This window comes from Varanus komodoensis, unplaced genomic scaffold (assembly GCF_004798865.1).
Source record: "Varanus komodoensis strain SLA01 unplaced genomic scaffold, ASM479886v1 scaffold39, whole genome shotgun sequence".
NCBI classification, from domain to species: Eukaryota; Metazoa; Chordata; class Lepidosauria; order Squamata; family Varanidae; genus Varanus; species Varanus komodoensis.
In genome coordinates, this window is record NW_025335922.1 from 5144283 (window position 1) to 5288461 (window position 144179).

At 40.5% G+C, this 144179-nt stretch overlaps 2 protein-coding genes and 1 long non-coding RNA gene across 6 annotated transcripts in view; 2 read left to right on the forward strand and 1 right to left on the reverse strand.

The window, feature by feature from the left end:
• CKAP4 (cytoskeleton associated protein 4) overlaps positions 1 to 7673 on the forward strand; it is an 8537-nt gene extending 864 nt beyond the window's left edge. The window contains exon 2 of the mRNA XM_044441305.1: positions 4822 to 7673. Within this exon, the coding sequence (XP_044297240.1) occupies positions 4822 to 6147 (1326 nt within the window). The 3' untranslated portion in view covers positions 6148 to 7673. The remainder of the gene's footprint in view (positions 1 to 4821) is intronic.
• A 17671-nt stretch (positions 7674 to 25344) lies between these two features.
• NUAK1 (NUAK family kinase 1) lies at positions 25345 to 89645 on the forward strand. 4 transcript variants are annotated; one of them, XM_044441097.1, is made up of 9 exons: positions 30896 to 36092; positions 43201 to 43419; positions 53491 to 53611; positions 69100 to 69195; positions 71017 to 71168; positions 72806 to 72871; positions 78144 to 78263; positions 80962 to 81094; positions 85051 to 89645. In XM_044441097.1, exons 2-9 carry the CDS (start codon positions 43369 to 43371, stop codon positions 86193 to 86195), a joined length of 1884 nt encoding a protein of 627 aa, XP_044297032.1. In that variant the 5' UTR covers positions 30896 to 36092; positions 43201 to 43368; the 3' UTR covers positions 86196 to 89645. The 4 variants fall into 4 exon arrangements, with proteins under 4 accessions (XP_044297030.1, XP_044297031.1, XP_044297032.1 ...); XM_044441095.1 differs by lacking the exons at positions 30896 to 36092; positions 43201 to 43419 and adding an exon at positions 25345 to 25791; XM_044441096.1 differs by lacking the exons at positions 30896 to 36092; positions 43201 to 43419; positions 69100 to 69195 and adding an exon at positions 25349 to 25791.
• A 50101-nt stretch (positions 89646 to 139746) lies between these two features.
• LOC123028931 overlaps positions 139747 to 144179 on the reverse strand; it is a 41392-nt gene continuing 36959 nt past the window's right edge. The window contains exon 3 of the long non-coding RNA XR_006415794.1: positions 139747 to 140082. This is a non-coding gene — a long non-coding RNA (uncharacterized LOC123028931). The remainder of the gene's footprint in view (positions 140083 to 144179) is intronic.

The window sequence follows — 144179 nt, forward strand, 5'->3', positions numbered from 1 at the left end:
AAGGGTTGAACTACAGCTCCCAGTATCCTCCCCCCACCCCTGCCAGCCGTGGTGCTGAGAGTTGTCCCAAGACCTTTGCAAGGTTCGAGCGAGCTGTTTTTAGGGCTTAATTCTATGCATTCTTATGCAGAAAAAAGTCCTACAGTTCCCAGCATGCCCTGCCAGAAAAAAGTTCTCTCCCCCCCCAGCATGGCTGGCTGGGGAATGCTGGGAGTTGTAGGCCTTTTTGGCTGTCAAAATTCGAATAAGAATGCACTCTAAGCATTTTTTTAAAACGTCTTTTGAGAATTTTTGGATGGAGCTTGGACTGTGTCCTTCCTCTGTCATACTTCCCTATTTTACAGTTCAGTTTGGAAGCTCATCCTCCTGACCCCAAGAACATGTTGCAGTTCCTCTCCACAGAGTAATTCAGAGAATTGGTCAGGTGGGAGCAAATATTTTGGCTAGCATTTGTGGAGAGGATGTTTGAACTGTTTGCCCTTGTCTGTTGGAGTTAACAAAGCAGTGAAAGCTTGTGTGTCTTTACACAGAAGTTAGCTCTGCTGTGTTCAGTGGGGCATACTCCCAAGGACACCAGCAGAAGCTTGCAGCCAAAGTTTTGGGTATCTTAAGAAGAGTAACAGCAAATAAGTAATTATAGGACAAAGATGATATCTGACAAAGTGGATTTGGCCCACAAAAGCTATATTTGTTAAACATATACCAAAATAAAAAATAAGGCATTTTCTACATGTGGAGTGAAGCTGCTTCTCCCCATCTCTATCCTGTGCGGTACCCATATTGCAGGCTTCATGCATAGTCAGATGTTGATTCATCATTGTCCTTCCACATGTGGGCTCAGTGAGCTACCTTCCAGAATCAGTGTTGGATCAGCAAGGCCAGGCAACTGCCAAGGGCCTATTCCTGCTGATCCCTAAGGCCTTCTGCTCATCGCCACTGCCAGCTGACTTCTGGAGAGCTGCACTGGCAGGAGATGGTGGCTGGCCCAGCTCAGCTGGAGCCATCCAGTCCAAATGTCTGGGCCCTTCCTCGGAGCCAGGCATCTGAGAAGACTTAGGAGCTTGTTCCTGTGCTGCAGGGGATCTCTCAGGACACTTCTCCTTAGGAGCAGCTGCAGAGCTAGCAGAGAATGGGCAGCAGCTCTAGTGAGAGTTGTCCTGGTACAGCACCTGCAGCATGCAGTTTCCTGGGGCGTCTTTGCAGGATCTGAAATGCCTGGCTCTGAGGAAGGACCCATTAAAGCCAGGTGTTTAGCAGTAGCTGGCAGTGAGAAGAGGGGTGGGTAGCAGCACAGGGGAGTGGAGGGCTCCAGGGGCAGGTATAAGGGGCTGCAGCAGGTGGGGCAAGCCACTGCGGGAGGGAGGGGGAGGAAGCAGCAAAGCAGGGAGTGGCCTTTATCAGCACCATGCCCAAGGACATCCAGATACGTGGCCCATCATCTGCCTTCTTTCTTCTGTCCAATACATATGTTACACACACACACCCTCTTGTAAAATGTGCATTTGACTACTTTGAAAAAAATCACAGTGGGTTTCTTTCAAAGCTGAAAAACTGGTCCGAGGGGGAGGTGGCTTCATGACATCACATGTTCTAGCCAGTCTGCTGGTTCCTGGAGTTATACTCAAGGAACTCTGGGAATCATGGGGATTATTGGAAAGCGATGCATGCAAGTTCTTGGCCAGTTCAGAAACAGCATTTCAGTGCTTGCTCAGTGCTGAGGAATACTGTGGACATTTTGCACTCAGTTTTAAACCAAACTCTGCAGCTATGCAATCTCCAAAAAGCAAGGTTTCTGCAACCGCATGTTGCACAACAAAGCCAAACAGCATATCTGTGGGCTACTGACTGCTGCAATTGCCACATTGTCTTCTTTAAATTATCTGAACCAATGGCATTGACCTGACCTGCCTGGTATTCTAGTCTGGAGTTTATGTGAGAGGTTTGCTATTTAGTTTGGCTAAGAATAGTTGGTGCAGCAAAACGTTGTTGAGGTTGGGTTGTGAAATAGAACAGCCATGGATCAAATCTTGCCTCTGCTATGAATTCACTAGCTAGCCTTTGGGGAATCACTCTCTTACAGCCCCCACCAGCAATATGGAGATAATAATACTGACCTACATTACATATTCGTTGTAAAGATTTCAACTAAATCACATTATATGAAGTGCTTTGAATATTCCAAAGTATGAATTCCAAATAGTGGTGTGGATCCAATGTTAGTCAAACTTAAATCAGAGCCTTTTCAATGGATGTAACCTAAGCAGAACTGACACTGAATATAGTCCATTGTTTTTGCTAGCTAGTGTGAAGATCGTTTTTGGATCATGCATTAAGTTAACACAGGTTGAAATCAAAGATCTGAAAGTCTGTGAACTCAGCTTAGTAGCTTTAAGCTTTAAAACGAATGAAGGACTGCTGAAATCTGGGCTTCATTCATGGTTCAACAGTGCTGCAGAGTTTTGAAATAAGATATTGGTTTATTTTGTGGCAGGCAGCACAGCTAAAAGTCATCCTGGGATGAGCTGCTATAATGTGAAAGGGGTATATAGATATGTCCCCCAGATTTGGTATGTTTCTGAGATTTAGTGTTCATCCAATATAATTCATTATAAAGTAAAACTAAAACTTTTTACATTTGGCTACTACTCCAACCCAAGAATGATTTTAGCACTGTCCTTAATACAAATCATTTATTCTGCCTTTCCCTTCTCCCTGTCCCTTTGCAATATTTTATTTCCCATGTGATATTTTCCGATACAGAAAATTTTACATTGAGATGCACATAACTGAATAACATCCTACTAATCTTGTCCCCATGTGCTGTCACTGATAATCGCTCATTGCTGTAGCAGAAGGGTTAACAACCTGATGCCATCTAATTGTTTTGAACAGGAATTTCTGTAATCTTAGAACATTGGCCATGCTGGCTGAAGCTGATAGGGACTGTACCTTAAAACATCTGGAGGGCACCAGCTCTCCCACCCCTGCCATAATACAGCTGTTGTAGTTTCCCCTTTTCAGTGTAACGTATCAAGCAAATGCTTCATTCAAGTAGAGATGTGGTGGAGAGATACTTGCAGTGGTCCATTGCACAAGGTCCATGGGGTTGTCAGAATAGCTCTGAGTCCACAAGTCTTTGCCTTAAGATAGGCAAATGAATTGTAAAGTTGAATGCTTTTTTCTAGTGGTGAGTAGACTTACTGAGAAGTAAAGCTGCATGCATTGCTGTAGCTCCAGTTACCTTTGTGGTCAAGCCCTAGTGATATAATCCAATGCATATTTAAACATCAAACAGGCCTAGGGCTCCCAGAAGGTTGGCAGGGGCATGCCTGGAGTGGTAAGATTTTTTTCTTTCTGAACATGAATAGGACTGTGCCATAAGGGTGTTTAGTATCAAAGTTAAAACAGTTTAAAGTAAATGGTTTAACTCTACAATTTAGTTAATTCCTGCTTAACTGATCTTCCTGGTTCATAAAACATCGTTGGCTGTGAAAGTGGATACTTAAAAATAATGCCTACCATATCTGCGTTCTGCAAAGTAATGTGCATGTAGAAGTTCATACTTCTAAGACTGATAGCACTCATGTTCCTAAGCTAATGTCTTGCTTCCTGCCAATGTAACATTTAAAAGATTAAGATAAAGAAAACTGCATGTTGTTCCAGTACACTAAATGGTACCATTATTGCATGTTATTGTTGCTTGTTAAAGGAAAGGCATTGGCCACAATCCATTGATGTACACACGGACACTTGAGAATAGCTTGCATAGCTGTGCAGAAAATAGGCAATCCAACAAATAATTCCAAATGGCTCAGCATGGATTTTATGTAGCATATTTATATCCTGCTTTTTCCTGCATGGAATTCACAATCGTCCTTCTTTTCATTTTATCATCACAACAAAGCCCTGTGAAGTAGGTTAGGCTGAGAGGAAGTGATTGGCCCCAAGTCACATGATGATCTATTAAGTAGATCCTGGATCATCTCAGTACCAGTCCAGTGCTCTAACCAGCACACCACACTAGGCCACAGCTTATTAACCATCCATGCTTAGAAATAGAGTTTAGTGTACTTAAGGGATGAGCATATATCAGTTTCTTTACTGGTATGATATTATTACGGCTCTTGCTGTATAATTTTTTGAGGCATGGTCAGTAGTTGGTGTGTATGTTCCATATTATCTTTGCAGCTTAGAACACAGACACCAATCCAAAAGTCAACCATGAAAATCTTAGTTGTCTTTCATTTTAAAATAAATAGATAAATTGCAAGCCCCTGGTGCTTACTGTGTTGGAGAAAAGGTTTGAAAATATGCAGCTAGTGTGCTTAGTTTGGATAAACCTCGAAAGAAGATATGAAGCTGCCTTATACCAAGTCAAACTATTTTTCTATCTAGTCAGATAGTAGCATCAATTCTCTAAGGACTTGGAAAAAAGAGTTCTTCCTCAGCCTTGTTACTTGATATTCTTGTACCGGAGATGCTTGATATTAAGTCTTATGCATGCAAAGCATGTTGCCTTCCTTTGGTCTCTGGGCCCCATTCCAGATTTTTGATGCTAGAATTTGTTTCCCCCATAAGCATAGCAGAAATAGAAAGGCTAAGCACCCAGAAGCTGCACACATGGAAAGCAAGCAAGGAGCTGCTGTCTAGTCTGTATTTCCTGGTGCATCAACATAGATGTGAATGTAGGGATAGGAAATATATTTAAGTGCTCGTGCTGCACACCTTTCCGATTCTGCTACTCATTTTCCCACCCTGCTTTATGGAACCTGTGACAAGAGGCATGTCAAGAGTTTACTTATACATGTATTTCCCTTTCAGGTCCAGTCTCTTCAGTCTGCATTTGGAGGTTTTGAACTGACACTGAAAAACACTCAGGAAAAGCAAGAAGTCACTAATAAAGCAGTTAGGCAAGGGGAAACTGAGATCAGTCGCATTGGTGAGGTTCTTCAGAAGCTACAAAATGAAATCCTGAAAGACCTGTCTGATGGTATTCATGTTGTCAAAGATGCCAGAGAACGAGATTTTACATCTCTAGAAAACACTGTTGAAGAAAGGTTAACAGAGTTGACGAAGTCTATAAATGACAATATTGCTGAATTCACTCATGTCCAGAAACAGAGCCAAGATGAAATCAATGAGGTAAAAACAAAGGTGGCTTTGCTTGGAGAAACAGAAATATATAAGGATGAACTCCAAGTGTTGAAAGGTATTGTTGATGAAATGCAAGCTTCCATGAGAGCTAAAGAGAAGACCATAGAGTCACTGCAAAGTACCATAGATTCAATGGAGTCTGATGTGTTGTCTGAAGTCAAAGAACTCATCAACCTCAAGCAGGAGCATGAAAGGTTCAAAGAAGCTGCAGATACAGAACATCTTTCCTTACAGGCTTTAGAGGAGAAAGTTCTAAAAGCAGAAGAGTCTGTGGCACATCTTCCAGATGAGTTTAAAAGACTCAAAGAAGAATTGGAACTCATCAGATCTTCTGGTAGTGTACAAGAAGGCAATGCACTTTCCAATGATATGATAGAAAATCTGCAAAAGAACAATGAAGAATTTCAATCCAGGCTTGAATCCATAGAAAGGAACCTTCAGACTTTGGTGTCACCCTCTACACAGCACACAGAAGAGATTGAATCTTCTCTGTCTCTCTATGAGAGCAAGCTAGCTACACTAGAAGAAAATCTAGGCTCTCTCCGTGGTACGTTGGAGAGTGATGTGCGTTCCGTCACTGATTCTGTAAGGGGTCTCAGTGAAGCTCAACTCTTAATATACAATGATGTTGATGAGCTAAGGAAAAGTGTGACTGACTTGCCAAACAATGCTGAAGCACTTGGTAATATCCAGAAACAAGTTCGTGCTTTGCTGGATCAAGAAAGGCCTCCAACAGACATTGGGCAGTCTAAAGATAACCTAGAAGAACTCTCGTCTATGAAAGATACCATTAATGAATTGCAATCTTCTTTTGGCCAGGTTGAATCTGACTTAAAAATGCTCAGAGCTGCAGTTGACAGTTTGGTTGATTATTCTGTGAAAATAGAGTCCAATGAGAATGATGTGCACTCGGTGAAGAGCTCATTAGATGATATACGGAATGACCTGGACAGGTTGTTTGTGAAAGTAGAAAATATACATGAAAGAGTTTAAGCATCTGGTACAATGCATCTTTAACTATTGAATTGCCAAAAGAGAGAGAGAGGGGGGGAGAGAGAGAGAAGAAAGAAAAGGGAAAAAAAGCTTTAATAGGTCAAAGAGTTTTTGTTGTTGCTGGTTGGCTTGGAACAAAGATTTGTTGATGCCTCTAGAACAATCATAATACTTTCTAGTTAGTCCCCCATTATTATTTTTTCAATTTCTGGGATAAAAATGTGTGTTTCTGCTGCTTAATCCATAGTGTATGGGTGGGGATGAGGGCACAATTTGTGATGGATATTTGACAGACTTGGGGGCTTCATTGTGCACCAGATGGACTATAAATTTGTTAGTTTGAACAAATACAGCTAGATTCACATGTCAGTTACTTCACACAGGTAATCTACTTCCTCCATTGAAATAAAGCGGCTGGTACATGCAAGAGTTCTAGGTACGTATCAAAGTGTGCATAGGGCTCTGCGTATGTGTGAGTAATATTGACAGTGATGACAAGCAAATTCTTATATAGAGAAGTATAGTGTAATAAAATTCAGGATTTTGGCTCTGTGATGAAACAACTCTGCAGCCCCCATATTAAATACTGCTATTCCATTGCAAAACCAAAGAACATGCTTCTTATACTGGTCATATAGAATAAAACTTGGCAATAACTCGTAGAACATAGCCATCAATCTAATTTTAACGGGATCATTACTATGTTATAGGCTGAATTTGTTTTCAGCTTTGATGCTCATTTCCTTATTACCTATATCTGAAGGAACTAAGCCAGGGAGATGAAACCTGCTAAATAAAAACATGCTATTTTGTTAAAACTGCCAAAAGGGGAGGGCTAAAAGATACAGAATGGTTTCCAAACAAAATTCTTTTAACATCTCCTGTGCAATGTGGCAAGGTATAATGGGCATCGCTATGAGATTTGTGCTAAGTGCCTGATCTTCTGTTGTTGACTTTGATGAAACAGAACTGGACCTCAGGCAGGGATTTAAAATAAACTTCAGAGGTGCATTTGTTGAAAAAATAAAGAGTATTAGGTAATATTCATTTTTAAAGAACCACTGAATCATGCAACTGCCTGGATTCTTGTTTACCTTCTTCAGAAAATATTTGCATTTTGGTCTTTCACTTTTTTTTCACTTAAATGTTTTAAAAGTTATCTAAGAATTGAAACAGACTTTTGAGGAATGCCTGTAAGAACCACCAGCACTAACTTCAACAAATTGTAACACTTACTTTCGGGGGGAAATACCATAGCAGTAAAGGTAAGATTGTCCTCAGGTAGGAGACAGAAAAGATGTCTGACTGTCTCAGAGGTTAGCGCCGGTGTGCATGTTCAGAAACTGCTGCCATGAGACCCTAACCATTAAAATCCAAGACAGATGCACTGCTTTGAAGTCAGTTATTACTTTTCTAAGCTGCTCCTCATGGACTTGCCTTTTATGAGTCTTGAACAACTGTATAGTTGACTGTGAAATCAATGTTTTTCCAATACCTGTAATGCCTAATAAACACTTGGCACCCTATTATACATTTTTGCAACTTATTATGGATGAAATCCTGCAACTTGGGAGGATATGGGGATAGAAATGAGCAAAGGAACAATATGGCCATGTTGTAAAGTGCATGCTAAGTATTAGCTCCAGGAGAACGGCCATTAGCAAGTCCTTGTGGGGGCAAGTCTGGGATTCACTCTGTGTCTGGCTCATTAAGTTTGATTCATTTCTGCATTACTTGAAATATCTTTTAAGCTGCATGAAAGTGTAATTAATGCATCTCTAAACATATTTGCTCTCAAAATAGGTATTTTAAAGCATTTGATCTTTCACGAACTACAAAAGCCAAAGGCTAACCAAGTGATGCTTTGTATATTAACTGAGGAGGTGAAGGTCAGATCAGTTGTACTGGTATTTGCAAAGATCAAATCCCTCAGCTGGAGCTTCCTTCTTGCAACTACTAGCTTCTTTCTAGGCCTGCCCAAGGCATTATGTGGCATTTGGGTCTTGTTAGATGAACCATTCTGCTGTCTCTGCATGTGCTTTGTTTGAGTCTTTCCTGTCAGACCATCTTACTGCATGCTTATTGGTCATGAAAATCCAGTTCTTTCCTATCACTACTTAGCCCTGAGGGTAGAGACAAACTGTTCATAGTTTTATACTTCATGAGAGAATTCCAGAGCTGAAATGGAATTTTGCTTAAATCCAGTATCTTGAGTTCCCAAACAGCCTTTCTTTGGGCTGCCAGGCAAGGCTTATTTGTAAACCTATGCAAGGATACATCTCAGAGTGGAACTTGTGATTTAAATCCCCCAATTTGAGCTCTAGTTATTGTGTTTCTATGTGGAAAGTGATTTTTACCATGGATTGACTTCTCTCCTAATGATTAGTTTCATGCACATATGTTGCCAGGTTTGATCCTTTGGGGCCTTCTAGCCCTTAGTCTATTTCCCACAGCCTTGGCTCGATGACACCAACAGAGGTTTTCTTCTTCAATTAATTGCCATGCAGGGAGTGATCTTCAAAGGTAATTGCAACTGGGGAGGGAAGAGTTTACCTCCTTCCTATAATAATTGCAAGAACCCCCTCAGATCCCCCATGTACAATCCTAAGTAAGCTTAGAAAACATATTTTGATTGTGGTCAATACAAGATCAAGTCTTATCTTTGATTCAGCTTCTTTGGGGGTGGATTCCCAAAGGCATCACAATGGAAAAAAGAAGTGCCTTCCCTACACTTCCAGCAAATACCCCACCCCTTACAAGTCAGCCAGCTTCAAAAAGAATCTCATGTATACTAGTAAAGTTCCAGCTCTTTTAAATGTCTACTAATGTTCCAGGTGCACAGAGACATACCCCACATTTGCTAAGAAAAGAATTGCATTTCCTTTCAAAACCATCTTGCTGAAACTGAAGAAGCAACTGTCTTTCTGAGGTTACAGTCCTATGCAAAGTGAGGAATAATCTCCTTTGAACACATTGTATTTCTGAGCAAACCCATGTGGGAGCTATCTGTAAATTCATTTTGAAAGAACAATGTTACCTTGTTTGCAATTAGTTAAGGTGCAGTTCTGTACCCCTTCACCTGAATGCAAGCCACACTGAACTCAGTAGTACATACACCTCAGGCATGGATGGGATTTGTTTAGAAAGATTTGCAACCATTAATGGGTTGGTACTGCTCTTTAGAAGGCCAGTTCACTGAAGATGAACTTCAAATACTTTGGCCACCTAATGAGAAAGGAGGACTCAATGGAGAAGAGCCTAATGCTGGGAACAATTGACAGGAAAAGAAGGGGACGGCAGAGAATGAGGTGGCTAGATGGAGTTGCTGAAGCAGTCGGTGTGAGCTTGAGTGGACTCCGGGGGATGGTGGAGGACAGGAAGGCCTGGAGGAATGTTGTCCATGGGGTCGCGATGGGTCGGACATGACTTCGCAACTAGCAACATCTCAGCAACACATATTCAGTCTGGCATGTATATAAACTTTGGGTCTACTTTCTGCTCTGATAACTACTTACAGATAATAAAACTCCTTGGCTTGATGCCATCCAGATATTTTGGAGTACAACTGCCATTATCCCAGACCATTTCCTGGCACCAATGCAGTATTTCTTCTCTCATTTTGGGCCCTGTGCAGGGGTGTGTTCAAATTCCTTGAATATGTTCAAGGAAGCAACTGGCCCTGGTCCATTCTGTGGCCCCACACACCTACTTGAAGGTAAAAAGAGAAACTTTGGGTAATAGGGCGGCATCAAAATGGAATTAAATAAATAACTACATGCTATCTGTTTAGCACAGTGACTTGGTTTGTCATTGCATTGTGGTTTGTTGCTATGCTTATGATTAATCCAGGGTTCACAACACAATAATGAACCATGGGTTCTTTTTCTGGTATGAGTTAACCCATAGTTAAACCACAGTTCAAGGCTCACACATAAGTACAATTCATGATTTACTCAGACTGAACTTGTACTCTGCTGCTCAGGCCAGTGTGTGGTTTAATTTGGTGAAATGGTTAATTGAACAGTTAAGGTCTGCCATCTAGTGGTAATATGTTGTAACAATTTAAAATTACATATAAAAACATAATTTTGCAAGGGACTACTAATGGAGATTTTTTTATTCATACCAAAGTTTGTATGCACTGTATATTGTCCGAACAGCAAGGTTTTATATTTATGTAGGTGCAAGTGTCCTCTCTCAGCCATTACTAATTTTGAAAGACAAAAATTTCTTTAAAAATGTCATTTAAACACTTATATACTAGACCTTTTCACTAGTGTATAAGCAGTCTGTTACATTTTTCCACTTTCTGACAGAGGAAAAGATGGCAATTTTCCAGTGCTGTGCATGGAAAGAAAAAGCAGTGAGTTCTCACAGCTAAGAAATGAATTGAGAAATGTGTTTGAAACCTTAGTGGAGCCTTTCTGAGCCTGGTCCTCTACGGATTAGGAATTAGCATCCCAAATGTTCCTCAGTGTATGTGGCTTCTGTACGCACACTGAAACGCAAGCAGGTGCTAGGATAAGGGTGCTACCTCTTTTCTGCTTCTGTTCATCTACCTTACATGGCCGCTGGGTAAACACAAAATTAAGCATATCAAGTTTTTCTTCCATTCATGCCCATGTCTGCTAAATGTTGCCTGCTAAATACCTGAGTGCCAGGAAATAAATCCATCCACCTCCTTTATGTTTTTCTATGTGTTTTAACTATGTTTTTAATGTATATTGTTTTATGGTTTTTGTTAACTCACCAGAGAGCCATTGAGGTGGTATAGAAATTATTTTTAAAAAAAAGTTTAGGAAGGCCCCATGTCTTCCTTGCCTTCTATTCACTAGATGTACTATGTCATAACTAAACCTCTCCCATTCATTGCATTAAGGAGGGTGTGATTAAAGTCAGCAAGTTGGACAATGGATTCTTTCGGGCAGGGCTAACGTGCCTCAAACAACTTCATGACAGGCAGAAGTGCAATCTAGAAATGCTCCCTGCCAGTGTTTGTGCTTTTTATGCTCGCAGTAATGCACTAGGCTTGGCCCATGGCATTGTGCTCTGGAGACAAAGGCCAAGAGGTGCTCAATCCCATTCCACCCACAGGAGCCAACCAGACGAGCACGTGAATCCTTTCAAATGTTGGCAATGGGGCAACATCTTCCACCACACCTGCGGGCAGCAGGGTGGCTTCATGGTGCAACACAGATTGAATGCACATTCACTTCTATAGTCCACAGTTCTACCCTCTAAAGTGGCCAGGTATCCTATTTTGCAGAGGATGGTCCTCTGTTGCAGAGAATTGGCAGAGGGTAATCCCCTGTGGATACTTGATGGGATGGCCACTCCAAGTCTTGTTTAACGTCGAAGGGGAGAGCTCAAGAGTTCTGGAAGTGCCACCCACAGCATCCAAACAACAGACTGAGCAGCACAAGAGGTCTTCTATTTTTTACTGAAATGGTAGGGATTATTTCTAAGTGAGCATTTATGCATCTAAATTTGCATATGCAATGCTGTGGCTTGTTGCTGTTGTTCTAACCCTCAGGAATGTAGAGGATGGAATGCTGGCTGGGGGCAAAGAGAAGTTGTATGTTTCACAACTGGAGTGATATGCAAGGCCATCTAAAGCTCCTTCACCCCTCAAGACTGTTAAGTGCAAGGCAGAAAAGGCTAGCGACTCCTATGTCAGTGCTGCTCCTTGCCCACAGCGGCTTTTATTCTGAGCTTTATAGGTGTTGTCTGTAGTGCAGAGCTCCACCCACAAAACAGGTTCACTACCATGGATGGTTCTTCTATTCACATAGGAGTCACTTGCTTCCCCTGGTCTTGAGTCTAAAAGTTAGTAGGCTGTATTTGCATTCACTGAACATTGTAGTTTGCCAATTAAAAATGCAGAAACATGCATGCCTTTGGAAAAGGTGTATACCAAAACATGTACTGTGGTAAATAATCAAACTGCATTATATTCAATGAAATTGCTTGCAAAATGCATATATTGACAAAATGGTACAAATAATACATATATTCTTTATATATCTTATGAACATTAATATACCACCTTATATGCAAAAACAGCCAACAAAGAGGTGCACAATAATTTAAAACAAGCTCATTAAAAATAGGGTACAATCCTGTGACCTTGCAGCATTTTATCTCCCTATCTGTTCAACCTGTGCATGGAACAGGAAAAAGGAGTAAATATTGGCAAAACCATGAAATGGGTTGATTCCATAAAGGCTTTTACAAGAGCCGAAGACAGGACATTATGGAGGGTATTAATTCACAGGGTCACTCGAAGCCAATTATGACTTGATGGCATGTCACAACAAATCAGAATGACTGCATAGCCTCCAAAGATACAGAAGTTGCCCATCCTGACATAAAGAAATCAGGATTTGCTATTGTAAGGTAACTCCACCTGTGATTAATTAGAGCAGCTGTGCTAATTGTTGCAGCCCCTTAACTAGTCTACCAGCGGGGGGGGGGGTGCTATATATTTTCTCTTAGGTGGGATAACCCTGTGCACAGACCTGTAGGGCACATCACAATAAATGGGTTGCCTTTATGTAACTTTATGAGTACACAATGGTGCAAGCTCTAATAGTACCCAGACAGCAGCTCTTGGGTTAGGCAGAAATTCAACAGGTGTAGTTTTGCCCATCATTGTGTCCTTATATCTAGGACAGCTCTATCAACTTAATTTCACACAGGCTTTCTACTGTGAAAGGCACATACCTTCCTGCCAGTGGGGTAGAATGGGGTGGGGAGAGGAGGGCAGGGCAGGAAGAGAAAAAGCTCTGGCAACCTTACTAATAATGCATATACATTCTTTAAAACCACATAGTATATACATAATTTAACAAAATAATGAAGAGATGTAGAGCAAGAATGGAATGTTTACAGCAAAATGGCATCAAAAGTTCACTCTGAATTAACAAATGAATTCCAAGGAAATCGCAATATGCTTATTATGTTTTCTGTCCTGTCTCATAACTTAGGGTTTCATTCCACCACAGACCAAAGTGGTATGGATAAGGAAAAAGTTCTCCACTGCAATTTTGTATATTTATGTCTAGCTCAGAGGAAAAAAATCCTCCTAATGCTGACCTAGTTAGAATAACCCACCCTTTGTCATTATGGCGGAATGGCAGAGTGGGTGGAAATGACTAACACTTCAATCAGAAGAGTTTTTCCAAGAATAATTAAGTCTGCTAAAATGGAAATGGGCTTCTCCCATCTCCTCTGCTGTAAGGCCACTGAGGAAAAGTAGTCATTGCTAAGTACTCTCATCAGTGTTGCCTACAGGGACATAATGCAGCAGCAGTATTGAGACTAAGCATTGATAAACAGAACCTTCTTCGACAGTGTCAGGATCTCACTGGCAGTGGGACATTGCACTGTGATGCCACTAGTAGCAGCAATGGCAGCGAAGGCCACGCTTGGAGCTCCTGCCTTGCCACCACCCTGTGCTGGAGTGGCACTTTGAAGCGGCCACTCTGGGAGCCAGTGGAGGCTGCCCTAAACACGAAGAGTCGATGGGCAGTGCATGGAACCTTGCCAATGAAGTGAGCTGGTGTCTCTGACTCTGTCTCCCATCCTCTGCCTTGCTCCCATCTTGTCCCTGAACCTTGTCTCAGGACTCCCCGCAAGTCCCGCTGTCCCACCCACCCTACCCCCAGCTGACTGTGGGATGGACACTGTCCTGACAACCTACTGGCAGACTTTCCCAGGCAGATGTCTACATGGGTACCCTCTGGAAAGTCCGCCCAGCAGGACGTGCTGCTTCCATCCGTGGCACAGCTCTGTGCACCTGGCTGCAGAGGCAGGCAGCTGCTGGAAGCATGTGTGAGTCCTGAGCATGGGGGAGCATGGACCCACGTGCAGGGAGGAAGGAAGTAGATGTGTGTGTGTATGTGTGCATAAATGTACATTGGCAGTACATGTACATCGGCAGTGTGCAAGCACACCTGTAGTGCTAACTGGAGCAGCAGCACTACTCTATTCTTTGATTTCTTAGATTTTCTGGGAGGTCTCTTGTTTCTCTGCTTTTTGTTTTCTTCTATTTCTTTGCACTCTTCCTTCCTTTTTGTCTCTATATGATAGTTGCTGAAAAATTGCATTCAGGATTTTGACCCTATTTCTGTTACCTTGTATTTTTGCTTCTCACCTATCCCTAGCAATTGTGAGAGTGTCTTCGATCATCCATCTAGGCTTTTTATTTCTTTTTGCTACAGGAATGGTCTTTTTGCATTCTTCCCTATCTGTCTTCAGCCCACAGGTCTTTTGGTTCATGGTTAAGTAATGCAAATCTGTTATTTATGTGGACTTCACATTCTTCAGGAAATATATTTAAGTTTTATCGTAGCAATATGCTTCTGCTAGTGATCTTTTTCAGCATTCCTCTGATATTTGATATTAAGAGTTCATAGTCACTACCACAAACTGGTCCTAGTTTTGTTTTGGCAGTGAAAATACATATTCTTCATCTTCTGATCCCAATTCCATTGCCTATCTGATTTGATTTCTGTACTGGCCATTGTTGATGTCCATGTGTAAGGCTGTCTGATTGCTTATGTGAAGTAGGAGTTTTGATACTGGTTCACAAACCAAGAATACATTCCATTGTGCAACTGAGTTCTCATGGCTAGGCTATTTTGTACAAAACCCAAAGACACATTTGAAATATTGAAATGTGACTATATGTCGCGAAGTTTATTTATCCTTTGAGTGAAACTCTGGCTAAAATTACTCTCTAGAGTCAGATTTGACAGGGTGGTGAGGGCCAGATTTAAATGCTTTACTGAGCACAGTGATAATACGGGCTGGCTGCTGTCCATCCCTTTTCAGCTTACCTGTCCTCTAATATCAAACTTATATAGCTCAGAGCCTATCAGTTGGAAATGACATGGAACCACCCTAGAAACAAACTAGCAGTTTCTACATTTTCCTCATGGAATACAACAGGAAACTGTACACTATAACTTATTATGTTTTAATCTTGCCTTTCTTCTAAGGAGCTAAATCTGGTAAATATGGATCTCCTCTCTTGTTTCATCTTTACCACAATCCTACAAGATAGGTTAGTCTAAGGGATAGTGATTGGATTATGGCTGAGTGGAGTTTTGAACCTGGATCCCCCAGTCCTAATAATACACTACAATGTATTATTATTTTTAGCTCTGGTAGATCATGTTTAACAATGGTTGAAACAGCTTTTTTCTACTCTGCTTAAGGAAGCCAGATACAAAAAAAGATGCAGCACGTGTACCTTTACTAGTTGTATAGTGAAAAGAAATTCAGCAGATGTAGCTTCTCACACAAGCTACACCTGCTGCTGAAATTCCCATTTCTACAGAATAGAGATGGTGTCATCTCTCTTTTATACCTGACCTGACTATCCCTGCTTGTAAAGCTGCATCTGCTAAATTCTCTTGTTATTATAGACAGAAGAGCCCTTTCCTCCACTGCATCTGATTACCCTATCGGTTTCAAATAAACATATTTTCATCCTCAGTGTTAAAAGTGACGTGGCACTATAGAAATATGGGATTTCAGCTTTTGTAGCTTTGCCTTTTACAGCCGCTTGTTGCACACCCAGGAAGGTGAAGAAACTTCCCCCACAGCTTACTGAACACCAAACTGTAGCTGAAGGCACATAAGCAGGGGTTAGGGTGCCCAGGTGACCTATTGCACAGAAGACAGTTGTGTCTGAAGGAGTCTTCTACTGGCTGGCTGTCCAGCCAAGCTCTGGTTTAAAGTCAAAGAACCATAAGAAGGGAGAGCAGAGTCCTTGGAGTTGCCAGCCACCATTAGGACAGGAGAAGGCAGTGAGCATCTGGATAGCAGACTGAGCAATACATAACTCAGCTCGATTGTCTTCTCCACTATAATGATATGTCTCATATTAATATATAAATAATAGCAATCCCTTCTAAATTTGTATTTATAAATTAGCATATGCAAATACCATTGCACACATTGGTAGCTCTTCTTGGTGATTGGTAGCTCTTCCTCTCTTTTGGGCAATATGTAAATGACCACCCTAAAGCAACTGATAATTATGCAGTAAAACTTAGAATTTTTAAAATCTCAGTAAGGTTACCAAAGCTGAAAGAACTGTCCAGGTTATCTATTGTCCGGATTTATATACTGCCTCATTTGCTAAAAACCCATCTAGGAAGAGCACGACAAGAACATGAAAACAAACATTTAAACAACTACGTATTTAAAAGGCTAAATTGACATGTCTTCACATGCTTTCTAAAAGCCAAGAGACAGGAGGGGTGTAATTGCAAATCTTGAGGAAGTTTGGAAGTAAAACAGGAAAAAAAATCTCTTTCATATAGGCTTTCTTGCAGAACTTAATAAAACAGCTTCATATATTAAGAAAAATTTAATTGCAAAGTCTCTACTCTTTAGACAATTTTCTGAACAAAGGCCCTAGATAAACAGATGCTTTCTTCTTCTCCTCTTTTTTTGCAAACAACTGTCACATTCAGAGATGCAAGTGAATCTGTTTGCTTTTATGTGGCCTAATTTCCCCAGGGGTTTTTCAACTCACCACACAATTCCATACATGTGGCATGAGCTATAATAAAGGCATGGCTACATGCTCCAGGGAAACAGTTCTCTTTTTTCCTTTAATATATTGAATTTCTTACTTCTATTATTACTTGGGTTGGGGGATAATTAGTTGGACATTTTCACTATTCCTAGTCTTCCTGTCAGTCTGTTTCTAAACATCAGATTTTAATTACAAAAGCCTATAGAATATTGCATATTATAACAACTGGAAATCCATACCTCTCCGATCTGTGATTCTTCATCGAGTTTCAGTTGTAAGATTATATATACAGTTCAATGAACTTGCAGCTAAAAGCAATGATTAAAATGAAATTAGGAGACGCTCATAGTATCATTCAGATAAAGGCCTAGGAAAATAGAATAGTCCCTGTCTGGAGTCAACAGGATAAAGTATAGGGGAGGGTTATTCAGGAATGAGCAACAATCCAAGAAAAGATAGGCTGAAGGCTGCCTTATTCTGACTCAGACCACTGGCATGTTAAACTCAGTCTTGCCAACAATAATTGGCAGCAGCTCTCCAAGGTTTAAAGCAGGGTTCTTTCCTAGCCCTGCATCTCCATGATGGAATGATTTAATGTTCTGCATGCAAAACAGGCAGCCTAGCACTGGCCATCTTTGAAATTTCTGTTACCAAATTGCATTATACATTTTTTTTTTCATGGAAGAGGCTGTTCTCACAACTTTATAAAAGACCAGTGCTTTTTTTGTTTAAAAAAAAAAAAAGATGCTGGAACTCAAGTCTTGGGGTCACACTTTTACACCGCTGGCAGTAAGCACTCACCGCACGACCACACAACCGATCCCAAGCCGAGCAGCGTCCCAAGCCGAGCAACGCCCTCACAAACAGTGCCGACACACAAGCAGCCCGCAGGCACCATGTTAATGATTTTTGCTGCCAACCTGCTACGCCCAACAGGACTATTCACAATCACTTGGAAAAATCCATCAAAAAGGGTGCCGGAACGCCAGTCCGGTGCGTTCCGTGACAAAAAAAAGCCCTGTAAAAGACTCAGAGGTGTCAGTGAAGAACTAGTGAACAGTTGGGAACCTCATAAAATGGCATGAATAAGGCAGGGCAACTGTATAAAGCCTCATTTGGAGGCACCCAATGATCTGCCCCGCCCCAGAAGGGTCTCTGCTGCAGAAGTATTTCTTACAAATGTTCTGTTCATCTTTTCAGCACTGGACTCAGTGGGCATTATTTCTTCTTTTAATTAACTATTTTAACTCTTTTGAGTTCAACAAATGATCACAAATTTGTGCAGAGAAAGCGTAAGACTTTCCTAGTCTTCAGAATATTAGTAGAGGTGGTATGCTTTTATTTGGCGTAAAATAATGTGTTCTAACACTAGGTGGCACTACAGAATGAAGTATTTTTGCTGATGTCTTCTCTACTATTTAATGAACAGTAAGCACATAATAAACCGGCATACAATGAAATTAGGCCTTTGTTCATCAGACTAGTAAAGTAAACGCTTCTTACCTGAATGTTGTAAGACTAATGTTATAAGTCTGTTAGGACTTGTGATTTTTTGCCCTAGTACAACTAACAGTATCTGAGATTCAAAGAACTACCTTAGGAACTGGGCTCAATGGCACAGCTAGGTAATTTTAGACCCTGGGCTTAATGGTGTTCTAAGGAGAAAATGGAGGGTAGGAAGGGCAGATGCATGGCCTTGGACTCCTTGCAAGATGCAAAAGACGGGATATAGATACAATAAATACATGTATAATAAGTTCAACCATAGCACCATCATCACTGCAGGAATAACATGGAGTTTACTTCTAAGGTTACACACACTGACTTGGAAATAAGCAACACTGAAAACAAATATACTATGCTGAGCATACAAAAACCATGCCCATGCCTGTCTGGCTTAACTCAACTATAAAATGATTTTAACCTAGAAAGAATGCTGCACCAGGCAGTGTCTCAACCCTGGTTGGTCCCTGCAGGTACTGATGCCGGGCTGTTGGGGTTGCCCCTACCACTCACTACTTTGTGGCTTGTCATTTGCCCCTTCTGCAGGCTGTAGGGCTTTGCCACCAAGTCCAGCCCTAGTGGCAATAGTCTTTGGCTGAAGTACACTCAGAGAGTTTGACAGTAGACTCCACCTGCTACTTTGTTTTTGGAATCCCTCCCATGCCAGTCTGAAAAGCAGTTTTCCATGTGGCACAAGCTCTTGTTGCTGTTCAAGCTTGCAGCCTCTGTGACAGCATGGTTCTACTTATGTGCTTATTTAATGGCACAATAGGGCAGAAGAGAGGTTTTGAAGACATTATTGTTGGCTGAAAGGGAAACTAGGGCCATTTTTGGCAACTTGGCATCCCCAGAAATGGGAGACTTACATCAGCCCCAGCCAGCATGGCCAATAGTCAGGAATTGGTAGCTGTCATCTAAAACATTTGGTGACCACTTCACTAGGGAAGGCTGCACTAGGGGTTTTTAAGGGCTGTTTCCCCAACCCAATTATGTTCATCCAGGGTATTTGCAGAGGAGAATCAGCAGGGGCCTGGTCATGCAATGAGTTAAATATTCTTGCCTCCCACTCAGATTTGAACAGAAGCTTACATTTCACCCTTGCACAAAAATAAAACGCACCAGATGAAATTTATGATCTATTTTCAATCTCTGTTCCAAGAAATGCATGCACTTTCTCCATCACATTTTTGCTCCTTTTTCTGTATCTTATCTCTATGCTTCACTCATCATAGGATGTTTCCATTGCTGTAACAATTATGCTTTATGACCAATCAATTTACAAGATGTATGTGGCTGCATGTATCTTGTAATGCAGAAACTGGCTAATTATTATCTGTAGGGCAATTGACTCTTAGGGGAAGTTCCTGTACTACAGTTAATAACAGAAGCATGCTAGGGCTAAATACACCACTTTATTACCCACCTATATGACACTGCAAGGCAGCAAAGATTCCTATTGATCATGAATTTTCTCATTATACTGCACTTCAACATTATTTGAATACTATGAAAGACAACCAATAAAGATAATATTATAGGCATCTTCAGTGCGATTTTTATATTGCTGGACATCTTTTTTAGGATACAGCCAACAACAGGACCTGCCCTATCACCAGGAAGGACCATCTGCCTCAAGTGGTACATGCTGAAAGACAAAGTCCTTTTACCACCTATACTAGCTTGTTGCCTTCAACTATGGCAGAAGATTCTGTGCCATTCCTGCTGTTGGACTAAGACTCAGCTTCCATTCTGGTTGGCTGTTGCATTTGAAATCTGGGAAGACCACCACCTTTTCCTTTCCTCAGCATGCATTTCCTCAGTCTTGGCACTATCCCTGGTCAATATCTAGGGATGGCATATGCTCATATTGGTCAGATTTTCAAGGTATCCTAAAATGATTCTAATGTTCCAGTTTTCTTCATATTCTTCTTGTAAGACAGTAGTATTGAACACAGGGATGTAAGAAATCCAGGTTCATATGCCAGGAGGTATATTAACTTAGCACAAGGTTATTGTTGAATGTGTAATTCCCCTCTAATTAGCAATGGTTGGGTCTCATCTAGAATACCGTGTCCAGTTCTTGTCATCCTAGTCTAAAAAGGACAAATTGGAAAAGGTTCAGAAGAAAGCAGCAAAAATGATCAGGATATTGGAAATAAAGCCCCTAAGAAGAGACTGAAAGAACTAGGCATGTTTAAGCTTGGGAAGAAAAGACAGGGGAGATATGATAGCATTTTTTCCAAGTACTTGAGGGGTAGTCACAAAGAGAAGGAGCAGGATCTTTTCTAGATCATCCCAGAGTGCAGGACATGGAATAAGAAGCTCAAGTTACAAGAAGCCACATTCCAGCTGAATATTATGAAAAGTGTATTGAATGTTAGAGCAATATAACAATGGAACCAATTATCTAGGGAGGTTGTGGGCACTCTTACATATTCAATATGCAGCTATCTGTCAAGGATGCTTTAACTTGATGAATAAACAGAAGCCCAGGTAGAGGTTTTAATGCTTTTTCTTGGGATGATCACAGTTACTTCTAATTACTACTTGACCTATGACAGGAGTACTTATAGTAGAAGGTACAATAGTCTTGTGTCCTGATTATAGGATATAGGATAGGAATTATCTCAGATAGGCATTTGAACCAATCTGTCTTAAGTACTTGACTACCATGTTGCCTCTTATTGATGCTGGAAGCCAAACACAGAGATCTGGACCAAGCAAAACCCACTCTGGTGGTGAGGCCTATGGTGCAAAGAATATCTTTAGTGTATGAAGTAACACTGGTTAAAAAAAAATAATTACTGTGCTGCATACTACAGGACATGGGCAGATTTTCAGACTATGACAAGAAAGCAATGTGTTAAACAAGTGATGAATAGACTGCAAATGGGGTGCTGAATAAATGTATTGCATATTTCTACTTTTTACCATTTATATTGGTAAGATAAGACAGCCTGGTAAGTCCAGCTTATAGCTAATGATTCGTTGGTGAGAAAAAATATATACGGTTAAAGTAAATCAAGAAGAAAATGCCATGTGCATTTTCTCATTACAGGCTGCTGATATACTAGATGGTCACTGTAACCTTAATTACCTGCTCCATACCATGCAGTCCTGTATTTGAGTATTATCATCATCATCATCATCATCATCTATAAGAAGAAATAACTACCAAAGAAAATAAGATAAGTAGTACTTCTTAGGTCATAATCCTATGCATGTTTAGACCAGAAAAACATATGTATGCATGTATATATTTATTATATCCCACCTTTTTTCCTTTAAGGAATTCAGGGCGGCTTACATAACGTTCCTCTTCCTCCGAATCTTATCCTCACAACAACCCTGTGAGCTGGGTTAGGTTGAGAGTCAGTGATTGGCCCAAAGGCATCCAGTGGGTTTTGTGGCTGAGTAGGGATTACAACTCTGATCTCCCAGATTCCAGTCTAATTCTAAACATTATACTACCAACTTCTACAACTCTTAGCCTTATGCTAGGAATTGTAGAATGCTAGAGCTCCTAGCATTATGCTAGAAACTGTAGGGATTTTTAATGTCTTGACATGCATTTCTTAAGAAATTCCGGCAGAACTTGCATGAAACATAGTTGTTTTTGACAGACAGCCTTTCTGTACAAGGTATTTATTCTGTTCTTTTGATTCCTCACACATGATAGTTTGCAGGGGCTTTGCATGGTACCATCCTCCAGGGTGTCTCCCAGTATTTGCAACCAATTTGTTGAGGAAAGTCTGGGAATACTTGTGAATGGCAGTATGAAACTGTGTTGCATCTATATACAGTGCTACCTCGGCTCACAAACTTAATCCGTTCCATGACTCTGGTATCACAAAGTGTAGTGGGTGTGCTCATCAATTCTTCTGATGCACAAACTTGTATTGTAGACAGGAAGCTACTGTTAGGACATCACAAACAGAATGGTTCATATAGGAAAAGGTTTCAGACAAGGGTGTATTTTATCTCCCTATCTGTTCAGTCTGCTGAAGATATCATAAGGGAAACTGGATTAGGCTCAGAGAAGGAAAGAGTGAAAATTGGCAGGAGATGTACCACTAATTTAAGATAGGCAGATGATACCATATTATTAGCAGAAAGGAGCAATGAATTGAAATGACCCCTGATGACAGTGAAAGAAAAAAAAATAGCTAAAACATGACTGAAGTTCTATGTTAAGAAACAAAAAATCATGACTACAGAAAAATCACACTAATGGCAAGAATGAAGAAACTGAAATTGTGAAAGATTTTCTATACCTTGGCCCATTCATCAGTTGGTTAAGAAATTCAAAGATATTTGGAAAGGCAGCAGATACTCAGGTGTAAGGACATTTCAGGTGTAAGGACATTTCACAGGAGACCAACACCAAAATCACTCACACCATTGTGTTCCTAGTCATTGTATTTTTACAAATAGTACTTATAGAAAATTATTTAATGTCAAGGATAGATTATATCCTCTCAGAGCTATAAAACACAGAAATTTACTTAAGTGAGATAGGTAATTGTTGATTGCTTCAGAAAAATTTCACTTGAATTCACGTAACAACATTCTTAGCAAAATGATCTATATATCAGAATGCATCTAGAAAGGAAAATAAAGCATGTTTTAAAACATTAATGACACCTCCTCTGCCTATGCCTTCCATCTTCTGAGATGGTATGTTTAAAAAACAGCTAGTAGAATCAGGTGACAGAATACTTGCACTGATGCAAGGGGGCAATAAATTTACAAATTACATTAAAATATATTTGTACTCCTAACAGACATAATTAATATGGAAGTTTAAGTAGAAGAACAAGAGGCTTATCAATCAATTGTACATTTGAGACAATGTTGATTCTAGCCTTCCCAGTATTATGTGTCATTTAAATGTCATTTAGGAAAGCTACACTCAGAATCCCCCTTTACTGGTGCTTAAATCCCTATGCTAATAGAGGAGTAGTTCTATCTGGGTCTTGACTGGCAAACTACACAGGCTGAATGGAGAAAAAGGAGAGTTTGCTCTTTGGCTCTGTTTTTCCAATTAAAAATGCTTTCTTTTCTTCATCTTTGTAAATCTTGCAGAATTCAGGATAAAGTTCTGTCCATTTTGTAGCAGCAGACAGAACATTAGTTTTTGTGCTTCCTCCCAGTTTCTTACAGGCTGCCTGCAATTACTGGCTCTGGGAATTAACTATGTGTTGGACTTCAGCTATTTGCTTTTACACTAACCACATGGAACTTTTTTCCCCAAGTCAGAAAGAGAAAACTTTTGAGGACCTTCCCTGACTCGCACTGAGCAAACTAAATCAAAGCAGAAGTCAATTCTGTAGGAAATGTTTTTACTTGGGGAGATGAAAAATGGCAGATATTTATCAATTAGGCTATACCTTCAAAATCAAAACTGTATGGGAGCCCTTTGACAGCATTAGTTGCAGAGTGGCATTCATTGGTTCCAAGCATTTTGGGCAATCAGCGAAAATTGCCCAGACTGACAAAAACTTCCTCTCTAGTGTTGGATGGGCTTTACATGCATCACTGTATGCACTACATCATGATTTTGGAATTGGCTTGTGACACACTTTCCAAAAGGTTGTCCATTTTCACTTTTAATATTCCAGTGTACTTCATAGATGGATGTGTCCAACATGGAAGGGAAAAAAAGAACACTGTAAAAAAAAGTGAAGAAATGATCAATACAGGTCTTTATGAGTTTTACTTTACTTTCACCTATGAAATGACTGCTTGCCTCTATATTCACCAAAGGTGGTCCTGGAAGCTGAAGCCCCTCTTTGGGAGGCCACCCCTCTGCTGTCCATGAGCACTTCTTAAAAAAAAAAAAAAAAAAAAGGGCAGGAGCCCTGGTGATCTGTTGCATCTGATCTCCTGGGATCTCCAGCTTTTTGCCTGCATGTGCTTCACCTGCTGGTGCCCCACCACCTGGAATCTCTTCTGCCTGAGAATTTTTCTTGAAATCAAACGCCTTCCTCTCCCCTGTCCAAACATCCCTTTTTACAGAGTGGTGTCTTTGGGATGCAAGGTCCATTAAAGCCACATAGGCAGAAACTTTAGAGCAGATGTAAATTAGAATTATGGAATTTGTGCATTTTTTTTCGTCCTGTGAGCCTAAGCCTCAGATATTTTTAGTAGGTAGCACGCCCCTGCTATCTTGGTATCCACCGTGAAATCACAGGTCCGGCACAGGCTTGGAGGCCCACCGGGCACACAAGGGGTGGGATTTACACAGAGCCCCTTCGATTGTTCTCATTGTGAAGGGAGGTCAGCCTGCTCTGAAGGAAATGAGGCCCATCGCCCGCCGTCTATAGAGCAGCAGCGTCTGAGCGGAATAAAGGCCATCTGGCATCTGGCACCGCCTTCCCCGCCTCCAAGCGGCGGCCCTTGCCCCGAACAGAGCCCGCCCAATTTCTGAGGCAAGGGCCCGAAAAGGAGCTGGCAGCCGGGTTGGATGGCGACCGGGAAGATGGGGCGGCTCCCGACTGCCGCAGATCCGTTAGTCTCAAGGAGCGGCGTCCCCACGGAGACAAGCCCGGCCCCTTCTCAGCCTAGGCGGGAGCCGGCGCTGAGGAAGGCATGGGGCGAGCGAGCTCTCCAGCGCTGCTCTCGTGGCCAAGTCAGCGCCGCCTCGCTGACAGCGGGAACGCGAGGGAAGAAAACGCGCTTCGCAGCTCGCTGACAACACCGCCCCCCCGCCGCCAAATATAGCCCCGAGGAGGAGGACACATAACGGGTGGTAGGGAAACCTGGGTTGAAAGACCGGCAGGCTCAGCTGCGAAACGTCTGTAATGTTTTACTTCTCCAACCCGTTTTTGAGGAGGCTGCATAAGAAGGAGGGTTTGGGCTCGCTCGTTTGTATAGGAAAAACAAGGCAAGGAAGGAAGGAAGGGGGGTTCTTCGTCTCCTGTTTCAAGGGATACCCTTCCCTTCCAAATGCACACATCTCGGGGTGTCGCAGAGATTATTCTCCCTTCCCTTCCAAATTCCTGCCTCCGATATAGCCAAATGCATCTGCGTAGCCACCGCAGGGGGTGAGGGGAGGTGCAAGCCGAGGGGCACCGCCGTTGCCTCGCCCTTCTCTTCCTTCACTTCCCTTTCCCGCCCCAAAAAATGGGGCTGGGCCTGGCCCGGGTGGTGCACGCCTGAAGGGAGGGTCCCCGCGAGGCTCCTCCCGCGCTGCCAGAAGTGTCTGCTGGGCGCACACGCCGTGCGAGCAGGAGATGGATGGGAGCGAGCTGGATGGCAGGCGCTGCTGCGAAGAAGCAGCTCGGCAATGCTGCCCGGCGGCTGTCGGTGCTCCGAGTGAAGCAGCAGGCAAGGAAGGCGGCGCCGCCGTAGCTGCCATGGAGGAGCCCACGGGGGAGGCTTCAGCCTCGGAGGACGCGGCTGCCACGATCGCGAAGACTGTCGTCCCGCCGACCGCAGTCCAGCAAGAAGTGAAGAAGCAGCAGCAAGGTGTAAAGAGGCACCACCACAAGCACAACCTGAAGCATCGCTATGAGCTGCAAGAAACACTGGGCAAGGGTACCTACGGCAAAGTCAAGAGGGCCATCGAAAGGTTTTCAGGAAGAGTGGTAAGGAACTGGTGGAAGGGCTGGCCTGGGGTTGTCGGAGATTCTCCAGACAGAGGATTGGCAGTTCTGCAGTCTCTAATCATTGTGGCACCATTTCTCTAAGTGCTTCACTTCATGGCAGCTTTCACCAGGCAGGGTGCCTTCTAATTTGTGTTGGACTATAGCTCCCATCATCCCCAGCAATCACAGTCACCTGAGTTGTTGGCTGGGGATGGTGGAAGATGTAGACTGACACCTCTGGAAGGCATCATAATGAGGAAGGCTGTTTTATGGCATGCCAAGGCCTCAAAGCTTGAACCTGAATTTTCCTCTCCCCAGGGCTAAAAGTACCTGAACTTTTGCTTTTGCTTTCTGTATCTCTGGTTGTAAGTCTTCTCTTTGCCCTCTTGGATGCTTTGTATTCCTGCCCTGACCTCAGGTTTGGAGTTCCAAGATTCATTTGGGTTGCATTTGTGAAGTCAGAATTCCCCCCAGAATATTTGAGCTCAGAACGTTAGAGTTGTTGTGTTGTCATAAGTAAGTGCATACAGCTACCAGAGCCTGTTTTGTTTGTTCAAAGAGTACACATACAAAGTTCACTGAAAAATATCTCATTTTCTAGTAAGCTGAACAGAAAATGGCTTTCAGGTTAGAGGATTTTTAAAAAGCACCACAAATTTGTTTCTGATTGTTATGACATGAACTTTACTGACCCCCATAAACAAACATATTGATGCTGCTTCTCTACTTCACTGAGTTTTAGAGTTCACTTGCCTTATCTGTGACTACTAGCTAGCAACTTAAACACAGTATTCTGGATTTTGCCCTGCATTGTAACTCCAATCTGACTGTGTAGTTCTTTTATCATAAGTTTCCTGAATAACATAGGAAAACTCAGGTGCATGCATGAAGTGTTTTTATAAGAAACTAGAGGTATGGCTTTCTTCATTGCCATTAATATCTATTAGAAGGGCTATGTGCCAGCATCAGTGGATTCTTCATTTGAATCAGTTATGTACACATACACATATTTTTCTGAAGTTCTCCAAGCATACATTGTTGTTTGAAGTAGATCAATTGATCTGCAATAGCATAAGTGGAAAGCATTGCTCTGACTTAAGGTTTTTGTTTAAATGTACTTTCCCCCCCTGCTGCCTGCTCACTCAGCAAGTTTTGAGCCAGAGACTGGAGAAAGCAAGCAAGCAAACAACACAGGAAAGTGTGGTGGGCTTATGTACTTGGCAACCCCAACCTATGGCTATTTAAGAGCTGCAGCTTTCCAGCTATGTTATTTGTCAATGTAAAAGAAATGCTCCTAGTGTTTTATGAAATAGTAAAGGCCCTTTGTGTGCAAACGAGTTTTAAAGTTATAGTATGTATTCTTTCATTTTATGGAATCATTAAGAAGATGGCTACATAGAAAGCAGAGATGAATGCACATGTTCATTCGAATACATGCTTTTGTAATGAGCTCTCTTGTCTGTATCTATTGTATAAATTTCGGAGTAACAAGACTACTAGGTTACATTATGGGACAAAATCTTATATTTCCAGATTGTATTGTTGTATTCCCTTAATTTATTCTGGTCTTCATTGGATTTGTTTTGAAATACAGATGTAACTTAATAATTGCAGCTAAAGAGGTTAAAGGAAAACAGAATGAAGGATCATTAAATGAAGGAGAAATAGTGTTTACAATGTCTTTTTGTTTGCAGAATGAAAATGCTTGACTTAATTTTACATTGGCGCTGTATAATATTTATTTACATTAAATATGCCAATGCACTTCCCTTGACTCATCTCATCTCACCTCTAAAAGCATGCTGATGTCTCTATATTGTTTGCTGCAATGGATTGCAATGTCTCAAAGCTACATGTATACTGAATTCTTGACCAGTATCCTTTTTCTCCTAGTCCTTAAAATAAGCAACTTATTTTTTCACACAGGGCATTTAATACATAAGAGAATAATACTGGGAAAAGGTCTGGGCCAGCAGAAGTAGAGGGAGTTCAGTTAGCTTTTTCTTTCCTTTCTTTGTTCTGTTTCTGTTCTCCTTAGTCATCAGCATTTATGGCATCACTAGAAAGGTTTGAACAGATTGTAGAGTGATTCTTTACTGTAGCCAGCAGAGGGGGTTCTCAGTAATGTGACTGATATTCCTATTAGGACTTTACAAGAAATTGTCAAAGAAAGAGGAGCTCAGAATTAAAAAAATTCAAAGTCATACCCCCACTAATGTCATTTGCTTGCTGTCATATTACTAACCTTTTTATGCAAGACCATATAAATATATGGAGCTATGTGGCAACAGCTTGCAAATCTGGAAGCCTTTCTAATAGCCTGCTTTATGGTGCCTGCCCTAAGTATATTTATAAAACATTTATATTAACTAATTTCAATTAAGGTATGGAGCACTCTTGACTGATTAGACTCTGTCATTAAACATAAGGAGCTGACTTTTTTATTTTAGGGCACCAGTTAAGGTCACTAGGTTAATTTTGATCTCAAATTGGTATAAATTTGAAGGATTTTCGGAGGAACCATATACACCCCATACAAATGGAAGTACTATGTGTTCCATTATGTTTTAATCACATAGGCCTTCTTTAATTGAAGGCAGCAGCAAATTTGTATTGTCTTACAAGAAAAGAATATGTTGAGTTTAGAATTTATGTACATTTACAACTTTTCACATCTCCCTTTTCTCTTCACATCTGGCCTGGGAAAATCCCAGGTACTTTATTGTACAAGCTCCTTAACATTAGATATTGGTACCTAAGAATTTGAAATATATTTTCAGCCTTAGTTTATATGGCTGTGATACTGTTAGTTGGATTATAGATATGCAGTTTATTGGCAACACATTAGTTGCACCTTAAATTGCATAATCACCCTGTATTGGGAAAGCCACTTTCCAAACCCTTTGGAAGTGCAAACATCTGTAGTACAAGGATAACAAAAAAGAATGCTGCATATTAGCATGCATGCTCCAGCACTTATTTGGTAGCTGTAAGCTACAAGGAATTATATGTAGGGAAGAATCAATGTTTTCTATGGACTACCAGTATCAGGGCTGACTGCCTGGCTTGATCTTTCTCCCATCTCTTGTATTGCCTGCACAGAGATTAGTCCTAGTAAATAATATGCATGTGTTCTATCACTGAGTTATAAGTTTTTGAATAAGCTGATAAATATAAGGGCAGTGTGGGAGGAGACTGGGTTTTGAAGGGGAATTGCTGCAAAGAAGATAGAAAAACCTTGAATGGGTTTCTTTGGGAGAGAGGGAAAAACTGTGTCTTCTGGTCTTTTTAATCCTGGTTTCAGGCAGTTGCTATTTTGTGCCAAGGCTTACCAGGGAAGTGGGGGAAATAAAGAGTCCTTCAGGGGAATTGGGCTTATGGCAAACAATGCTGTCTGTGCTATTATGGGCTGGCTGCCACTTTATAGGTGAAAAGAGAAAGACACTTAGCATGTGTACAAATAAATTTTTACTACAATTTTTCTGGTTACTCTACTGGATATAATTCATGGACTCCTGATCAACCACTTCTCTGAGGAAGTTGTGCTAAATTTACATAAGAAAAAGAACAAGTGGAGAAAAAATCATTCCAACCTTTACATATATCTTCATAACTATATTCTAAAACGCATGTGGATACTTTTTATCATATACAGTTAAATTAAGGAAGAGGAAAAACTACATGCTTGTACATGGATGCTCACACTCACATATAAATAATACAAAATTAAAAAGCAAAACTGAACTTGCCAAACATTCCAAAATTAACTACTACTTCTAAATCCACATATCAATCATATTGCTTCCCAAATCTGCATTTTGAGATTGATAATTAAAGCTGTAATCCTATGAGGCTACTCACAAACCTCCAACCCTGGAGGGTTATGGGCATCCTATGCATGATGGGAGAAGCCTGGAGGTATTTTTTTTGCCTCCATGCTTCTTCTGACCTGTGCATCAGTTTTATACCTGATTTTGGCAATCTAGCTGCATTGCTTCAGGTAGGGAGGTAAGGAGGCTGGAGTACCACCAGGCATGTCCTTGTTCTGTAATTTGCTTGTTCAAATAATCAGTACATTTCTTCCAAGGTTCCAAAGAATCTCTTTTCATTTGTTAACCAGCCCAACGTTTTTGCAAAACTTCATTTCTTTCAATTCTTACCAACTAGAATATGTGCAACTATTATTTTCTACCAATATTTCCTATATTTCCCACAATTTCACCTAACATATTTACTGGTATTACTGGTGAAACCACTTATGAGGTGGATGGAAGGTTCAAATAGTAATTTATAGACTGTTTTGCCTTTAACCATATCAATAACAGGTTTACCTTATTATCTTGTACATGATAATATTACTAGTATTATCTCTGAAAACATTTTCCCCATTTATTTAATAACTACTTAAAGAATTTGTACATCAGATTGCATGTAGCCCTTGGCTGTGGGCCGTGCAGCCCCCACTCACTTTTTCCTAGTGCCTAGCTAATCAGTAGGGGTCCAGGGGAAAGACAAGTAGCACTCAGGGTAGGAGGTGTTCTTCAATATTAAGTTGGGAAATTCCATTTCCCAGCATCTACTTCAGAGTAGACATGTATAGAACATATTTGTCCTTTGCATGCCTGAAACCCATCAGAGCCGGAGTTCCCAGCCTTTTGGGACTTATAGACATGTTTGATGTACCACCACAAAATGTTTCTTTTAAGAGTAACTTTCCGGCCTGTCCAACCTTCTTCCATATGCAGAGACATTTCCTCCTAGCTCTCTTTCTCTCCAGTCTCAGCCTTGGTATTTCTCCTTGTTATTTCTCTCTCTTTCCCATCCTTATTTATCTCTCAAGTACTTGCCTTACCTTTTCTCACCCTCTCATCCCTTTATCTTGTAGTTTCTCTCCACTCCCAGCTTCTAACCTCATATTTCTCCACTGCTCAATTCTTTGCTGTTTTTTTCTCCCTCCTAGCCTCCAACCTTGCTGTTTCTCTTTTCCCAATCCATTGCCTTCGTTTTCTTCCTGCCTGCTAAACAGTGGCAGAGTAAGGAACAGGAATGGGAACCTGGTAGTTTCATTCATTTTACTTTTTATTCCATTTTTAAGGAAGCAGGTAGTGAAGAACCTTGTGAACACCATCTTTGTTGGGAACTCCTGAACCTGGGCTACTCACTCTTTTGTGTTATCAGATACTGTTTACATTTTCTAATGTACAACGTATTTTCTTAATTGGATTTTTCAAACTGAACAAATAGATGCACATTTTATTGGTAACTCCACATTTGAAGAAAACCTCAAGAGTAACCAAATGATTGAAGTGTAGTTTTTACTTCCTCAGAAGATTTGGTGACTATGACTGAAATAATAGAGGAGGATGGATCCTGCAATGGGGCAAAAGGTCATTTTCAGTAGTTTAGAAAGTTTGATTTTTTGTGTGAGTGAATGAATGAATGAAAGAATGAGCAGAGGCAAGGAAGGCTGGATTTTGCAGGTGTGGGGAGGATTGACTGTAAGCTTAGGGAGGCTGGGTTGGGGAAGATCAGAGTAATTACAAGCTAGTAAGACTTGTGTTTTATTTTGCATTGAATGGCAAATGGAGTGGAGAGTTGCAGCTCTCAAGGTTAACTGAGACAGAAGGGTTTGGAAGGCTCAGTTACAAATCAGAGTGGGCGGGTCTGGATATGACTGAAGAACAATGGGTTTGAGAGGATAGATCCTTGGGTTGATTTTTTTGTTTGATTGCCTATATGCAAAGAATGAGTCTGGTGGGGTTATAAGTAGCAAGAGCAATATGGGGTTTATTGCATGACTTTTGGAATTTGGGTTGTGGCTCCTAGGGTTAGAACCTTTGGCCAAAATTTGGCTGCCCAAAGTAAGATTCATTGTGGAATCCAGTTCATCGTTTGCCGAGTTGCTCTCAACCAAAACCATTATTGCATTCTTATGTGTTATTACTAACAGTTTCAAAACATCATTTAAGAAAAACCGTAATAGAAAGGATATGTAACACAAATGTACTTTGTGTTATGCTGTGTGTGGGTTTTTATATCATTAACTTCAAGATTAAGATTTTATGTATGACATATGGAGGAAATTATATCTGAAAGAATACTTAAAATTATGTTTTGGTATCATGCATGTTGGATAGAGCTGTGTGGAACAAGCAGTTCCTGCTAAAGATTGTTTATTCTTCCTTACATTCTAGTCACAGATTCTTTGAAATCTTCTAACCATCCTTTTAAACAGATGTTGATATTTTATGTGTCCATTTGACATGATGATTAAAGCAACTCTGTTCTGTTGCTTAATATTTTTGTGGAAAAAACTACAAAGTGAGATAAGTGCAACTATGCAATATTTGATGACCAGTTCATTAAAGCCACAAGTGCATCCAGGTTTTCATTTAGGTTCTCCTGCTGTTGTTTCCTGAATTCAGCCTGTGCAGTCAAGCATAGGATTCTCATTTGTCTTGGCCACATGAAAGTCTTGAGCATCTGTAAGTTATAGTTTGTGAAGTATCTGCTTTTAAACAGCACATATTTATCACCATGTCTGCACAGACAACACTGTACAGTGTATAAATTAGGAGATCCCAGACACTGAACACTAGGGGGCTGGGTGAGATATTCCATGAGAGTATAGTGATTGCCCATGCTGATCAAATATCTTGGATTCGAACCAAAAATTCCAGATGTTTAATACATACAGAAACCCTTCAGTAATCTTTAGTTACTGTTTAAAATCGGGGAAAATGCATCCATGAAGTTTGTTAAATATAAAACTATATGAAGTTCAAATTGCGATAAAGTATATAAAAGAATGAATATGTGTACAAATGAACCAATTCTCCATAAATTTTGTTAATGTTATTTAATATTTATGATAAGTGTCTGGAAGACAAGCATTCCCTACTAGTTTTAATGTCTGGGACTAGGTTTAAAATATTAGATTTAAAATTTTCACCCATCCTTAGTCTGAGTACACATCCTTAATCTAGTATAAATTTAGGTCTTGAACATCTCCAGAATACAATACATTTATGATCAGTTTTCTTTTAAATTTGAAATAAAATGGCAGTTGTGGGAAAAAGTTGTGATACAAATGTCAAGAGGTCAGGTTAGAAAGTTGTCTATCTGAAGGTAAGATGAGTGTGCAGAATATGTGTAGATACATGTCCTCACAATCATTTTATAGATGATCATAATTTCTCTTTAAAAAGTTATACTGTGAAGATGGATGAGCTTTTCAACTATTTTTATCTGTTGCAAAAGCAAAGATCTTTTCTCAAGCTTTGTACTTGGTATTCATATACTTCCTCAAATGTGATTCCTAGTTAGGAAATTGGGGGTTTTATTTGAAGAAGAAATATTAGTAGTGCCAACTTTGCTACTATGTCTCAAAACAAAGGCTGAAGTCCAGCTCTTATTTTCTGCATTTAGAATTTTAACATCTACATCTTCTCAACTGTGCATAGAACAAATTTGTAGGACTATTTCAATTTTGATTTTAAATATCAGTAGTCCGGCCTTGTTTTAATGCCTTGTATCTTAGTGTATGGTATAGATGCAAACACCTTCCAGGAATTTTAACCAAATTGGATGTGATGATATTTATGTGTGATTTGACATGGACACTTGAGAGTTGTCTTTAGCTTATGTTTCTGTCTATTGAGAGATTCATTCATTCATTCATTCATTCATTGAAAAACATAAGAATCTATGTGTTGTACTACCCAAGAGTAAAAATATTTAAGACATGTAAGGAAAACATTTGGACCAACAATAGGGTAAAACTGTTTTCTGTTTTATAATAGCAAAAGGCTAGCAAGTTAAACTTTTAGTTTTACTTTTCTTTGAGGGCTGGCAAAAGTCATCTGAGCAGGGATAGGGAGCAGACTTTGCAGGCTGCTCATGTCCTTTCCTGGGTTATTTATGTTTATTTCACAGGCTTTTGTCAGAATGTAAGATAAATTAAAAATAAAGTTTAATCCACATGTTTATTGAGAGTAGTTTAGAAATGCTAAAGAATTCAAAACAAGTGAACAAGTTATACATAAACTTCTTTTTCTTTTCATGGTATTAGTGCACATATGTAATAATCAATTCAGCTATATATAGTCATCATATATACCTGTTCGTATACAGGATAGAAATTTCCATATATAATTGTTACAGAATGAATATAGATATTCATCATATACAGGAACTTTGCAGATAAAAATTATATGTCGATAAAACATGTTAATCAACCCAGCTGGGGCTCATGATACATTGTTAGTATGGCTATCAGGACTGAGCAAGTGTTCTTTACCTTGCTTTACTTCAGAATAATTTTTGATTCACTCTCATAAAATTCTCATAAAATTCACTCTCTATAGAATGAGCAAGGCAAGTAAGTTTAGAACTGTGCTTATATTTGAGCATGCATTTTTCTTAAACAGCCTTATTTTTGACTCCCCTCCCCTCCAGATGTTCTTTCTAAGAATGCTTTAGTTCAGGACTACAGTGTAATAATAGCCTTTTTTCTTACCCATGATTTAGATTGTAAACTGTTAGGAAACAAATACTTATTTTTTGTGAATGAAACTTTATAAAGTGATGGTACCCTACCAACAACAACCAAGCCAGCCATATAAGTATAGCTTAAAGATATAAGTACAATATTACTATGTCTACCAGTCACTTTTACTGACAGGAAAATAAAATATTAATGAACCAAATGTTACAGCACAGTAATATTGGAAGGAGAAACAAGATCCTCTGTGTCACACACTGTGCTTCAAGGCAGCCCTGTAATTTTCTGCTTTCAGGAATTGCTTACACATTCACAGTTTACTTGTGTATCTGAATGAGAGATATAGCTATATAGTCATAGATAAGTAAAACCCTATCAGTTCAGCAGTTTTCTATGCCTGAATCATCTATGCATGTTTGTGTCCTCTGTTCAAGGGACTGAACTACATTGTGTTGCATGTCTTTGCAAGCAGCCTTTTGTTTTCCCATAAAGGTTTGAGTAGTTAGTAGCTTCTACATCAGGCCTGAATTCACCTGGGTTTGTGCTCATTGTTGGATATTATGACTAGTGTGACTGCATCCTCTTTTACAGAGGTCAGTCTTCTGTTTTGAAGGCCTCCTCTTTTTGAAGAGCTATCATGTCCAAGTATAGCATAAAGATAACCATCAGAGGAAAGAACTGGGTCTTGAAGTTGCCATCAGAGTGAGCAACACAAATCACACGTTTGCAGTTATCCACATCATCGTGAGAGGCGCTGCATTTCTATTTAAATTATAGTTTCTAAATTTCCATCTATACATATAAATCAGTATATGCACAGTTTACACAAATCAGTTTTCAAGGTTTTTTTCCCTTTTGTCCTTTTTCTTTTGGGTAATACATATCCTCTTTTTTGGTAGTTCACAAGTGGCCAAGCCAATTCTGAATGCAGGGCTTCTTCAGCCTTTCTTTAACTCTTCATTGTTCCTTGTTTTCTAGGTCCTGTTTCTGGGTCTTTTAGATAGGACTGCAACTAGATACCTTCTGACTTGATCCCTTTGGTGTTGGTTAACCTGACTGGACTGCATTCCTTTGCTGACTATCTCTTATTTGTTCTTGTAGGTTCTCTGTCTACAGTCCACTTGACCCCTCTAGTTTGTGACCCGCAAAGACTTTCAGAGCTTCTCTGTGACTCTGGCCTTTTATGTGTGTATGGCGTTGCCCTGCCTGTAATAGCTGCTCCATTCACTTCAAAGGATGGTGCAGCACACATATGTGGGAACTTCATCTCAGTATGTGAACTCTCATACAGTTCACAGTCAGATGGAGTTGTTTAGAGTAGAAATCAGGATGCCAAGCTTAAAGGTTTTGTTTTGCTGTGTTCATTTATAAGACTAGAAATGAACTATGTATAAACTAGCCATTTTGAAGAAAGCTTATTGTCCTGAAATGTGAGTATTTTAGATGGGTAAAAGGACAGTTTTAAGAGAGGGTGATGTTTTCCCCTTGATAAGTAAAATGAGCAGCCATCTATTTAGATTTCTTTTACTAAAATTCCAGCTACTTTTTATCATTCTCTCTCTCTTTGGTAAGTAAAAAAGTGTTGAGTATTTTAGGGTTTTCATATAATCTGAGAAAATTTTATGTATCACTGCATTTCAGCAAACAATATGTAGCTCCATGTTTTCCAATATAATAATTAAGTATTTGTGTTTTTACAAGTTTTTCAACTGCAGATATCACTACATATAGAATTAAGATGAATGTGGAACTAGTGTCAAGTGCATAGACCAAGGACTGAAGTTTAGATAACATATATGTAAGTTCACTGAACGATGTAACTGTTTCTAAATGTTATTTCTCCAGCTGTACAACAAGACTAGTGATTCAAAGAGTTATTGTTAGGATGAATGAGATTAAAAGTACTAACTCATTATGTAGTTTTACTTTTCTTCCTTCAGTTTTCCTGCAATGGAAAGAGGACTGTGCCACCATAGACATTATGGATTTATCTGTCTTTGACATCCTCAGGAGAGAGAAACAGGAAATTACATTCCTAGTGGTGCCTTTTGAGTCAAATTCTGCTTCTAGTTGTACTGATCCCGTTGCTTCAGAATTGGGTCTATTGCTTCAATGGAAAGTATTTCTTAAAACAGAGAATGGCTTAATAACATACTTGAAAGCAGTCTGTGTTATTGTCTGTTGAGCAAAGCTTGTGCTTTATGAACTGGCTGATCATAAAGGCAGCATAAATCATGTAAAGCATTCTCATTTGTTCTTTGTGCTTTTTGCAGATGGGGCTCATAGAGTAGAAATGCAGTCAGATGTCTGCTCCAGGATATTTTAGCTGAACTGTATGAGTCCATTAAACAATTGTAATGGCCTTTTGGAAAGATTTGCTATGCATCTGAAACCAAATGTTTTACACAGAGAACATCTGGGAAGCATGGGTGTTTGTCTCTGTATACAGCACATTGGAAAATAGCTTTATTGAGCCCAGCTGGGTGGTTGCTTGGGATGTGGTTGTAAGATATGACAGTCTAGTTGTTATAAGGAATCATTTATTTGAAGTATTGCCATCAAATGAATGTTTGGCACTGGAGTCAGCATCTTTGTTTCATTGTGCACACAAATTCTTCTCATTATCATTCCAACAAAACTTCTATGACATTTTATATCCTGTTATATAAGCTAATTCGAATGCTAGCATGCTTTTAAACTGGCATAGAAAAAAGTCAGTAGTTAAGGGAAACAACAAAAAAGAGTGCTACAATTGATTATCAGACACGATGAAATGATTTATAGAGTTTTTATAAGTTAATTTACTGTATTGGAAGATATTGGAATTATTTATTGCCCTACTCCTGTATGCTTGTAAAAAAGAATGTTAAAGATAATGCATGAAAATATATGTTCTATTGGTCTAAGGAAATAATATTGTGTGTTGTAACTCCATTAAAATATATTTGGTTTCATTTTAGCTGATCTAGGGGCTTACTGTTTCTAAGAAACACAGCTGATAAATCATGTGAAAAAAGGTCTAAACCATTCTCTTGCTAGGATGCTGATTTTAACATAAAATTAGTTTTGCCATTTAAGCTGAATCTCCGATTAGAGGGGGAAATAATTCTAAATTCCAAAGAAGCAACATAATCGCCTCTTTCAGGATAATTTAAATCAAAAGAAAGATGCTAAGGAGACTAGCTTAGGCAGATGCTGGCTCATTCCCATGCAGTGAACAGTTCACATTGCACAATCCCACTTTTAAATAGTTCTCCACAGTATGACATGATTTGTGGTATTTGCTGAAATGAAATTCTGGCTGGAGTAGCCAGAGCAGGGAATTGTTCTGCACTCTAGGGAAGGTGGTACATCCAAGTGTGTGTTAAGGTAATTGGCAGGGTGAAGTGGGAAGCCTGTGTTGCTGCTGTTGTTCTGCCCAACTCTGAAAAAAATTGGCAAAGAGATCTTAAGCATCAGAATATTGACTCCCCTTGTTCAGTTGATCTTGGACTTGGAATGTGCTGAAAAAAGTGCATGTGGGTTGTCCCTACATCCTCCTGTTTTATATTCCTCACTATATATTTATGGTGGTCTTTGCATTGTATAATTTGTCAGAACAAACAACAAAAATCTAATCCTGGAGATCACTTTTGCAGCCCTGGTCTGCACATGTGGTAGAATGCTGACATGGTAGAGAGGACTATACTAGTTCAGATGGATGTTTATTTGGAACATTCAAATGCTATCTTTTATCAGTGATTTCAAGGCAGCTTACAAGACATAAAAACAGGATGTAAAATAACAGTACAATGCTGACAAAACAAGCAGCAGATGAAAACCACAGTTAACTTTCAGAGCGTTAAAATAAATCTACACTATTTAAAATGTTTTAAAAGAGCTATGGAGAAAACTGTTCTTGTTTAGTGCCTAAACGGCAGCAAAGGTTGGTGCTGGAGGGGAAGACATTCCTCAATTGGGATGCTACCACCAAAAAAGCCTTGTAAAGCTTATTCTGCCACATGTGTAGGCCTGATCCTAGAAAGTTACTTCCTAAAGTTTCATTTTTTTTCTTTTCTCATTGGTGAGCCATCATGCTAGTGCACAGCTTCCGATTGCTGTCATTTTGCTCCTCTTGTGAGGAGTAGTGGCCAAATCGTGGGTGCAGAATTTCAGGTCTAGTGGCCATATCCAGCCCTTCAGAGTTTCTTCATGCCCCTTTCCCCCAAACAATGATAGTTTTCAGGTTTCTCAGCTTCTGTGCATTTCCCCCCTCTACTCTAGAAGTTTGAAATGCCTCTCCTAAGGCTTAGCTACAAGAAGTAAGAACTTTAAATTGAAATACCTTGCTTTTTTGTTAGCATTTTTACTGTTCCTTTTGTCCTGAGTCTGCCGACCAGTGGAATGCATCCCTTGAGAGCCTTTCTGAAATGGAGTCTAGCCTTCAGGCTGAAAATGGTTCAACACACCTGGGCTAAAAAACAGGAATCTTTCCAGTACAAAAAAGTTTAGGGTGATGTATGAACCAGGATGCCATGCTTGTCACTCATGTCAGCATGTAAAGACAAAGCTTGACGTTTGCTTCTGGATCCAGGCTTGATTACAGAGCAACAAATCAGACCCCATGTTCACATGTAATGCTGAATTTTTCTGTCCTGCTAAGTTCCTGATTAATTTAGCTGCTCCCACTTGCAGGAGGAACCAAGCAAAAGCAATCAGATAGTGTGTACTACATGCTTTGTCAAGAAGACAGCGTTGTTCTAGCAATCTGGTTCCCACATAACAATAATCTATGGGTTGTTAACCCATGGTTTGTTGTCCTACCAACGGTTTGTCTGGCAAATGGTCAAAGAAATAGTTTGCTTATTTAGTTCCCATGTGGGTCATTTCTCTTTTTTCCCACCTGTCCCCTGCTTATATTCCAATGTCTTCGTGGCATTTTAATATTGGCAATGAGTGGCTGTTTTGTTGTTATTGTTTGCTATTCTTGCCTACCACCACTTAAGCAACCATATAATTCTGGGTTTGCATGTAACAACAGCTCATAATTCAACCATATACTGTCATGTGTGATCAAGACCAGTGCCTGAACAAAACCATTGCCCTGGTTTGAATGGAATAACAACCCAGAGGGTTTTTTTCTACCCTGAGTTGTTGTAAAACAAGCAAGTGTAGTGGTACACCCTGCTTAATTATTACTGCTGTAGGCTGGACTGGCTGAGCAACCTAGGGGTAATCGATTTTTGTTTTGTTTAGCATAAATTGTGAAACAGGAACTCTAGTCTGTTGGTGGAGAGATGAGACAGAGTTGGTTTAAATCCTGGGTTTTTCCCCAACAAGGCAGAGTTCTTGGTTTGAATATCATTATAAGCAGTGCAGGGTCAAAGCATCTGTAGCTTGTTTACTCCTGCTTGCACAGCAGCAGGCAAGAAGAGTCCAGCATGCTGCTATGTTTTTAATAAACCTGGGTTGTTCTTCCATTCAGACTGGGAGATTATGGTCATAAAAATAAATAAATAAATAAATAAATACTATGTGGTGAATGAGAAATCAGTTCTTCTGATTACTTTGGATATTATATTTCAACATTTTGTGAAAAATAAGCTGGAATTATGTAAAAGAACTATGGTATCCTGGGATCTTTGAATCCTTTCCTTCTTTTTTCCCCTGACATGCTAGTATTTACATTTTTGGACTTGGGATAATACATATGTCAGACTGAAGTGTTTCCCTCTACAGATGAAGTCCATGGCATTTGACGCAGTCAGTAACTAATACATTAGTCATACCATCAAGAATAGCCATATGCTTGGTGAGGTTAGGTTAACAGACCGCACCCTATGTATAAGAAACAGCAGCCATTGTTTTTACGTTCTTCAAAACTATTGACTGGGATGGAAAAAAACCTACACTTTGTGAAATTCCAGTTTTGATGTTGGATTTGGCCGTAGTGAAAGTAGAGGTCAAAAATAAACATCTACTTGGCAACTCTATGTTTAAAAGTTAAATATAGTTGAAGTTTTTGTCCCTTAGTGGATCTGGCACTCAACCGTTATTAACATCTATAAAAGTCAGAGTTACAGCTTCACTTTTAAATTTGTGAATCCGTTCTTACTTCCATTCCAGTTGTGAATTTTTCTGAATTATTCCACATCCTTTTAGAATGAAATATTTTTATCCAGATGTTAATTTGCTTTGAAGGATGTAACTTGCTGGGAAGGTTTTCTTTTTATTCTAAAAACTACTTGTGTGTATGTTGAGGGGGGGACCTCATTTTAAAAGGGGTTTTCTCTTATTTACTCAAAATGTTTCCAAAGCTTCTATCCTTCCTGCCCCCCATGGAGTTTGCTTATTCTGCTAGATATCAGAGATGCCTTATAATAGCATTGTAACACAAAACTACATACTTAGATCCATTCTAGAAATGTCAACAAACTTTCTGGTATACCACCATCACCAATGCTGTTATAGGGGAGAGGGAGCAAAATTGACCTTAGCCACTGTGGGTTTCTCCCTTTTATATAGTGACTGTAGGAACCAAAAGACTGTTCAAGCAAGGCAGTTTCACCTGCTTTATAGTGTATAACAGACAGAAAATGATGCATTGCAGTATAATAATGTTTGCAACATATTTGCTTCATTTTGCTCAAGTAAGGGAATAAAGCTGCTATAGGGTGAAGATGAAAATAAAGGAAGTCACCTGATGCAAAGCATGAGCAAAACACACAGGACCAAAGCATGCCCCACAATATTTTTGTGTATAACTGTACTATAAATGTGTATGAGTGTGTATGCCTACTGTTGGTGGGCATCCCAGGGTCCTCATGACGGATTCTCAAGGAAGCAGAGGAGGAGACCTTGAAGGAGCGGAAGTGGGAGTTCTAAGGGACTTTAAAGTGCCCTCAAAGTCACTGCTTCCAAGTTCCCAGGCTGAGCAGGAATGTTCCCATTCTGGAAGGAATGGGAGGGATCATTGTATCTCAACTGTTTGTATTTATGTTCTGTTAAAAAAATAAAAAAGGAGGGAAAAGGATGAGAGGGATCCAAGAAAGGGAGGAGGGAGAACCATTGCCTTGCCTGGTCCCTGACTCCATGATGAGGTGTCGGGAGAGATGAGCTGCTGAGTTAGAGGGCTTGTGTAGGCCTTGCTGGCAGGCCCTTCACCAGCAGGAGCCAACCTGAGTGTTGAGCCTACAGAGTTACTGAAAGGGAAAGACTTTGGGGAGAAGTATCTTGCTTGGATTCAACTTTCTTGACATGAGCAGAGGCTAAAGCTTCCAAATTCACTAAAGGGCTTTTAGATTTGTTTTGTCGCTTCAATCTACCAGTAAATACCTGCTTTGTAAAGAGACTGTCTGGTGCTGTGGAGCCTAAGGACAAGAAGGGGAGAGCCAGGCTCATGACACTCAGTACTCTACACTACAGAGCAGTACAGAGTACTGCAAAACTCTGACACATACATGCATTCTCGCATTACAGCTAAACAGCTTGTCCTGACCTTAAAGCTGATGAGGCTGAAATTCTATTCATGTGGATTTCTCAGTATGCATATTCTCTGAAAATGTTTACAAATTCCCGAACCTGTGTTTGCCTTCAAAAATTCATATTTTCAAAATGGACCCTTTTTATTTATTTGAATGTATTTTTAAAAAGTGTAAATTTTTAAAAATGCACACTTTTACAAATCTGCATTTTCACAGTTCAGTCAATAGAGGAAGTGCACACTTTTAAATGTTTGAATGAACTGAAACAAACTGTAGAGAGTGGCCCAGTATCCCACTCATTGCAGGTTGTGCAGTAGGAATAATTGTGCTCAGATTCTGAATGGGAGGAGGTGGGGCAGGAGCAAGCAGGGGCTTAACCCTTTCAAGCTCCTTTAAGATTGCTTATTGAAATTTCTTTCACTGTGTGTGAGAGTCAATCTCTTTTGGAACAGACAGGAGGGTTTTCAGGTAGGGAGAGGAAGCAGAATGTGGGACCCAGTCCTTGACCTCTAAGGAAGCATCTGGAGAGACACACCGCTCAGCTGGAGAGGCTCTGTCACTCTTGCCATCTAGCTTTTCAACAGCAAGAACCCCTGTGAGCCAACAGCTTTACTAAAAGGGAGGGACCACAGGGAAATTTCCAGTTTAGATTAACTTTTTTTACATGAGCAGAGCTTTGGTAAAAGCTATTTAGAGTTAAACTATTCTGTCAGCTGTGGCGTTATAATAAAAGAACTGCATTTCAAAGGATTGTTTTTGGAATCTGAAGGAAGGAGGGAAAGGAGTAGCTCAGGACACAAAAAAATAAAAAGCATGTAAAAGCATGTAAAGGAACAAGCTGAACTGACCTTTGAAGTGAAGCATCCATAGTTTTTCCATCCCACTGTAACCCTTTTTGAACCCTTGGGACAATGTGACAACACAGAAATAGATTGCCTATCACTGTAGAAGAATCTGCAGTAACAAACTGTTAATAAGACTTAAATTACTTGGAGATACAGGATACATTGGAGAATGGCCAATGTAGCACCCATTGTTAAAAGGGGATCAGAGGAATTACAGGCTGGTTAGCTTAATATATGTTCTTGGTAAATTGGTTGAAAACATTATTAAATATAGAATCATTAAGCACATGGAGGGACAAGCCAAGCTGAAAAAGAATTAACATGGCTTTGCTAAGGTAAGTTCTGTCTTACCAACCTTTTAAATTTAAATTTCTCTGAGTGTCAATAATCATGTGCACAAGGATGAGCCAGTAGACAATTTTTACTTGTACTTCCAAAAGAACTTTTGACAAAGTCCATAATCAAAAGAATCTGAGCACACCTAGCAGTCATGGAATGTTTGTGGGTGGAGGCAGGCTGTCCTCCTATGGATCAGTAACTGATTAAAGAACAGAAAGTAGACAGAGGGAATAAATGATAATTTCTTTCAATTTCTTAGCTGAAGAATCTTCCCAACAACAGAGCCCATACGTGTGAATTCACAGATGACCACTCAAAGCAACCTGACTGATTCCCAACTGGCACTTATCAGGAGGCTGAGTGCTCCAGCAGGGCATGGGACCTATCCTGCAAGTACTGTGGTGGCTGCTCTGGTTCTGGCCACTACATGGAGCTGTGGAGCAGCCTAGCTCCTGACATTCTTCCAAGAGTGGACATGGTTAGTCATCAACTGCCTCTTTTCATTAAAGAATCATCATCATCAAAGGCCCTTCTCCTTGTTGTCACCAACCAAGCCTCAGAACTTGATCATAGTGTCTGGGTAGAAGAAGGTCAGGAGAGCAGCTCCATGAGGTAGAGTGGTCTCAAGCCAGTGCACTCTTATTAGTGCAGTAGGAATCCTGAATATACATGTTTGCTTCATAAATTTAGAACACAATAAAGGATCATAGAGAATAACAGTAGATGATGCAAAATTGAAGTAAGTGCACATACCTTTACTTGGAATAGAATCTGAGCAGATCTAGATGGCACAAGGAGACACTGAGATGGAGCCTGAGAAGGCATTTGTAGAGGAAAGTTGCCCTGTGTGAGCCCAACTTTCAGTAGACCATGCAGGATTGAAGTAAGTGCACATACTCCCCACACACCCTTGTGTGTCTATAAGCTAGACTCGACTCTAGCATCCTGTAGGAGGCAAATTTGCAGGGTAGGGTATGCAAATGAGAGAAAGTTTAAGCACTTCTTCTTTGTACTAGGGATCCTCCCCTTCAGTGGTCCCCCTACTTCCACATACTTGCTGTATTGGCAAATATAGGGCTGGGGCTACTTTTTATGAGGCAGCATTCCCTCTGAGGCCTTTTTCCTTTTGCAAAACTTCCATTCAAAGCAATATCTGTGATGAACCTCTGCAGAACGGAAGAATTCTTAAGAATTCCAACAGTCATACTGAAGATACCTCCATGGTAGTGTCAATGTAATCCTAATATTTGACATAAATTTGTTTTTAATTTTAAAACAATTTCTCAAACTGTTAATTGAAATATCATTTGACAGCATTAGTACTGGCTTGTATCGCTTAAACTTAGATATTTAAATGTCTAAATGTCTAAAGTATAGGAAAAAGAAATGGAAAAAAACTCCTCATATACAACACAATAAATATGGCTCCTGCTTGACCTCACCTGAAGGCTCTAATAATAATGTCAGCTCCAGACTAATTAATTGCCCTCCTTCTCTTACAAATCATAAGTCTGGCAAAACACATAGAAAGTTTACATTGAATTCTTGGATTTTTAAAATGTCATTTCAGTTCTGCAGCCTCATTTGTAATGATGAAACTGCAGGATCTTCAACTGCTTACTTCAGCATAGTCATATCAATTAATTGAAATAGTCTGGATCAAGTGGTGTGAGGATATGATCCAGGCTTCTACCCCAATCTCCTTTTGAAATCCAGAGAGTTTCCAACATTGTTCCTTTGGGATAATTATATTTCAGCTGTTGGCTTTCCTTACAGCATACATTTGTGGCAGAGAATGTAGTGTATCTTTGTCCACTGAGAGACTCTGCCTTAGATTTCCATTCTCATATGTCATAAAGCAGGACAGAGCAAAGAACCGCTGACTATTATGGAATTTCACCACTAGTTAAAAGTTAAGGGACTGTATTAAGTGCTAATTGTCAACCAAAGATGTGCTGTTACATTTGCTTAGAAGAAAAATCGCCTTTATTTAAATACATTTGCTTCCAAGTGATGATGCTTTAGCATTGTGTGCTTAGTAAAGAATCTTGAAAGTTGGTTGGTATGCTGTACTTTTCCTATACTGCAATAATCATGAAGAGAAAATGTAATGTGGAAAAAAGTACTAAAATTCAGGACACAAGACTGACAAGCTATCCACCTACAAATTACAAAATAAAATTGTAAAAAATCTATTTGTTTCTTAGTGGAAACCATTTATACAGAGCTTGACCATGCCAAGATACTTGGAATGTTATTATGTATTATGTATTTTTAGTATATAGTGATTAATATAATAAAATCTTTAAGCTTGGATATTGCTTGGAATGAGGAAGTTGATTTTTTTTCTAAATGCTAAAATATAATGGTTTTATCCAGGAAACTTGCTAGGAGATGTGCTGTGAAAAAAATGCCAGATTGCATTTGGACAGTAGTGTTTGGCAAGTACCAAACAATGAGGGGATGTAATTCTGTCAGCCCCCATTGCTCGGGAAGTACGCACACAGATCTTGTTACCACACAAGGGTGAGGGAAGAGGGTAGGAAGGGTGTTGCAAAAGTACCTCCCATCCTTTGGCTTATGTAAGTGCAACATAATTCCTTTATTTTGATTGTTTGATTTAGTTACATAGGTTGGCTTTTGGATCTCTATATAGTAGGGAAGACGGCAATCTTCCTCTTATTTAATCAGTAATTCCTCTTCTATTGCTGCATTACCATTGTTGATAGGATAATGTTACAGAGAACTGCCAGAGAAATTGGCAGTGCAAAACTGAAATACATACATTAAAAGCACTCTAGTTTTTGGCTGAAGCACAAAGTATATCAGGCTTTACAAATAAAAATTTGATTTGACATTTATCATATACATACAGACCTTTTAGTGACTGAGACTGAGCCTTTCTGTGATTGTGTGTGTATTTACAAGCAGTGATGTGGTAGCTGTAAATTAGCATTCATTTTAGAAAACTATCTTTTTAATAAGACATTGGGAAGTTATGTATTGAAGGAGATAGCTGATTGTGCAACAATCTTCCTGAGTTGTATGTGTTTTAAAACACCACAAACCTATCAATGCCTGTTTGTTTAGACACACAATGTGCAGATATATAGGACATACACATATTATGCAAGTTAAATCCATAATTGTTCATTTCATTTTGGCAAATGTATATTAATTTTACTGGATTTTTGATTACTTTGACAACAGCCCTTCTTTGGAAACAAACCTATATCTATTTGGAAAATTGATAAACTGTTTACATAGTAACATTGAACAGTTAAACTTTCTAAAACCGCTTAATTCTAAACTTTCCCCTACCGTTTCATCTGCACTCTTCCTTGAATCTTTGTAGGCCTTGTCACCAGATGGAATCAAATGTAACAACAAGAATATGCCTGAAAAAGAAAAGAACAGCAACTTAAAAAGACAGGAACCTGTGGTTTAATTCAGCAGGAAAATGTTGGGTACAGATTGCCCCACTGATTGCTTGGTGTGAAACTCTGAAGCAATTTACTTGATTATTCCTGTAAACAGTTGGATTGGGTCAGATAAATAATTCAGCTTTAGCTGCATGATTCTCTCTGAGGCAATGTCACCATGGAGATGATCTGGTTTAGAGCTATCTGAACTGTAAATATTTTCAAACAATTGAACTGTCCTAGCTTTAACTCTGAAATGTTGCTTTTCCTCACCAAAGGAGAGGTTCCTGAGCTTTCTTGGCCTGTATGACCATGCATAACTTTTGGTTTGACATAACTCAGCGTTACTTTGCAAGAATAGCCGTATATCTGCAATGTGCACCAATGAAAGAATGAAGGAGTATAAACAACCATTCATATATAAGTATTAATATCCATATATGGGGAAGGAACTGTTATCAGACAAATTTGTTTTTTATACTCTGTGATACATTTTTCACATATTTCCCAATAACATGCTTTCCTCCATCAGGGAATTATGTTTTTCAAAGTACATTTCCGCCCTCCTCTCATTGCAGGCTAAAATTCTATTGCAAATACAGATTGGAATTTTCTTTGGATCACAACCACTATTTTTCTGTCCTGTCAAATTGGTTTAACATTCAGAGCCTCTGTTGTGCAAACTTGTTAGGGTGCTAGGGAAATGAAGGATAATTTAAATAATTTTATTTTTCACTTTAGCATCCTCAAGCTTCAATTTTGTTTACTCCTGGCCAGTAAGATGGAAAGTCTTAAAAAGAGAGGAATGTATCTAACTGCATAAAGTACATAAACGTTTAACTGCCTTGAGCTACCATGAAATATTTATAACTCTGAGAACTATTTGTAGCTGTAAACAAAAATGTAGCAGTGTGAAATGTGCTGAGATTTTCCAATGTCTCTTATAAACCAAGGAAATCAGTATAACTATCACAGATGATTTATTGTAAACATTCAGTTCAAAAACAAATTACCAGAGGCCATTTCATCCGCATGAATTCACCTGTTACTGCTCCAGTTAGTATTCTGCTTTTCTTCCAAAGGTGATATGCACTGGATTATCCTTTATTCTCACATATGAAGTAGATGATGCTGAGACATAAACCCATTTCAGGCCTTAAGCCACAGTGAAATGCACATACTAGGAGGGGGAATGGCATTGCAATGAGTATGTTCTTTCCTTGCCGCCTGTTTATTAGAATGTTATCCACACAGTGTAGCATTATATGTTTGCTTTTTGCATTTCTCATAATGTCAGTAAACCGTTTTTGCCCTTGATGAAATAACAATAGTTGCATTCCATGCCCAGATGAGATTGAATAACAAAAGTATTCTTTGGCTAGAAAAAGAATCCCACATACTGTAATCAAATATTTTTTAAGGTTGCTTACTCATTACTTGCTCATTACTGAATATTCACACTCCAAATTACTTAAAAAACTTCCTTGGGTGATGTCATTAGAGATCAGTCTCTTGCATGTTTGCAAGAATGTTTTAGGGAAAACTTTGCAGAAATTGATTCAGCAAAGTTTGCATTGTTCTGAGGGTGCTGGTTATAGAACTGAATTAAATCAAAAAGCCTGAAAAAGGAAACTTACTAATTGATGCTTTATGTAGATTTAGTTTTACAAGTCTGATGAATACTTGAATTTTCATAGGACAAAAGTTCTTCTTTATCATTACTAAAAGAAAATGAACAATACAAGCTTCATCTATGGATGGACTATGTTTTCTTCACAAATCTTGATATATCTTGAGTGGCTAATCCAGGTGGACTAACTAAAACAGTTTCTTCCCACTTCAGAGAACTTCAACTTTTTAATAAGAGATCATAAACATAAGTTAATTGTTTGCTAAGAAATAAATATGTTTAATGAGCAGATACTTTTATAAAAAGTTTTCCTCAAATAAGATAAGAGCTTCTTAGGTTTACACTGCCTGGACCTTTTATGGATAGATTCTGGCATCATTCCCATAACTGAGATATCAACAAAGACTGTAGAACCTTTGGTATTAAAAGTGTAAATATACTTTTGAAAGATTTCTTTATATTTCACTGAATAGGTTTGTGTTAAAAATCATTTGCAAGCAGAACTTAGTGGCATTTACAGTGCTGACAAGAAGTCTAGGTAATATTTTGATACAGCAGTGGAACATATTTGTATCTTGTATTGTTCCTTGACTATATTAAATATATCATTCTGAAAAGCAATATCTCAGCTTTTAAAGTATTTTTTAAGATGGTATGTAATCCTCCACCTTACTGTGAAGGCATTACAGTTGTTCTTTAGCAACTGGGGACTTGGCTCAGTTTATATGGCATAAGAGCTGTCACTGAAGTGACATCTTTTTTGTCCTTTTCAGTGGGTGCTGCTGTGAACTTCTGCACAGTACTATTTAAAATTTAATACTAACTGTACACTTTAACTTTTCTGTTCAGAATGCTTCACAGACATTCAGTTATCCTTAAAACCCAAGGTAGGACAGTCACAATTAGATTATTCAGTCCCCTTTGCTATGCTGCTTCCTGCTGTTGGATATGGTTGAGATTATTAGTCACAGAAGCTTTCTAGAGAAGAGGGTGACTGGAAAGAAGGCCTTCTCAGGATTAGAGCATACAAATGGTGTACCTTTCTCATAGCTACTTGCCAGGTGCAAAATCTGATGTTATTCCAGTGCCTGGCAAATACTTTTTTCCTTTCCTGTTGTTTTTTTTTTTGCACACGTTTTTTTTGAGAATGTACTTAAAGGTCTGAATGTACATAAAGTTCTTATGCTTTGTTGTGCTGCTTTTGTTCTGTTGATGTTATTGTATTCAATGATTATTTTATTATATTTGCATGTGAACCTTCCTGGGAGCTTTGTAAACTGAGGGGTGGCAGATAAATATTTTAAATAAATAAATAATTGAAATATACATTTTCATGCACAATATTTACTTACTTCTGTTAAAGGAGCAGTATACTGTTATCAGAGCCAACACAAATGAGATTGAACGGAGAGTTTATTAGCATTTCAGTGATTCTGTAGTTTTCAGAGTTGGCTTTTCATGCAGTATTGACATTAGACTACATCCTGCTATTTGCCAGATATGGTTAGGATATATTGCCTTGCCTTCCCATCCCTGAATGGTATGTTCTTCCTGTTGCCCTGAGATGCTGAAGAATCTGCTTCCTTATGCATTTGAAAATAACGTCCTTTTAAACATTCTTTCTGAGAGCCAAATGCAAGGCTGTTTTATACTAAGCGTATTTTTAATCAATGTCTATATTTTTCCCCAGGAATGCATGCATGGGTCCAAAAGCCACCCACATCCTTCTTTCATGCAAAGTTTATATGCACTTGCAGCCTCTCCCAGGGAACAAAATTAGATTGAAAGAAAAGCCAAGCTTTGTCTTTCAGTTAAAGCTGCCTTCCATTCTTCAGAAATTGCTTAAACATTTGTTCTTCTCCGTTAGCATTATTGAGGTTATATCCAACTTGCTAATAGCAAGGCTGTGAAGCTGAACCTGTAAGCCAAAGTTTTGTTATAAGAGGAACATAGAATTTCTGACCTTTGGACATTTTCAGATGATAAAAATCCTCCCTCCCCCTTATCACTACCTTACACTAATACAACTAGTATCTTACACTAGTACCTTGTGAAATCAGTTGCTCATGTAAGGCAAGGGAGCATAATCTTCTAAAGTGAAGTATAGTCTTTATCTGCTGACCATGAAAGTACTTCTTTTTCTTCTTTTAAAAAATAAAGATTAGGGTTAGGGTGAGTACATAAAAGGAGAAAAATATAGTCTTACAGCTATAGAAAAAATAGGCTTGTGAAATTATGGGCAGTTCAGCTAGAGGAAGACGATAGTGGTTCATTAGTAAATGGGTTTTCAAGCCACATTTCAGGATAAATTATCTTACCAAAATGGTTAACAGTAGTCAGTAGAAAAATATAAAATATTTTATCATAATAAGATCACACAGGAAAATCACTGAGTATAAATAAACTAATAAGTCAGAAAAAACAGTCACTAATAACATCAGCAAATCAAAACATTAAAATGGTGTCAACAGATACAGCACCAAGATTCATTCAGAACCTGATAAGGGATAAAAAAGTTTTTGGAGCTACCCAATAGTCAACAGGGTGGGGGCTAAACCTTTTTCCTTGGAGATGACATTCCAGCACTGTAGTGTAACCACAGTGAAGGTCCAGCCCTTGTTATTTGTCAGCCTAACAGCTTTTATTGACAGTGCAGAGAACAGAACCTCAAAGGCCAGTCATAAGACATGAGCAAGTATGGAAGAATATTGGCAGCCCTATATACTTCTGGGTGCAAGGTCATTTTTGCTAATGTTTACTATTTTAAAGCTATGTTGAAAGTAATACACACATGTACTTCTGAGATACATTGATGTAGTAGGCCAATCAATGGTTATGGTCAAAAGGTAAAAAAGAATAATGAAAACTTTAAGAATCAATCTCTCTCTCTCTCTCCGCCCCCCCCCTCCAATTATGAGTGCAGACAAAAAAAGTTTACTGGATCTATATAAGCTAATAAAAAGATGTATGGTAAATGGAAAGGAAGGATCATCATACAATTGTTTTCTGGAATGCATAAACAGTCCTGTATCTGGAATAGGATATTTTATGGGCAGAGTGGAAAATTGATAGGGTTGCTCGTCGAAAAGTCTGACCATCCAGTCCTAAAATGGTTCATTCATTAAGAGGGTGAGCCAATCGCTCCCAGATGGTCTCTGACAAACCATAGCGTGTGCCATTTTCTTTCATGGTGTAGACAGAACTCCCAACTGTAAAGAAGGAAATTCAGTTGCCTCTGCAGCAGTTTCTTCAAGGTCACTATTGTGGCCTCCAAAGCAGACAGAAAATAGGTAGTGCCATTGGGTGGGAAAAGGAGAGCCCTGACAGGGCAGGACTTCAGGTAGATGGAGAACTTGCAGCCCTCCATCTAGCAAGTGTCAGTCATGTTGGATTGCACTCTAAACCATGTTTTTACATTGAAAGCAACACACAGAGAGAAGGGCTGCATGTAGGAGAGGGTCTTACTCATGCACAATATAGATGGTTCATATTTCATCATGTTGCTTGATTTGATCTCTTGGCCATTTATATGCTTGTCTTTCAATGGTAGCACACACTCCATGTGGCTTTTAGACTGAATATATCATGCAAGTTTGGCTATTGTTTCCTCTCTTCCTGCTCTTCTTTGGGAAAGGTATCTACTCATGTGATTAAGGAAGGATGCAGGAAGGATATGGTTACTGAATGATTACATAAGTGCTATAGAGGACATGAAAGTACAGGGTTCAAAGAGCAAATAGGTATTTTTCCTTTTTTACTGGAATCATAAATGCAGAATACTATTTTAGAATATAATTATTGGATCATATTAGAAATACATTAGACTATATTACCTCAAAATGAGTAGTTTGTTCAGTGCAAAAGATTATGATAGAAATGCATCATGAATTGTTATGTTATTAACAACTTATTAACAAGAGTCTCAGCTATGGAGTGGTTTAGAAATGAAATTATGAATTATTATTATGTCTGTACAATCAATTTGTGCTAGGCTTTAGACAGTAACATAAGAAAAATAGATGAGGCTGTCTCGTCAGAAGCTTGCTGCTTAAATTTTCAAATTGGCTATGTCTGCACATGACACTAAGCTACATTGTGAATAATCTACAGAACAAGAGTTGCTTATGGAACAACCAGTGGCATGGCCAACAGGTCATCAGGCTTCATTATGGCTTGTTATTCCCCTCCTTTTTGCTCAATCCTCCAGCCAGTATCCCAGGATCCTTTGTGGCAGAACCTGTCTTGATTTCTCCTTGATGCTTGCATTGCTACTCCTGTTTATTCTCTGATGAGTTTTCAATGTTTTCCAGAGCCCCAGAAATGTGCAATTGGTGTAATTGATTCTGTTTGTTTTGATTGACCCCAGAAAATGGTGCAATTATGATTGTAATAATCTTAATCATAATTTTCTGTCTTTCTTATAGCTGTTCTATAGGTGTAGCCTTGCCTGGTCAATTTTCTTGTATGTTTCAGCAGTCAAAGGAATGGGCACTGTGGTATAGCTTCCATATAGGGGAATTGAGGATATTGACCAGGGGATGAAGCATATATACTAATTCGCACACAGTTGCCAGCAACCAATTGCCAATTTATAGATGAGGGAGAAAGCAGCGAAAGTAGATTTATGAAAAGGCAGAGGATATGCAATGTATCCCCTTAGCAATGTAATTTCCCCAGTTTTAAGTATTGAACAATCACTTCTTGTTGCCCACTTTTCAATACTTCTTCAAGCTTCCGGTCAAAGAAGGATACTTACTAAGTTAATTTAGATTTGTGGCCAGGAATCTTTATTTGGTGCCAAAATTTGTCTGCATAATCATGGTTTCACAATAAAGATTTTAAAGAATTACACAGATATGTCTGCTTATATGAACTAACAGACATAAAAGCTAGGAAATTCTATAGTGGAGATTGAGGGCAGTGTGTATGAAGGCTATCAGGCTGGTAGTATAGAAGAAGTGGCAGGGCAGGTGAGGAGTGAGGCTGAAGTAGAAATGTGTGAACCTGCCCATTGACTAGAATACACAATTTCTTTCAAAATGACTTCTAATGTTTTATGCTGCATTTATAACATTAAGGCTGTTTACATAATGTAGATTTTAATGTGTTGTTAGGATCTCTGATGAAAACACTCTTAGAATATAGTTCTAGGTCAAGAGCTAGCTTAACCTAAATTTGTTGCCGTCAGCTGGCAAAACATTAATATAATTTGGAGCATGAGTAGACCTATAATTTTTTAATGCAGTTTATGGAGAAACAATTAACCATACAGTTAAAAATCTGTATAAACACAATGATACTTGCCTTCTGCAAGAAGGACTGCATTTGTTATAATGCAACAAAAGGAAAGGGTTATGGGTGTATATTTGGAAATTTTGTTTTGTTCATTCCTTGTTTTGTCAGCATCTAACATCTACATTTATTTTTTGAACTCTCCTGATGGATTACTTTCATCTGCTTTATTCTAAGAGTAATGCTCAATTTCCTGAATTTATAGGTTGCAATAAAATCTATCCGTAAGGACAAAATTAAGGATGAACAAGATATGGTTCACATCAGACGGGAGATTGAGATCATGTCATCTCTCAGCCATCCTCATATCATCACTATATATGAAGGTTAGTAACTGGTATTATTTTCATCACCATTTATTCATTCAGCTCTATATTTCTCATATCTTTTTTATATTGGGGGCTAACTAAAATTTATTTCATATCTGTGTGTAAGGGAAGGTTCTCCATGAAAATACCATTAAAGATCGTCATACTGTACATGTGCTTAGTTATATTACTTTAAGCTGTCCAATAACCAACATGGTCTGGACAGATTGCTTAGTAAGTAGAATTCTAGCCCACCGAGTTGAAATGGTTAAGGTATACTAGTCACTTACCAGTTCTGAGAATCTGCAGAAACAAAATGAACTGTTTGAAATACTTTACTGCTAGGTCTTAAACGAGGGGCCTACTGGGTCAATTTTCTCACCTAGTCTCAGCCAAGCAACAGTGCAGCCAAAAGCATGCACAAAAAAGCATGCACAAAAGCATGCACACTTCTGCTGCCCCATGCTCCTCTAACACAACTAAATATGTATTGTCCCATAGGCTAATGGAGTGGTCTCACTCTTGGTGGTCCACCATGTGAACAGGTAGCCAGTTCTGAGAAACTTGCTGTGTAGCAAGTGAAGCTTTTGACCTCAAGCAGACACAGCAGGTCATGAGCAGGTCACCAAGTAGCATGAAAGCTGAGGTGATCACTGTTTACTTCCATATCCACTGTTGAAAGAAAAGGATCTACTGGCTCCTTGGTCAATGAATCAAAGCCATAAAATGATGACAGCAAAGTTCATTATGGTCATCATTCTGCCACAGAGCACCAAGGTGCTTCATAAAACCCTGCCTCATGGAATCTGGTCTTCTAGTCATTGATCCGCTGGAAGATGGGTTCACAGTAGAGTGCAATGGGCATGAATCACTGCTATCTTGTTCCTTAATTCTCTGTGTGCAAAAGCCAGTGATATTGTGAGAGCTGCGTTTATTCCTTAGAGACCATATGCTTAGTGAACATGGATAGCTGACAGTCCATGGAGTAGCAGACCCCTGCAGAAGTAGGGAAAGAGAAAGAGGGCTCGCAGATGGGTGTTTCTTTTTCTGGGCTCAGTCAGGGTCCAACTAATCAGCATTCACAATAATGTAATTTTTCTCATATGAGAGAACTGTCAGGTCTCCATAGAGGTCTGTTTCAAGTGTCAGGTCCTGAAATTCAGAGAAGCTGGTTGTAGTCAAGACAGCAAAAACAAGGGTTTGAGTTAGGGCTAGGCTGAAAGTCAAATTCTGAGGAAAGCAGGGCAAGGTGCAGGGGTCTAGGTGCAGGTATACTGAGGTACTGAAGAAGCCCAGAAAGCAGTCCAAGCCTTGCTACTCTCATGAATAAGATGCTCACACTGAGTGGTTGTTTTGAGATTCAGGTTTTATTGGTCTGGTGGATCCAGACCGTGTTGTGGATTCAGTTGATTAGAGGGAGAGTGGTGCCTTTGACTCCCAAGAACCGAGACTGCCAGGCACATGAAGTAAGGCTCTAGATCCTGGTGACCTGGTTTATAACACCACATTCACATTGAATTTGATATCAATTCATATTTAATAAATAAAAGACGTCATTCATTGCTAACAAGTAATGCAATCTTTGATCTTTTTTTTCTGGTGTGTCCAATATCTGCTGGCTCGGGATACAAATTGAGAGGAGAAATTTTCTTCAAGTTTCTGTTTAATCAAATGTGACACACAGAGGAGGAAGCATGTCTTCCATGGAGGAGCACTTTTCTGTCACAACCCCAGTGATTGATTGTGGGGTGGGAGGTATACTTTAATTTGCAACTGAAGTTTTAAGTGGTAAACCTATCAATTAAAATAGTTAAAAATAGTGGAAACTCCATTATAAGTGCTGATACAAGTGATTAAAACAAGGAATTGCTTAGTATTGTGTTACAGTATCACATATTGAGCTATTCAAAACCATGTTCTGCTAGTTGAAAGGAGATGAATATCTGACTGTTTTATTATATAAAATCTTCACAGGATCTGGAAACAGAAAAAGGGAGGAGTGCTGTGTCAGCATGTGGGTTGCAAAAGGAGCAAATGTTTGAATGTGGGTTGGAGCTTCCAAAAATCTGTCTGTTGTAAACTTGTGTCCTCCCTGATGTTGTTCTTGTTCTTGTTCTTTAAAGCAGTTAAACTACTTAACCGCCTATTTCCAGGCAGAATTAGGCATGTCTGAGCCTAATGATTTCAGTAGTGTGCCTAACTCAGCTCAAAATTGGAAAGTCGTTGTACACTGAAAGGCAAGCAAAAGTAAAATAATACACTTGTAAGAAACCCTTTCCTCAGCACTTCCAGTACTTCTGTAGCAAAATGTTTGGTTTTCTTCAGTGTGTACCTGTTCCTGTCTCACACTGTGAATGAGCTAACTAACCTTGCATTAGTTATGCTTTGCTAATAGCTCCTTCAACCCCTCATTAATTCTTCACCAGGATAATCCTTTTTAAAACATAAAATTAATATGTTTGAATAAGAATATAAAAAGTTTGAACAGGAAGTAATACCTACTGCTATCACACTGACAGTCAATAACTGCTTGCAGAATGGTTGTTTTCCAACTATCTTATTTGAATCTATGTTAAGATTTTTGCTGAGTCCTCTGTTAATAGTTCTGTATCTCTTTCCTCAACCCAGTGTTAACTTTTTCTAACCTTTAGATGTTTGAATTCATCAACTTCTTTGCACTTATTCAGCTAAGATATATTGTTCCTTAAATATTTTCTTATAAACACAGTTTTTCCTTTTGAAGGAAAGAGATTATTCAAGGAAACAAAATACAGCAGTCTGACTTGTTTACACACCATGAAGAAGCAAGCAAGTGGAATTCAAACTAATAGTGCAGCTTCTTTATACAAAAGCAGCAAGGATGGGGAGTAGAGAGGCTTGACCTGTTATACTCTTCTGGAAGTATAGCAGCTCAAACTTTTATACCTTTAAGGGTTGCATGCCAGGTACTAATTCAACAGTGAAACTTTCCAATCATTGTGTCTGGGAAACTGAAGGTGAAATCTGCTCTCTGAAATACAACTCTGCCACCTTTCTGCTTTCTAACTTCTTAAAGCTACTGAGTGCAGTGAAAAGTGGAGACAGACATGCATTTGTGGACCCAGTCACATCTCAATCCTAAACTTGTAGGAAACTATAGCTGGAGATACGCTACTTCTAACCTGGAAGCCAGGTTGTGCAGGTGCACATGGTTTTGCTTGCTTTCTTTCCACTTTCTCCCTAAAGTCATTTTTTAATTGCTACAGTTAGGAAGTCTTATCAGTTTTAAAATGAAAACAAAGTCTCTATTGCATTTTCCATTTTTTAAACTCATAATTAAGGAGAGCGGGATTTTGGCACAAAAACAGGAATGGAGGGAGGTTAAATAAATCCCCTTACCTGAATTGCCATAGTCCTGATAGACTGTATGTACTTCTGTGGTAGCATGTAAGTCAATCATACATGACTCTGCTGATTAGTGGAATGATTAGTTTGGTCTTCACCTAAAACACCACAGAAAATTTCAGGATCATCACTAGTTCCTCTTCTTGAGCTGATGCAAAAAACAGCAATGGGCAGTTTCCTTGGCTGCAAGGAACAGCCAACAAGCATTTTAAAAAATGTTAAACCCCTTGATCTAATGTATTGTCCTAATACATTAGATAAACCCCACTCCATCAGTTGAAAATTTCTTAGAAGTGCTGAGTTCACACAACACAACAATCCACCCTGGCAAAAAGCCATGGTTGTTCGTGAAATACCTATGGTGAACTCAACAGACAATCAGGCTTACTGTGGGTACTTTGTTCTTCCCTTCTTCCCCCTTGTTTTTGTAGGCAATACTCCAGGGAACACCGAAGAAAGAACAGGTTTCCTCTTTCTGACAGCCACAACTGCAAGTTGATTTCAGTTCACTGTGGCTGTGAGAGAAGTTTTGCACTGAAACATAATGGAGAGAAATGTTCAGCAACCTTTGCCCTAGCAGAGACGGGAAGTTCTCTCCCCTGTGCTACAGGACACAAGCCCTGTTTGCATTATGGAGACAAAGAATTTTTCTTCGTCCTGGTAATACAAACAGGACATGTGCAATGGGAAGAATGGGGGAGATGATTGGGCACCATTGCTCCTGTCCCCACTGCCTGATTCATTTGGTGGCACCTCTCAAGAACAGAACAGTGCCATTAAGTGGACCACCAGCTCCCACCTCCTGTCTGAGAAGTCAATTCTGAAGCAGGAGACAGTGCAACCATTACAGTCAGCATATCACTTAATAACAAACAAAGGAAGGTTGTTGTGTTGTCTGAATCGGGTCAATTCCTCCCTGCTCCCCCGCCCCCCGTTACTTTCCCCACCATAAATGATCAAAAAGTCAGGGATGAAAATTTTGGCTCAATTAAGAAAAAGCACTAATTATGGGTCCCAAACTGAAATATGAGAATGAAGTTCGTGCATCTGAAAAGGTTGGCAAATATTTGTCTAACGGATGAATTGAGTCCTGCTAGTCTCAGTGCTCTTCTTTCTGCTGGATGGTCTTTATAACAGAATTCTGAACACGTGCTTCCCTTAAACAGGATCCATGTTTTGTTATCCTTTTGACCTTGTTTGGCTAAAGGTGATTAACCTCTGCGTTTGTCAACTCAGTGTCAACACAAACCACCCATTTTCAATGGTGGCCAAATCCACATGTATGTAAACAGGGCTTTCTAGTTTCAGAATTCTTTTTGTAACTTGATCAAAATGAATTTATCTCCCGCATTATCTGCAAGAAGCAGACCCCCAGTTCAGAGTCAGAAGAAATTCCATCCTCTCCACAGGACAGTAATTGGCAGTCTTCTGACTGCAGCTGGAAGGGAAATGCTTTCAAGTAATTTTTAAGGACTGGGTGGATTAAGCTGACTTTTCCAGAAGTGTTCTGATTTTCAGAGCATAAATTTTAACTTAAAAAGCAAAGCCCCTTTTTTTATCTCCCCCCACAAAGAAAGACTTATATTCATTTCACCGGAAACATTATTCTATGCACATACTAACCTCAGAAATATGTCCCATCTGGCAGTACTTTAGACAAATTTAAAACCCAAAGAGAATATAATCCGCAGACTCTTATTCATGTAAAGGCCTACCAGCAAAGTTATGTGAACTAAGGGTGCTTCCATAAGCATGGCTCTTAGTACTACCAATCAAAAAACATCATGCAGCTATCCTGTCTCTCTCACCTTAATGCTTTTTTTGTGGTAAGAATAAAGATGGATGAAGCAATATGAAAACATGAGGCTTTTACAAATGGGAAGCAATATTATCGGGGCTACTATCATCAATAAAATTCCATGAATGAGGCAGGCTAATTGCACAATAAAAGCCTCATCTAGAAGCACCCTAAGTATTTGTAAGAAGCATGGTATCTGTAAAATAATTTCACCCCTGAAAAGGATCTTATTTCCATTGTACCAAGACAAAATCTGTATGAACAATAGAAAGATACTTTTATAAATGTATGTGGAAAATAGTACAGGGGGAAAAAGAATTTATAACCCTAGAGCATGGTCTGAGTGTACATGATGCAGGAGCCTAATTTTAATCATGATAGTGATGTTAAGTTGGTCTGGATCTGATCAATGCCTGGAATGGAGACTGCCTGAAACCTCTGTGCACACTGCCTTGAGAAACACGATGGGAGAAAGATGGGGAAATAAAGAAATAATGTCGAAATAAATAATGTTGAAATGTTTTAAAGAGGACTGTGATAGAAATTGTTTAACTGTTGGGAAAAAAAGACTGAAATTGGTCCCTTCTGCCTGGGGAATAAAAATAAAAAAGAAAAAGAAAGCCAAACTGATGCCAAACTGTTTTGGCTTTTTTAAATCCAAAACTTGCTGGTTGGTGTTAGGATCAGGAGACAAGTGCTGCAGAGGAAAGTTTAGACTTCCCCTCCTGGCATGTGACCCTAATCCATATTGTGGCTGTGTTCTTACTCTAGAGTAGGAAATAAAGCCAAGTGACAACTGCATCAGTACTGTAAGCATGTAATTAATATAACATTTAGCTGATTTCGGAGTTGTACCCTAAGTATGCCTAAACCTGGATCCAGCTGCATGAGGAAGGATATAGTGAACTGAGTTTCCAGCACTGCCATCCTAATTTTTTTTAAAAATGCAAACCCATACATAGTTATTTATTTATTTATTTATTAAAACAGTTTTATGCCGCCCCATTCGCCGAAGCCTCGGGGCAGCTCACAACAATAAATTAAGACAATAACAATTAAAATATATACATTAGAATAAAATAAGCTGCCCTGGCCAAATAAAATTCAATAGTATTAACATTTAAAATGCTGCTTAAATAAAAAGGTCTTCGCCTGGCGCCGAAAAACAAATAACGATGGCGCCAGGCGGACCTCTCTGGGGAGCGCATTCCATAACTTAGGCGCCACTGCTGAGAAAGCCCTCCTCCGAGTACCCACCCTCCTAATTTCCTTCACTGAGGGCTCCCGGAGGAGGGCCTCTCTCGCTGATCTCAGGGGGTGGCTGGGCGCTCCTTCAGGTAACCAGGACCCAACCCAAGTTCTACCCTGAATATCCATAACCTGAATTGCAAGTGATTTTTCACTGACATCTGCATATCTGCAGTGTTCCCATCAAAACATGCAAATATATTAGTTATTGAGGTGATTGGCCTCATTGTTCTTGGCTTGATTTTGCTAATTTAACTAAAATAGCTTCTAAAAACAATTGTCTAATTACATTTCTTTTTATTTCAGCCTTTGAGTTTTCAGTATATTACTTCTGTTGTTTATGTCTGTAAATGCCCAAAGTTATAATAGAGATTTTCCTAGAGGCTACTTACTGATTAGGAATGAAAATAATATAAGGTAAATTAGCTTTCAGAGTCTCATGCTATGCAGTTCTTGACTTCCTTGCATTCAGTATAATTTAACACCTAAATAATACTGCTGCTTGTAAGAAATCCATGCTAAGGAGGTGGGGGAAATCTGGCAATTTGCCTTGTTTTCTAAAAATACTTCAATTGATGGCATGCCCCCTGAGACAGAGCAGCCTAGCATAGGTCTCCCTGAGCTAGGCCCCATTTACACACTCACTGATTTCTCCTGCAGCAGGAATTTTCTCAAACTAAAAATATTATAATAGGACTATCTTCTCTAATGCTTGGATACATTTGATGGTATCTCTCATTTTGATTGCAATGTTAGCAGCCTATAAATGTAACTTTAGAATTGTGAACTGCTTTGAGAACCAATAAAAACCAGTATTCAAATATTGTAGTTTTTTTAAAAAAAGTATTAATGCAGTGAGAATCATTTCCCTGCCAAGATTCTTTGTTCCTGTGGTATGTTTGTGAATACCAGAACAAATTGAACCAGTCTCATAAGGATTTCCCATCTTGTCACACAGAGTTCAATAGATGGGATGCAGTACATTTTAGTTCTTAAGAACTGTTTTCCATAATTCAAAATATTTTGGGGTAGAGGTGTTCTTTTCACTATGGGTGGTTGCAGAGACAGAGGGAGCACTTACCACTACCAATAAAAATGCACTATGCATCTACTGTCTCTCCTCAACAATTTTTTTTCATAAGAGAAAAGTCAATAGAAGCAATGATGTAACATGGTAGGGTTACAAATGAAAGTTATGTCTCTCCAACTCTCTTCATAATTTGTTTGAAGACAAGCAACTGCAGGAAAAATGCCTCATCTGAAAGAACTCTGACTGGTTTTCAGATGATTTTAGTGAAAGAAAAGGTTATTCTATTGCATGTCCCCAAAATTAAAGACAAACTCACTCAGTGGTCTTATTTGGCTGACCTTAATAAAAGAGCACTTTGTATCATTGCAAAGGTACTTCTGTCTGCTGCTGTAAGGAGGGTAATAAAAATACCACTCTATGGAAAGACACCAGATGGAAGGAATGTCAACACACTGGAACTAATTTAGGAGATTGCTCTGATATAGAGCAAAGGCATGAGGAGAATTCAGATGGTTCCAATGTGAAAAGATTGGCTGCCTTTCTTAAAACAACAAACTAAAATTCTTATCCTGGGGTTACATGTAAACGGAAAGCAATCAACCCTCAAGGTGAATGTCCATTTTTTTAAAAAAATGCTGTACAACTGTAGGTTTCAGTCTCACTTTAGGATCCCCAAAACACAGAAATAAAATAGGACATTAGTTTACTTTTAGTTCTATCTTATACATTTTAAAATAAACAGTTGTAAAACATCTAGCCAAGACGTAAAGAAACCTAGGCAAACTAGTATGACTTTTTTATTTGTTTCTCTTAGGTTGCATTCTTGCCCTCAGTGTTACATGTAAAGTTTCTATCTTTTTACAGAAAAATGTTTGATTAACTGTTCTCAGCATGCTTCACAAGATTTTCTCCTTTTTAAATGAGCAGGCCTGTTTTTAAGAGGAAAATTATGCCCTATTGGATGCAGTAGAATTCTAGAGTGTTGAGCAGGCAGATAGAGAGAGAAATCTGCAGAGTTAAGAGCTCTGAATAGAAGCTGAGCTCATCATTTCAAGATTTCTAAATATAGTTAAATAGATTACATTCAGGAGTTATTATGATAGTAGAACAGGATGTAATGGAGAATAATGGGCTGAAAACATATTACAAAATGTTCTTTAGCTCAGACACTTCTTTCTTTAAGTTCTTTTCCAGTTTTACATTCTTTATCCTTTTAATAAAATCCCAATCCAAAAGATGTGATTGCAATTAGCTGGCCAGAAGCAAGGAATAAAAAATAACATACATACCCCTTCAAAAATAAAAGTTTATTGTAAGCTTATTAACTGTTTGAAGGGAAACACTTTCTCCTTGTTGCATAAAGAGCTATTTGCCTTTTGGAAAGGTTTAAGAAACAAGAAAGGGAGCAAATATACTACATCCTGCAAAATAGTCTATCACATTTTGGCCCTTCCCTACAGTATTTTCCCCATCTGATTTCAGTGGGGGTGGAATTAAATGTAGTAACTGCTGCAATCATAGCAGTTAAATAACAACCGAACACTAGTATTTACAAGTAATATTTATTTGTTTTGTAAGTTCAGCCAGAGGCTACACAAAGGAAAACCAAATTCTGTGGTCAAAGTAAAATAAGCAAATGGGTATATATTTATTCATGTTGCAAAATGTATTCTTTTTCCAAGATAATATTCTTTTTCAAAGAACTTTATATTTTTGGTAAGGGATTTAGGTGGCAGAAAGAAATAATGGCAGTAGGGAAAAAAGCTTGGAAACCAATGTAGGAATAGTATACACGGGATTTGTCAGGCAGAGTTGTGGGTAGTTTTCAGAAGATAGCCAGAAGCCGGAAAGCAGGAGCATGGAGTTATGCCAGAGAGTCAGAGCAGAGGGATCAAGCCAAGAATCAGAGCCAAAGAACACAGCAGAGCCATGAAGAACATTGTTACTCAAGGAAAATCCCAGCCCAAAGAGGAAGCCCTTTATAGGGCTTCCTGTCTAGAAGGAGCTAGTGGCCAGCTTGGCTGGATAGGACTAGCCCAGAAACTGAGAATACTTCAGCGTCCTGCATGATGCTCCAATTGTGGTTCTGGTTGTTTGCTGGATAGGGCTAATTGTATACAGAGCTGAAAGTCCTCAGTATTTGGTACTAGGTGAAAGACTAAATTTCTAGGTGGTAGAAGTTACAGACCTGCCATATTGTATATCCTCCTATGCATTCTGAGAACAGCACCCAACCCTGGAGGAGGAATTGCCTTCAGGTATCTTGTAGCAATACAATCGTCTGCTAAAAGAGATTTTAAAAAATCAGAACTGATATAACTCTGGAAAAAGGGGTGAAAAACTCAGGTGGACAGGTTACTAACATGCAAGTAAGTCATCCACTATACATCATAGTCACTGACGCCAAGTTGTATAATAGTCAAAGATTGCTTTATTGTGTCTGGCAATTCCATTTCAGCAGAAAAAGCCAACCAACCATTCCTCATTAAATTTGTGTTTTTTGCACTAGGTGGCAACCACTGTGAAGAACTACTTTAGAAGCTGACCCAGCTTTAGAATAATTGCATTAGAATGGCAAATCATCAGTCAAAATCAGTAAAAATGCAGGATGAGCCAAGTATTCCAAATAGTTATGCTGAAGCAATTCATCTGTCGTCAGCTCAGGGTTTATGTCTTAGTAGGGAGCGCGCTTTATTTACTTCATTATTTGTAGTAAATAGCACTATATGTAAATAATTTCATGGAAAGCTTTAGGGAATACCAAAACCTATGCCAGTTCAGTGTTAGGAAATAGAATTGTATGAACATTGCTGTTTAACTGATGGAAGTGTTTCTCAACAAGACTTGCATGGACCTAATTGTAGAGACTCCATGCCTCTGGTAGAGCATTTGCTTTGCATGTATGAAATCCAGTGTTCAGTTGTAGGAGTTACCAACTGAAGGATTTCAAGTATCAGGACCAAGAATGATACCCGCTTTATTTCTGAGAGCTGTTTCCTCTCAAAAGATAGTACTTAGATAAAAGGTCAGATATTAATAGGTTACAGGTTACTTCCTAGTAATGCTTATATACTATTAGATTACTATTACTTCTTTAGCAATTCCTGTAAAATAGAAGTGTGTGCATTTCATTCAAGATGAAAACATTTGAATCAGTGAATACAATCAATTTATTCTGTTCTACAAATGTCAGTTGGACTGCTGTAGAGCAATCAGGTTGCAGATGGTGGCCAGCATATCTTTGCAGTAAGGCAAGATACTTCTTCTGTGCTTATATAGTGTGTCACTGATCTGATAAAAACTGTACAATTACAGTTATTGGAGCCTTTCCTATTAATGTTATCAGTAAGGCCATTTTGCAAATTTGGAGAGGATGCCCACACAGTTTCCAGAGTTCATTGTTAATGAGGATGAAATCACTGGAACAGATCAGTGCTTCATAAGCAATTCAATAATCCACTAGTCAGCAGCCAGCATTTATCTTGTTGCTTTCTAGTGCTTGCTCTCTCTCTCTCTCTCATTCTCTTTCTCTCACACACACAGTCTTGCTGAACACTTTAATAAGACAAAAAGAGCTGCAGTACTTTGTCATGTATAATGTATGGAAAGAGATATGATAAAGCTTAAAAATGAAACTGTTGTCTTAGTGTTAGGAGGTACATCTTCAAAAGCCCATTGCTGGTGCTTCCCTGTAGTTGTTTTAAAGCAGCATACTGGTTCTGTTCACACTATGTATTTTATAATATGACTATTATTTTATTTTAAGAAAATATCATTATCATGAAAGAACTGCCAAACACAATCTTTTCTCAAGGATATATCTCTGTGTATTGACATTCATGCAAAACTAAAAACAATTGCAAGAGTTTTCATTGTTGATGTGGTCAGGAAGGATATTTTAATAAGGTTAATTCTTTTGTGGAAAGCTTCATACTGTTTCCTTTGTAACCAATAGATTGTGGATGGAGAAGTAAAAATATTCTATAGCAGCTAAGGGCCACTGATCGGATATGACTGAGTATATCAGCTATGAAAAATGATGGGAATAGATGGCTTATTTGCAGTTGTTTGTTTATTTAAGAAATGAATGCCCTGCTTTTCAGATAGAGGTCTCTTGTAGTCACTAACACATTTAAGTAAAACCATGACAGATAACATGAAAATAAAACAGGAGCAGCAGAAAACAGTAAAACTGAGATTGAAACTATATGTCAGCACTCTAACTAAAAGCCTTATTTATTTGCAATATTTTTATACTGCTTCACTTTCAAGTAGGTTCTAGAGTGGTAAACAGTACAGCATTAAAATGAGTAAACAAGTAAAAACTATTGGAAACAAGATAACTTTAAAACCTATGGTGACCAGAAAAGAAGCCTTTCCAGAACATTCTTTCTTAGCAGATGCCAAAAAATAAAACTGTGTTTGTGCCTGCCTGACCAGCTAAAACAGGGAATTCCATAGAAATGAGGCCACTGTGCTGAAGGCTCTTCTCCTGGTGGATTCCAGTCAGACTATGATCCTATTTGAAACCAGCAGGAGAAGGTATTCCAATAACCTTAGTGACTGGGTAGATTGGTAAGAGAAAACTTTCTCAAGTATCTTGGTCACAAATATTTCAGAACTTTGCACACTAATATTAAAACCTGGCTTGGTAGTGAATAGGTAGCCAATGCATTTCCTTCAGCAAGAGAGTTGCACTCTGAAAATAGGCAGTTCCTGACAACAGCCAGACTGCTGAGTTTGCACTGTCTCCAGTTTCTAGAACAGCCTGCTTGGCAGCCCCACATAGAGCATATGGCAGTAATCTGCTCTTGGGGTTACACACACCTGCAGCACTGTGGCCAAACTTTCCCTTTCAAAGAGAGGCTGTAGCTGGTAACTCAAGTGGACATAGTAAAAGGCATTTTGAGCCACTGCAAACTCTTGGGACTCTAGCAGCTCTGATGGAACTTTCAGAGGGAGTGCAACCTCATCCAGAAGAGGCAGTGTACCTATGTTCCAGACTCAGGAATCACTCAGGCACATGCCTTTTTGCCAGGATTCAGCTTCAGTTTATTGGCCCTCATCCAGCCCATCACTGGGTCTAAACACTGATCTAGGACTTGTGCAGTCTCTCCTGATTGAAAGACAATGAGTGAGTGGTTCAGGGACAAATGTTACAGAGACAAAGAGCTGTCTGTCATACTGATGGCACTTAGCTCCAAATACCCTAATGACTGCTCCCATCCTGCTCCCAACATGGAATGTGGGATGATACTCTGTGGAACACCATATCTCAATTGGCAGGGGTTCAAGTAATAGTCAACCAGTGTTATTGTTTGAAATAAACCCTGCAGGTAAGACTGGAACCAATATAACACAGTGTCTCCAATATCTCACCTATAGTCAATCTAGGAGAATATCCTCAATAAGCTTATAAGAGGTAGAATAGAACGAACAAGGTTGTACTTCCTCTGTCCGTAATCAGGTTAATCAAGGCTGATTCAGTCCCATAGCCAGGATGAAAGCTGGAGTGAAATGGGTCTAGATAATGAATCTTCCTCAAGAGTGCACCTGTACTCAATCAGTGGAATTTTATTTATTATTATTATTATTTAATTTCTATACCACCCAGTATTCAAAGCTCTCTGGGTGGTTTAGAACAACTTTCAATTGTTTGCAATTGAGCAGTAGCTATCAAATATTACTGTGACTAGAGAGTTTTGTTTTGTTTTCCTTTACAGGAGCAGTTATACTACTGCTACCTTAAGGACAGCAGGAACATGCACATCTCACTCTTTGGACCCATCAGTTAAACCCTCCTAGCTAGTTTTTCTTAGCCTGGGAAGGCAAGAACTGAGAGCGTACATAGTTCATTGCACTGCTGCAAGCTCCTCATCCATGCCATTAGGCCACAATAACTGAAACTGATCCCACAAATTGGAGAGAAGCAAACATCATCAGACACCTGTACTGAAACTTTGCTAACAACAGTTTCAAGTTCACTGCAAAGAGCAGCAAAGGTTTTGAGGGTGCCATAGCCCCATCCACTATGGAGGATGTTAGTAGTTCCCAGACCACCCACTCCATTTGACAGCTACCTGGGGATGCATGGAGGCAGCAAAGTAACCCTTTTTTTTGCTGCCCACATCACTGTACAATAGGCGTGCTTATGTGCTCTAGAATGTGTTTAGGCTTCTTCACTTTGAATCTTACACCATTTTTCATTCAAACAGGTCTCCAGACTGTTTCATCAGCTGCAGCTCTCTAGTATACCAAGGAGCAGAGGGAGTTTGAATGAAACACTAGAGAAGGCACTAGTGAAACACTAGAGAAGGCACTTAGGTGTGATCAAGTCTACCGCCCTCCACATTGAGACTAGGTCTTGGCTGGAACACCAGCTCTGTCTCCAAGGAAAACTCCAAGAACTTTAAGAAATTTATTGCATCCCACCAGTTTCTTGGGCAAACCATCTGACTGGGGACCCCACCCCTGCAGGAGCAAAGTAATGATCTGAGTTCAAATTTCGCCAGGAAATGATCTGATCATGACAGCAGGGTTACTTGGGCCTCCACATTTCATGCCTTGTAGCAAAGACCAAGTCAAGGGTATGCTTTGCTTCATATGTTGAGACTGACCCATGGCTGTCGTGGAGGCTGTGGACTCCTGAGTCAGACTCCAGAGGCAGCCTTAGCATAGAAACTGAAGTCACCCAGGGCCACTGTCCTGGTTAGGGAAGATGTTGGACAGCAGCATGCCTAGTCTGCCGTTGTGGCCCTCACCAGGCTCAATCCCTTAAAGCCCACTCCAAGATAGAGTGCTTTCCTGGTGATAAAGGTGGAAACTTGGTGAATCATGGCAATTCTCCAGCCTTGGCCCTCCACCCTAGCTAGTGCTGCACTAAATGCCAGGTGGGCAGAGCTAGATCTGGTAAGTCTCATCCAGGCTAACCATCCAAGCCTCAGTAATACAAAACCAGTCTTCTCATCCACAATTAAATAGTGAACAAGTGTGTTGGTACTGCAGGATGATATGGTCTTTACATGGCAGCAGTACAAGGCAGGAGGACTCAGTGTTTGAGCTGTCAGATAAATGAGAGCCAAATGAAGGGGGAGTAGAAGGGAAACCGTTTAAGAAACATATATAGCTATTCTGTTCTGATGTGCTGACTCCCTCCTCCTGCCCCTAGTCACTGGGGTGGCAGTATGCTCCCACAGGCCCCTTTGCTGAATTTTCTTTGTGCAACTTGCTGCAGCAGAACTTCTCACATACCCAGTACTCATTCTTATCACAAACATATCCTCAACCACTCAAACCACACATACACCATTTAACAGCCAGTAATACACAGTGAACCCAATCAGCTAGTGGCTTTGATCAGCCACTGATCACAGATAGGGCATTCAGCCTGGCAACCCACTACATAACATAAGGAACTACTTCTCCACTTTTTCATTCCCAACACCAATCAACTGTAACCTGGCATGTTCCAGATGCTTCTCCCCATGACTATCACCCAGAGGGAATCTTGTTTCCAACTACCACAGGCTCCTTCCTGGAGTAAAAAAAGCCACTATAATCTATAAGCTCATTAACCCTGATTCTCATCTAGGGCAGGCAGTAGCTCCTAAGTCCCTGGACCACTTCTACCACACTATAAATAGGTAACTGAAAGAAGAAAGAGTGGCATCCTCACCTGCATGGCATCCCACAGCGACCTGCCAGAACAGAGCAGCCGATCACCCCATTGCGGACTTGCTTATAAGTCCCAGGAGGCTGCTGGTTGCCAGGCCATATGGTTTCAATGTGCCTTGATGGTGATCATCCTTAAGCCAGGAAAGCTTACTGTATGGTGTGTGTGTATTTCAGGGAGGCAGGGAAGGCAGTTTCCAGCCTGGTCTTAAACCAGCAGGCAGTCTTCTTCCCCCAAATGCCAGAATTTCCTCACCACTCTCAGTGTAACCAGTTTCTTTATTTAAAGATTGCTTTAACTGTTCTCAGTTTTCATATGGTAACCCACAAAAGCTCATTATTTTGCATTTTGTGTTTTGTTTTCCTCTGTGAAAGCATCAAGCTATCTATACCTTGCATATATGGATTATAGGCGTATTCTGAAAATTGCAGGCTATAGTAGTCTGCATGAAAGCAGAGACTTTACATCGGGTGGGTAATAATTTTCTTCTTTTTTCTTCCCCCATTGTTTTTTGGGCAATTTGTATGAAATAGTACACATCATAGAGTCTCTAGCCAAGCTGTATAGTTTCAGGAGGAAAGGTGCAGGAACTAAGGAGTTTGATTGAAAGACACTTTAATGCTTTTCCATAGTGTGTCTTGCATGCGCATGACATAGTGAAGCCTGGTAGCACTGAAAAAATGTACTTCTCATGGTCCTCTTCCCTACCGCCCCCCCTGCAAAAAAGATGTTTTTGATTGCAGAACCCCTGGTAAAATCTGCCCCATGATTAGAATATGGACCTGTCCATCACTCAAACCCTGCTGTACCATCAGCATTTAGAAAAAAATAAAAGCAAAAGATACTATTTTTGGAAAATACAACATGCATTTATGAAACTGAAATGTGAATGAAGTCTCATGCAGGGTCCAGATTCAGCTTTCGTCACTTGGGAGGGAAGCTCACTTTGCTTTATGGAGCACCAGAAATGGTGCTTGGCTTAGACTTTGGCTGAATCAAATGCACATTCCTAATGAGTAGTTGACTGTATTCTTATAATTCCTTCAGCAGCCAACTTAATTCCTTGCTTTGGGTGAGTAACAGTCAAGCGCTAAGCACGTTCAGTTCTCTCAGTCTCACCTTCCATTGGCTGTTGTTCTCTTTCTTGCATGCTTTCCCCTAATATTAAAGTTAGTTGATGAAAGTGTGTGTGTGTGTGTGTGTGTGTGTGTGTGTGTGTGTGTGTGAGAGAGAGAGAGAGAGAGAGAGAGAGAGAGAGAGAGAGAGAGAGAAAGGGCACGTAAGTACAACTATATAATGTTGTCTGACTGATGTTCTCAATTTTAAAAGGCAGTGGAATGCACCTGGGGCAGCACTGTGGAATAGGCATGCTTAGGCACAATCCCATTGATTGCACCCTTGATGTTTCATACATCACTGCCACCCTCCACTTTTCCCTCTCTGCAATTCAGTTGGAAGGAAATTTTTGCCATCTCTCCGGAACAATTTGCAGTAGAGGGGAGAGGAGGAGGCTGGAGTGCCATTACAAGTACCACCTCGTATCCTGGCAGCTTCTGCTTCTGTTCTTCCCCACAAAACATCCCTTTTACCCAACCTCTGAGATAACTTCTGTAATCTCAGAGGAGCCTGCACTATTCTTTCTGTAATGACTGTGAAGTTGGGGAAAAGATTGGCATGCAGATTCTAACCCCAAGATTGAAGCTTTGTTTCTGACACTGGATCTGGGAATCTGAAGTATCCTACAACCTCCCCACCCCCAGATGCTAATTAGGGGTCAATAAGGATTGTTGTTTTAAGGATTTAATTTGATTCATGTTTCAAAGCAAACCTTCTTGTTCTTCATTTCACAGACTAATGCACAGATTTTACACATCTTGAAATTTTGGGATGCAGCTCAAAAATATACTATGGTAGATACAAAACATGTATTTTAGGCTAAAATACATATAGAAATGGTTTGAGATTTATTTATTTACCTTAACCCTATACCGTCCTATTTAAGAACGTGTATTTTGTGAGAAATGACATTTAAAATGCACATTAAATAGAAAATTGTGCAGATCTTTGAAAAGAAATCAACAAATACAGAAATAGGAAGAACAGACTTATGATATGTAAAATTGATACAGACAGAAATAGAACTATTTTTTCCTCTGTATATGTGGGCTGCAGTAGGATGGGAATTAAAGAGAAGAGCAACAGGCTTTCCCCTTTTCCAGGGTTATCAAATGTGTTTCTTGTGTTAATTCTGAAGCAGAAGTGCAGTTTTTGTTGTTGTTTTTAATCTACAGTGTTTGAAAACAAAGATAAAATTGTGATCATCATGGAGTATGCAAGCAAAGGGGAATTGTATGATTATATCAGTGAGAGGCGACGGCTGAACGAACGGGAGACAAGACACTTTTTTCGGCAAATTGTCTCTGCCGTGCATTACTGCCACAAGGTGAGCAAAGGTCTCCAGCCAGGTTTAATAAATGGTGTATTCAAGTGCTCATGTTTTCATTGTCTGTACACAGTATTCCTTATGCCTAACCATGCCATAGCCAATAAAGCTGCCCTTCCATCCGAAAGTGTTGAAGAGCTATGGATTTTACCTGAGGGTGGTTTCACATGCATATATATCTTCCTGAAGTGCATTGTAGTTCCATATATTGTTATATATATTCAGGGCTGATTATGCCCTCATAAATTGCTTCAGATAAATACTATATGACTCCAGTTCTCTGTCAGCTTCACTGACTTCCCATTGAAGTCCGGGCCCAATTCAAGGTGTTGGTTATGACCTATAAAGCCCTTAATGGCTTGGGTCCTGGTTAGCTGAAGGAGCGCTTACGTCCATATATGCCTGCCCACCCCTTGAGATCAGTGGGAGAGACCCTTCTCCGGGAACCCTCCGTGAAGGATATTAGGAGGATACGTACTCAGAGGAGGGCTTTCTCTGAGGTGGCGCCCAATCTATGGAATTCGCTCCCCAGAGAGGTCCGCCTGGTGCCGTCGTTATTTGTTTTTTGGCACCAGGTGAAGACCTTTTTATTTAAGCATTATTTTAATTGTTAATATTATTTATTTTATTCTTTGGCCAGGTCGACTCAAATTATATTGTTTTTATATTGTGATTATTTATTTATTGTTGTGAGCCGCCCCGAGGCTTTGGTGAATGGGGCAGCATAGAAGCTTCCTAAATAAATAAATATATATATAAGAGCACAACACATACAAAGATCTACAAACTATCACTATGGAAAGGACATGTGTGAATGTGGCCCCCTCCCCTACGAGTAGTGAACTCTGAGGTGAAAAATCAAAGTTATAAATGCACAAAACAGTTACAACTTTTAAAATAAATGTCTCATAAAATTCCAAATAGTATTTGAAAGAAGAGTTTAATTTGCAAAAGTTCTAACAAGTTTTTTCTATATGTGTCATAACTGTGAATCAGATACATAATAGATTTAAATTATATTTTTTCACAGCAGTTGTACAGTTTATTTTAAAGATAATTTCAATGAGATTTGCTTTTACAGAGAGAGAAGTCGTAACTTGTCCACCTTACAACAGAGAAAATCTACAGCAATTTCTATATACTTTAGTATTAACTATTTTTTTTTAGAAGCTGTGACTTGAGCAGAGCTTGTTATGTCTTTGCCTTAGCATTTGAAATGAAGAGCAGCCTCTTAGGGCTATAATTTATCAGGCCTAAAAGCCAGACACACTGGAAGAACTGGACCTCTGGAAAGAACTAACTTGCATTGAGAGAGTTTGTTCTCTGGTGCCTGGGAAGAATATATTACTTTCACACAGTGATGGGAGAATTGGGATTGGAATTAAGTTCCGAAAAGAGTTCCCCTGCTGTTTTACAGGCTTTGTGGGAGGACAGATTCCAGTCATTCTTCCCTTAACCACACAGCAAGTGACTAATATATCTCCTGTCACTAGTTACTAGGCTGCAAGTGTTATGACTGAAGTGTAAATGCAAAGACCACCCTGATGGCTTGCTTCTTTAATCCATACAATATTAAACCCTGCCACAAATTCTTTTTCATTCATCCTCATGTTCTTTTCTTTACTTCCTTGTTTCAGAATGGAGTTGTCCATAGGGACCTAAAACTGGAAAATATTCTTCTTGATGACAATTGTAATATTAAGGTAAAATTATTTTCTGTTGTCTGTGAGATGTCTGAAAGAAATATTATATTTGGGCAAAGGAGCCATTCAGCATGTATATAAGTAGAATGTAGAAACAAATTTCAATTTACTTAAACAGATTTTTTTTCTTATTTAGAGGTAAGTGACATAGTCTTCTTCCCCTTGCAGGTGGACTAATAACAAAAATCGTAGAATCTGCACACAGGACAAATCACTGTACAGATTAATTTTTTTCTGGCTGATGGGGCTATGGAAAAGCTCCTGGCCCACAAGGTTCAAGTGCCTCCTCTGGGGCATTCTGAGCACCCTTTTGATCACATATGAAAAATAAGCAAACCCAGTTTCAAAGTAAACTCAAGCAAAGCACATGTCCCTCATTAGGAAATTGCTTTAGAACTCCAGGCACAGTGATGGCTTCCAGATTGGCCCTTGGTGATGTCAACTGTGTCAGAAATCCTTGGTGAAACCATGGGAATGACCTTTTCAGTCTTCCTAGGGGAATAGGGATGACTATGAGACAAGATATGTGATGCAGTTCTTAGAAATTAATGGTTTACCTTGAGCTCTTTAATGCTCAAAAAATGCTTAATTATATGATACAGGCTTTTTTATATTGGCTTCAGATTTCCCAGGACATGGTCTGAAGGTACCCAATGCTGTAACTTTGGTGACACAAAGTAGGTCTAGTTCTGGTCTATGCCTAGATGGGAGTATACCCTGGTCACCCCAGGTATGCCACCTTAATTCTATAAATACAAGACATAAATGTAATCAGATTCACAACTCTGCTGTGATACATGTCATATGTGACATGGGCCTTGGCTCCATGCTTATGAAACACCTTATTTATTTTTTATTTTATTTATTAAAACATTTTTATGCCGCCCCATTCGCCGAAGCCTCGGGGCGGCTTACAACACCTTGTGTCTTCATTATTGGTAACGACATCATTCATCCAAATATTAATAGTCATGGAACATTTGTAGTTAATATCCCAGTTCTAAGTATGGGAGGCCATAGATACTGCAGCAGTGCCCCTTTCATGTTAAGTTTTGTAGAGGTTCCAAGCTGCAGAAGTCTTTAGTAATATTGAGATTTGGGAATTCTGCTTCTTCCCCTACTGCTGGACTGGTTGAGATTCCTACCTTTGTTCTTTTTTTCTCTGTGATTTTTAGCACCACTGGTACAGATTGGGGTTGTCTTTTGGTGTGCATACATGGGCATGCATACTATTACAAGTATTCTTATGTCCATACCAGTGAACATTCTGTGTCGTCAGAACTGGAGATTGAAGTCTGTTCCCATTTTATGCCCCACACAGGCAGTTTTATCTCTGTCAGTTCCAGAATTTGGACATTTCTCAAATGCAGGTTACTTCCCTTCCTCCTTTATATCTTACTTGCCACACTGTTGAAGCAGTGTTCAATATCAAAGAAGATTTCCCATCAGCATCGATACCATGGGTTTAGAATTTGTTTTTGAGATTTCTGAATTAATCAAAAGGACTTCTCCTTCCTGCTTTGCTAAATTATATTTGTTGGCAAGGAAACACATATAGGATTATAAATTACTGATGAGCAGTCAAGTAAATCTGGGAAGATCTAATTTCCTAAAATGTTCGTAAATGTATACTTCTAGGAGTCTGGAAATGAGCTGTTTTGCAAATTAATATAATTGCTGTGGTACTGGTAAGATAAGTAAGTCCATTAAGTTGTGCATTAATAATGCATTGCATGCAGCAGTCTTTGATTTTCAAAGCAGTCCACCTATTAGAAATATTTAAGATGGGTCAAATTCATCAGTTCAAGGAAATGTACAGGTGAATATATTGAATAACAAACGTGTAGGACTCTGAGCAAAAGAACTAACCAGATTTAATTTTCCATGTTACCTTATTTGCTTCTATCCTTGGTAGGAAAGTGGTATCAAGGGTATGATATCATCACTTTTTCAAGTAGTGAAGATTTGTATCTCTTTGCTACTTAGAGTGGTCAGATGCAAGAGAGAATAAGGTTGCTGCATCTTTAATGCTTGTATAGAAGAGGAAATTTCAGCAGGAGTAGTTTGCATAAAATTGCCTTTCCTACAGAGCTATTAAAGGTGCTATAACCATGTGTTTTTTCTACCTGCCCAAACTATTGCTATGAATTTTATGGAACTTTGTCTTACAGCTGCCATCCAGTATTGACATTAGGAGAGGGTTGTAATAGTAGGATGTTCTAATTCATATGCAGGGGAAGCATCAGATACAAATATGTAAGAAGCTGACCTTAAACAGCTCAAAACTTGTATGAATTTATTTATTTCATTTTTATGCTGCCAAATAGTCGAGGTTCTCTGGGCAGTTTAAAGTGTAGACATCTCCTAGGAATGCTCAGTTACAGCAGAGCAATGAAAATTCCTGCTTCTTTACGCCTTCAGAAGCAACTCTTATAATTAACTGGAAGAATTGTGGGTCTTTGACTTTATTCCTCACAAGTTCCAACTGTTTTGCTCTCCAAGTTCTTCACAGCTTTTGAAAATCACACTCTTTTCTGTAACTTGTAAAAGGTTAACAAACAGAAGTAAAAAGCCAAGAGGGTTGTCTTTTTTTAATGAATTGACAGTTATTGCGTGTGTGCATGTGTGTGAACAACACGCACTGACCACAGCTGAAAAAATGCACATTTAATACAACAAAAGGATATTGGAAAAAGAAACAGGAAATAAGATAACAATCTGGGAAGGAAATCAGTAGGACTCTGTGACCAAATGTTTATATGTATATGTCTTTAGAATTGCACACTCTACATGCAGATCTTGAGTTTCATGAGCACTGTACTCTCTTGTCAATAATTCAGCTATGTTTTCTAGTCCAGAGGTCACTAGGAAAAGGTCCTGTTTCTCAGCTAGTGCAAATAGAAGTAAAAGAGCAATGTCAGGTTACTCTAAGCCCAAATACTTGAAGGGAGTACAAGCTTCATACTTAATGAGTAAATTTCATCACATTTATTATAGGTAGTGGAAACAGTCATTCCCTTGAAGGTAAGGGAATACGGAGTCTGGGTTTTCAGCAACTCCCTCCCTTTTTGGGAAACCTTTTTTGAATTAATACTTTGGCTTCATTTAAGTGCCAAAAACATGAAGGAATCTTGGCTACTATGGTTTTTTTCCATAGTGGGGGGAGAGAAAAAAGACAACTTTAATGGGTAAAGCTGATAAACATCAGTCTGTGATTATGGGACTCAGCCATCATAGAAATGCTTTTTCCTGAATGGCCAAAATGAAAACATGAATGCCTGTTAGGAGTTTGCTTTTATTCTGAACTGTATACATTCTTAAACATATGCATGTATACACATGGTTTGTATACTGAACAGTCCTAAGCAGGGATAATATGCAGTCTCTGAACCAACATTAGCAGTGGTACCCCCACTGACTAAAGCTAATTCTGTGAACTAGACTGCATGGTCCAATACTGAAACCATTATATTTAGATTGGCAGACTACTGTTCTTTAGTTTAAGACTTATTTATAGTAATGGTGACTTGATAAGAAAGTGAAATTTATTTAGAACAATTAACTGCAATGTGAGCCCTGAGAATAGATTTACGGGGTACAGTCATACACCAGCTGCTTGCAGTGAGATTCCAGGCAGAAAGATTTTACAGAATTCGGTTTTTTCAGAGTTCTTCTCTATAGCATCTTCTGAATAATTGCAATTGAAGTTGGCTGATATACTGACTTCATTTTAAAGACTCATTGCTAATGAATCATTTTAGAGATGAAGTAACACAGACGGAGGTGCTACATTGTGAACAATAATGCAAATATACATGTGTCAGCCAGTATAGTAGAGATAGCCGGGGTGTATACAGTATATATTACTAAAAGGCAACATGTCAAAATGGCAGTATTGTACTTCGGTCTTGTATGTGATGGAGGAATATGAAGAGGCAAAAATTGCAGGACTGGAAGGTTGCCTATTCTAGTTCTCTGTCTTAAAGCAGGACCTTCCACTCTTAACTACAACTATGGCACTCCCTTCAAATTAGTTTACACTATCCAGAAAAAGATAACCCCTGCTTGAGATGTCTCCTAAGTGCAGGGAAAGCAATGGGCCATTCAGACAAAGGAGCCAATTGTGCCACATGCTGCAGAGGAAAGCAACAATATTTGGGATCATTAATTAATTTGATGAAGTGAAAAAATCACTTCTTGATCCAAGCATGAAGTTCTCTTAGATCTGGAATATTATTATGGAATAATATGGGATATTGTTATGGAATATGGAACATTATTATGGAATAATATGGAATATGGCGGAAAAACCATTCATTACTCTTTGTTAGGATCAAAACTGTCCTTTGACACAAGTTCTCTCATCTAAAATCCATTTTCAAGCTCTAGCAATCTCAAGTGATATAGAGGATACAGTGTCAGTGGCTTCTAGATCATCATCCTTCTTATGTTCATAAGGCCTAGGGCATTGCAAACTAATTCAAATGAGCTCTCTCTGCTTCGTAGTGACATATACTTCTACTAGGGATGCTTCCAAAAGTTGCTTTTGCTCACCTGCGTTTCTCCCTTGCTTTTGGAGCTCCAAATTGCTGGTGGAACCATTAGAGAATCCATCACTATTCTAGTCTGCTGTTTCCAAATTTTTACATAACATTGTGCAAGTGTGGTTTGCTGCAGCTTACCCTTGTTTCATGTCTCCCCCTCTCTCAACATTACCAATGTGTACATAGCCATTGATACAGTGCTATGTAAAATACTGTATAAAAACATTTTTGAAGTGATAGACAATGATTGTTTCATTCATATGCTTTTGAAACATTCATAAAATTGCACAAAAAGGCAATCTGGACATGATTTACGTATATTTTTGTACCAAGATTCTTTTTTTGTCTGATGTTTTCCCAATGCATGGGTGCATATCAGTGAAATGCTGGATTAAAAGGATTTTGATGCAGCCATACATACAGTCACATCAATATTGTTTTTCCAGTGCACATGCACTTTCATAATGAAAGCTGGGCAGACTCAGTGTGCTACTATTCTGAAATTAATTTGGAAAATTATACTAGTGAAATCTGCAGAACAATAGGTGAACAAAGCCATTGAACAATAAAGGAACAGGATAAGAAGCAGCTTTTACCTGTGTTAAATGTTATTATCAACCAGGGTTCCTGGTTGATTTCTTAATACCAATTTTTTTCATAACTCTCACTCCCTATCTTTTATTTTAGTGAGTTGCACTGCATAACTGTGTCACATTTGTTTTCTACAGATTGCAGACTTTGGGCTTTCGAATCTTTATCAGAAAGACAAATTTCTTCAGACTTTCTGTGGAAGCCCACTGTACGCGTCTCCGGAAATTGTCAATGGAAGACCTTACAGAGGCCCAGAAGTAAGCAGAATGAGAAAACAAGATTGAACGTAAAATGTTTCAGACATGTTAATGTCTGGAATTGTATTAATTTACCACAAGCTTACATTGATTAAGGGTATGCCATGTTCAAAAGGAACAGACTCAACAGGAAGGGAGGAAAGTAGTGTTACATATTAGCAATGTATGCATCTTTGTGTAAATTCATGATTCTGAGAATGGAGGTGAGTTAACAGCATCTGGGAAATGATAGAGGGAAGGAGAAACAAGAGTAATACTACTGTGGCAACTTGCAGACTGTCCAGCCAACCCGAAGATGTAGACAAATGATAAAACTTTCATGGGGGGTAGCCTGACACCTGCTGAAAGCCTAACTCTGCAAAGAATGAAACATCAAATAAGTTCTTTACCTGTCTTGCTGGCAACTTTATCTCTCAGAAAATGGAAGAAGGACCAAGGGGGTCTGCTCTTCTGGACTTAATCCTGTTCAAAGAACAAAACTGTAGGTGAATGGAAAGTGGCAAGAAATCTTAGGGAAAAATGAATACATAAATATTGGAATACATGATAGAGAAGACTGTGAAAGTTAAGCTTAGTTGGATACATACATTGGACTTTAAGAATGCCAACTGCAAAAACCTCATGGAAAAGTTGGGTGGGATTTTCTTTAAAATCCTGAAGGGAAAAAAGAGTTCAAGAGGGATGGCAGATCCTGAAAACTGAACTGCAATCACAGATTATTCTCATGAGAAATAAAAAAGGACATTTAAGGAAGCATTTGTCACTGCACATGGAATTCTTGAATGAGTTGACATTCAAAAGAGATACTAAGAGATGGAATGAGGGATATATTACCAAAAGCACAATAGAGTTACCTGAATCTGTAAATGTGGTGTTAGAAAGGTGAAGGGCCAGAATGAGGAAGGTGAGCCTGATAAGGAATGCTAAAACAACAAAAGGATTTCTTTGACTTTTTTTTTTTTTTTTTTTGCTTCAGTCTTTCCTGCAAGGGGAGTTGTATTCAATCTGGGACAAGTAAAACAAATGATATATGGAAGGATTTGTAGAATCCTTGGTTAGAGAGCACTTAACTAATTAAAATAACTTTATCTCAAGGCCAATTGAATTACATTCCTGGGTACCAAAGGAGCATGTACAGGTTATTTTAGATCCCCTGTCTGTAAACTGAAAGCTTCTGGAGAACAGGTGAGATTAGATTCAGGAAACTACAGATCAGTTCCCCTGATGTCAATACTAGGCAAGATTCTTGGACAGATTAATTGGACAGTCTGTGAACATCTACAAAATAATTTGTTGATTACTGGGAGTTAACAAGGTTATGAAAGGAGTAAGTCATGCCCGACCAACCTCTTATCTTCTTTTTTGATAGTGTAACTACTTTGGTAGATGATAGGAATGTTCTAGACATAGTATATCCCGGTTTCAACAAACATTAGACGAAGTTTTTCATGATATTCTTATTGACAAGTTGGTAAAATCTGGAAACAATAATACAGTTAGAGGGACCCAAAGCTAGTTGAGTAACCTTGCTTATTGTGTGCATTAAATAGCTCTGCATCCACATGGAGAAAGGCCTGGAGGGGAGTACTGCAGAGTCCTAGGCTCTGTGCTTTTCAAGATTTTTATAAATAACTTGGATGAAAATGCAGAGAGCTTGCTTATCAGATTTGCATAAAGTTAGGAGGGACTGAAGACAGAAGCAAGATTCAAAAAGAACTGTACTGGCAGGAACACTGGGGCAAATCTAACATGAGATTCAATTGAGACAAATGTAAATTCTTGCATTCATGTACAGAAAATTAAAAGCACCAGTATAAGTGAGAGGATACTTGGTTTGGCACTAGTACATGAGATAAGGACGTGGCTTAATGGATCACAAGGTGAATATGAGGCAGCAGTGCAATGAAATCTTAGGCTGTATTAACAGAAGCATAGTATCTAGATCACATTAAGTAATTGCTCCACTCTATTCTGCATTAGTCAGGCTGCATTTGGAGTATTGCGTCCAGTTCTGTGCACCCCATTTTAAGAAGGATATTGTGAAGTTGAAGAGTGTCTAGAGAAGAGCAACCAGGATGATGAGGGGTCTAGAAATCAAGTCCTGTGAGAAACAGTTGAAAGAGCTAGGTATGCTTAGTCTGCAGAAGTGATTATTAAAGGGAGATATGAAGTCTTCAAATATCTGAAATTACTTGTCATGCATAAAATGGAGCTGACTTGTTCCTTTTTGCTTCAGAAGGCAGGCTAGAACCAATGGATTGAAACTGCTTGGAAGCAGATTTTGAATAAACATAAGGTAAAATTTCTTAACAGCAAGAGCTGTTCAGCAGTGGGGCAGATTACGTCAGGAGGTAGTGGGTTCTCCTTTGCTATTTAGGACTGGATAGCCACCTGTCAGGTATGCTGGAGCTGCCACCTGCAGTGCAGCAAAGCCTGCATTGAGTAGGGGGTTTGACTACATGATCTCTGAGGTTTCCTCCCAGTCTTGTTTCTGTGATTGAAATACACTGTTCATCTCTGTCAAGGGATGCCCATAAAAAGTTGTTTTCAATCTTTTTGCATACAGATTGCCATATTTTCCATAGAATTCCCATATGCTCATTATTAAGCATGGCTGAATGTTCTGTTCCTCTTGTAATTTCATAGACTGCAGGAGTTCACTTTTCTGGCCTTTATGTTTTTTGTCTCTCTGGTCTAGGTCGACAGCTGGGCCCTTGGTGTATTACTTTACACTCTGGTTTATGGAACAATGCCCTTTGATGGCTTTGATCACAAAAATCTAATCAGGCAGATCAGCAGTGGAGAATACCGAGAGCCAACACAACCCTCAGGTACCAAAAAGATCTGGCATAGCAAATTAAAATAATAGGGCTTGTTTTACTTTTGACTTGGTTAAAGGAGACTTAGGTGGATGAAGAAGAAAAACAGACAATAGAGAGCAGAGTTTTTTGGTTTGTGTCAGACCAATCTAATTGTAGCAGTGATGGTTTTTAAAAGGCAATTATGCAAGGTGTGGAGGAAACCACTTTACTGCTATAAAAATCCCTGATGCATTATTGGTAAAAACTTACTTAGTAGATGACACCCAATAGCTCTTAAAGCTATCCAGGAAAAGTAACTCCATGACATCGGGGAGGGTACAAGAGTTAGAAAACGTGTTATTCTCCTACCCCCTCCCCCATACTTGCAATGTACCCAGTTCTCCTAATCCTTTCTGTTAGATTCTACTGGCCTAGTGCCCTTCTCAGCAGCCAGATACAACAAACCTGGAGCAGTTACTGGAAATGAATGCAGATACCGAATGCTGGTAGAACCAGTGGTGAGACTGAGCCACAAGCTGGACAACTGTAACATTTCAGCTCTGCAAGGGGTCGATACAACAAATACAAATTATAGATAACAAAATTACCAATTACAATCCAAATGAATATGTATATATGACATTCTAAGATTCTGTTTGATATTCTACTTTTCCTGGCTTATTTGATTAGCAAAAATACCTTATATTCCTTTACAATCAGCTTTCATCCTCAAAAATGACGCCCAACTACATACCTTTGCTTTTCATCTGGCCCAGTCTCAGTGCTGTGCTCCTCTGTCTTAAAATGCTTGCGGAATGAATACAGGTAAACTGACTGAAACTGAACCTGGACAAAAGCAGAGAATAAGGACTGACTGGTCATGCAAACTGGGATGCCAGAGAGTCTTACTCCCATTATTACTCAGGCTTACAAATTTGAGTACACAGATTGTGGCAGTGGCTAGGAATACATTCTGTCAGCTTTACTTGAAAATATGCCTGGGTTCACACATCACAACAAGCAACTGCTCATGGTTATGATTTGCAGTTTTTTTTAACTCAATGTGCCCGACAGACAATCAGGCACATCATGGTAACTCTCCTCCCTCGCACCGTCTCCTTCTCTCTAGGTTCGCCAGATTTTATCCCAGGAGGCACCATGGAGAGGAATGAGGTTCCTCTCTTTGATAGTCATGATTCCAAGTCAAATTTGGCTCACCATGATTGTCAAGCAGTCTCTGTTGCAAAAACAAGGCTCATGCCTTGAAGGGCGGTGGAGAAGATGAGGGAGCTGATCAGATGCTCATCCTTTCTGCTCCAGAGGGAACCATTGGAGCAGAAGGGGGGTTGCCTGATCTAACCTTGAGCAAAAGAGTAGGGGAAAATCAGGTGGGTGGTGCTGTGGAAGGAGCGGGGCCACTTAGCTGATTGCCCCTCTGCCCTCCCCATTTGAACGCCAGAGGGAAGCCTCTCTCACATGTGAGCAGAAGGGACAAGAATCAGTCGGGCAGTGGTGCCTGATTGCACACTGTGTACCTCTGCAGAGCCACCCTCTGCTCGCCCTCTCATGTGTGAGCAGGAAGGGCAAGAAGCAGCTGGATGGCAGTGCCCAGTTGGGGGCTGCACACCTCAGCAGATTCTCCTGCTCATTCCCGTTCTCACTCGACCTTCCAGAAAGGTGTCTCCAACCCAGTGTCGACTTTACATGAGAGAGGAGTGGCAGAGGGAGAATCTGCTGAGGTACTCAGCCCCCTCCTTTTTCAGCACTGACCAGCTGATTGCTAACCAGAAGTACTTTAGGGCAGGAGGCAAGCAAAGCAGAATTCCTCTGATTTGAGGAATAGACAGTAAAACATGGAGTTAATATCTGTAAAGGCTTTAATATCCTTGCCTGCTCAAAAGCACTGGGCTGTAGGAGGCTATCAAGCAAAGAAATAATGATGCAAGCTTAACTTGACAAACAAAATATCTCCCTTTCCTCTTTAAATGCAATCTGTCTTCTGTACGTATTTGGGTAAATGTCTTTCCAAAAGTTATTTTTGAAATGTCTTATAATTAATATATTGCATTTCTTTCAGGAAACATCCTCCTTCTAGCTAGATCTGTGACAGTGGAAAGTCTATTAACCTTTGCAAATAGAATTGTTCAGACAAGCTGTAATATGATACACAGTAGCGTTCAAATTGTCGCTATATTTATCTAGAACAGTATATATCAAAAACAAGGAAAGGATGAGTAGTTCTAGGGAAGCAATGTCATTAGCCCAAGAATTTGGTTCCATAGCTAACATTAATAACATTCTATAACTTAGAAATATACAAATAGAGCTTGACAACACAGCAACAAAAAATGAGGATATTAGACTGAGAAACTAATCATAATGGTACTTTTGGCTTTAGAAACTGCAACAGGTCTTGATAATGACTGTTTTTATTTCTGATACTGTTGCATTTCTTGTAGGAAGGGTCCAAATCCACCCTTCCCCTTCCAAGAAATGATATTCAGAAAATAAAAAATGCAAACCATCTAAAATATCTTTACATTGCTGCTTTTCTGTTTCTTAAGGTTTCAGAATAAATATGTTATGTGTATTAATGTCCTGCAGAATGGAGTAACTCAAAAGCTACAATATTTTAAGTGCTGAGGGTTTAAAAGCATGCATATATTACACTATGAGAAAGCTCTCTCATATGAAAGGAACTCTTAATAGTGTAAACATTGTGTACAAAGAGTATAAAGGTTATACAGATGACATGATTCACTTATCCTTACACTTAATACAGGGGAATAGTAGTGTACAATATATCTGCACAAACTCCTTCTGAATTTGGTTAGTTTAGGATTGGGTAGAAACTGAGGGATGTTACCCCTCATCCAAGGGAAACTTTTTAATCGCCTGAAAATAAAAGGAATGTAATACGGCATGGAAATAGTCCTTTTTTCTCTGAACCATCTAGAAAATGGGAAGAATATCATGGGAAAAGCATCCTGCTTCTTATGTTGGATGGTGAATATGGACATGCCAAGGATCTGCCCTTGGTCTCGCACCAAGATCATAAATTTAGGCTAAGGCTATTTCCAGACAGTCATTTTTGCATGTGTTCATACAAAGCTTGCTTCATTCTGTCTCCATATCAATCATGCATCAAACCACTCCAAGCTTTTAATATATTACATGGTATATATAATAATCTGTCAGTTAAAACAGTGAGGATGTATGAAAATCCATGATTTTAGCCATTTGTTCACTAAATACTTATGACTGTCTGCATTTTATGTAAGATATGCATCAGTATACATATTTTAAAATTTACGACAAACATTTCTATATGCATTTTTATACCTTTTTGAATCAACTGTTGCAAAAATTTAAAGAAATGCAAAAACTGAATAACTGCATGCTGTGTATTAATTTGGGAAATTGGCTAGCTCACTTAAAATGCAGTCCAAGTGAAATTCTCAAACACCCCTAGCCTGTGCTGTACCACTTCAGCCTGCAGGTGGGGGTTTACATGATATAATATTGCTACATACAAAAATTCCTACTGCATAGAGAACTGGATGTTAGGGAGGATAATTATAGTTAAGTATTCTCCCTGATCTCTAGTTTTCTATGTACAGAAATTTGTGTATTTATTGTATAGAAAAAACAGTCATGTGAGCTTCCACCTGCATGCAGAAGTGGTACATCCCAGACTCTGATTTGCATTGTGGTGAGAACCAGGTTATAGTGATTCATTCTCCGGTGTCCACAATGAAACCAACTTTAATATGGAAAGCTAATAAAGATTATTAAAATATAGAAGCAGTTTTTCGGACCGGGAATACCAGATATCTGCATTTCTAAAAGTAGATAATTATGAAAAAGCTAATGATCTAACTTTCTCTTGTAGCACTCTGTGACAGATATTCTTGTGACATACTTCTGATTTAGAATGAACAAGTTCTAAAATGGAATAACTTTAATGGTTGATTTTTGCTCTATAGATGCTCGTGGTTTGATCAGATGGATGCTAATGGTGAATCCTGAGCGCAGAGCAACCATTGAAGACATAGCCAACCACTGGTGGGTTAACTGGGGCTATAAGAGCAGTGTTTGTGATTGCGATGCCTTGCAAGACTCCGAGTCCCCTCTGCTGTCTAGGTTTATAGATTGGCATAATCGTTCCAGTGGCCTCCAGCCAGAAACTGATACCAAAATGAAGTGCCTTTCCAAACCAAAAGGATCGGAGGTCACACTAGAGAGACAGAGATCCCTGAAAAAGTCAAAGAAGGAAAATGACATTGCACAGTCTATTCAGGAAACCGGAATTGAAAATGCATGCAAATTAAACTCCAAGAGGCCAAAAGGCATCTTGAAGAAAAGGAGCAATAGTGAACATCGATCTCATAGTGCAGGATTTATAGAAGGAGTAGTCAATCCAGTACTACCGTCCACTTTTAAAATGGACCAGGAGCTAAGTAGGACAGGCATATCCATCAAGAGTGCTATGGAGGGGGAGGTAATGGGTAAATACAGCACTAAGCAGTCTTCCTTAATGCCAAAAAAGGGAATTCTCAAGAAGACTCAGCAAAGAGAATCTGGATACTACTCATCTCCAGAACGGAGTGAATCTTCAGAACTCTTGGACCATAATGAGGAGGGAGGAAACATTGACACATCCCCAGGCATCATTGAAACATTAAGGATAGAGTCTCACAGCCATTCTTACCGGCGCAAGGGTATTTTAAAACATAGCAGCAAGTATTCCACTGGTAGCACCGATTCAGCTTTGATTAGCCCTGACACACCAACACTGGAATCTATGGAAGAAGCAGTACTGCCAGGAGAGGGGTTATCTCGAAGTTACAGCCGCCCTTCTAGTGTCATTAGTGATGACAGCATCTTATCCAGTGACTCTTTTGATTTGGTGGACTTGCAAGAGAATAAGCTTAGAATAAGGAGCTGTGTGTCTGCTGAAAATGTCCTTCAGATCCAAGATTTCCAAGGACTTCAGAACCGTTCACGACCACAGTATCTGAAGCGTTATCGGAATCGGACGGGGGATAGTAGTTTTTCCCTTCTTACAGATATGGATGATGTCACTCAGGTCTATAAGAAAGCTCTGGAGATCTGTAACAAGCTTAACTAGCAGCAGGGAGATAGCAGGGCTGGAAGGAAAGGGTCTAGGGTACCTTTATGATGGAGTTGGTCCAATTTATCAATTTGCTGATGGTGGTAGAATTATTGAAGTGACATTTAACAGACATAGTGAGTAGAAATCCTTCAGTTCTGTTGAGGAAAAATTCATCTCATGCTCATTATGCAACCTAATAGCTCATGCAATCAAAATACTACCTAATGTCCAAAGAAGTTACAATAATGTATGAAGCGAAAACTCTGGAATCTGGCAGACAGAAAAGGATCATGTTCTAGGGGCTGTAAGCTGGAGCTAGACAAAATGTAAACTGGAAAAAAGGTATATATATTTATATTACAGAAGGTAACTAACCACTGGAAAAGCTATAATACTAAGAGTAAAAGAAAATCATTTTCAATGTCAGAAATCATTTGCAGGTGGAATAGTTAACATCCATATGTTAATGCTTACTGACATTTTTCAGATTTTCAGCCAAACAAGACCACAATCCCCAGATACACACATGAAGCATTTGGCTTTCTGCTGCACACATTTGTGCAAGCATATGTATGCAACCAATGACCGGCACTGCCAGTTATCTGATGATAGTGCTACTGTGAGAAAAGGATTTAGTATATGAGTAGAAAGCATTTTGTATTTATAGAGTTTAGGCTGTGAAGAGATAGAAGGATGAGGAGCTGAGGGAAAGGAAGAAGATACTTTCTGCCAAACAAAAAGAAGCAAAAGGTTCTGGAAATCTACATGGCCATAGACAGGCTACAGAAAAGAATCTATTTGACAGTGGAGGCTACTTAAGTAGATTCTTGAGAATCTTCCATTTGTTTTTGAAAAACAGCATTTTCATGGCTTTCCTGATTGTAGAGAAAAGCTGTGAAGAAAAAAATGTGTTGCCCATACTTCTTGACTGTTATTTCCAAATAACCACCAGTCTGCAGGAACCAGCAAATGAAAGTTAGGAGGGCTCACCTTCCCTTGACCCATTAAATAACGGTCATCTTAATTTCTTCGAATTAAACTGTATTCCATGTCTTCCTTCCGTAAGATTTCTCTTACTTTTCTTAGTCCTGCTAGGCAGCTCTGGTAAAGCTCAGATCCAAATATAAAGGGTTATTTTTGACAGAATCAAGATACACAGGAAGAAGTTCAAGGGTGAGTCTAGGCCAAGGTTAAATGTCGAAGAAGTCAGTACAAAACATCATACTAGAAAAAGAAGTTGATCATCTAAAATCAGATTAGGACAAGAAATTAGCATGAAAGTTGGGAGGAAAGCTAAGAAGGACCAGAGGAGCACTCTGAACTAAAATAGCTGATTGCCATAACCTCTTTCCATTCCCTTATGGGCAGCTAGAATCATTAACGATGGGATGCAGTTGCATCTAAACGCATTTAAAACATTCCAGCATAGGTCTAGAAATGAAAACAGATAGACCCTCTCCCCTTAAAAGGAAGAGAAAAATTCAGAGAGGAAAATCCCACTTGTTCTATTATGCAAATTATGTGACACTGGTAGATTAAGAAAATGTATGTATGCAATACATCTTCATCCTAGTTTGGTCAGTTGCAGAACTGCCCAGATAGCTTTGGCTGTTGCACAGTATAGAAAAATAAATAAATTTTAATTTTATGGTTTCAGACTTCTGGAGGTTTAGCATAGAATTCCAGAGCCCTTGTCAATAAATAATGTAGAGGAGGAATATAAGAAATGTGGTTTATGAGTAGGAAGAAGGTAATAGGATAGTAGACCTCATGAGGAATTCAGTTTAAGAATGTATGTGTATTGTGTCTGATATTGCATGGCTAATGAGGTTGAATTGGAGAAGACATTTATCCCATGAACATAATTTAAAATATTGCAGTTAAAGGCTTCAACTCCCATAAAGGTACCACTTGGTTCTACTGGATCACATGAATGTAAGCCTCTTTTTAAATAGGCACTATGTGTTTGACAGGCCTGGGCAATTCAGAATCAGTTGGCCCATTTTGGTCACAAATATTGTAGCAAGCAGCTTGGTGTCAATAGAGCTGAATTATCAAATTAGCTTACCATGTCAGATTGTTTCTATCTTTTAAAAAAGTCAGCACTCACAGTTAACTACAGATAATAAGCCAAGATTCTGTTCCTGAATTCAATGTGCCAATTTTATGACTTTAACTGAGAACAGAATTTGGTACTCTAATTCAGAGCTTGAAATGATATAGGAAACTAGTGCCAAACTGAACATTAAAGATATGAAAATACTTGAGCTAGAAGGAAATGTTATATATTTCTCACGATAATGTCCAAACTGCTTAATTTGTGTCAGAACGTCACAGTCAAACAGACAAACTAATTCATTTGTTTCCCAGAATGGCTTTTCTAATTCTTCAGGAGAGCTTTATTTCTGCAGGGCAAAGGACCAAATTGACTATTCAATTCTGATCAAAGAAGCATGGTTTTCCCTCCATCTTCCCTCTGATGAGAAAATATTCATTTTATACTAATAGATGTCTACCCCAACTTGGTGGAAAACCACATACCCTCTCTGGACTTGCAACTCCAATTTTATCCAGAGTACCATATGTGCAGCCTAATCCTAATGCATGTTTACTCAGAAATGAATCTTACTGAGTTCACTAGAGTGTATTCCAAGCAGGCAAGCACAGCATTGCAGACTTAGAGGGATACAAATATCTAAAAATGTGCATTTTTTGAAACGGCAATTCAGTAATTTGGATAAAATTGCATTAGCAAAAGGCCTGTGTTCTGATCCAAGTTTATACAAACTTTGCTTCCTTGGCTGCCAAGTTGGGACCCATCTCACTTACCCTAATGGAGTTTTATTTCAATGGAACAGTACTGACTTACACTGCCTGTCCATCTGGCTCAATTAAATATTCACTTGATGTAGTAAAGGTGAGGGAACTTGCAACTGCTCCTGGGAGGAACTAAGAATTGCCTTCAAATTGAGCTTTATCTAGACTGTTGCCCAGGCCTGCTATCTTATGTACAAATGTGAAAGATTGATTGATTGCTGCCAAACTGGAAAATGTTCTGTAGGGACTTACTGGCATGTTATCATTCTAGAAGAAGCAGAACACTTGACTGCACATTGTTTTCTTTTTAGTGTTGTGTATTTTTTTTCTTATTTAATTTGGGAAGGGTTTTTTCCTGGTATTTCAAAGTTGACTTTTTTATTTGAATTTGTCTTTTTTATTTATTGGTCTTAAAGCCATTTCAAAGGTATAATAATATATTTTGGTGTAATTTAATTGGTGCAGCATTATTTTACAGCTCTGGCCAAAATGTTACCTTTAAAAACAAATTGTTGATTTTCCTTTTGTTTTGCCCATTGGCTGGTTTGATCTCTATGAGGCAGGGGAAAAGCTGGATAATCACCCAAAGTGTTTGTATTTTTAATCTGATACTGTATTTTGTATGAAATAAAAAACCAAAAAAGTGAATGGTGTTCATTCTTCCCCTATCCCTCACAGTCATTTTAAAGAAGATCAACCTCAGGGAAGTACTTAATGACCATTTTTTTTTAAAAAAGGTTGCAACTCTTCCTCAAGGTACAGACTTCTGTCACTTTGGTGCACTGGGAAATGATGAAGGTAATTTCTGAATTTTGAATGCTCTGAGAAATATGGTACATTAGGAGAACCAAGATTTTCATAGAGTTTATATCCTATAGTTACAAACTATAAAATGAAATAAATATTTAAATCACAATCTGAAAGGAAAAGTCAACCATGATAACCAAATACAGCAAAGCAAAGCTTAATAAGACCCTTCTTTTTTCCTTTGGAGAAGAGTAGTGCTACTGGAAGCAATGAAATTGATTCTTTTAGGAGCACCCGTATCTATTTCATTTGTAGTCAGAGAACATAATTAATATACTATTCAGATTAGAAAAGATAATACTTTGTATTTTCCCTTAAACACAAAACTAAATGTTAATACTTTTGTAACCCAAAACCTAATGGGACAAAAGACTGTCCTCCATCTGCTGTGATCAGATGTGCAGTGGTTTAAGGAACATTGTTTTTACTTTCAAATAGATTGCCTGGGAAAAGACAAAAATGCACATAGAACTATGCTTTATTGTCAATCATTCCAGTGTGTTTGATAAGCCAACTATGATCAAACCTTGTATTCCTGGAAGTGATTTTCTGTATTTTTTTCTGTTCTTACATGGACCCAAGAAAGGAATTTAATGACATACTTTCTTTCTATCCTTTCCTATACTAAAGAGAAAGAGAGTGTGTGCGCTATTGCTGAAACAACTATCTGAATGGATTGAATGTCTAACTGTAAACTAAAATAAGCCTCCACCTATCAATTTTGAGTCCAAATAGGGTGGATTGAATTGCTTTGGGAAAAGGTTATAAGGTTCTTGTTAGTATATAATGAAGGAAGGAATTCCAAAAATATTCAAGAATGCCATGATAACCATTTTGAAAGGTTTGAACATACTTGCTCCCTGAAGGCAACTGATGAATGTAAGCTACCTGAAGCAAAGCCACAGAGGCCAAAACCATGTGCATGGAGTTACCTTTAACCAAGAACATTCCAGACAAGTAGGTTGGACAGGCTGAGCAAAGCTTTCTTAAAGCCCAGCACTCGGCATGCTACATCACCCTGATTTTCATTCACAGACCACTTCTACTCATGTCTATCCAGAAGTATTTCCCAATAATACTTCTCAATAGCATTACTTCCAACTCATTATGCCTTGGATTGCAATTTTCATATAATAAAAATGACTTGCAAAAAATGTAACATTCCCAGCTCCTTAAGTTGAAAAGGTTTTTGTTGCTCTGTGGAATCTGGAAACACTAGTGGCCTGATTAAATTGTTTTTTAAGTTGCATGAATCCTGTGTAGGATTGGGACAAATCCTTTTGGAATCCATCAATCCATGGACTTCTCATGTTTGGCCCAGCCTTGAAAAAGCGAGCCAGGACAAGAGGAAGTCTGCGAATGCTGACAAATACTCGACTGTGCAACCTGCAACACGACAGATCTTCCAATGGATGTTTTCAGCATGGCTTGCCATGTCTGAACCCAGCTGTTTTCTTCCATTTGTTGCTCTCCTATGTTTTCCTCTCACTGCTTCTCTTTTTTCTTGCCAAAAGAAAAAATATATTAAGGAAAAGAAGAAAGAATAGCTGCATAATACATTTTGATCATTAACGCTAGGAGTTCTCTGTCAGGAAGCATCCTTTGAGCTCAAAAGCCCATCACCTGGCTGCATGAGTTCTTTTCAGCTAAAGCCAAGCTTATGACATTGGTGTGAGCTTCTAGCTTTAGTGACAAAAAACTACAGATGGGTACATTCAAAAACTACTCCATGTATTTTGTGCAGAATGTGATGCTGTTTATTAACACAGCAGGCTCTCTGAGCCTTTACAAACCAATAGATGTGTTTGGGAGGGAGCAATGGTTATTAACACAGCAGGGGGATAGGGCTTCTTTTGGCTGCTTGTCTCAGTGCTGACAGAGATGCAGACAAGGATCTGGAGACCTTTCTTGCATGTAAAAATAAACTGTTTCTGCCACATTCATATATTCTTTTTGTAATTGTCACTTGGAGGCAAAATTTCATTAAACTTTCTGAACATAGCAGAAACATTAAATGCAATCTAAAGAGTGACTCAAATCTCAAATTGTTAAGAAGACTATACACTGAAGAAGTACCCGTGCTTAAGACAAAAGCAGAAGATAAGATACTGTCACAGATGAAAGGGGTAACTAGACACTTTGACCACATGGCTAAGCTAGGAGAAAGCTGTATAATTTCAGAAGTGAATCCTTGAAAGTTTTGTTGGCTTGTATGTGATACTTATTAATACTGGATAGACAACAGCAGAAAGCCATTTTAAAGTCAGAATAAAAATTAGTTCAATCTAGCAGTTAATTCAAGGACCTGGAAATTAATTAGCAGGTTTAAGTATCTTATGCGAAAATAGCTTTTCTCCTATAATGGCTTCTCTGCTCATTCTGTCAACCAATCCTGGATAAACATATGGCAGCCTTCTTTGATTGCAGATAAAAAAGGTGCGGGGGAGAGATAATTGGCTCATATTTTATTATACAATAAATTAATTTTCATCCAAACTAAACAATATTCACGGGGATGCATGGAATGGTTCTTCACAAAGCGGGAAATACTTCCAAAGTTAGATTGGCTGTAATCTTTCTTGTTTATCCTGGTCACAAGTGTCTATTCTGGTGCCCTCCAGACATTTTGGACTTAAGTCCCATCAGCCATGGCCAACACGGCCAATAACCAAAGGAATTGTCCAATATATCAAAAGAGCAACAGGTTTGAGGTGACAGGTCTACTCTGACTAGCAGCAGCTCTTCAGCATGTCAGGGAGTGACAGCTGCCATTTTTATTCCCACACTGTGTCAGGGCTCTCAGTGTAGGAGCTCTGAAATTAAAATGGTGTCTGTCTTGGCCTGCATGAGGGAAAAACTTTGGCCATGCAATACTGAGAGGAGCTGTAGGCTCTGGCTGCTGCCATTTTGGGTAGAATCAGTTGGGAGCCCTCCAGAAGGTCTTAATGCCAATGCATTCCGAATGGCCCCAATCTCTGAAGCTGGATTCAGTTGTAGATTGCCCAAATAATTAGCAGGAACACAGAATTTAATTGTGATCTTAGGGGCAAATACATGTAACTGGACATAGGTGCATAGATGCTTGCCATTTGCAGGGAGAGCAACATTCTGCATGAGCTGACATCCCCAGAACACCAACTTATTGCAAAGTGAAAACTCCTAGCCCTTGTAGAGCTCACGTCATGATGCAACATGTACAGGCACCATTTTGGCCTCTTGGTTTTAGAAAAACCTGTCTTCTGATTCGCAGATCTTTTAGTCATGGGGGTGGGTGACATACCCATTGTCTGAAGGATAAATTTCCTTTTAAAATCATTTTGTTGGCCTTCCCTGTTAGAGGAGCAGATGCTTCTGCGTAGAAGGAGCATAGAGAAGCTCCCTTATATAACTTCAGCCCATTGGTCCTCCAGGTCAGAATTTTCCACACAATGGCAGTGGGCCTCCAGGTTTTCAGGCAGGATTTGTTCCTAGCTCTGTCTGGAGAAGCCAGGAATTGAACCTGGGATCTTCTGCATGGAAAGCATGTGCTCTGGATTGAGTTATGATCCCTCCATTCAGAAGTGCATCCAATGACCAAAAAATGGCAACAAAGGAAGGATTCCACTGTCTTTTTCACTCAGGGTTTATTTAATATGAAAAAAATGTGATTCCCCTCTCCAAGTTTGTAAATATTTTCAAAAAATGTCTTGTCAATGCATAGTCCATCATTGTAGCCATAGTTCAAGGGATGGACCTATGGCTGACAGTGAATTGTGCTACCCTACAAAGTAGCCTGATAATTGTTAATGTTCGTTTCTGTAAGTGTAAAAATAGCATATGATGATACTGTAGCAACAATATTGTTATCTACGGTCCTAGTATAATTTTAAAGTGTGTGCATGCATGTGGTTGTGTGGAGTGGAGTGAACTCGATCGTAGCAGCAGTACATTTAACTAGTTAATATAGGGATCCAGTGAAGAACTCAGAGAGCCCTGTTGGGTTATTGAGCAGCCTATGAATTTATAAAACAATCAAATTTAGGGTTGCTTCCACAGATATGAAGATGTCATCTGAGCAAATCTAGCCACTCAGAAACTTAGTGTACAAGTTCTAAGAGACTAGACTTACCCAGCTTCCATAGACCTGCTGCTCAGCCCTCTGTGCTGTTCCATTGCCAGATCTGCCAAAAGTGTCTGAACTGTCCTCTGATGTCATGCTTGTCGATCACACCATGAAAACATACCTGCAGATACACTTGTCATGGCTTCCTGATCGCCCACCACCAGGAGGCCTGCTAGTTCAGCTTCCATTTGTTACCTTACTGAGATTGCCAGGCCTCCACTTACAGGCATCTGGAACTAGGGCAGTTAAACCAGTTCAGGTGCAGTACACTGAGATACAAATTCATTCAGCTGAAGGTGTGGCTGGCCAACGTAGTCCAAACGTTCAGCAATGAGGCAGATTAAATCACCTTTGGTTTCTTCCAAGGCAATTATTCTGTTTAAAATTAGTGATTGAAATGGCTCCTGTCATTGCAAATTACCACACCCCAGTCTTGTACAAAATTGGTGCAATAAATTGCAAAGTACCACATCACATTTGCAGGTATCATAACCCAGCCTTACATGGATGACTTGAATCAAGGGCCATTTTTTTAAAGCCAACAGGTCAGAGTTTGGAACGCTCCAATAATTTCTGCATTGGAATTGGAGCATTTCAAGTATTGGGCTGCTCATTGCTTCTTTTCTGAAATTGCAAGAACAACAAAAGAGGCCACAGTGATTCTTCAATTAGGTCATCCATTGCAAAGGTCATGAAATGTCTTGACCTTTCACCATAGAAGTATCTACAGCTGCATAGACATGCATATGAAATAGAAAGCTTTTGTTTGGATTCAGCAGAGCAGAAGCAAACTATTGTTTAAAGGTCATCTTGGTTTGCTTTGCTAGTTGCATTGGGGCAATTGCAAAAAACCCTCACTTTTTTTAGCCGTTATTGGAGATTCTGCCTTCAAAGACAGAAGGCAGAGTTCGTTACTGAAGAAAAGTCCTTTCTTACGGACAACTGTGATAAAACATGAAACATTTTTCAAAGGTGGCTTGTTAGAAAAGGATCAGTCATCAGTATCTTTGTATCCCAATCAACAATTACACTTCTGTTCATGGGTGCTTTTCTTCCCATTGCTCCAAATCCCATTGCTTCAAAACATCACTGCTAGATCTGCCAGATTAATACTATTAATACCAGGGTTTTAACAACTGGCATTGTTAAAAACCTGGTAAGGGGACAGTATCCCCGGAAGGCTGCAAAGTGAGTTAAGGGCTAGAAAGCACTGCCAGCCACTTGGCCCAAAGTCCAACAGCTTGGCCACGGCCTCCTAGTACCTGCTGCCTGAGGCAACTGCCTCAATTTGTGGAACAGTAGGACTGGCCCTGTTAGGGAGATATAGTTCTGAGCTCCAACGTGGAAGGGTAGAATATATAAGTATTAAATAACGCCAACACTGGATAATTCAAGCAGCTGAACTGAGCTAGGTAGTTTAGGACAGGGATGGAGTACCTAAACATTGTAGAACTATAGCTCCCATCATTCCTAGTCACTGGCCATGGGTGTTGGAGTTCTACAATATGTGAAGGGTTGGAGGTTCCTCATCCCCTTTATATGGAAAGGGAAAATCACCTTTGTATCCCAACCTTTCTCTTAAGGGCAAAAAGAAGTGTGTATGGATTACCCATTCTGTCTTCAAGACAGACCAACACAGAAAGTGATTGTTGAAGAGAACAGCTTACTCAAGGCTGCTTTATACTGAAGTGAGTACAGAATTCTGTCTACTGGCACTTTTTTGGTTTTGTGGCCTGTCCCCAGAGGGTGCGGGGAGGGGGAGCAGAGAAACAGACTTTGAATAAGCATGCCAGTGAGAAAAGTCTGTTTCTGAATTATTTTGATCCAGTGCCTCTGCACAATCTAGCTAGCATAGCACATGTGGTACAAAGAAGAATAGTCTCTTGCAAAACAAAAAGCATAACATCTCAGCTATTCAAGGTTGTGCTGTTTTTATCTTTTGGATGGCAAGTGGAGTAAGTTGGCTTGAATCACATTCCAGACCAATTTTGTTCTTCAAGTAAAAGAGTCAGGCATGCATCAAAGGAAACAGGTTTCTCTGCTAGCTTCCTCTGAGCAATTCTGAATTACTATAAATCTACATGTGAAAGAATGGCTTTAAAATAAAAAGTCTGGAGAATATATGTTACTATCAATCTAGCAGAGAGGAAATACTGGAAATGTACAAGCCAGTGTAATAATTTAGAAGCAGTGCTTTCCAGTGTAAAGTTTGCTTCCGTCTGATGTTATATTTGTAAGGGGATTTTTTAAAGACTCAGTCAGTTTTCCGTCTTGTAAAGAACATAATGTCCCCTTTAAAGGAAGCAAGAATAAGGACTTGTCCAGACAGCCGCTTCCGCACTCAGGTTGGGAACACACAGCACCTGTTTTCTGGAAAAGTCTAAGGGCTCAACTTGCTCTAGAAAGAGCATTCTCTGATCTGTACGTGCTTCATTTAAAGCCTGATGACTGTGGACTGTAGAATACATTTACCAGTGGAATTCATTTCTCTGTTTTGCCTTGCCACACAACAAAGAAAAAAAATAATGCACCTCTGTATCTGATCAGAAGGCCAAGAAAGCAAATGGGTCTTTTATAAATGGATCACTGCTTTCCAACAAAAACTGCATGTTTGACCGTAATCTAGTCAATTGTCAGTAAGGGGATGGTAAAGCCCTCCACTCTGCCTTCATGCTAGAGTCCCAACTTCTGATGGACACTCTGCATCTGTTCTAGAATGGCTAGCTACATCCTTCAACCAATGTCTGCTTTGGCACTTACCGTTCACCAGTTCCTGTTTTGATTGTGTTGTCGATCACTTCCCCATAACAGAAACATGAGTAATTCAGTTCTCTAGGCTATTAGCACTGTCTTTAGCAAAAATATTGTTTTGTCTCAAAAGTTTTAACTTGACTCAAATTGAGAGATGACATTTATTTTTACGAGTTTTCTAAGTCTGTGTTAGAAATAAAAGTCTACTCCTAACTCTAAAAAGCAACTGTTCCTCTCACTCTTTTCTATTGTTACAGTACTTAAGTGTTTACAGTGGTTACCTCTTTAAGGAAAGTGTTTGCATCCTGTTTGCATGTTGAGTGACAGAATTTTATTCTTCTCTTAAAACCACAAAATGACTGACAGGTAGTCTCCATATATCATTAGTAGTTGCAGGGGAAGGAAAGGAGGAGCAGAGATATAAAATGCTTTAAGGGATTCCTTCATGGAATTTCTAAGTAGAAATGTGTTTGATTTCTGCATTTTATAGCTCTCTTGCCACCTTACACAGTAGGTCAGTGATGAATTCACAACAGAACTGTTATGATACATCGATTTTGTTTATTGTTTGGCAGAAAAACAAACAGAAGTGAATTTTTGCTAAAGATGTTTATAGTATTCATACTAGTGTAATTGTGGAGCAATAGAAAGGGCTTGTGGTGTATGCCAACACTCTTCATATATGTACTACTGGTGCAGCTCCTGACTCCAAAGAAGCTGCAGCAGGCACCCCCTTTTCCTCTTTGGGTCCCAGATTGGCAGACCTACCTTTGTATTTTAGGAGGAGACAACTGCAAGAGCCATTTTGGTCTCTCTGGGCCACAGAAATATTTTGCTTTTTGTTTTTAAACACATGGCCGTGGACACAAAATCATGGTTTTGCCCCTGAAATTCAGCATCAAACTGCTTCATAGCATTTAAAGGGTTAAATTTATTTGGTGTAGTGCAATGTGTAGCAAGGATGTGCTGGTTCAGGTCCATGACCCCATGCAGCTCGTCACTTTGGTGTTCCCAGTCCATAGGTCTAATATGCAACACCAAACTTTTTTATTCTTAATCTAGAGTTTGCACTTTTATCACTCATACAGGACCTATCATGGCATCCTAAATGTGCACTTCCAGGACACTGAAACTATCCATGGTTTCAGGGTTATAATCTCCCTTCTCCTACAAAGGAAGTTTAGTCTCAGTATGAGATGCCAGGTGCTACAGGACCAGCAGCTATTTTAACACGTATTTGGTATAGTGACTAAAGGTGTTAGAACCCAATTCTTTGCTTGTTTAGAGAGAAAAAAGCACTAGAACTCCCAGTGTTCTCCATCCAGTCTGTTCCTGTCTAAGCATGCATGGAATTTAGACCAGTATTAGGAAAACTCAGGTTCAAATCCCCATTGACATGAAGCCTATGCACCTCCTTGGCCTATGCTAACCTCTTATAATTTGTTGCAAGCATAACATGGGATGGAAGCCATGTAGGATACTATCAGAAACCCCCTGGAACAAAGTGTGGGATAACAGAGTAATCTCTCCCATTTTACATTTCAGAGCATCCCCTTTCTGTAATGCAGGGGTCTCAAACTCGCGGCCCGCGGGCCAATTGCCGGGACGGACGGGCGGGGCACGGGGGAGGGGCCCTGCGGCCTTCAAAGCGCCGGTGGTGCCCGGGCCGGCCTCCGAGAGCGACGCAGGATGAGCGGCCCACCACCACCGCAGTGGTGGAAGACTTGATGCGGCCCAGCCTCACCCAGACTCTACTTCCAGCGGCCCCCAGGTAAGTTGAGTTTGAGACCCCTGCTGTATCGCTTTCTGTAGATAGGAAAGAGTAACTGAGAAGGGAGTATATCAGTGTAGGTCTAATATTATAACACATGTTTTATATTTATAATTATAACTAGTATAATGTCTATTTTGAAAAGATAGAAAATAAGGCATGTTCTGATTCTGAACCAAAGGACAATTAGCAGAAGAAGGTGCAAGTGATTTGCAGTCCATGAAAATAAAACATGGAATAAGGACTGGCATAAAATACAACCTTAATTCCCATCAGCCCAATGATTAGAAATTCTGAAAGCTGTAGCTCAAACCATCTGGAAAGTACCATACTATCTTTTTTAATGCCCAGGTCCTTTTTATGTCATGTTTAAATTATTTTCAACTGTACATAAAGGACTAATATTTCTGAAATTAAAACTGAGAAATCCTCTATGCCAAATACAACAAGAGTGTGTGTGCACACAATATCTAAAGGAAGGGAACTATGAAGATAAATGCATTCCAGATGTATTCCAAAGGTGCAGGTAGACAAGTGATGTTTTTCTGGAACACCCAAAGACAGTTTGATTAGAAACTGAACTTGGTTAGAAAGGCCCTTGATCCAATCTGGCAGGGCTCTTCCTACATTCTTAAGAATTTTCACAACAGGTATTGTGCTAGAACTGCAATCTGGTCAAGGGAAACTGAACTTTTCTTCTCCAGCCAGCACATCTGTGTCAGTTTTCTAACCAGCTTCAGACCTGATTTGCACGAGAAGATGCTGGTTAGGAATTTTGACATTTCCTGGCTCAGGCAAGCCTTTCCATAAGATGATGGCGTACAGTGCTGTCTTCCTATCGCCTGTATACAGTTGTTTTGTTTGCTTGTACATAAAGTGATATTCAAATATGTTCCCTTTACAGCCTGGACTGCAAAAGCACCAAGATCGTGTAGCAATATAGCCCCAAACATGATTCCACGATAAGCAGCATCTCTCTTAATGATCTGCCCCAGTGGAAGGGATGCAGGCTTTATTCAAATATATTTGCATGTCCAAGTTCACTTGTGTGGCTGAGATGTGATAGAATTTATACTGGTCTTGTGACAGTTCTTGAAGAAATCATTTCAGCAGGCATATGAGACCTGGATGCAAACAAACCTGCATGGAGGAGAATGACTTACTGTGAGTTTTGAACTAACTTAAGTTGTGAGGGGATGCTGAATACAATCCACCACAAAATTCTCCTGCACCTTTCCTGTGGTGCTTGATGGGGAGAGCACCCCGATAACTTCCACCCTGTGGGAATTGCAGTCTTCTTTTCCAACTCATACATGGTAAACAGATGATATTTACAGCTGTGTCCTAACTCACAACACCTAAACTGTACTTCCTGTATTCATAATCTACCTCCCTACCCCACCTCCTGCTATCCATCCAATTTCCCTGGACAGCTCACTTTCTTCGGGGAAAGCTGGAGCAATTTACCTTACATAACCTTGATGAGGGAAACAAGCAGCCTGTTCTTCTCACAGCAATTGTTTTCAGGTTGCTAATCCAGGAAATACACGTCTTCTCTATTTACTGAGAAAAGAATTAATAGCCCTCATTTCTGACTGCATCCTCCCGCACCTCCCCCTAGCAAAGGGAAGCAGACACAACCAGCCTGCTGTAGTACTTAAGCTGTCCACTATGACTTAAGTGCTGTGTACCATGCCCGATGGTTGCTAATGAGACCTAATAATTCTCTCATTGTTATTCTAACACTGTGCACCAGGACAAGTGAGCCTGTAAACAGAAATCCAACTAAAATAAAGCCATTATAATCACAGCCTGGGTTGTAAATCACCAGCTCAGGGTGTTCTGCTGTGGTTTGACTGCAAGCCAGGGAATAGTCAAATCATCAAGCTGCAGATGGCAGGGCAGCAAATCTACTTACATTTAAAAGTGGCAGTTCTCCAAACGACAGGAGGAAAAATGCTTTGCACGGTAGAGGAATGATCCCACCTCCCCATTTCTTGTTAACTAGGGTCTATAAAATAGCCAGACATGTTAACCAATAATAGTGTTGTTCCTTGCAGGCTTACGTGCCAATGTGGGCTCCACCGGTCCTGTTACAAGCACCACTGAATAGCTACTCTACTAATAACAATTAACATTTCATTTCCAGGCAACTGAAGAGTTCCTGCCACCATCTCAAAAGATGGATTCCTGGTGTGTGGAAAAAAACCCCCATTTGGTTCAGCAATTGCACATGGGAGAATTGTAGCTTTGCCACAGAAGGTAAAAAGACAACCAGTATTTGGACTTTGATACTGCTGTTGCCACGGCAACAGGGGAACTAACTGCAAGCCCCTGCAAAGCAGCTGGTAATTGAAGCAGGCCTAGGGTTGCTGCTGGAGGATGAGGCCTGGCACCTGTTAAGATAGAGAATAAGAATCCTTTACCGGTGTAGTGATAGTTCATAATATAAATAGCAATTATTTGTAATATTCTGACTATATGATAGTTTACCATAAGGATGTGTAAGAAATCTGCTCTGGATGGAAGATCCACCAGATTCCCTGATTTTTGGCTTTGCAGAGGTCTGAGTTCCTGGCAAGCATGGTTGGAGGGGCACTCAGCAGGAATCGGGCCCCACAGTTGCACAAGCAGTGCCACGGCTGGCCACCGGGAACAGTGGCTGGTGCGCCTGCTCACTGCGCCCCCTTTTCCTGCACGTTACCACTTGCTGCATGCCTTTTCTCTGTGTACCATGGGAAATGAGGCCTGGGGAAGGTCTCACTTCTGCAGCCAGGGGTCTCTGCACACTGGTGGACCTCTTCCAGGCACGGTTCTCTTCCTCAGAGAGGGTTGAGCAGTGGTAGAAGTCTGCAGGCGCGAACCAGGTTCTGCTCAGCACATTCTAATTTGAACCAAGGTTCAGTTCGGATGTCAGGCAGTACTTCCTCACAGTTAGGTATGAAATGGGCTTCCACAGGAGGTTGAAGACCCAATGGTGAGGGTGTTCAAGGATAGGCTGGATGTGTACATGGTAGGCATGTCATGAGTGGAGCTGGCTGGAGCCAGAGGTCAGACTAGATGGCCTGGGAGACCCCTCTGTTTCCATGTAATTTATAACAATTTAACCTTCACATATTTGTAATAGTCAAGCTTTTATTAGGAGCTGGTAGCTGTAAACTGTGAATATGCCCTAACCTGGGGCTTTCAGAGCAAAGGAAAGCCTGTGAAACTGCTGTGGAAAACAGTTGACTGACACAGCACCTTAAGGTCCAAAGCATCTAGAAGGCATCAGCTGAGGAAAACTGTCTTACATCATGCTGCATGTTCACAGAATCGTAGAAGGGCCCAGAGGCCATCAGGTCCAACTCCTTGCTCAGTGCAGGACTCCAAGTTAAACCATCCCTCTCACACAGCTGTTAATTACATCTTGTAATGTGGGAGATCCTATACTCTCCCTAGGCAATTGGTTCTAATTGTTGTCTGCTTTAACGGTCAAGTGGAATAGTCACCAAGGAGGCAGTTTGGGGAGAGGTGATTGGTTGCAGCAAAGCCACTGAGGGATGCAGCTGTTAGTGACCTCAACCTCAGGTGCAGCCAGGAGGAATGCCTGCTCATCAAAACAAATCTGGGAGGGGAGAACCCAATAGTGGTGCTCTGAGCCAACCAATGAAGGGGACCCTGTGTTTCACTTCAACATTTGTTTAATACAGGTCCTTGCATGTATGCTGACATGGAAACTGCCTTCTAATTTTGGTCCAAAAGAGATGTTCAGCGAGAATTTTGTAGAACAAATATTATATGTCTAGCAAACAAGTTTCCCATTGCAGTTTCCAAGTAGTTGTTGGTGCCTGTTGAGCTTTTCTATGGCTGTACTGTCTGTTTCATTGCAAAAGGGAGCCATGTTCTATACAAACAGCATTTCCTTTCTGCTTTCTTTCACTTTCACAATTAAATGCCACATTTTCCCTGCTCTAAAACAGTGCTGTGAGGTACTGAAGTGAAACTGGAGGGGTCAGAACATTGTCTGGCAAACCTGAAAACAAGCATGGGTAGGGAATGAAGTGTGCATGATAAATGCCTTGTGTAAAAAAAAAAGCCTGTATTCTTTCAAAGTTTGGCAATAACTGCCTTCCATCTCCTCTTCTGCTCTTTTCATCCTCTGGATTGCTTAGGACAACAGGCATTTTATGACCCACCTCCCCTTTTTTTCAAAGAGAAAAAGTTGACCTGGAACAATAAAGAAACACAGACTATTGATACCTCTTGCCAGGAGTTACAAAGGTTCAAAAGACATTAAGGGCCATAACATGGCATAAGATTCTCCAGTCTCCTTGCAACCTTCCCCAACAGATTCATTGTTTAATGGTGATATGCTTTCACAAGAATTTGAAATCACCTTGGCTTTAACAGTGCTTGGAAGTTCAAGGCATGCCATATTAATATGAATAGAATTAGGAAGAAGCCTAATTAGGTAGATAAGTATATTTCAGATTCAGGACTCATTCATATGTGTATGATTCGCTGCTCGTTGTCTTTAGCTTTGAGTGCTAATTTGCATATATGAATAACTGTTACAGATTAATCCTCAGGGTGGTCACCCAAGCAGTCACCCAAATGTAATGATTTTCAATGGAATCAGATAAAATTCAACTTTCAGCCATTCTGTGTAGAGAAATCTAATTATATCTGCATACATATATGTGAACCACACCCTACACTGTGAACTTCAGTGTCATGGCTGTTGGCAGAATGTCTGTGACAAATGTTGTCACATGCTCACCATGATTTTTCTGGAGGCAACAAGTATCAGCTGGTGGGACAGATAACCAAGGGCAGGGGAAATGGAATGACGCATTCTTGAAGAGGATGGGGTCAGCTGACATCTGAACACAAGCACTCCATGAACATTTTTTTGGCAGGATCCCACTTATTCCAAAGTGGGGCCCTAAACCAATTTGCTGCTAGAAAGCGAGTCTTTCTTCAAAGTATGCCCTTTGCTAGTCATGAAGTCGCATCCGACCCATTGCAACCCCATGGACAACATTCCTCCAGGCCTTCCCCCGGAGTACACTCAAGCTCACGTCGACTGCTTCAGTGGCTCCATCTAGCCACTTCATTCTCAGCTGTCCCCTTCTTTTGCTGTCAAGCATATTCTCTTGACAAAATTCTACCAGCCTGTGCCCTGCTTCATTTTGTACTCCAAGGCCAAACTTGCCTGTTATTATGGTTATCCTTTGGCTTCCTACTTTAGCATTCCAATCCACCATGATGATAAGGACATCATTTTTGGTGTTATTTCTAGAAGGTTTTGTAGGCCTTCATAGAACCAGGCAACTTCAGCCTTTTCAGCACCAGTGGTTGGGGCAGAGACTTGGACTATTGTGATGTTGAATGGTTTGCCTTGGATTCAAACTGAGATCATTCTGTCATTTTGGGGATTGTATCCCAGTACTGCTTTTCCTACTCTTTTACTGACTATGAAGGCTACTCCATTTCTTCTGCGAGATTCTTGCCCGCAGTAGTATCCCTGATGTCATCTGGATTAAATTCACCCATTCCTGTCCATTTTAGTTCGCTGATTCCTAAGATGTTGATGTTCAGTCTTGTCATCTCATGTTTGACCACATCCAACTTGCCTTGATTCATGGATCTTACATTCCAGGTTCCTATGGAGTATAGATCTTTACAGCATCGGACTCTCCTTTCACCACCAGATACATCCGCAACTGAGTGTCCTTTCGGCTTTGACCCAGTTGCTTCATTCTTTCTGGCGCTACTAGTACTAGCCCTCTGCTCTTCCCCAGTAGCACATTGGACACCTTCCAACCTGAGGGGCTCATCTGCTGGCGTCATATCTTTTTGACTTTTGGTTCTGTCCATGGGGTTTTCATGGCAAAGATACCAAATTGGGTTGCCATTTACTTCTCCAGTGGATCACATTTTGTCAGAGCTCTCTGCCATGACCTGTCCGTCTTGGGTTCCCCTGCACGGCATCACTCATAGCTTCATTGAGCTATGCAAGCCCCTTCACCATGACAAGGCAGCAATCCATGAAGGGGAATCTCCAAATTAGATCCCTGCAAAGCACTCTTTGTGGGGCTGCCCTTGAAGATGGTTCAGATGATACAAAATGCAGCATCCGGACTAATACTCGGGACCAGAACTCTGAGCATTTCACATCCATTCTGACCTGCCTGCATGGGCTGCCCAGCTCAAGGTTCTGGTTTTAGTTTGTAAAGCCTTGCCCAGCTGAGGATCACAATACTCAACAAAGCCCCCGCCTGAAGTGCAGTCTACCTGGATGTTATGCCCAGAGCAGGGCTTTCTCTGTGCTGGCCTCCCCTCTCTGCAGTGAGATCCCCACTGAGGCCCGCTGGGCGCCCATCTTGTCACCTTTTGGTGCCAGTAAAAGATGGCCATTTATGCTGAGGCTTTTAAAGAGGCACACAGACATTTGGGGCATGAGGAGATGACCCAACCCAGGTGTTTTTACAAGGCTACTCTTCCTCATTTTTGTTTAGGCATTGCTTTAATGCTCCATTAAAATTTGTGCATTTAGAAAGGATCTTTTGGCATTTTATTTTATTGTTTTTATGAACTGTTGTCAGCCACCTGGAGAGCTTCAGTTGTGGGGTGGTATAGCAATGAAATAAATACATAGAGCCATTTCTATGATTCTCTATCTTGATGCAGAGGTGAAGTGATGGGAAAAGTTGGACCCAAGACCCCCAAACAAAAGAAGATAATCCCCCAAAGCTGCCAATCTTGCCTTCAAGTTGGGCTAGCCATGCCATGCATGGCAAGGACACATTCTCTCCTGAGCAGTGAGGAGCAAGCTGCTTCGCAGAGCTGTACATGTTTTCACCAGTCCTTCATAGCTATGGCACAATATGAGAGCCTGCCTTGGCACTTGGGAACACATTGTGCCAGAATTACCAAGGCGCTCTGCCTTCCAGGCATAATACATGTCCTTTTCAAGTCTCTCTGAACAGCTGCCCCCTGTGCAATTTTAATTTTGTGAGCCAGCTCTGGGAGGATTAAGGGTGGGGGTGGCAGTGGAGAAAACAACACCTGGACAGGTAATAGACCGCCAGCCTTTCCGTGTCATTGTCCAGTAAGCTCTGTGCATGAAAGAACACAACGGGGTTATTACAATGCGGATTTCTTTTCCGAAGGCCGGCTGCATGGAGTGGCTTTGTGCTCTTCTGAAAAACACTGTACACTTTTACGGCACTTCTAGTAGGTGCAAGAAATCTTAAGAGTGGAAGAGGTGGGGTGGAAGAGAAGAGGAGGTCTGATCTGTCCAAGCGAGTGGCTGAGAAGGCCAGTGATGAGGAGACAGCCCAGTTTGAGGAGGAAGAGAAAGGGGTAAAGTTCTCCAGCTCCCAGGCCCACCTCCATGGAGACTGGAAGCCGTGGCAGGAAGGGGAGGCAGAAGAGAAAGAAGGTGAGATGAGGCATGGACACCACCGTAAGCCATCTGGGTTGGACCTCAAGAAGAGACACCAGAAGGATGCAGGTTATCCAAAGGGCAGGCACCATGGCCGCGAAGAGGATGAGGATGGTGGGGAGGCCAGCCAGAACAAGGTCAGTGCTTCTCCTGCATGCCATGCCGTGTGGCTCAGTAGGCAGAGTTCTGCTTTGATGAGATTCCTGCAACTCTCACAGGTGAAGCAGGCGACCAAATTCATTGTGCTGCTACTGCTGCCGTCCTCCACAACTGGAGCCAATAGCCACGTTCGGAAGCTGTGGGTGATTGGTTCCCTTACTCTAGAGTAAGCATACACACCTGCAGTTCAGACTGGGGCTCTGGCTGCCCAGAAAGCGGGACAAGTAAACTGTCCCTGATCTATTTCCATCCCAGAATTCTGCTCCTCTGCCTCGTGGGGTAGGCATCACAAAAGAAAAGTCACAACTGGAGGCCATACAGTTTCTCTCTCTCTTATTTTTAGCTCCATCACCCCCACGGGTGAGCAAAAATGCACGTGGGGAAGCTTTAGCACACGCCCCTCGCTGAGCACCATGGCCCCGTCTGAAGGCAGGCCGCATGTGCTTGCACTGGAGTAAAGACACTCATTCATCACACATGGGTCCATCATGCGTCATTAGAAGAGCATTTTGTTTGTCCCAAAGAGAAGGGGGCACCCATGTTTGCAGGAATCATGAAGGATGGAGTGTCTTTGAGGATCACTTCTTAAAGGTGCCCGAGTGGCTGGGCAGGGAGCTTGCTGTCCAAAGCCTGACCTGGCGGCCAGCAAGAGGCCTTTGGAGGCCTTCGCTCATAGACTTCCGTCTGCCGTAGCCCCATTGTCACTTGGGTGGTGGACACCGCACACGAGCCAGGTGCGTTGCTTTGCCACTGGGTCACGGTGACCCTCCTGAAGTGTAGGAATGCAAGGCTGTGTCTCGCCAGCGCACGTTCCAGGGTCCCCTCTCATCACAAGCTCTCTCCATTCAGGTCGAAGAGCTGGAGGCCCTGGAAGAAATTGAGTGGGACCTGAAGAGGGCTGCCAAGAAGCTCAAGGAACTGAAGAGGGGCTGATCTCGTCAGCTTTCTTGGGAGCTGGGTTGGGTGGACCGAGAGGGCGGCTGCCCCTTGCTCAGCTTGCCTCCCACCCAGCTCTCCACCGCACATACAGTCTCTGTATATTCTCTCTCTCTCTCTCTCTCTCTCTCTCTCTCTCTCTCTCTCTCCCCCCCCCCACCCCCCAGCTTGGCTTTGGACTGTTAATGGAACTTTCCCTTGCTTTAAAAAATGCAAAAAATTCTCCACCCACCCTGCACCTTGCCTTATCTAGCCCCTCTCAATCATGAAGCTCACCCAGTGACTTTGAGACAGTCACCGATTCCCAGCCAAATCTCCCTCACAGGTTTGTTGTTGTGAGGCTGGTGCGGAGTGAAGAAGGACTATATAAGCCATCTTGGATTCCTTAAAAAAGGAAAAAAGCAAGCTATAAATGTAATAAAATAACAATATGCAAAACATTATGTGTGAAGAGCATATATATTAGCTGCAACTTTTCAGTCCTATGGTATATTAGTATAGCTTTATAAACGCAGACCTATTCCATAGGATAGGATATTATTTAATAACATTTCAGTTACTTAAAACGTATTTGTTTCACTAACCCTGAGTCTGACTGCCTGCTAATTATTTAATGGTAATGGAGGCTATTCATCCAATATTTATAGTCCTTTCACAATATACAGGATCTGTGAGGTAGGTTTAAGTTGAGGGCTAAGCTCTTGCCCAAGGCCACCCAAAGAGTTGCTTTGAGATTAAGTGAGGATTTCTGTAGAGATCTTTTCCTGCCTGACTCTGTACTCTAGCCACCATGCTATCTCCCTAATTGTATTATAGCCTAGCTGCATGAACTCTGTGTGGTCAGGGGGCGGTAAAAGGACCACCCCATATTCTTTCACCTGTTGTCAACTCCAGGAAATGGATTCAGTTGGCCCTAAAGATGTAGTCAGGGAGTGGGTGGATCGTTACATCTTATCCTCCCCAATGCACTCTTGAATGCAGCTGATCTGGTGTGTAGGTGGTTTGGTTTATTAGTAACAGCATACAGATACCAAAGTAGCCAGGAGATAGCAACTTAGCAGTGTGCTTTTGTGAAGGAAGAACTGCAATTCTAAATTCACTCCTGCATACCTTCAGGACCTGTTTAGCAGGATATATGCTAGATTATTGGGCTATTGATTTTCAGCCACCTTGTGCTTTCATTTGACTTTGCTGGAGAAAAGATACTTAAGAACTTTCTGACATTGCCGCCCTATTTCTGCAGTTCCTCTGCTCTTCTCATTGCTTCCTGAAATCAGTTCAGCTTCTGCAAATGTACCTTATGGGATAGGGGTCATTGCCTTGTCTTGAGCATGCAAAGTGATACAATTCTTATGAAAAACTAGTGATATCACAAAAATTGTAATTCTTGGGCTTGAAATATAAATCTCTGCAACTTGCAGTGTTCATTTGGATATAAACTCTTGAGTTCTTCTCCATCCTGGATCTTAATTTGGGTCATATAACTTCTTCCTCTCACTCCCACTCACTTATCTGGCTGCTGCAGATGGTGGCAGGTGGAAGAGAAGTCTCACTTCCTCAAACTTCTCTTTCCTTTCCTTTCCTTTCCTTTCCTTTCCTTTCCTTTCCTTTCCTTTCCTTCCTCTCCTCTCCTCTTTTTTCTTTTCTTTTCTTTTCCACCATATGCTGTCCCATTCCCCCTTCTCCTCCTCCTTTTTCTGTACTCTAGTATGATAGCATTGCAGTTACATGGAACCCCACAAACACATTTCCTAGGACACTGGTGGCGAACTTATGGCATGCGTGCCACAGTGGGCATGCAGAGCCCTCTCTGTCAGCGCAGGAGCCAAGTCACCCCAGCATTTCCCCAGCAGCCGAGCATCAGATAGCAGCACACACAGGGGCCATGAGCATGCTTGGAAAGGAGTAGTGGTGCCAGGCGATAATGTCACAAGCCATGACTCATTAGTGGCGACTCATCCGAGCTTTTGCATGGCCGGTCAGTGCGCTGCCAAGGATATATATATATATATATATATTTGCTTGGACTAGCTGTTTTCAAGTTTGATTGCAGTGTTGGCACTTTGCGATAAATAAGTGGGTTTTGGGTTGCAGTTTGGGGACTTGTTTCTAAAAGGTTCACTATCACTGGGTTAGGGTTAGAAAAATGAGGTGTCCAGGTATGATTTTGATGGTTGGGATGTGTTTAGAATGGGCAGAAATGTTTTGCTGTGCAGAAAAAGCTCCTCAAGGAAGGCTTTTTCAAAATTGCCCTATTTTCAATGGAACTTTAGCCCTATATTAGGGTAAGGGGTGTGCACCAGGGCAGGGTTAGGGCAGTGGTGGCGAACCTATGGCACACATGCCACAATGGGCACGCAGAGCCCTCTCTGTCAGCATGTGAGCCAAGTTGCTCCAGCAGCTGCGCATCGGATAACAGCGCACAGAGGGGCCATGCGCATGCTCGGAAAGGAGTAGCGGCGCCAGGCGATGACGTCACTTACTAGCCGCGACTCATCTGACCTTTCACATGGCCAGTCAGTGTGCTGCCAAGGATATATATATATTTGCTTGGGCTGGCTGTGAGTTGTTTTTCTAAATAAAACCTCAATTTTCATGTTTTATTGCAGTGTTGGCACTTTACGATAAAACACGGGTTTTGGGTTGCAGTTTGGGCACGCAGTCTCTAAAAGGTTCGCCATCACTGTCCTGGACATCGTATCCATATTGATGTCAATACTCTGTGAAAACTACACTTCTCAAGTGTCCTGGTGCTTGGGAAGGTACCATAACAGATTTCTGGCCAGGAAGAAAGAGAAAAGAAGGAGAAAGTGAAGAGAAATGAGAAGAGAGACAGACAAGACATAATCTTCCTGAAAGTGTGGATAGCACAGCAGCCTCAATCACAAAAGAAGAGGGGAAACTCCTCCTGCTACTTCTTCAAGCAGTTGCTGGCATTGCAGCAGCCACTCAGTATGGTGAATTTATAACTTTCAGGAAAAGGCTCTTTTTCACTTTTGCTCATAATTGCCAACCTGATTTAAACCATTTAGTGAGTTTGCCCATCTGAAAGGAGAACCTGCAGTGTGAGGTGCAATGCATTTCTACTGCATTAATGTAAAACGCAAAAGGCTCAATTCTATATGTGTTTAAATAGGAAAAAAATTCCTACAATGCCAAGCATGTCCCAGCCAGCCACAGACCTTTCAAGACTTTTTTCTGTCTAAGCATGGATGAGATTGCATCCTAAGACATGGTTACCCCATCACTTTGCGAAGAAGAAGGGAGTTCCTGTAGTATTAATAGCTGCAAAAAGATTCTACTCACAGAAGGAGCAGGTAAGGTATAAAACTACTTGTAGACTGAAACTGGGATAGCTGAAAGTTTCCTACTGAGAGGAAAATAGTTTCAAATGCAAAACAAGCATATCAGAGAGAAACTTTGGCTGAAACTCTTCTCTAAAATATACTTTGCTATGTGTTTTTAAGATATGGAAAATCGATTAGCTATGTATTTCTCCCACCAGCAGTCTGATGTAGAGCAATTTTAACAGTTTCATCCGTTGTTTGTGTGAAGTAGACCATAGAGAGAGTTTTATCACACATAACTTTTTTTTAACTTTGAGTGATGAGTTGTACCTGTGGAAACTTCCAATTCCTAAAGGCACAAAAGCTCTCTCCTCCATTGCATCGGGCTATCCTACTTCCCACAATATTAGGAAAACTTCCATCATAGTTAATCTTTTTCTTTTTCATATTATTTTGAAAATGCTGAGATCAGTATTCAAGAAACTTCAGATCTCCATGATGAAAGTAACCCTTTTATTATCATTTGAACAACAGAGTCTCTCAAGAGGTGTCTTGAGGTTTGCTTTGTTCTACACCAGTATTTATGTTTAGTATCTCTTACACCATTTTGGGCTGTTAACCTTGATTTACAATATTGCAAATGCTGACATGCCATTCTGTAGAAGCTAGATTGGCTGAATTGCACACTTGAGCCATATCGTTCCTGTGAAGAGGAGCAGATGTTGAGCTGTCTTCATTTTTCCTCCTTAGAGGACTATAAGGCATGTCTGGTCACACCTCCAGTTTCCACTGAGGTTATGGAATTGTCTAAGTGGGAATTATTTCCATAGAATTGCACAGAATGGAGCCAGCAAAGTGTTGTAGCTTTGATCCACCATGCAGATGTGGTTAAAAACTGTTTCTGCCTGGAGTAATCACTTCAAGTTGTTAGACTAATTCTTTGCCTTTAGACCATTCACACACACACACAGAGTTCACATAAAGTTATATTGTTGTAACTATCAGGCAGAAACTCAAAGGTTCAAATATACACCTACCTGTTGAGACAGTGACCAAGATTAAGGATGGGGTGAAAAGGGCATGTGATCCTTTCCATTGTTTCGGGGTTACAGTCCTAAGTGCATTTAGGATGCAATGGCATAGACTCATCCCTGACAGTGGGTCAAACTCTGACATTGGTGGAGGGCCTTGCCAGGATGTGAAGAAGAGAATCAAGGAAAGCCTTGGAACTGCAGTATCCAAATTCCTCTTGCATGTCCCCAAACTGGCAATAAATCCATGGGGAAGAACTCAAAAGATGGGAGGAAAATGATTTGCAAAAGGAGGGACTGCAAAGCGTCTCCCACCATTCCTTTTGCCCTCCAGTGTGACCCTGGCAGGGATTTATAGCAGATCCTCTCTCTTCTGTTTCCCAATCAAATCTTGTGTTCAGCCAGACTTACTTTTTAATAATCATGGTGCCAAAGGAGTCCTGAGCAAGAGGAAGAAAAAATGTACCTTCAGCTTTGGAAAATGTGTGGAGGATGATGCCACAAAAGGCATTTTAATTTGGCTGCAGTCCTGCACTGTAGTTTACTCAGCATAATGGCGAATGCAGCCCTGTGCCTGGCTTAATGGGATAAATAAGAAAGATTAATCGGCTTCCTTAATGTCCCTAAACAGGCATGGCCCAAAGCAATCTATCCAGCTGAGAAATAACTGGAAAAAGGTGGTTTCCCTCAAAGCCAGGACTCATGAAAATATGTGGCTTTCAAAGCAAGCCTTCATGATCATTATTGAAGAAAGAATTCAACTCACAACATGTGGTCTGTCTTTTGTGGCTTGGCATATCTTCTGTGGTCTAGCCCACCCTCCCCCCACAACCATTCAAATCCTGCACCTGCTGAGCAGGAAATAAGCCAATGAGTGAAAGAGGGTCCAACATTTATTATACCATCATGTTTTCTGCTCTCCATGTTGTGATCCAGTTCTCTGTAAAAATTCCTTTCCCCATTGTGAAAGCTTCCTCTAACAAAGCAGACCATCTAGCAGCCCCTAGTCAGATAACATAGGCTCTAGCAAAACTTTTTTGTCTTAGGAAACTGCCATTGGTGCTGGCCCATACTGTCTCAACCAGCTTTCTCCATTCTGGTTCCCTTAAGATATATTGGGCTATAGCTTCCATATGTCTGTGCCTGGAAATATGGAAGTTGTAGGACACATCTGCAGAACTTTGTGTAGTGCTGGGATCTCCACTCCACAATGAAATGCAACCAGAAGTAGATCACAGATTATTAACAACCTCAAGTAGAGAAAACCAGTATGTAATCTGTGTTTTATGCATGTCTGCACAGCAGTAAGTCTGACTGAGTTCCATTGAGCTTACTTCTTTGTATGTTTTTCCCTGTTTGGAGGAGTAAACATGAAGCCCCCAATGAACCCTCATTTGCTTATGAATAAGCATACATGTGATTGGGCTGCTTGTTCCTTTAAAAATTTGCTTCGGTCACTATTCAACAAGAGGACCTTCAATCCATTCTAAATAGCATAATAAGGCATTATGTCAGCTGTCTAGCAGGTCTTGTCATTTACCTATTGTGTGTTAGGGTTATTGCAGTTGTTTAAATTTGGTTTTCAATCTGACCTTTAAAATTGATAGCATAATGTTTATGATGTCTTCACTGTATTTCTGTATTGTGTTTCCATTGTATTTTATATGCACTCTAAACCACCCAAAGAGCTTTGGCTACTGGGTGGTATAGAAATAGAATCATCATCATCATCATCATCAGAGCATAGCATGACTCCAGAAGAATGACCCTTCTTAAGTTTCATCCTGCAATTTCTGAAGTTTCATTTTAGAAGAAATAGTGTCGAGAAGAAGCTTGCTGCATTTCTAGCACAGCCTCAGTATATAGGGACAAATGTTTAGAAATCCTTTCTATGACCTGAGAAATTGGTGATCATTTAATAATAGGGTGTATAACTCTCATGTATTGGCAGAACATACATGTGGTAAGCACCATGTAATCACCAAGAAAACTCCTCATTATTTTAGTCTTACAAACCAGGACACGTGTTAAATGATATTTTGGGAACCATTGAATATAATTACCAAGCTGTTTAACTCTGCAGGAACACATAATTACTATGCAGTTGCACCAAGCCTAGACAGTTACTGACCACAGCCCAGTTTCTCCTTTGGGCTGGTAAGCGGCACGCTTGTCCCTAAAAGAATATTTTGTGTATTAGCTAACTTGTGTGTATTTCTATTTGATTAGCCATTTCATTTATTTTTCTTGGTTCCAACAGGCCAATATTGACTTGGTATAGCAGAGAGAAGTTTAAAAGATTCATTACCTAATGCCAAGAATCCAGAACAGACCTAGCAAATACCTGATTCCTACTAGATGATCAAGCCTACATTTTAAGTTGCCAAAATGGATTCTTTAGAATGGACTAATTTGTGAACCAACTCACAAAACAGCCTAAAAAAGTCATGCACAAAACTAGCCTGAGAAATTTCACCAGTCTTATTTAGGGTTTATACTTTTCCCATCTTTTGCTTCATTATCTTTAATCCAAGCAAGAACTGGACAGTTCTTCATTATCTTTAACCCAGACAAGAACTTAAACAGAGGACTGTTCTCTGAGGACACTTCACCCAGAAGTGTCTTTTGTAAAAAAAAACAAAAGAAAGTAAACAAACAAACAAAGACAGATGGCCACTTTAGGGAAGTGTTGGCTTCCTGCAAAATGTCTTGGAAATTTTGTCTGAGAAGGAACCCTAAATCTTCTTTGAAGTTCACTTGACTTATTAAAATATTTTTGTCCTGATTGTATGACTTAGAGCATCCTTTGAGGCTGCTAACAAATGGAAAACTGATCCATTTGTATGGATAACATACAACAGAAAGCAAAATAATCAGCTGCAAAAGGGAATACAAAACATCAGCACCATGCCAAGAAATAGCATCTGGGCCAAATGTTCATAGGAAAGAGCAACTGGACTCTGCATCTAAAAGTCGGCAAAGGGTAGTGAGGTGACCTTTCTATGGCAATAGATTTAAAAGTCTGGGGTCTACTACTGAAACTGGGGTTTACTTTTAGTGAGTCCTCACCCATCATAACTCAATAGTAATCAGACATGCAGGAGAGTCAGTGAATCAGGAGTTCATTGTAGGCAAAATTAAAAATGCACACAAAAACTCCTGTCTATTCCAGTGGACTAGGAAGGGATAACCAAGAAACAAGGTGATAGTGGCAATATTTCCCTATGCACACTACTTCTCCTTTGAGCTTAGCTTGCAATCTAAGACTAGGTAGGTATGAAGGGACGGAGCTGGCCTACTCCAGGGGAAATCCATATAGGAAACACGCAGGCATGCTTCCACCCTCGTCATCGACTTCTTAACCCAAGAACATTATCAAGGCCATTGCTACTGTAAATTGAGTAGTGATGAGAAGAACTTCTGAACTTCCAGGCTAGAGCTGCAGGATCCCAGTACTAGGTGAAAATATATTAGTCCTTACCCCAATGAACTTGCTACATGGTGGTGGCCTCACCAGATGACCCATAATCAAGATAGGTACTTTGCAAGTAAATAATGAATAGGTTTGCCTGGAGCATCTAGCCATGTTAATCAATCAGTTAATTAATTAATTTTCCCTTTCCTCAATATCAACAAGTATTCCCTTGTTAGGGCAGCATTAAGAGATTAAGAATGCAATCCTATCCATGTTTAGGCAGAAAAAAGTTTTAGAACTCCATGTATTCTTCAGCCAGCTGGCTGAGGCATGCTGGGAGTTCTAGGCCTTTTTCTATCTAAACTTGCATAGGATTGTACTTTAACTTTTTAAAAATTCATAGCCACGGTGACCCTATAGAATAACCTGTAGGACTGTGTTTGGGGGAGGAAATAAAAGTGTGTCCATGGTCTATTTTCCAAATTGCATTTCAGGTGTTATTAATGGCAGATTAGTTCATGATGCTACTTAAAATGTCTAGAATGTTTGTTTTTTCCTATAATATTTATTTCTTCGAGACATATGACTTCCATTGCTTAGTAGAACTTCCAAGGGGCCTGACAAACTATATTAAGCGTAAAAGCAATCAATTAAAATTAATTACTACAAAATGGCTATAAAATAGGAAACAGAACAAAACAATAAGAACAAAGAAGTTGCTTTCAGACAACAGTAACAATCCCCAAACCAAATAAAGCCCTATTCATGTGAAATACACTGACCATATATGTACTGATCAAATCAAATCCATTTAATATAAAATGTGCTAACCATATTCTGAGTACTACATCTTTGTCTACCCAGTAGTTGTTGCAGTTTTTATTCTTCCTGGTCTCACATGCACAAATCGTGGCCAATTTCTAGTTAATTATTGCCATCAGCTCTTGAAAAGACCGTTAGGCCAAAAAGAATCCATACCTTCCCAGGATCCTGAAAGCACAAGTGGCAAACTTCATGACTTTGATTTTGGAGAAACACTTGGACTTCACATGGCTGCACTCTGCCAATGCTGGTCCAAGCATTAAAATGGGACAGCCCAGTTTGTTATGGCAATCAATACATTACAGCCTTTGAAAAAATGGAGGTGCAAGTTCCCTTTTTTAAGGGATCTTTGGGCAAGACACCCTCAATATATCCCCTCCCTCCAGAGTCCTACATTCTCATGACCATGGTCACCAGTTGCTTTTGTTCCTCATCCTCTGTCTCATCCTTGTTAGCACTGGCTTGCTTGACAGGTAGCAAAACCACTAGGCAAGTACACAGTGGCATCTAGTGCTTCTCCTTCCTTCTGGGCCAGAGTGAGATGTAGGTAGACAAGCAGCCTGCAGTGGTGAAGAGGATAAACCAGCCCAAAGGGTTTTCTCATTGAGCTCCTTGTTTGGGTATTAGCTGGTGGCATGGTGCCCAACCAGCTTGATGCCAGCTTGGAGCAGCGGATTTACTTGTGAGAAGTTCTGGAGCCTTTGATATGACATTTACAGTGTATGTTGAAGCTTGGCCTTTGGAGGAGGGAGTTGTGTCTGATTAGTTCTGCTAAGGGCAGCCACATTTGCATTATCAAAAAAGAGGGATTTGTATAAAATTCGCAGATGCACATTTAGAAATAATGGGTATAATTTAAATAGAAATATAGTGCATTTCACCATTAATGGGGAAGACCATGGTGATCTGTATATTGGTTCGAGTTACATGCAAATTGTAGATGTGCAACTTCAAGGCCTTGCTGGCTTTCTCTTTTTACTGTTCTTTCTCTTTAAGCTGAGCATTGACTGGGCAGTCTATTAAACAGGGGATGCCTTCAAATAGAGGACTTCCCTTTGTAAAGAAGCCCTAGTTCTGCCCTTCATTTCCCATCCCTGGTGGAAGTTCCTATCCCATGGCAGAAGTTAGACTATGCTGATGGCAGAGTTTTTGCCTCACCACAACATGGAGGATAAGTCAGACTGGATGAGGTATGATGGACTAGGAAAGTGTCTTGTTAAAGGGCACCCACTGAGTTTCATGGCTGATGGAGATTTAAACCATTTCCTGGCTCTCCGGTCCTTGCAAAAACACTGGTACTTGTCTGTATAGCCTGCTGGTCTTTTCTAGTATGAACCAATTCAGCAAAGCATCACTGAGTGTGACTGCAATGTGTTGCTAGGAAGGAGTGCCCTCTTTGAGAAACTGTGTGTACAAAATTAACAAAACACCGCACCCTGCCAAGACTCCCTTGTTCTGCAGAGTGTGTTTGGCAGGCCTGCCGTCAGCAAGTCTACACTTAACCAAAGCAACAAAAGTCACACAATGCTATGCAAAGACTGACGTGTGGCAAACAGAGGGCCTACGTGCTAACTTTTCTTCTTGGAAAGGCCGAGATGCCAGTCATATGGCCTCACTGCAAGTGCAGGCCTGTCTGTTCTTCACCAAAAGAAGTGCAATCAGCCATAACCTTACATTGCCTTCTGAGAAAGCCAGTTAATCTCCAGGGGACCTCTTGCTCTTTTCATCCTTTAAGGCCCAACATTCAGGAACCCTCTAGCAGGTGACCAGCTTGAGAAGGAGGCACCCATTTATCCAGTAGAAGTCCCAACTGTTTGGTATGGTAGTAGGTAACTTACAGTTGAAGAATAGTAAGAGGTTCAGTTCAGGAACACTAAGCAAGAAGTTTAGGTTGCTGCAGCTAAAAGCAAAGGCATAGCAAGGTCCCTCATCCTAGGGATGGTAAGCAATGTGTTGTATTATCTATTCACATGGATCAGTTATAAATAAAGTGTTTATACCATGATTGTCTTTCTTCTTGGGAAGGTAGATATACAAGGAGTTCATTCAGTAAGCTGGAGCCAGGGACATTCTGCTGTTTCATTTTGGAGACATTATGATAAAGTCTCCTTCCTGAGTTTGCTTTCTGTGGGTTCATATTCCCTGAGTTGACATTGGGTTTTAAGCTCAAATGGGATATTCTCCACTGAAAACAATATCCTTGCCATGTTTTCCACCAGAAATCAACAGACTCTGCAGGGCGCCGCCCTTTCCAAGAGCAATTTCGCTTAAGACCTTGCCGACAATTGGCTTTGGCTCACAGACCATAATAAACTTGTTGGAAAAGCTGGGCTGAGCTTTGGAATCAAGCTCTTGCCAGTTTTGGGTTTCCTAAGGTATGTTTCACACCACTGTGCTATTATTAACTTGACTTATTTTGCAAAGGATGAACATTATGAAGTTCAGTTTACCCTTTGCCTAGCCAATGCAATAAATGAAATCATACCTGTCCTTCCTTTGCAATTGTTGGAAGAGGTAAGGCACCAAGGGATTCTGGTGAAAGGTTCAGACCTGTGCTCTACTGCTCTTCAATGTTACCGTAGTAAATGGCCCAGAGAATAGGAGTTGTAGCTGCTGGTTTAGCAGAACAAGTCAGTGGTCTTAAGTCTGAGCACTCTACGACAGAGCAGGCTGTCTCTGCCTCCTTGTCTCCAAACATAGTGGAAGGGCTACCATGGGGGAGATCATTAATCATAGAATCCTATAGTTGGAAGGGGCCTAGAAGGCCATCAGGTCCAACCCTTGCTCAGTTCAGGACTCAAGTCTCCCATCCAGGTTCTAACCACGGCTGACCCTGCTTAGCTTCCAAGATTAGACAGGCTCGGGCACTTCTCTTGAAGCCAATCTGAAGCAACGGGGTGTGAATTTAGAGACAGTTGTTTATTTGGGGTGGGTAGTATTTTGGCTCTGATATATTAGGTTTGGTAGTAGACAACAACAACAACAAAAGTAACTAGATCCTTATCAGGTTTCCACAAGTAGGACTATCTGTGTGGTAGCCTTGATGCAGTTGTTGGGTTGGGTAAAAGTGTGTCAACAGCTCAGCAATGTGTTGCCATGGGAATAAGGCAGTCCAACAATTGCTTCTTAATTCAGAACCATTTTGAGTGAGCTGTTCTGATGGTGGGTGGAGTGGGGAAAACAGCCAGAGAAGGAGCAGATTTCCTATCTCCCAGAAAAATATGAGATAATTGAGATTTTTTGTGTGTGAAAAGTGCCTGTAGCTGGAGTGAGAGAATAATGAGAGCAGAGCAGGGAGCTGAGCCTTTTGGACTCCATGAGTCAACAGCAGTGGAAGGTGTTGGCTGCCTCTGGAGATCTGAAGTGAAAGCAGTGGAATTTGATTATCTGTTGGAGTAAATGAATACAAGTACAAACTTCAGGAACTTCTCACCATTTGGAAAAGTAGAACAAGTACAACTTGGGCATAGATTTACACTGGAAATAGTACCGTTACTTTTAGGGTGCTCAGCAGGTGCCCACACTTATGGTTGGTGGCACAGAACCCTACAAAAACACTGCAATTTTTTGTAGTGAAAAGTGCAAATGCTGAGTTTTTGCAGGGGAATGATAACTATTGCACTTACGGGTGGTGGAAACCTAAGGGATGGTGGAGCAAAACTTCATGGGCTGCTCTAGAGATATCCTGTTTGGCGCAACAGCAAGTCGGTGCCAGTGCAGATCTAACGAACTAGAATCTGATGTGGGTGGTCTGGGGCTGAATCTTGAAAATAGACGATCATCTCCATCAACTTCTTCACACATCCCTAACAAAAGGAACAACCACAAATCCAAACAACTCCTGTTTTTCCCCATTTTCCTTCACTATGGCTGTATCCTTTGGTATCCATTAATCTTCATCCCATTGAAGATTAATGATTAATTTGCTGCCTACAGCTGTATTAAAAAGGAGTCTTTTAGCATTCTTGCCTTTAGTGGAGTTGTTACTTTGTTTTGCATCTTTCTCAAGCATATGAAGTTTGGATGGCTTCCCACCACTGTTAACCACTTATAGATATAACATTATACTGATCAGATTCCTTGCCTCTTTTTTAATGAAAGAATTATGTTGGAAAGAGCAGCAGCAGCAGCAGCAGCAGCAGACTAATCAAATTCTGAGGCATTATTTAATAACCTAAATGTGTTTTCTAATGAAGCAGCAGTGCTTTGATATGTGAGCCACTTTAAAACAACCCATATTGGCATTGCTGCCTGGTGAAATTCCCTTCTAATGCCACCTGCCACCATCTGAAAACAAGATTGCCATAAATTAGTCAATGCCAGAACATAATATGAAAAACTAGCAGGAGCAGGAAGAACAAAGAAAATTAGATTTGTTCCCTTGGGCCTCTCCTCTAATCTACAGAAATGTCTTCAGCTGGAAGCACTGATTATTTGCCTTATTCAGCCCTTCTGTATTCTGTTTGCATTACAGTTTGGCTTAATGATTGAAGGAGACCTTGCAAAATGATCTGAAGGCACATGGTCCAATAAATAATGCTGAAGCTAAGTAGATTTGAGTTCCATCAGTGCCTGGATGGCACACTATCTTCAGCATGTCTCCCGCAGGCCCCATGGCACCCAGCAATATCCACAAAGTTCTACTCCCTTGAAGAACATTATTTGAAGAAAAACCTTGGAAAATAGGGTATCTTCCTCCTTTCTCTTTCTAGTCTCTAGTCCTTTATTTTTTTTTTAACTTTCCTAAAGTCCTGTGTCCTATTTCAACAAATCTAATGCATGTTGTTTGAACCCATCTGAGTTAAACCATGGTGAACAACCCACAATGCTCAAATCAACAACCCATGGCATGTTAGTCCAGCTAGGTTCAGACAACATGATAATATACATTTCAACAACAACCCACAGCTCAGTGACAGTCCACACTCAACCAATGAGTGTGGATTATTGTGTAGTTTGAACCCAGAAGCCTCCCATGTTCCTAACAGCACTGACTCTCTAATGTCTCTAGGAGGAATACTTCCCAAGACAGCTATTGAAATGCTGGGGGCTGAATGTAGAAATTTAATTCCCAGGTTCTGTTGCTCAGTTTGTGTCCTTCCCAAAGGAACAATTTTGCCACCATATATAATTTGCCTACATATATTCAGGTTTTTTTAAAAAAATACATTTATTTAATATAACTTTACAACAGATCCAACTTAGCTTGGTTTATATTAATTTAAGGTAGAGGTAACACCATTTCATATTCATGTCAAAACACATCTCTAGAGAATTTATGCTAAAAGTTTGGTGGGCTCCACCTCTCTGCATATAAATATTATGACTGATGCATTGTCATTCCTTTAACAGCATTGCTTCCAAGATGAAGGTCACCAGAATCAATATATCAGAGGTAAATTTGGCTTTATTTTTCATCTTAATTCAGAAATGCAGTTGGAAGTGACTACAAGTAGCTCTGATGCGTCAGAATAAATCCTAAGTGCTGCATTAGGGATGATACGTGTAGGTGGTAAAACCATCACACAAAGAACTTAATCCCCTAAGTGCAACTGAATGCTAATCAGCAAGGGAAAGTAATCAGAGAAAGCTTGTGTAATTCTTCCCCTACTGGCAGAAGGATTGACTGGGTAAAAAGATCACTGAAGGGTGTAGCACATGAGAGCTGTCACTTTACAGATTAGGTCCTGGCAAGTTCTAATGACATCCTGATAAGAAATGTTCTCAGCAATGTAGGTTCATTATTCAGACAAACTCCCAACACTTAAAGATTTGCCCAGTTCTTTTAGCACAGGGTTTTCAATCATAAAAAGAAGAAGAAAAAGAAAAAATGAAAAAAAAAAAAAACAAACCCCCAGCCCTCAGACTTATCTGTAGCTTCGCACAGTTTTGCTCCTTCTTTGCCTTTGAAAACTTTCCCTGCTATCCCTTTGGCCCTTCCTTGACCCTAGTCCTGCTTGTCTTGATGCTACTGAGGTATAAGGCCTCTGAGCTGAGCAGAACCAAACTTTCTCAAAAGGCATTTTGCTCTTAAAGTACTCTCACACACTTAGAAAAAGAAGGCCGCAGCAGAATTTCTTCTGAATATTCCCCACCATTGTGCTTTACTGGCTTGGTTTTCTTTTGGTGGTTCTGCTGGCGGTGGTGCTTGCCATCTCCGGCAGCTCATACCCCCAAGGATGCTTGGCCTGGGCACTGCGGAGGATGTAAATAATGGCCACGTGGTCCACACAGCAGCAAAACTGTAATGTAATGTAATCGCAACTGTGAATGGTATGTCACACCCATGAGAGGCACTGGGAGAATTTCAAGTGCTGGAAATGTTAAGTGAACGGCCCTATGGTTGGGCAGTGTGGGTCAATCGCCTTAGGCAGCAGTATCCCTTCTTTTCTTCCTAAACATCCTGACTATTCCCATGTATCTGAGGACAAAGATGCATATGCCACAAAACGTTTTTCTAAACTAGCTTGTCATCTTAGCTCTTTTGGTGGATGCTAGGCCAAGTGCATATTTAGTCAGTTTCTAAGCATAGGATGGCTACTTGAAAGTATGCTATATCTGAAGGGCTGTTGTGTTTAAATAGCCCTAAGAACTACTGCACATTAACAGCATCTGGGCAGCAGACTGAGAGGTGGAGTGGTGGTTAAAGTGCCAACGTGGGACCTGGGAGATGCAGGTTCTAGTCTCCACTCAGCCATGAAGCTCACTGGGTAACTTTGGGCCAATCATGGACTCTCAGCCTGACCTACCTGACAGGGTTGTTGTTAGGATAAAATAAAGTAGAAGAAGATTATGTAAAGCACCACGAGTTCCTTACATTTCTTGTTATAAATGTAATAATAATAAATATAATGACAAGCTCATGGGTGACTTAGTCACTGTCATCCATGCTATGGTGAGATGGACTATATTTCCATTTAAATTATAACAATTACTTCATTTCCATTTATATTTATGTGTGACCATCTGCAGATGTTATGCAAACTGCAGTGGTCTTTTTTTCTGTTTCTGTGATGCATCTTTTTTGCTTGGCAGTTCAGCATTAGCCACCTGAGCACAGGTTGTAGGGATTCCTTCTCCACAGGCGCAAATAGTTTTTGGCCAGTCTTGAATGTGTCTTCCAGAGAGAATCAAGAGGTGAAATTTGGATTGTGGGTTGAGGCTCACGTCACATACACTCCAACCCCCAGGATAAGACAGTTTCCTACAATATTGATCTTTTTTTTATTTTGCCATTTATTATAATTAGCATCCTACCCGGCATTGTCCAAGAAGATTTGGGTGCACAAGCTCCTTCGAGAGGGAAGTGTGGGCAAAGGCTACATGTCAATTATTACTATGGCAATCAAACAGAAGAGGAGGAATAAACTTTGCAGTGCTAAGGAGCAGGCGCATACTCTCATGTTTCCATGGAATTTTAAAGGCATTTGTTGGTACATATGCATACATTTATGATTCTCAAAAGGTTTTTTGAATCTTGGTAAGAAAATACTATTATCTAATATGCTCCAATTTTCTCATTTACTTGATGACTCTATACTTTCCCTACATAAAAGTGATTTGTGTCACATGCTTGTGGACAGCTTTGATGCCTGGACGCAAAGCCCGCAAATTAGAGGCACATACAAAGAACTATGAAATCCTACGATCGCTTTAGGAGGTGCTACAAATGATCTCTGGAGTTGGAGGAGGAAACTTGGCACTGCAGCAAAAATATCGCATATTGCCTAGATATTTCCAACAGGAGAAATACCTTAAAAATGATTATGCTTGACAAGCTGACCTTGACACTCACAAACTACTGTACACATTAATCTAGTTAAGAAACACTTCATAGTTCTAAGGAACAGAGATTGCAAAGAGAGTAGCCTACTCTAAAGAAATCCAGAAACTTTGAATGTCCATAGTTGGTGTATCAGAAGAGTCAAATTGTGCAGTAGCAAAGGGGTTTTGAAAGGCATGAATGAATGTTTGAGAACATTCGGCTGCAACTCACTCTGATTATTCCAAACCAATTAACTTGAGTGGAGTCCAAATTAACTTGAGTGGTATTGCTGTAAAGCAAGCAAGCAGAGTTTTGCAGCCACAAGTGCCTTGATCTGCAAGCTTGTATGAGCTGGAATGTGCAGAACAAAGCAAGGTGCAGAGCAAAGAGCAGAGGGTGGGGGGAACCTTTGCAGAAGATCTGGGGAGGCACAGGGGCTCCGGCCGGGAGAGGAGAGGAAAGTCCCACTGTGCAATCTGAAGTATTATTAGATAGTTCATTTGAACAATGTTGGATTTCACCCTACAGATTGGGACAGAAAAGTTCTGGAATGATACTGAAGATACTAAATTCTTCTGCATGTGCACCTGGAGAGAGATACATGGACAAACTGGGAGAATACTGAAATGACAGAAGACATTTCACAAATGGCAATGAACCCTAATTCAAGCTAATGAAACCCAATTTGTGGGAGTACTTTCCAAATTGATCTATATGCATTCTTGGCACACTAGTCAGTCTAGGTCAGCTTGTGTTAATAGTTATATGGATGTTTGTGACCCTGCTGTGAACAATAGATAATGGTGCTATTGATGAAAGAGTCTTGAAGAACATTTGATAATTGGAATTGAATTCCTCCTGCTCCAGCAGAAAATATCCTGCTTCTGTATTCCAAAAGTATATTTGAGCTCAGCTGCTGTTTACTAGGTTTAGACATGCAAAGCATGGTAAGTAACAACTCCCTACCATGTAAGAAATTTTACCAAAGGCAAAATTCTATGGGTGTTCAGATGAAAAGACCTTAAACAACCAGCATCCCTTCACCTGGCCATGCTGGGGATTGGAGGATTTCTTTTTGTCTAAACATACATAGGATGCACCTTAATATTTTGATTTTTAGAAGAACACCAAAAATTATTTTCACTTTCAGTACTTTTAAGAATGCCAGAGTTTCTGGAGTCATACAATTTGTGGAGTCTTGGCCTAGGACAACTCACAGGAGATGGTAAAAGCTGGCAGGTACTCAAAGAGTAATTCTAAATGCTGCAGGATCATTGTTTAGTACTATGCAATGGTGAACTTGTTATCACACTGAGACCAAGTGAAATTGGGGATTTACTCTCCTCAAGGAATACTTCCAAGAATTCAATAATGTAAGCACTAAGGTTTACTTAAAGGCTAAGAGGTATTATGCCTCCTATTTGATTTGCAAGATGTATGTTTATGCATTCAGCCTTAGGCTGTGTAAATAAAATATCTCAGAAGTTGGATAAGAGAGTTAGTTATGCTGTGAAAGCTGCATGTGCAGAAAGTTAATTTGCACCCACAAGAATATCAAGATGAGACAATGGCTCTTAAGTTATGGATAATAGTCATAAGTAATTAACAGTATGAGCCTCTAGATGTCTACTCTGAAACAAGTCTCACTTAGTTTGATGAGACTTACTCCCAGGGAGGTTGATATAGGTTTGCAGACTTGGAGAAATAGCCTGTTCAGCACTAGTGCTGCCATAGATGACAATACAGAGACGGTTTGCAAGCACAACCCAAGGAAACCCCCAACATTCATCAGTGTCCTTAAAAGGTAGTGCCAGGAACTGGGTACAGCCTCATGTGGAAAACAGCAAAATGATGGCTTCTTGTGACCTGGTTACTGCAGGCCAAGATGCCATTGGCTTTTTTACCAGTTGCATCTTACTGCTGTCTCATATTCAACTTGTGATTTAGCAAGACACCCAGGGTACTTTTCACATGCAGTGCTGCCAGGCTATATTTTCCCACCCCATACTTGTGCCTTTGGCTTTCTGTACCTATGTTCAAGACTAAATTTAACTCCACTGAATTTCATCAGCCCCATCTTCCAGTCTGTCCAGATCCTTCTGAATCTTGATCCTGTCTTCTGTGATGTTGACTATCCCTCCCAGCTTTGGAAATCTACAAATCTGATAAGCAACTCTCTACACTGTCCTCTAGGCTATTTACTCTGCTGACTCCTGAGCCTAGAACTCTACTCCAGAACTCCCTGCAAGAGGAGGTAGAGCCATTAATGAGCACTAGCAGAGTTCAGCCTGCTTAAGATCTACCTGACAATTGCAGCATCAAGCCCATATTTTACCTTCTTGCTAATGGGGATATCATGGGAAACTTTATCAAGCACCTTGCTGCAGCTCATCGATAGTACTGATGGAAGGCTGGGGCGCATGCCTGGCCTTCAGATGGCCACCCAAGATGCAGTAGAAACACTGCCAAGACAGTCACAGTAGCAAGAACAGGTGGTTCTTCCAGTGTGAGACTTGGAGCTTTTCTACCTGAGGCTAATCAGCTGTATCTACTTTTGGTTTCAACATACATGAGGGGTGTTTCCTTTCCTGTTACAGATCTATAGTAGCAAGGCAAACCATCCATCTTAAATACCCATACTTGGAAGTAGTGCCACTGAAGTCCATAAAAATGCTTAAACGTAAATGTGTGCAGAAGTTTGTTGATTCCATAGAGTCTATGGCATAGACATTCCTTCATTTAAGTATATAAGAACTTAACCTATACTTAGCTTAAGAAAAGCCATTCTGGATCAGACCAATGGCCTGTCCAGTCCAGCATTCCACTGATGCAGTTGCAAACCAGCCTCCCACAGGATCCCTCCAGCAGGATGAATGTAAGAGTCCCGCTTGCCCAAGCTCCTCATCTCTGATAATGGAGGTAGCACATAGCCAACAAGGTTAGTAGCCATTGATGGCCTTCTCCATCATGAATTTCCTAATCCCCTTTCAGAGCTGTCCAAATTGGTGGCCATTACTACTTCATACTGCAGTGAATTCCATCATTTAACTATGCACTGTCTGAAGTACTGTCCCAAATCTCCCACCAATCAGCTTCATGAGATGACCCAGCTTCTAGTATTATAGAAGGGGGAGAAAAATGTCTACCTCTCCACTTTCTCCATGCTGAGCATCATTTGAAACATCTTTAAACACATCTGATGAATGCGACATTCAAACATGTGCCAACGAATAGAATACCTATATTACTCAAAGTCGCACTAATTATGTTTTTCAGTAGTTTACATAGTCAAACAGCTAGTCATCACATGGAGTGATAAAGCAACAGGCATATATGTGTGAAACAGCCATTGAAGATCTACCATTCTTTTTTAATTTCTTAACAGATCAGACCAAATCTGGTTTTTAGTGCAACCCCATCCATGTTTCCTTGGAAATGTCCCACTGCATTCAATGGGATTTACTTCCTAGTTTCATCAAGTTTCTGTGCTCTTTGAGCTTGCTCATTCTTCACTGTTTTTTTTTCCTGGGGAGTGGGGGGGGGTGGAATCACCCTTTATAATGTTCTTATTGTTATACTTCTGCAAACCTTTGTGTTCCCCCTGCCTGCTCACACCTTCTTCTCTTGTGAGGATGATGCCCTTCTCAGAAATCTGAAATCACTGTGAGTATATAGCCATGCTGGACACCAAATTGGTGTCATGATTAGAATGCTGGACTGATGCTCAGGAAACCCAGGTTCAAGTCCCCCTGGGCCATGAAACTTACCAGGTGACTTTGGGCAAGTCACTGACTCTCAGCCTAACCCATCTCAGAGGCTGGTTACTGTGAAGATAAAACAGAGCTGAGGGCCATGAAAACTGCCCTGAGTTCTTTGAAAGAGGAAAAGAGGCAGGAAATAAAGGTAATAAGAAATAGAATAAAAAAGAAATGATCATGGTAATGCTATTCCATCACCAATGTGAAATTCCTACAGTGCTGGCTGCCTGCATTTCTTGACACGACAAACCACCAGCACCTGATTTATGGAAGCGGACTAGTTTAGACCCTCATTTGTCCACTTAGCTTGGCAGACCTTCAGAAACATTTGGAATGGGATAATCAGATGCTTGGTTAAAAGTGAGTGAGGCTACACTGACAAATTAATGCATCAAGAGACATAGAGAAATCAATGAACGTGGAAGTGAGCCCTCTTTGGTGTCAGTTGCAGCTGGTCAAATGATGGCTGCACTTGACGTGTGAGAGGGGCGCTGCTGGCAGTCAGAGGGGGTTCCTTCCTGGCAGGCCCCTTGCAACCAGCCTTCCTTGGCATCAGTTGCAACCATTTCAGCAGTGGCTGCACTTGGCACAAGAGAGGGCATAGTTGGCGCAGCATGTGGGGCTTGATTCCTGGGTGGGTGCCCCACAAGGCTGGGTGTGCTGTACAGCAGACCAAAGTTTGCTGTGCCAAGCACAGGAAATCCAACAGATTTCCCACCCTGAACAGATTTCTCACACATCCTTGGGTTCAACCACATCATACTTCACCCATGCGTAGCCCTTGAGTGTGGGTTATCGTGTGGTCCAGCCCAGCCAATGACTGCCAAAGTCCTCCCTTGACCTTGCTACCTGGAAGTGCCCACGACTGAACCTGGGATATTCTGCAGGTGAAGCAGGGACTCTACCACTGAGCCCTTCCTCATTTCATGTCGTATCATATATACTAAGCATGACTTCAGTTCCCTTTTGTAGCCAAAATGGCACTGTCCATGGACAAATGGCGGTCAAGGCAGACTCAGAGACAAGTCCAATGTGGTCGAACCAAACAGTCTTTTTGGTTCTAGTGAGGACAGTGAGGACAGAACATGACCAGACCCCATGGGATGTTTATTCATCACTGGAAGGGGGTAGTAGGAAACCTACTAGGGTAGGGATGGGGTAGGATCAAGAACCAAGAGGGGAGAGGGAATAGAATCGAGCAGAAGGGTGTTCCAGATAGCCATAAACAGCAGCCCTCCACACTGTATCATTTTGTTGGAGGTCACTTGTTCTTTCTGGGATGCTTTTTATAATTATATTTACATTTATTTGCATGTTTACTTTTCTTTGATAAGCTAGCCAACCATTTTTTTTTAAACTAAAGAGCCATGAACAATTCTAAATTCTAACAACAATAATAGAGGTGGTAGTAGTAGTGGCAGGGCTGTAGTTCTTTACTCACTTACCTTGGAGTAATGGCCATGAACAATGAGATTTACTTCTGAGAAGACATGTATAGGATTTCATGATTAAGCACCTTCAAAACAGGTGGCCTATTGGGCCATTGGGTTATTGCTTTAGGCTTGCCTCCTTCAGTCTGGGAGCATACCAAGAAATGGCGGCTTGTGTTGAAACATCACATGGGACTCCTGTAAGAGTGGATAATGCTTACTCTAAAAAAAAAGGAAAAAACAAACAGAGCCTTTTTGCAGCACTATGGAATGTGCTACCAATTTATACTGAAAAGAAATAAGGGAGTTGCAACTATCTGAAGCCTAAAGGACAATTTTCTTTTGAGATGGGTCAATCTTAAAATTGATTAATTATGATTCAGATGGCTGCAGTATTTCCCAGTTGCTGCTTTCTGTCTTCCTCAGACAGCTCTTTGCATGTATTTAGTAGCTTATCTAACTAGTTTGCTATCAGCAACAAAGTGTCTGTTTTGCACATCAAAGCAAATCGATACCACGGTGGTCTGCTCTGGACTGCAAAACACGGGCAATATGGGCAACGTCTGCTTGTGGCAAATGAATTGAGTTGACCTGCTCTCCATCAGCGAGGAGTCACCCTAGAACGGAAAAGGAGCAACAGTACAGACAGTGTGGACCCAGTGATCATATGAACCGCACTCTCTTTAAGTATAAACTCTCTTGTACAGATCCTCTTTGTTTCTGTGGGCCTGTCATCAGGTCTGTGAGTCTTTTGGAATATTTTATAGATTGAAAGTACTCAGAAGAACATGTGAAATGTATTTTCTCTTAGCCGATCTCCATGCGATAGAGATAAAACCGTAATTCCAGTGGCTGCTCTGTCCAATTTAAATGCTTTAACAAAAAGATGACAAATGTTCTTTGAGCAGTGGTGTTTTCGGGGGCAACTGACATGTCATAGGATTCAGCTGCAATACAAGAGATTTGTATTAAACTGAGACAAAAAGGGGCAAGCTATAACCATTGGTGTACTGGCTGAATGCACCATCATAATGCTTACCGGGCAAATAATGTGTTTCAGAGCAAATCCATGGCTGAATTCCATCTTTTTTTATTCCTGGAATTCAGCTGGGGGGCAATAGTGCCCCCATATAAGATTTATTCCTTGCCCCATCAACTGGCAGCTAACTGCGGTCCACACCGATATGCACGTTTTGGAAGAATGAGGGAGAGATGCCTGGAGTGGCATGGCATGGAACAGGGTGGTGACTCCCTTCTGATTCCCTGGAAATGGGTTCAAGGGAAAATCCTCCTCCCATGTCTGCCTCACCAGGACACTGCCTCCTTGGACAGATGAGTGCCACTGTGTGCGGCATGACATGTGTTTCTCGGATCACCTGGATGCCATATGTCATGGGTGCCATATTGGACCTGCTTTGCTGCTGCTCTAGGACCTGCACTGCAGCCACAGGCAAGAGGGACCTGAGCTTCTCCTTTGATGAAAATAGCAGGTTAAGGGTGGGGTGGTTAAGAAATGGTTATACCCCTCATTCCACTGCTGCTGCTTTGCCATCTTTGCAGTGGCATTTTCCTAAATATAACTATTGCAGGATCAGTCATGGATCTCCAACATGATGTGTCCTAAGAAGGCAAACCACACCATAAACATAGGGTTCGTGCTTACTTGCCCGTTAGAACTTTCTTCTTCTGAAAGCATGCAGAGAACTGCATTTTTTATTTTATTTTTTGAGAAAGAAGAATTTTCTGAACATCTTCCTGAGCCTTTCAAAGGGAAAGGTTAGATCTTGTTTGACACAATCCTCCGTTGGTGTGCCATGTTTTCAGGTAACCTGACAACCTCAGGTTTTATGTGGGTGGTGAATCACCTCTTTCAAAGTAGCTGTATGTCAAAAGAATGCCTCAAGTGAAACACGTGTCCTTTGCTAAAGCGGACGAAAACAACATCTTTAGCCCTAAAAGGGGTAGGGCATTCTCCAGCCTCAGCACATGTCTGAGTCCCGCTGGGAAGGCACCTGGGGTGAGTGCCAGCCAAATGATAAACAGTGGGAATTACATAATGTTTACTGTGGGATTACATAATCACTCTCAGAATCACCCAGTTTTTGCCGTGACTTGCAGTTTTTTGGATTGGGTCCATATCTTGTTTTCTCAAACGTATTAACTGCTCATTTCTTTTCTTTTTTCCATGTTTTCCATGTTATTACCTGTTTTACACCATTACCTTTCCCCTAAAGTGACAGAACTCCTATTCTCTCGCAGCCAGGTTTCCAGAAAGTACCAGCATCACACAGTCAAATCGGCCCCACCTGCACCTAATTCCCACTCCCACTGCCTCACTAAGCACTTGGCCAAGAAACAGAAAGACGTTGTCTGGAAGCTACAAGGATGCAGGTGATTGCCCTGCAAAAATCTTGAGCAATACCCTTATTCAGTGATCGGTGTGCTAAATGTTTGAAGCAAAGGTTAGCACATGCAGCTCAAAGTAAATTAGCCATGGGATACTCCTGCAACGGTTATCCAGTAAAATTGGATTATAGAGCAGCACCTCACTGCTTCCAGTGAATACATATAGCACAAGTTCTGCTTGAATGTGTGTGTGCTAATCTAGAGCCTTCAAGGCTTGATTGGAGCAGCACAGCAGGAGTCCAGGCAGGGCCAGCCAGAGACATTTTGCTGCCTGAGGTGAAGGCCAAAGCTTTCGGGCCTCCTCCCATCCCATCTATGAAAGCTGTAGTTGAATGCAATTTCAACGTTGGTGATGGAAGAGGATCCCCCACTTCTCCTGAAAGCAGTAGGGTGATTTGGGGGCACAGGGTTACTTGGCTGGCCTGCAGATCTTTCCTCCAACACCTTTCTTGGGTGTGCATCCCAAGGCAATGCCTAATGGTAGGCCAGCCTTGAATCTAGAATAAGCTGCAAGCAGGTAGAACCACAGGCCCTGGGAGAAGTCAAGCTGATGTATGGAAAACTGATGTTGCCCCACCTTGTGCAGGTAAATCATGGAAGTGGCAACCCACCACCCAAAAATGTCAGTTAATTCTTGTCCCCATGCCCAGAACAAATACTCCATTATTATTATTTTTTTTTTTTACTCAGCTTAAATTCCATTTTGGGGTAGGATGTTTCTGTTTACTCCTCCCCTCAACAACAAATACGGCAAAAAGAAATGTTTGGCCCAGGTTAAATATGCCGTTCTTCAGCCCCCATGAATTTAAGTGAAAGGGTTATGAAAACAGCTGTCAGTTCAGCTTATAGCAAGATAAAAAAGTGAGTTTGAATAACAATATTTGATAACCAAGGTTTCAGTAACGGATATCCTGTGATAGCAAGTTTTTATGTTTCACTTTTAAATAAAGTACAATGTTTTTTATGTCACATTTAAGCAAACCTGTCTGTAATCTTTTTCAACTCAATAGCTGAACATAATTTGCTTAGACTTTGGAAGGAAAAAGTCCTACCAACTAAACATTTTCGGTGATTGGTGTTATCTAAAGGAGAATGCAAAACTGACAGGAGTGTGTCTGGCTTTATCAGAACAGCTAAGGGGAAGCACTTCTTCACATAACAGCCCATACTTAAACTGTGGAATTTACTACTACAGATCTGTTTTTAGCACCAACTCAGACTGTTTTAAAGGGGATTAACTAAATTCATGGAGGATCAAACTGTCCATGGTTACTCATCATGCTGGCTGTATGTGATCTTCAGGTCAGGCCTGCATCAAGTGTTGGTGGGGTAGGGGACATGTCAAGGGTCCAAACCCAGCAGGGGACCCACTAACAAGAACCCCTGGACTTGGCTTCTCCTTTCCATCATGGAAACATGGTTGTTCCTCTGTTTAGCACTCTGGTCCAAGCAATGGTGCCAGTAAGAAGAAAGTGCAGGAGATACCTCTGGCTCTTTGCCTGCCAAGCAAGCAGTGGATAGTGGTGATGAGAAAGAGGAAGAGGAGGAAGAGCAGATAATATGGTAAGGTGGCACACTCATGGAGGGAAGGGGACCCATTGAAGTTGCCTTGCCCAAGGGTCCCCCAAAGCTGGCAGCTGGCAGTGCTTCTGGAATCAGACATAATCAACCCCTGAATACCAGTAGTTGGAACAACAGTTGTTGCCTTATGTTGGTTTGCTTGCTTGCAATTTCTATATTGCCTGATAGCTGAAGCTCTCTATGGCTGAAGCTCTCTGGTTGTGGCTTTCTCATAGGGTATCTAACTGGCTGCTGTGTGGGCCTTTGGTCCGTTCTTGCTTAGCTACAGTGGTCAATCATCATAAGTTAACTACATTTTACGACTATTTGCTCCCACTGCTGCTGAGCCTTCAGTAATGTCAGGAATACAGTTTCCTCCTCACTGTAGGGATAAAATATTTCACATGGAAATTTGGCAAAGCAAATTGTTTCCAACTCAAAACCTCTGAGTAGACATTTGAGAGTCTGTGTTACACTGCTTTATCTTAAGGTCTACTGGTACCTACCCTGACGCATATCCCACTGACTCCAGCAGGGTTTACTCCTAGGTTGTACACTAAAAAATACAATTTCATCATTTACAAATTCTTAAATAATTAGAAAAGACTTTAAAATGTTAAATGTGGAAGTCAGTGCACTGTGTAACAGAACTTTTCAATTATATGTTTACAAGCAGGTTTTTATGGCTTAATAGAGCAGGCAATGTTGGATCGAGGTGTTACAAACACCAACTGTAATATAGCTAAGCTAAACAAAAAAGGTGCTGATGGTGCCTTAATACCTAGCTAGTTCATTGTGGCATGAACTTTAAAAAAAGTCTGGCTTTATAGGATGTATGAAAATGCTAGTTGCTTGTGACTGGATGAGAGCAGAGTCCCTCTTATGGAAACTTTGACTATTTCATGGTTGTACTCTAATTTTATTATTTATCCTGTTATGTAAAGATGGTTAGATAGACTCTTACTAAAAGAACCCACCCTGAACTTGCTATTTAAAAATATGTCCAATTATACATGGTATCACTGGAGTGGAGTTAGGTTCCTGTAAAAGTGCTTGAAATATTTGTGCATATTTGGCCAGGAATTGCCTATCTCCAGCTCAATTTGCACAAATCACCATTTAAAAAAAGTTGGGGAAATGTGCACATGTTTTTAAGATTATGCAAATTGCAGTCCATTGCAAAAACAGAAGTCTATCTGATGGCTTGGTCTGGGACAGAATGAATTGGCAGCAGTGCAGCACTGATCAGGCAGAATCTGCCGGCCCTGCAGTGTGGAAAGCTTTTCACTGGTGGCCTGTATCATCTGCTGCCCAGGCACTAGCAACTGTGGATGCACAAGAGCAATTACGTTTCTTTATATTTAAACTAGAATTGAACAGGAGAGCCTTTAAAACAGATCACACCAAACAGAGGGCAGTCCTCTTTAAAAGAGAACACACAACCACCCATGTGACTTTTGATACCACCTTCCACTGGATCACATATATTTCAAGAGAGAGTTCAATTATGAGACTCTTACCCTTTTCACCAACGTGATGATGCTTTTGCATTGTCAGCAAAATAGCATACTTATTTATTTCAGTAGTTTGTAAAATGTAAAACAGAACACAAGAAGAACTATCCTGGGCCCTGAACTAGTACTGGCATGTTTCTTCACCTTCTTGTTTTGAGTTCCATTTCTGAGTGACTCACACTGACATTTCCATCCACTTATGAATGCGGTTGCAATTAATTAATTATCCAGCGGCTGAACTTTCTTTCTTTTTTTGCTAATCATTAAAATGGAACAAAGTTGACTGGCGGCTTTCAAGGAGGGAAGACAAGCCTACGCCCTCAACTGTGCAAGGATGGTCTTGCAACGACTACGGCAATTATCCACAAGTTCACCCTTCCCACAGAGCAGAGGAAAAATCTGTTCATTTCACTTTCTCCTGCATTTGAAGTTTTAAATCTCAAGTTATTTATGTATTTAGAATATTTATATGCCGTCCTGTTGCGAAGGCCTCAGGACGGCTTACATAAATAAAATAATATAAAACATAATACAAATGAATTACAGATCCACTCTGGCTGCAATTAAAAACATATATAAACCAATATTAAAAGTTATTAAAATATTGTTGGAATAAAAAGGTCTTAACCTGGCGCCGAGAAACAAATAACAACAGCGCCAGGCGGACCTCTCTGGGGAGCGCATGCCATAGGCGGGGTGTAGAGAAAGCCCTCCTCCTGGTACTTTGCCTCCTAATAAGCCGCCCCGAGGCTTGTAAGCCGCCCCGAGGCTTCGGCGAATGGGGCGGCATAAAAATGTTTTAATAAATAAATAAATAAATAAATAAATAAATAAATAAATAATATCTTTCACAGAGTGTTCCCCAGTTTCCAGTCTGTATATTTCCAAAATATCAAACAGAAATGGAAGCAAAATTTTCACCCATCCAGTCAAATTCATTAGGCACAATCATTTCCAGAATGGAGATGGCCATGATATACCTGCCTGTCATGTAGCTGGACCTATTAAGGTAGAACAGGCCCAGCTTGTCCACCACCCCCACCTCAGTGCAGGTAGCCTCCAAACTCAGAGACTTATGGCCATCCTGTGCCCCGAATGATGTGTGGTAGCCATGATCTCTGCCATCACCACACCTCACACCCTGATTTTTTAATTTTTCTAAATGGCTGCTTTTGGACTTCTAGATAAAGTGCCGGGGAGGGGAATGGAAGGAGGTTGAGATGCTGGTAAGAATCAGCCTAAGTCCCAACTTCCTCCCTCCTGTCCCCCAACATGCCCCCCTTTTCCAGTCCAGCTCAAGGGAGTGCGGGACAGAGGCTTGGCCTTCTGAGTCCCGGCTCTGAGGAGGCAAGAACTCATAGCTGGGGCTTAAAATAATCCTGTGGCCTTCAGGCTCATGCCAGGAAGCCACAAGATGTGGTGAGGGGGAAAGGCAGCCATAGCATTAAGAGGTGGCCCTGCACAAGGATTCAGACCCAGACTTTGGAGGACTAAGCACTGAAAACTGTGGAGCTGGATGGGCAAATTGGCCTGTTTCAGTTTCTATCACATTCTGATGCTTCAAATCTCAAGTCCTTTTGTCCCCAAAAGGTAAACATTGTAAGTGTTGGCAAATCCTTATCAAAACTAAACTGAAATGTAATTCTCACTGATTCCCATACATAGAGGGCATGCTTTATCTAAGGAGGCTTGTATGTGTGATGAAAATGTACAGATATTTGACAGCTGGCACTAAAATAATAAAAAGAATGGGGACCCTGATATCACTTTCTCATATTTGCTACTCTCAGGGAAACACATGGTGTGTAAGATGCTGGATTTAAAAATAGAAAAAGGAAGAAAAAAACACCTCGGCTTCTTCTAAAAATCAAAAACATCTAGCCCAAGGGATCCTGTATGTTTCTAGACTACTATGTTGCTCAGGCATGAATTTAACATTTTGATTCAAATCAAAAGGGGAATGCATTGCACATGTTAATAGAAAATCAAATGCAAACATTTCTGGCAGTTCCTATTAACATTCACACTTGGTATAAATAAAGGCAGCCTGTTTATGGAGACGCAAATCCATCTCAGTCTGTTCCAATGGCTGAATTTAATGTACCCTCAAGTTCACTGCTATGCTAGCATTCACAAGTGTGAAAAGCTTCCAGGAAAAGGGCTTTATTGTTCTATCGCCTTTGTGAGATATGTTACATCACCGTTCATTTAGTGCTCTTGCCTCTTATTTCTGCTTGATTTTCTCTTCTACATTCTACCATGACCATATGGTACAAGTGGGAACTCATCTATTCCTTTATTTGATTGAATTGATAGCCTTGCTGGGTTCATGAGAAACATTTTTACAAATCTGGTGAGGAAAATATTTCAATCTGCATAGTACATAAATCAGACGGACTAGAAGCATGTTATATTTCATGAAGCTGTCACATTTTGAAATTAGTTGGTTCATTGGTTGAAACTCATCCTTCTGTATTGCTCACCTCATAGGGAGTCTGTACTATGAATTTGTTAGAAAGTTAGGAACTGCTTGTGAACCTCAGAGCATGCACAGTCTGCATCAAAAAATGGCATTTCTGCACATATGCTAAGTTCATTGACTTAACCCTTGATTGAGCTGGTGTTTTCTTCCCTCCTTCCGTAGTCCTTGCCATTGCTGCAGATCTGACCCTGCAAGGTGGGGCATGTGTCCACCTTCTTCTCTCTTCTACATGCTAACAATGGGCAACATGACGTGCAGGCAGGTCACGCAAAAGCATCCAGGTAGAAAGGGGGGTTGTAACGTGTTGGCGCAGGATATCAAGCTGCCAAGAGGTACTTTGAAAGTACTAAAAGTGAAAAATCTCATATGCATGGAATATGAGCTCATATTAAAGGCAAACTGTCCTTTGAGCTCATGTGAATAAATTTGTTACTTTCTAAATAAAACAGACAAACTTACTTGGGGTAAGTTTGCCTAGCACTAGTTATATTTGTAGCTACATTTGTAGAATTTTAAATGAAAATGCTAGGCGCTGGAGGCTGCATCTCCATCAGGACCACGGCGCATGGGGAGGGTGCAACAAGCCCTTGCCCCTGAGGTAGCCTTCTTTAGGAAATTGCCCGCCTCTGGCACCGTAATTCGCAAGAAAAAAAAGCTCCTTTTGGCACTACAGCACTTATCTGATTTCTCTATGTCAGATTGCTGAGCAAGACACACAGAAGAACCACTGAAAAATGATGGATGAAGAGGAGAACTGAACTGTTTGTGGTAATTTAGTGACACTTCCTTAGCGGGAACATGGGGAGGGTTGTGTGGAGATGAGTTGGAGTTAGAGTCAGGAGCAGACCGAGAGAGGGTCTCCACAGAAGTTCTGTCCGCATCACTGTGTTTGGGAGTAGTTACAATTGCTTCTTCTTTGGACTGACTTCATATGAGTGAACCTTGCCCTTTTACAGGAACTATGGGGAGATTAACACCGGGAAGGAAACCTCTTAACCAATAGACCAGAGCAGAGCTGTGCTGTGACAATATCTCAGTCAGACTCGCTTATTGGTCGGAGCAACCAGGACGTTTACTGCTTTGAAACTGTCCAGCCTGCAATTTAAGGGGAAGCCAGTCTGGTGACAGGGAAGAGTGACCTATGCTTAGCTTTTGCTGCAGCAAGATCCTATTGCAACAAAAAGAAACCATGGCTCAGATACTGGGCTATGTGATAATTTGCCAAGTTTGTAACTGCCCCATTCATTTAACAACAGCAGTCTTGACATGAAGGAACTAAGTGGGTGAAGGTTTGCATAGCATGAATTTAAAATGATGAGGCAAAGCTCCTCTTGTTCATCTCGTGTGTGCCACACAGCAGTTAATGGCACGGGGGCAGTGCTGCCCTCTGGGTTTGGAAGGTCCTTGGCAAGGCATTCTCCAAGGTCCTGCTTCCTCAGTGCGCCTGTCTGCTCACCAGCTGCCCTAGCCCCCCATCTGCTGCCTCTTCATTCTTTCCATTTGCTCACTTGCTTGACATGTTGGTCCTTTACAATATATCTGGGCCTTTGTCAGGGCTAAAGTTCTAAAAATGGCCTGCAAAGATTTCCGAGAACAGCATGAAGATGAATAATCCTTGAGACATTTTTCAGAAATCTCTGCAGGCTAGTTTTGGATATTAACCCTTGAAGAAGGCTTAGACATATGATAAAGGGTTGGGGTGTATTGGCCTACTTCAAGGCATAAAAGCGCACACACACACACACACACACACACACACACACACACACACACACAGAGAGAGAGAGAGAGAGAGAGAGATTTTGCCTTTTTCCCTTGGTTTACTTTGGATGTTCTCCAGTGTTGTTTAACTCTGGCACTTTTGTACTGGTGCTGGAGCACGCAGAAGTGGTCTAGCGGGCATCTGCTTGCCACTGGCAGTTGAAGCATAAACGATTCGTTTCTCTTAATCCTTCCAGTCAGGGCACAGAAGGGCACATGCTGCAATGGGAAGAGAGAAAATTGCAACAACGGGAGGAAACTGCTCATGAAAGAGGCTTAACCTACAAATCATCCCAAAGATTTTGATGCAGCAGAAGGTCACCAAGTCAAGCTTTGTGGCTGGATTTAGCCAAGCATTTCATAGTTTTATTTCCACTAATAGCATTTGCTGCTAAGATAATTGCTAGTGTTTTCATCCCTAAAGCTCCAGAGAGGAAAATGATAGCATGCGAGATCAGGGATTAGTCTCCTGCTTATGTAGGAAGCTGTACGGTTTAGAAAGATATATGATGAGGAGATGAGGATGTTGGTGACGCTCTGCATTTATGCTGTGGTAGTGCCTGAAAGACTACTAAGTTGGGGCCTCATTCAGTGAGATACCGCCCAGATATAATTATGGGGTGGTGACTTCCAGATGGAATGTCAGAGTATATGGAAAAGCCTAATTTGCACTGGGAATTCATTTCAGTATCCAATAATCTGGGAAGAAGCCCTCAGCTACTTCTTATTCTAGATTTAGTAGCAGAGATCCAAACAACAAACACATTTTAACCAAACACATCCATTAATTTTGAAAAACAAGACAAAATGTCTAATGGTTGTCTTCTAGGTCAACAGCAATAAGTAGTTTGTATAAACCAATAAAATGATCTTATGTAAGCATGTCACATCCAGATTATATTTTATTAATATAAGAGTCACATGGCTGTCTGAGACAACCATATTTCGCCAGAGAAAGCAATATGACCTCCACTTCAGTAATGGAGATTCATGGCATTAACAGATAGAAAAAGCAGTGAAAAACAATGGGAGGGTTACCAGTGAAAGATGTTGTTGTCTGGATCCTTTGTAAACTTCCATGAATAAGACAGGATGGTGGCATGATAAATTCCATCTGGAAGCACCCTAGGCTATCGTTAGCTCCAGTTTTCTAGCCAAAACTAGAAGGGGTGGGAGGGAAATGATATAAAGTCTTTGCCCTCATTCTAGTAGGGACAAGCAGTTGTGGGACATGCATGATGTCTTAGCTCAGATAGCTTTATTTCCACTTATAATATGATGGGTTGGAGACAAGCAATACTTCTAAAGAGGTCCTCTTATCAGTATTTATTTCATTTGTATCCCACCTTTCTTCTGTAATTAAAACGAAGGCTGCCTGCATAGAGAAATTCCATCAGACCCAGACCTGTTTAGCTTCTGTGAGGTTGCAGCTGTCAGAACCTTTGAACTGTAATAAAAACACTTTTTAAACATCACTAATGCAAGTGCTCTATGTACAAATGTGCATTTGTTCATTTATTGCAATTCTATACCATCCAATAGCCAAAGTTGTTTGGGCAGATCAAAACCCTAAAATGCAATATAATAACACAATATAAAACCAGTTACATGTAACAACAACAACAGCTAATTAATAATATTAGTGTTAACATATTAATAATATGTCAATATGATGCCATATGCTGTCAAATCTTGGGAGTAGAGAAAAGTCTTAACCTATTTCCAGAACGTTGACGAGGTTGACACCCAGCAGGCCTCACTGAGGAGATGTTCTATAATTGAGGGCCACCACTGAAAAGGCACTCTCCCTTGTTGCCATCTTCTCATCTCCTTGGAACATGCCATAGCAATCCCCACAGCAGCTCCACAGGATTATCATCGATATTATTAAGAGAGCTGAAAATAGAATGACAGATGCATTGATTGTTATGCCCAGTTATCCACATTCATTTCTTTCAAACTTCTGGTGAAGGAGGTTTTGCAGATCTGTTGCAATGCTACCTGGCTAAAAACCGGCTTATTTGGGAAGGAGTGGCTCTAAGCACAGGTTTCGTTAGTACAGCCAAAGAGATTCAGCCTAAGATATAGACAGCTGGATTCTAGGCCTGCTGTCCATTATAGCTGACAATACTACACTGGAATGATTTTGGGGCAAACTCTGTTCAGGCATCTTAATCTGCCCTGTCAAAAGAATCAGCTTTTCCAACTGAAGAGTTGCTATAATACTATTGGTTGGTTGGTTGGTTTGTTTGTTTGTTTGCATAAATCATTACTGTTGAAAAGAAGCTGTTTAGTTGTCTATCTGACCCTCTACCTTTTTGGGAAACTGTGTGGTCCTGAGTAGCTTTATAGTGTTTAAGGCTAACCCTGGAAAGATTAAGGAAACACCTGGATGTTTGAATGGTCCAGCTACAGGAACTAAGATGCTATCATCTCCATAATCCTTACATTCATTGTTGCCGCATTAGGACAAGATTTCTATTTAAACAGATGCGCTCCTTGAAAAGCATCAAAAGAATAAAAAGGCAGCCAATAGAAAGGAATAATCTTTGGATCTTGCAGTCTTTTAAACCTGATACAGCAGGCCAAGAAATACAGAATTAAAAAGAAATTTAAGCTGCCTTCCTTCCACCCTCAAACCTAGAACCATTAAATTTGCTTGGTAAGACAAAAATAGCACCTTCTTATAAAATAAAATAGCCATGCTAAGCCACAAAGCTCCAAAGTAACATCTGGTTCTTTGGCTAAAACATTACCCATTCTAGCCAGCTATACAGCCCCAGAGAGATCCTCATGCTACTGTCCTTCCAAAAGGAAAGGGGAAAAACAAAGTTAAAGATGTTGCAAGACTCAGAAACAAGTAAATTTCTTGAAAAAAATCCATTGCATTTACAAAGAAAGGTGTCCTACTTTTAGTGCCATTCTCAGAGTGGTTATTAATATTATAAATACATGGTCTTACCCTCTGAACTGTCTTTGGAATCATAACAGTTCTAGTTTGTCTACTAAAAATAATATCAAAAGTCATTTAGCCATATCTACTTCTCCAACGCCATAAAAGCACCATTCTAGAAAAGTTTATGCAGAAAAAAATCCCTAGCATTTCCAGGGAAATGCTGTGAGTCATAATACTTTTTCTGCTTTAACCTACATAGATGGCACACTAAGTCTCTGGTTATAGAAGCACCTACAGCTTACTCCATAAAACAAATACGCAAAGCATAATGAGAAAGTAGATAATTGAGGCAAATTATCAGTGCAGACCTGTTTCTATAACTTCAAGCACATAAAGCTGAGAATTCTATTCCCTTGTTCCTAGTGAAGAACAGCAAAGCGATGCAGCTGCCTTCTACCACCGTCACCTCAGTATAGTCTGCGCTGCATCACTGCTACTTCCACACAAAGGTCAGTCCCAGCCCTGCTCTGGCCCAGCTTTAGCTGGAGAAGCCAAGCATCAAACCTGGGACCTTCTTGTTGCAAATTATGTACCCTCCCACTGAGCTGCGACTCCTCCAGCTTTGTCAGTCTCAGACAGTCCTTTTTTTGGTTGAGGGCCCCATTCCTGGTAAATGGTAGAAGTCATCTGCATCACACCGCACTCCCATAAAATTCTCAGAATGAGCTAGAGCAATTTTGCAATAAAAGCCTTTCCTGGAAGTACTTTGGTGCTCTTTTCATAGCTGAGGGGGGAAAGAGATGGTGCCAATACCTGAAAAACCTTTGAAGCAGAGTCAATTTTGAGATATCATTTCATTTTAAAGGTGCAGTCCTATGAGACATTATTTGAGGGGCCATAGGATTTTTCAGATTTCCTGGGACTACACTCCAACCTCAGAACTGGGAATCAGAGCTCCGTTCCCACTGCCTCACCCCTTTGCATCCTGCATGGCAAGAAGCACGCCGGCCACTCTCAGCAAGGTGAGGAAAGTGGCATCAGGTCAAAGGGGGTAGCCTGCAGGGAAGGAAGGGGAGGTTACTGGTGAGGCTGGTGTGCACGTTATCCTGACCTTCTGCCAGTCTCCTCCCCTCCCCTCTGAAGTGCCATCAGCAGACAGGTGAACAAGCCTGACTAGCAAATTGGAGAGCAGAAGGAAGAGGAGGTGAAATTCCTTCTGGCACCCCTTCCACTTTGCATTGGGTGCCCATTTATTACAGTGTGTTTGCATACATTTTTCAAAATATTCATTTTCATATGAATACGTGGTTCAAACACATTTCTACAGATTGCAGCACAAGCTCAGAAATGTACCAACTTCGACTAAAGTTTGGGTTCAGGAGCAACAGCAACTGGTGATGGTGAGGCTGTGAAAATAGAATCACTAAGGGACAGGGCCTATTGAGGGTGACTTGTCAAGGGCCTTCCAAAACCAGGAGCTAGCCATGGAGGGAGCAAACCGGCCAGAGACACACAAGCAAGGGCAGAGTCTAACTGCAGATGACCCAGAATGCATCAGGAAGAATAGAGGAACAAAGAGCTTGCTGTGTGGAGGATGGCAGTTTCAGTTTCCTAGTGGTACCCAGGAAGGCCAGGGGTAGGTCTAGGGAGGAAGACTGCAGCTTTCTCTTTGCTTCTGAGACTGGTCCTGAGCTGCACCTGCTGCATTCTAAACATGGTAAAAGCCAGTGCAGGGCCGGGAAGCGGGTGCAAGGGCAGCTCTCACAGTTGCCACTACCAAGTTTTCAGCACCCATGCAGCCCGCTGGTGGGAGCTGCTACAAAGGAAGCCTAGGAAACAATCATATGCTCACTGCCTGCCTTTTTTCATGAGCAGCATCATGTGCAGACTGGCAGGCTGAGGTCAATGTCCCAGTTCCTCAAGTGGGCACAGTGAGCACAAATGTCTTGGGACTCCAAACAGTTTGGCAGCCCTTGCTGCCAAATCCTGGCCTTTGAACAAAAATCCAACTGGCTGCTCCAGTGGCAAGAGCAAATGAATAGGCTGGGCCCCTTGTTGGGCTGGCAAGCCTGGCAGTGGTGGAGCGAAGCCAAGCTGGGATCTGGCAAGCGGCTGCCCATTCTTCTCCTGCTCGGCATCTCTGAACGGTTTGCCACATGGGACGCCACCGCAAAGACCAAGAGGCTCCTGGCTGATGGCTCGGCTAATCCTGACCCATGCTGTGCCCTTACAGAGCAAGGTCATTTCCAAAACTTCTCCCTGCCTGCTGCTAGAATGCATTTTATGGCTCTCATGATTTGACGGTTCTGCACATCCACCTATGTTATTGATTTAGAAGAGCCATGATGTTGACATTATGGCTGATCTGCAAAGTATCAGGAGGCAGCATTTGTCTGGCACCTGATGAAGCCCACTGCTAATCTCTGGAGAGAGTGAAGGGCCACGTCAGATCAGAGGTAAGCCCTTTGTTCTTGCTGCTGAGGCAGGGGAAATGGGCAGAGCCTGGGGAAGAAACTCCGAACTCCCTGGGCCATATTAGACCACAGCCAGAAGTTCCCTGCGCCTACCTAGAGCCTCCAACCTGCTTCTTCCTTCCTTGATGTTCTTTGCTTTGCCTTGCCTGCCTATCAGCCTTCTTCAAATGAGCAAGCAGGGAGAGGAAGAAAGAGAAGGGGCAGTAGCCTCCACATGTGTTGCCCCCATTCTAGGAAGTGGTCTGTTTTGCCTAGAGGGAGAGGCAAATAAATGGAGAGTGGCAACATTGGCAAAGAAGGGGGAAATGGACACACTCAATAAGCAGGGCTCCATGGAGAGCCTCTTGTTCCATGTTCCTTCAAACCCCTTGGACTGGACTGATGTCTCGCCTTCCTCCATCTTTTCAGTTCCACTCATTGCAACCCAGTTTGATTTTCTGTTTTAGGTAGAAAGAAATGTGCTTGTTAATAAAGTAGGGCAAGAGTTGCCACAACATTTCACCTAAACTGAAGTTCTTTCTTGCTCTAGGGTGGCAAACAAGCCCTGTTTAGTTGAAACATCTGTAAGCAGTGAAAAGAAATCTAAAGATCGCTCTGCAGTGGGGTTGCACATGAATGATCGA

Coding starts and splice junctions, on each gene's coding strand:
- NUAK1 (XM_044441095.1), top strand. CDS start 25,438: ATGGATGGGAGCGAGCTGGATGGCAGGCGCTGCTGCGAAGAAGCAGCT. Junction 71,169..72,805: donor CCGTGCATTACTGCCACAAG/GTGAGCAAAGGT, acceptor TCCTTGTTTCAG/AATGGAGTTGTCCATAGGGA. Junction 81,095..85,050: donor AGAGCCAACACAACCCTCAG/GTACCAAAAAGA, acceptor TTTGCTCTATAG/ATGCTCGTGGTTTGATCAGA.